We start from the raw sequence: 144,179 nt of genomic DNA, 5'->3' as shown, positions 1-144,179 counted from the left end.
AGTCTGTATACGTGTTCTCACAAAAAGACATTAAGGTGAACGCTTTAACCACAAGGCTACCCGACCGTTCTATATAAATATGTAAACGATAAATAATAGTAACAGTTTCTGTTTGCTTTAGGGTTATAAGAGAAGAGTAAAACAAAATCCACCGAAGATGTTATTCGTGAGTACAGCCTGTCTGCACTCGGCTATAAGATGTTCAATCGTCACGCCGAAGGCGATTTCACTCACTCACTCAAAAATCACCGCTAATCATGAACGCGCGCCTTAACATCGAGGGCCATTCATTGTCAATTCCATACACGTGCTACTGGGTATCACGAAAGTGGTAAGCGGTGTAAGACCTGCATCACTTCGGACTCCCCACTCACATCAACTGACACGTTGTGATATAACTGTAAAGCTATTTCAAGCAAACATTATCCCTGAACCAAACTTTCGATAAACATGCGACATATATCTTCTGGTCCACAGTATACCCTCTGCACTTCCAAACAGAGAGTAAGAAAAAAGTCAACGTTTCCCAAAGTTCCAAATACATTTTGGAGATCCTCAGGGTATTATCTCTGTGACTGCATACTAGAAACTGGCAATTTAACCTATTTCCGATACGGCCTTAATTCCCCAAAAATGTAATCCCCGGCCGTCCTGAGGGTATATGGCATTGTATACACGGAACTATTTCCACAGCTGGAACACAGTTGTGTCTGTGTGAAGTTCCTTTCTGGTGTCCCCTGCCGTGATGTTGGTGGAATATTGCTAATAACGTCGCAAATAAATAGTCACTCACTCCTTTCGGTACTAATGTCAATCGCAGCTCAAACACACAAATGTGTAACATATATGATACACTGGACAGAACAAGTCCTTAAGGCCTAAACAATAGGCTGTTGTTTATCACCAAAGCTATCTGAATTACCTCGTACGGGAATAGTTTTATATGCAACATATGAACACAGATATATGTTATTATCTATGCTAATATTACTTTATAGTAAGTGGGGGAGGCAATGGGTGAATGGTAAGTGTTCTCAATCATCATTAATTGATAAACTCTTGGGACGCTGTGAAGAATAACTGATGAATCAAAGAGCTTTCGTATGGAGCCTACGAGCCTATCTAGAATGGTCTTTTCCCATCAGGAGTGACAAGTATCATAACGGTAAAATGTACAACTGTGCATGTTTATATAGTCTGCTAATGGATTGTAACGGGACTATCTCAAGATAATGGTCAACTGGCTCCAGTGTCCCCTCTGATTGATTCCAGACGAGTAAGAAAGACAGCAGTTGGACGTATCGCAGCCAAGATCACCCAGTGCATGGTTCCCTGTAGGACAATATTGCCTATCGATTCCATACCTCTATCATAGAGTCCATGACCTGTGGTAGTAATGGTCACTGCTTGACCATGCCGTGTTTTGGACTTGCCATTGCAGCAGTGAGTGATTACCATTCCATTATACAATAATAATAAATCACGTCATATTACGGACATTAGATCAACCTCACAACGGCTACTCGGTAAACAAGGGTCGTTCGCCGATAGCGATACTCCAATTACTGTAGATTATTAGAGTAAATTTGTCGCCTTTATCAGCCCACGATGCCGATATGCGATAGCTGTGTGTTTAATGTCGTCTATGAGTGTTAATTTCAGATTCCACGTAATCTATTGCAGCTGAGGAAGCCGATAAAGAGCTCCTGGATATGCAATTAATCATTTTCTTTTATGATTTGTCGTCTGATGGCTAGACGTAGAAGAATAGATTTACTTTGGTATTAAATTGGTTAGGCCATGGTTAATATGTCAATGGATAATGATGATAGGTGTCATTTGGATTTGGTTATGCATTAATCCAAGGATGTTGTCGATGTGATGCATGCGATGAGTGCATTTCTTTAAGGGAGATAATTCTTGAACAAACTTTACCAAAGTGCATTGGTGTGGAATGTACTTTGCAGTCTGCGTCGCTGACTTGTATGTATGATTAACCCGGTATGCATGACTTGCCTTGTATGGATAACTTGCCTTGTATGGATAACTTGCCTTGTATGGATAACTTGTCTTGTATGCATGACTTGCCTTGTATTGATGACTTGCCTTGTATGGATAACTTGCCTTGTATGCATGACTTGCCTTGTATTGGTGACTTGCCTTGTATGGATAACTTGCCTTGTATGCATGACTTGCCTTGTATGGATAACTTGCCTTGTATTGATGACTTGCCTTGTATGGATAACTTGCCTTGTATGCATGACTTGCCTTGTATTGATGACTAGCCTTGTAGGGATAACTTGCCTTGTATGCATGACTTGCCTTGTATTGATGACTTGCCTTGTATGGATAACTTGCCTTGTATTGATGACTTGCCTTGTATGGATAACTTGCCTTGTATGCATGACTTGCCTTGTATTGATAACTTGCCTTGTATTGATGACTTGCCTTGTATGCATGACTTGCCTTGTATTGATGACTTGCCTTGTATGGATAACTTGCCTTGTATGCATGACTTGCCTTGTATTGATAACTTGCCTTGTATTGATGACTTGCCTTGTATGCATGACTTGCCTTGTATTGATGACTTGCCTTGTATGGATAACTTGCCTTGTATGCATGACTTGCCTTGTATGGATAACTTGCCTTGTATTGATGACTTGCCTTGTATGCATGACTTGCCTTGTATTGATGACTTGCCTTGTATGGATAACTTGCCTTGTATGCATGACTTGACTTGCATGGAAAACTTGCCTTGTATGGATAACTTGCCTTGTATGGATGGCATGCCTTGAAGTTGTATGTATATTTTACCTTTTATGATCACATAGCCGACAGGAACTCGATGATTGCGTTCTGAGCATAATATATTCGCATAGAAAACAATCCCACCACTCTATACATATATATTAGTATAGAAGGGTGTAGTTTTATTCTATATGATTATATTATGCTCAACACGCTATCATCGAGTTCCTGTGTCATATCCGTGAATTTCTGATTTGTCCTATATGCAATAATTAACTTATATCCATGCATTGTCTTGTATGTATGTCTTGACTTGCATGCACGATTTGCCTTGTTCACATGCATATCTTTGTCTTGATGATTTGTAAGCGGGTTGCGTGGGTCTATTGAGGGGATATACGGGACTCAAATTCAACATTTTTAAAAAAAGTATTCTTTACGTAAAGATTTCCTTCATTGATTATATGTTTCGATATTTGTTAGCAATATAGCTTCAAATCGCATCCTTTTCTCAATGCTTTTGAGATTTGTCTTAAGTGGTATATGGGATTCATAGATGCACAATGATATTGCTAAAAGCTGCGTAATCTCATACTCACTACTCAGTCATGTTGTCAGAGTGTGGTAGGCGACCGAGCATTGATAATCTAGGGGGAGCGTTGTTCTGTGGAAAATAATCACAATTTGTTTCGTATAATCCTGGATAAAACAGTTTTGCCTCACAAACAAAACAATAAGAAGAAAAGAAAAACATGACGAAAACCGTGTGGAAAAAAATAATTGTTCGTCTCTGTTGGGAGACTGCGAGAACGCGAGAATGTCCCTTACATTATTCCATAGTTCGGACCAAAGAAGTGTATAACTTGACGCAGTGTCCGAATATATATTTGTTACTTGTTCTAGTCACCCATCTGATAATGTGTTGAAACCTAATAATATTGAACAAGAAGACTCTCATTGTGTTTTTTGAATATGCTTACCCTTCAAATTGCTTTTTCAAACTCGCTAAATTCACAAAATCGACGTCATTATCCACCCACACGGTGGCATTTACGTGGAATGTCACCAAAGACGCGTGGGAGGAACGGCGATCGAGGCATGGACGAAATCCAAGGTCACTTCTAATGGAGAAATGACGGAAAACTTTGCCCGTTTGTGGTGTAAGTCACGTGGTAGACTTGAGTCCCTATATGGCTGTAGTGAAGGCCACGTGGTAGACTTGAGTCCCTATATGGCTGTAGTGAAGGCCACGTGGCAGACTTGATTCCTTACATGGGGATGGTGTTAGTCACTTGATAGACTTGATTCCTTAAATGGGTATATTGAATGTATCCTCAACCGTTGTTTAAACGTCAATAAACGGCACAAGAGAAGTACAACCTTTTAATCTGTGGATGTCATAACTTGGTTCTCTTGTCACCAGATCCCGCGAACACACTGAGATGCTTGTGATCGACACCTCTGTTCAAAATACAATTGATATAAGAAGATATACTTGTTCGAAATTTCGTAAATGAATTGAAGAATCATGCTCTCGTATGATCCATAGTATATCTGAAACATATGAGAGAATTCATTGGCTACAGTACATGCAGGAATTCACTCTAAACTATCAAAACTGAAAGCTAAAAACAATTTTTGGTGATGTAGACCATGTGATCAACCACTTTTAAGGCATTGTTGAAGATACATTGTACAGCTATACAACATTTAGTTCATGAAGCTCTGCTAAGGTACCCGTTTTGGTAAAGATAACTTCATGTTTATTATTGAAAGATGATAAAATAATCAGGCTTTCAAAGAGGAAACAAAGTGTCCAATCAACCGCGAGTTGTAATTTTACAAAAGAAACGTTCCACGAAACATCTTTTGTTTGCACTCAGCAATATTCCAGTCACATGACGTCGGCCTATTAGTAATAGACTCTGGACCAGACAATACAGTAATTGATATTTTGAGCATCGGGGTGCGATGAAACGTACTCAACAAAGTCACCGAGCCTGACTAGGCGGTTCATTTAGTCTCCTCTAACGGCAAGCTTAGGATGATGGGGACCTATATTCTTACCAGGGGTGCCTATGTCTACTCGTGTCAAGTATTTAAATGTATAAGTCTGGTCTACTTTAACCCGAGACTACAATCGTATTAATTTTTCGAAACACGACGCGCTGATAGCAAAAGCGCAGCAAAGCTTTCAGTGTCGTTTTACTAAACCTTTGATATTTAAGGCAACCCATTAAGAATAGGATATCAACGATCTAATATAATAAAAGATAGAAACAAATTGATGTGTGAATAATATGTAATTGTAAGATAGTTGTAATGCACCAGACTTCATTTAAACAATAATAGCGATCACTTGTGTAATTCTGTATCTAAAAGATAAACTTTTTCCTTATGAATTTTCAGACATGGCAGGATGTAATTATATGTCTACTGTATTGCCCAAGAGTACTTAATCCTGAACCCTATTCTTATCCCCTTAATATATGTGTCCATGTTTTATTCATTGCCCCTATGTTTTATTCATAGATAAAGCTCCGACCATGTTAGTGATTACCTGGTCGTTAGCATACTAAACGTGGCGTTTATGACCATTACCTTTGCTACCATATGCATATTGTCAACATAATGAAAAATTATATCGCTTTTGAAAGGTCTGGGAAGTTGGAGCGGAAGAATAGTAATAAAGTTTCAAGGACGTCTAGATATTTTAACGATTTGTTAAAGAGGTATTTTTACCTAAAGGTGTTGGTTTAACACGTGTACAATCTGAAAGGCTTAGATATTTACATGGAAAATGCGTTTATCTTGATTTGGGGTGATTGGAAATACAACTTAAGAACTGTTACATCCAAAAAAACACTGATTGAAATCGGGGTATCTTGCACTGCACTGCTCAATAACTCCTGGCAGATCGGGGAAACAGCTCCTTGCATACCGGAGAAACATTTCCTTGGAGGCCAGTGAATTATCTTGCAGGCTAGTGAAACAGTTCCTTGCAGACCAGAGAAACATTCTCATTGAAGACCAGGGAAACAGCTCCTTGCATATCAGTGAAACGGTTACTGACAGACCAGGGTAACATCTCTATGAGAACCAGGGAAACAGCTGCTTGTAGGTTAGAGGAACAGTTCCAGACATACCAGGTAAAGATCCTTACAGCCCAATGAAACAACTCCTTGTGGATCAGAGAAACAGCTTATTGCATACCAGGGGAACAGCGCATTGACAGACCAGGGAATCGGGTCCTCCAAGACAAGGAAAACGGATAGGTGAAGTGACGATGGGGAGTGAGAGACGATGGTGATGGGTGGGAGAGTGGAAGAGGGCGGTTTTAGTCCCTTGGTCAACTGAGCATCCCGTGCCCTCATGAGCAATACGTTGTGCGCGAGTTAGTTATCGAATGAGTGAGAGTACGGGGGTTAGGGAACGAGGAAACGAGAGAGTTAATAGGAGAGTTAGTGAATGAGTAAGTGAGAAAGTTAACAGGATAGTTAGTCGACGAGGAAGTGATAGACTTAATATAACTGTAGATGAGGATGTGAGAAAGTTAATAGGACAGTTAGTGGACGGGTGAGTGAGAGTTAATAGGAGATTTAGTGGACGAGTAAGCGGACAAGTTAGTGGACGAGTAAGTGAGGGAGTTAATAGGAGTGTTAGTAGACGAGTGAGTGAGAGTTAATAGGAGAGTTAGTGGACGAGTGAGTGAGAGTTAATAGGAGAGTTAGTGGACGAGTAAGCAGTCAAGTTAGTGGACGAGTGAGTGAGGGAGTTAATAGGAGAGTTAGTAGACGAGTGAGTGAGATTTAATAGGAGAGTTAGTGGACGAGTAAGCGGACATGTTTGTGGACGAGTAAGTGAGGGAGTTGGTAGGAGAGCTGGTGGACGAATGAGTGGGTGGGCGCGTGACTAGACGAGTTCATCAGCAAGTAGGTGGATGATTGTTTTAGAAAGGGTTTAATAGATGGATGAGTCAGATAGTTAATAGGACAGTTAGTGTCCGAGTGAACAGGCGAGTTCGTGAACGAGTGAGGGGCGAGATACTGAGCATGTCACAATTTTGCTTTGCAACCCTGGAGACAACAGACGCGCAGATATACCAATGTCCTGGGGAATCCCGGAAAACCGAAGCCATCACCTTTCCAGCTGATGGAACAGACTTTCTCTTCTTTAGAGGAGATGTTAGATGTTTCCACTGCCTTGACTGTTGTGTAGTATTTGGCTGAACCCCAGAAGCATCCATGGTTTCAAAGCATTCAACATGATCAGCTGGGTCTGTTTCAGACCAACGTAAATTCTCACGAGTGATGATTGACGTGGCCCGTTTCTGATCAGGAGTCAGAAGTCTTGGAATCCAGCGTGTTGAAGCGTCATGCCCTCTTCATTCCTCATTCCTATTAGCTATGTGACCTGATCTTGGATCTTGGAGCCTTGGCTCTCTCTTCCCTTCTTGAACTCACCCCGCAAAGGATGGATTATCATCACATAAAGTTGACACCATGTCCGCATGGATGGCTGTTGGAGTTAGCCCTTTCATTTGGAGATACTTCATGACGACGCGATAGGCAATTGTGTCAATGTTCATCAACAGGAAATAAATACCACGTTACTTTGTTGCCTGTAGAAATATACTGCCTGGATGTGTATTTTGTTCTTATGCAGCATGTAAGCATGGAAAGTAGTGCACTTAATAAATGAAAACTGTTAATGGTGTACCAATACACCTCACAACTTTTCATCAACCCTTGAAGATATAAGGCAAATATATTAAATATACCGCCGGCCAGACATACAGAGTAATATTATATAATAGTAGGAAACATATATGTTCAGGAAACAATTTTGCCATGTTATGTAACACGCTGTATAATTCTAAACATAATGCTTGACTCGTACCTTTCTGGTTGTACACTTTATCATAGAAATCATTGTAATATGAATTATATAATTGTGTCCAGAAAAAAGGACCATATGCGGATGATACCCATTTTCGTGGACGCATAGTACTTCTATATCATATAAGGACTTGTGAATATTTACTACCAATTGTAGAATACCACCGCCCTTCAACATACTGCTGACCCATAAAATAGATTCAAAATAATAAACTCGTATATCTCTATCATATATTTGTACCATCTGTGGCAGATGTGTGTTAAGTAATGAACATTTACGGATTTACAGCGAGATTGTTTTATAACCATTCCGTTAGGTGTGTGACGTGCTTGTTGGTTCGATAACGTGTGAATCCTGACATGAAAATTTGAATGAGTCTAATTTGGAACGTTAGACGATAGGTTTCAGAGAAAAGCAAACGATATGATCAAGTCCTACTACTCTTACCCCCATGCTATACAAAGGAAGTCTGTCGCTTATACATATCAGTGGTAGGCACAAATCAGACAGATAAGACAGAACTATTGTCCGGAGTCACGGGTTAGAAACACGCTATTGTTCTGAGTCACAGGTTAGAGACAAGCTATCGTTCAGCGCCACAGACAATAGCCAGACTATTTTCTGGAGTCACAGAGTACAGACACGCTATTGTACAGCGCCACAGACTAGAGACACACTATTGTCCGGAGCCACAGACTAGAGACACACTTTTGTCCGGAGCCTCAGACTAGAGACAGAACTATTGTCCGGAGTCACGGGTTAGAAACACGCTATTGTTCTGAGTCACAGGTTAGAGACAAGCTATCGTTCAGCGCCACAGACAATAGCCAGACTATTTTCTGGAGTCACAGAGTACAGACACGCTATTGTACAGCGCCACAGACTAGAGACACACTATTGTCCGGAGCCACAGACTAGAGACACACTTTTGTCCTGAGCCTCAGACTAGAGACAGACTATTGTCCGGAGACATAGGTTAGAGACACGCTATTATCCGGAGCCACGGACTAGAGACACACTATTGTTCGGAGCCACGGACTAGAGACACACTATTGTTCGGAGCCACAGACTAGAGACACACCATTGTCCGGAGCCACAGACTAGAGACACACTATTGTTAGGAGCCACAGACTAGAAACACACTATTGTCCGGAGCCACGGACTAGAGACACACTATTGTTCGAAGCCACAGACTAGAAACACACTATTGTTCGGAGCCACAGACTAGAGACACACTATTGTCCGGAGACATAGGTTAGATACACGCTATTATCCGTAGCCTCAGGCCAGAGACATACTATTGTTCGAGGCCATGAACTACAGACACATTATTGTCCGGAACCACAGACTAGAGACACACTTTTGTCCGGAGACATAGGTTAGATACACGCTATTATCCGTAGCCTCAGGCCAGAGACATACTATTGTTCGAGGCCATGAACTACAGACACATTATTGTCCGGAACCACAGACTAGAGACACACTTTTGTCCGGAGACATAGGTTAGAGACACGCTATTATCCGGAGCCACGGACTAGAGACACACTATTGTTCGGAGCCACAGACTAGAAACACACTATTGTCCGAAGCCACAGACTAGAGACACACTATTGTCCGGAGCCATGAACAAAAGACATTCTATTGTCCGGAGCCTCAGACTAGAGACACACTATTGTCCGGAGCCATGAACTACAGACACACTATTGTCCGGAGCCATGAACAAAAGCCATACTATTGTCCAGAGCCTCAGACTAGAGACACGCTATTGTTCGAGGCCACAGACTAGAGACTCACTATTGTCCGAAGCCTCAGACTAGAGACACACTTTTGTCCGGAGACATAGGATAGAGACACACTATTATCCGGAGCCACGGACTAGAGACACACTATTGTTCGGAGCCACAGACTAGAAACACACTATTGTCCGGAGCCACAGACTAGAGACACACTATTGTCCGGAGCCATGAACAAAAGCCATACTATTGTCCGGAGCCTCAGACTAGAGACACACTGTTGTCCGGAGCCATGAACAAAAGACATACTATTATCCGGAACCACAGACTAGAGACACACTATTGTCCGGAGCCATGAACAAAAGACATACTATCGTCCGGAGCCTCAGACTAGAAACACACTATTGTCCGGAGCCACAGACTAGAGACACACTATTGTCCGGAGCCATGAACAAAAGACATACTATTGTCCGGAGCCTCAGACTAGAAACACGCTTTTGTCCGGAGCCACAGACTAGAGACACACTATTGTTCGAGGCCACGGATTAGAGACACACTTTTGTCCGGAACCACAGACTAGAGACACACTATTGTCCGGAGCCATGAACAAAAGACATACTATTGTCCGGAGCCACAGACTAGAGACACACTATTGTTCGGAGCCACAGACTAGAAACACACTATTTTCCGGAGCCACAGACTAGAGACACACCATTGTCCGGAGCCACGGACTTGAGACACACTGTTGTCCGGAAGCACGGACTAGAGACACACTATTTTCCGGAACCACAGACTAGAGACACACTTTTGTCCGGAAGCACGGACTACAGACACACTATTTTCCGGAACCACAGACTAGAGACACACTATTATCCGGAGCCACAGACTAGAGACACACTATTATCCGGAGCCACAGACTAGAGACATACTATTATCCGGAGCCACAGACTAGAGACACACTATTGTCCGGAGCCATGAACAAAAGACATACTATTGTCCGGAGTCTCAGACCAGAAACACACTATTGTCGGGAGCTACAGACTAGAGACACACTATTGTCCGGAGCCATGAACAAAAGCCATACTATTGTCCGGAGCCACAGACTAGAGACACACTATTGTCCGGAGCCATGAACAAAAGCCATACTATTGTCCGGAGCCTCAGACTAGAAACACGCTTTTGTCCGGAGCCACAGACTAGAGACACACTATTGTTCGAGGCCACGGATTAGAGACACACTTTTGTCCGGAACCACAGACTAGAGACACACTATTGTCCGGAGCCATGAACAAAAGACATACTATTGTCCGGAGCCACAGACTAGAGACACACTATTGTTCGGAGCCACAGACTAGAGACACACTATTGTTCGAGGCCACGGATTAGAGACACACTTTTGTCCGGAACCACAGACTAGAGACACACTATTGTCCGGAGCCATGAACAAAAGACATACTATTGTCCGGAGCCACAGACTAGAGACACACTATTATCCGGAGCCACGGACTAGAGACACACTATTGTTCGGAGCCACAGACTAGAAACACACTATTTTCCGGAGCCACAGACTAGAGACACACCATTGTCCGGAGCCACGGACTTGAGACACACTGTTGTCCGGAAGCACGGACTAGAGACACACTATTTTCCGGAACCACAGACTAGAGACACACTTTTGTCCGGAAGCACGGACTACAGACACACTATTTTCCGGAACCACAGACTAGAGACACACTTTTGTCCGGAGACACAGGTTAGAGACACACTTTTGTCCGGAGACACAGGTTAGAGACACACGATTGTCCGGAGACACAGGTTAGAGACACACTATTATCCGGAGCCACAGACTAGAGACACACTTTTGTCCGGAAGCACGGACTGGAGACACACTGTTGTCCGGAGCCACAGAACAGAGACACACTATTGTCCAGAGCCACGGACTAGACACATCACAGATGATCATGACGTCTGTCCAGACTCATATGTAAGTGAGATTGGTTAAAATCTTTGCTCTCAAATATCAATAAAATATTCGCAGAAAATAGATTTAAGCCATACCGATCCATATATTTATTCAGTATTTTCTGTAATTACATACAGACTCATTGTCGCAAACGTAACAAGGCCGTAAAACCTAGGTCCTGTTTGACACTTCTACAGCAGACTAATCTAGATATATATAGTCTGATAATCAATACGTATCAAATGTAAACATAAAAGGTCAGATGTCCATCACATTCATCTCAAATCGATGTTGAAATAGAAGTGAATACTCTTAATACTATCAGAAACCAAGCGTCACCATATTTTAGTCCCGAATGAGAGGTGAGATGAAATTCGGTTTAACTTCGCGTTTACGATTTTCGCAGTCATAAAGACGTGCGTGCGTGCTTGCGTGCGTGCGTGTGTGGCTGCGTGTACTTGTCGGGACAATGACGATTATATAGTGCTAGCCAACTGATATACCATGAAGCAGTTTAACATTAGTACACCATTTAGACACAGTATACGGACTCCGAGCCGAACATCAAATACCACCTTTTAACATATTTTGGTATGACGGGATAAAACCCTGGACCTTCCGCTCTCAGGGCGGACGCCCTACCACTAGACCACAGAGGCGGTCACCGAATGAGAAGAAAGCTGTGAACGCTAAGCAACAAGAGTGTGCTGAAGGACGTTTACTTTCTATTAAACAAAACGATATTGACTGGTACTAGGCGACTCATATTTCTATTACTGCCAATCAAAGAGAGGTCTCCCAAATATATTTCGTCTTGACGTCATTTAATCGTAGACGGCGTTTGATGTGAAACTGTACACCAAGGGAAACTGCCTCAGATGCAGGGCTAATTTGCCCTAGTTTTGGAAACTGGTCAATTGGTCCAGGCTATATCAAACGGGAGGTCATCTTGTCGGTAAATAGTCAAATTGACGGACGTTTGTGAGTGTGCCATATTGGGTGGATGATTTGACTGTGATATTAGAGCAGGTAGCCTGAGGTGGAAGAATTGATGGTATTGGAATCTATCATTGCATGTTTGAACAGCTACGGAAACGTTTTTTTATTAGATTATGAAGATAAGAGATCAGACACGTCGTGAGAAGGATGTGATGACGAAGGTGTTCCATCTCATTAGTATTTAATAACACGACAGGGGGAGTATTGATGCACCCACACACACGCCTTCTTTCCCAAGGATCAATAGTAGGGTCTACGTTTATTCCATATTGAGCCATAACTGAAATGTAGCTGTGAATGTGAATGCAGTTCAGGAGATTTATGAAACTCGAGTTTGTGGCTTTTTTTTGCAAATTGTAAAAAAAATTAAAACCCACATGTTTCGTTTGCGACAATAAAATTGTTTTTCCAGGTAGTTAAGGGAGTTTGTATACTCAAAGAAAGGGCTCGTGAAGATCAGGGGTAGAATAGGTCTTCAGCAACCCATGCTTGCCGTAAAAGGCGACTGTGCTTTTCGTAAGAGGCGACTAACGGGAGCGGATGGTCAGGCTCGCTTACATATATTTTCATCGTATCTGATCCAGACTCGATTATTTACAGACCGCCGTCATATAGCTGGAATATTGCTGAGTGCGGCGTTAAACAACAAACAAACAAACAAAAACTTACAGAAAGATCAACATATTAGATGGACGAAGGTATACATCTATTAATGTAAAATATTTCATAATATGTATTCAGTTATATGCGCGCAAGGCATACACTTTTTTTCTGTAAAATATTTCATAATATATATGCAAGCTATTGAACCATACGTGTGTAAACTATTTCATAATATGTACGCAAGGTATTCAACTATACATAATCTATTTGATAATATTTTTACGCAAGGTATTCAGTTATATACACGCAAGGTATACACTTATTTTTGTAAAATATTTCATAAAATGTATGCAAGGTATTCTACTATACGTATGTAGAATATTTGACAATATGTTTGCAAGGTATTCCATAAAACGCATGCAAGGTATTCATCTATAAGTGTGTAACCTATTTCATAAAATGTATGCAAGGTATTCAGTCATGCGCATGCAAGGTATTCATCTAATTTCCTAAGTTAAATATTTCATAATATGTATGCAAGGTTGGTTGGTTGGTTTGTTGTTTAACGCCGCACTCAGCAATATCCCAGCTATATGACGGCTGTCTGTAAATACTCGAGTATGCAAGGTATTCACTTATAAGCATGCAAGGTATTCATCTGTATACATTGTATATGTAAACTATTTCAGAAAATGTTGTTTGTTTGTTGTTTAACACCAAAACTAGTAATATTCAAGCTATATGACGGGGGTCTGTAAATAATCTTGACCAGACAATCCAGTGATTGAGATCATAATCATCGGCTCATGCAGCAGGACACCTGGTGTCATGACGGATATAATCTTCATCACTAGTGTGCCGTTTTGACTTCACATCTTGTGGACGTATTCGCGAGGAACCTAAAATGAAACCAAACTTGAAATTAAAATTGAGCCTGGCGGTATAGTGACTGAAGTAAAGAGAACTGTCCTACGCATCTGTGGGTACGATGACATGCAGTCTATGAAGTCACCACCCGATCCAGATCATTAATAGGGCAGACCTCCTCCGTGGTCTAGTGATAGTGCGTCCGCCTGGAGAGCGGAAGGTCGGGATTGATCCCCGGTCGCGTCATACCAAAATACGTTAAAAGATGGTACATGATGTTACCCTGCCTGGCGCTCGGCATTAAGGTGCTATAACAAGGACTAGTCGGCTCGGCGTAAGTATACTGTATATGAATGGGGTATTCAGTTTAAAATGCTGCATGGTATCTCATCACCTTTTCCCGAACACCCATTGGATGACCTGAACCACTTCGGATTTTTATCCCACATCAGTCTGATACACCATGATATAACTGAAATACTGAAATACTGAAAATAATGTTTAATGCGATTACCGTAGTGTGTTACTGCAACTGTTCATATTTTGTGCAGTGATGTTATGTAATATGTAAAAGAATTTAAAGCATATTCAATTATCCAATTGATTTAAATAGAATATACATTGTACTTGCGTCAGTGTATTTTATTAACGCCCCAAATCGTAATTTAAACACATAAAAATTATAACAGACCACGCATGGTGCCTTGACTTACTACTAGATTTAATGGGCCACCCCGGAATAAAATAGTTCCCCCCACAGCGAGGAACATATGTTTTAGTATGTTTACAAGAAATATATTCCAAACAATATCCTCATTAGATGAGATGATCTTTTACAGAATTACCTAAGTAAGTCAATTACAATGACAGAGCGTCGTAATACATTTACATCAAGTACAATACGTCAAAATGGCCGACACGATAAACGTGACGGGAGATATTTTCGAAGTTGTTAATTAACCTGTGGCTATTTCAAGCCTTTGGCATCACTGATCAATTGGCCGATCATTGAAAGGTGATTGTGAAGATGTGTCAAATAGATACTAAGGTAAATTCATAGATTTCTGTAAATTGTCACTGCGACAGTTTGGATTTTTTTTCGTGTTTTTTCTCTCTGGGATGGGTTGTAGCGAGGGTATCCTTAAATGGGCTTGCAACCACGCTTCTGTATGAATTCGTACCAGGGAATTCCAAGGGTTTTCCCCAGGAATGTGGAAGTAGTCAGTGTTTACGCCTTTCAAGAAAAACTCGACCCTTTTCTGGACACTTTCTAGACGCTGACCAATTAATCAATTTTAATGAATTTTTAGTCGTTTTTCCGTCCAATGACCATATACGGAAAAAAACGACGTTTTCGTGTTTGCAGTGTCAGTGGGCTGGCACTATAAAATCGGCATAAGTCCGGACTAGTACAAGCAGCCACACACACACACGCACACACACGCACGCACGCACGCACGCACGCGCGCATGAAAGCACGTCGCTTTATAAGTGCAATAATCTTGAACGCGACGTTAATCCCCATTTCACGTAACTTCATATATCGCGCTTTGCAAGAACCAAGTGTTGGGGCATGTTCTCAGCCGAGTCCCCATGGTATGCAACAGACGGTGGTGTTGAGACGATCGTCCATATGTGGTATATATTTATGTGGCGCTTCAGCCAATAAGTGCAAGGGTACTTGTGAATAACAGACTCGAATTGGCACAAAACTGCTCCATTGCTGTCATTTTTGCTGTCATTGGTATGATGTAAACTGCTGTTACATTAAAATATATCCAAGAAAACGTTAGGCATGTCCAGCCCTACCGGTAGCATCCGCCACACACAATTTTAATAAAAAAGTATGTATTTGTTTCCTGACGGCACACCTGCCATGCGACGACACCTTCCCGAGGCAAGAGTGAGTGAGTGAGTTGGGTTAAAAGCCGCTTTTAACAGTATTCCAGTTATATCACGACGTGTCAGCTTAATGTGGGAGGAAAGCCCGAAGTGATGCAGGTCTCAGACGTTTACCACTTCGGTGAAACCCACGAGCATGGGTATGGTGCTGACAAACCTAGAAACATAATAGGGGCGAACCGGGATTCGAACCCACAATCATAGGTTTCTGGCATGCCCAAGGGACACAATGGAGTTACATTTTGGCTGGACTAACGAGTCCATGCATAGTCCAAGCAAAATCGAGAAATGAAATCGAAATCTGATTCGTAAACTGTCATGTAGATTTTGGTCGATTGCAGGATTTGCAAAACATGTGCACCGCCAACTCGGTGTCAACAGATATTTTCCAAATCTTTTCATGTTTTAATCAACGACAACGTATTCGATGGAGCAGCACCGTACACGCATGGACAGGGCGGCAAGTATACGTATGGCTCAGTGCTGAATCACAATTTCTTCTCTACCGCCGAGATGGAAGACAGTGTGTGTACCGACGACGAAATGACCGTTTTGCACCGAACTGCGTTCGACAGGACCACAATATCTTGCCATGGCCTTCCAGATATCCGAATATGAACCCGATAAAGCATCTGTGGGATTAACTCATTAGACGCAACAGACACTTGCACAACTGGAAGGAAAGCCCGAAGTGATGCAGGTCTCAGACGTTTACCACTTCGGTGAAACCCACGAGCACGGGTATGGTGCTGACAAACCTAGAAAAAAAATTGGGGCGAACCGGGATTCGAACCCACAATCATAGGTTCCTGGTGTACCCAGGGGACGCAACTCTGCACAGCGGTGCCTTAGACGACTGTGCCACCCGTGCCCCCACCTTATTTTAGAAGAGTATAAGTTATGACATTGCAAAAATACAATATTTCCAATTTCGAAGTACAGTAGAGATCTCAATCACAGAGATGAATATATGCTTATAATTATAGATAATTGTACTATTAAATGATGATGATGATGATGACGTGGCTTGTATTATGTAAAGACTGATGAAAAATATTACAAAAAGGTTGTTATGCTCTTATGATTCGAACTCACAACTTGTTATTAACACAACTCAAAAAGTAACTTCAGGTGTTCTCTGTAAAAACTTACTCCCCCTTAATAGCGTATCAGAGGGGCGTTTCCTTGTTTCGGTTTGTGAATATGTTACATCGTATGACGGTCTCCACGTATTGACAGACATAACCGTGGACTGTGACATTTACACTACTTTACACTGGCAGAAGAAAGGAAACGGTATCCCCGAAAGTAAGAATATGTTGTCGTGTTAGAGTTATTTTCCAGGTGCTTCTTTCAATGTACATATGTGCTTGTGTTCGCCGTTCGCTGTTCAGTGATCTTTTATGCCCAATGGAATCTGTTTTAGCAGATAACCGAGACTGGTTATACTCAGGCGTTGATGTTTGAATTTGTCGAATTTGAGTCGATCCATGACTAATGACTGATAAAGCTTCATGTGGCGCGACGCACAATTCATTCCGCTGAAAAACTCATGAAACCAAAACAAGACTAAATTGGTACTTGTCCTGAATACATTAGTTTCAAATAAACTTCTGAGTGTATATCAACAACATACATGTATATATCTATGCATTATGTTCCTATTAAATTAATTTAATGATACATGTAATTCATGTTTGTGAATCAAATCGTTCTGTGGATGTTACTTTGGTGTAATTTTGAAATTCCTGTTACTTAAAACATGTTAATATAGTTCTGTTTGCTCCACAGAACTATGAACGGGAAACTGAGAGGACTGTTCCGGAGGCAACATACAAATGAACCCATCACTGTGGATCAAATTAAGTTTGAAGCACTGAAAACTCTCATTGGCGAAGATAAGCTAATGCGTTATTGTGATGTTCAGAAGGTTTCAGGTACGCAAAGACGGATCAGTTTTACCAGGAACAACCATGAAGTCCAAGACATACTTCAACGAATCCAGGGGATCTTACAGGATGAACTTAGTGTTGATGAAGCTGAGCATGTTAAAGTGGAAGCAGCTACTCAAGATGCTCTTGTTGACAACGTTTATATAAAGTACCTCAAGACGCAGAACAAAATTGTCATTTTTGCGTCCGAATGGGAATTACTCCACAAAACAAAAAGACGAATACAAAAACACTTTGGCCAGTATAGAAATTCACATGGGCTCATGAGGTTTAGAGAACCAGATGTCGCATTTCCAGAGGTTCAAGGATTCACAATGAGGGGTAAACTACTGACAATCAAAACATACACAGCCGCATTGGACAGCCTGTCAGTTGATGTTATCGTCAATCCTACAAACGAAACTCTTATGCAAGGGAATGATCCATTTCCTGAAGATGCTGTGCATGGAAGAAAGCTTTTTGAAATCTTTAAGAAGAAATCACCTATTCCAGTCACAGACTTGACGGTAACATGTCGTGGTGATGACAGAGGGACTTTAGTCATTTATTGTCATGGTTTGTCATCAACGGCGGCAGCTACCAAATATCTGGAGAACCTGCACAGTACCATTCTCAGATGTCTTTGTGAAGTTTGGAATAGAAGATGTACTTCGATTGCTATTCCAGTCATTACATCAGGTACATTAGAACACACGTTGTTCCTGTGTGTCCTATTCTCTCTTATCTGTTCATCTCATAAATACTGTTCTTTCCTTAGCCGTTATGGGGACAGTTGTTAGAAATCATCAATTTACTAAGGATGCAAAATCATGTGACGCTTTATTATTTTTCCATAGAAACCTACAAAGAATAAATACGTGGAATATCGTTTACAGTGCAATTGCCCTTTTGTTTGTTAAGGTGTTATGCTCGCATTAATTAGCAGTCCTAATCGATCTGATTCAAGTCACTCCAAAAAAACCCACTTCACTTGTCAATATAGCCTTACATGGTTATTCTAACCAGATAGAGACGATGTCTAATTCCAGTGCAGAAATTACAAATTAATCACCATTGAGACTTGAATGCACAAAATCATTATATCAAAGGAATTTCCTTCAACATAGAAATGATACTGGTTACTGATTTATCCCCAAAGCAATGTTGTACATGTCATCAAACCTAGTTTTCTCGCTTGTTTATGATTATTTGCTTACATTTCAGCTGTCATGGTTACCTCAGCGCGCCAGTGTGCTGAGACCTACGTGCGTGCTGTTAAAAGTTTTGACGAGAATGTTATTGGGGGTAGCCTGCGAGAGGTTCACTTTGTTGACTACAGTGACACGACCGTGAGACTATTTGAAAATGAGTTGAAGTCAGGATGGTCGATGTCTCCAACTGAAAAGATACTAGAGAGAGATAAACAAGTCATCTCTGCATATTTGAAAACTTGAAGGATACGACATACAATATATGTTCTATGTTTCAGAGTAGCATGTAAATGCTTTGAACACATTTTTTGTAAGAAGAGTTTAAACTTTCTGCCAATATGCATGAAGGGATATGTATAGATTAATAACTTTCACCATTCAATGAACTACGTGACAAAACGCATAACAATGTTGTTACGGTGAAGTATGGTAAATCTTCTACGATTTGTTCCAGTATGCTGAGCGAAGGAGAATAAATGGCTAAATGTTTTGCAATATTTAATAAAACAAGAATAAACAATATAACAAATCATATGTTTGATCATGAGTCAACGGGTACTGTAAACACTGTCTTTGGATTCAAGTGACAAATACCTCGACGTCAAAAAACTAAAACGTCAAGCAGGGGGTATTGGCGAGCCTTACTGATAAGGAAGCCCTACAAGAGACCGATCATCACCCGACCATTAACCCTGATCCACTGTACTTGCTGACAACACTTTACAGATTTTACTTTCACCGTGAGTATAAGGTTTCTTTAGTTAGTCCATTACTGTGTCATAAAGCCTCAAGTTGGATACCATTTTACAGAATACCCAATCACATACAAGCTTGGCTGAACTTCAAGGGATTGACATAACCATCACTAAATCGAATCCAAATCTTCAAGTAGCTGCATCTACAACAGGTGTTGGACAGATGTGTTCAAATGAATGTGTGCCAAGCGTCATACAAAGATAGAAAGAGAGGACCTTCAGTTCTACTGATATCAACTGATTCAGAGTCAAAGCAAAATGAAAGTTGGTTGGTTGTTTTACGCCGCACTCAGCAATATTCCAGCTATATGACAGCGGTCTGTAAATAATCGAGTCTGGACCAGACAATCCAGTGATTGATATCATGTGCATCGATCCACGCAGTTGGGATCAATGACATGCTTCAACCAAGTCAGCGAGCTTGACCACCCGATCTCGTTAATCGCCTCTTACGACAAGCATAGTCGCCTTTTACGGCAAGCATGGGTTGCTCAAAATGAAAGTCAAATATTATGATACACATACATACAGTACATACATATAACACTAGATACATGATAACGTGAATGAGATCATTGTGCTAGCATCATGACAGCCTCTTAATATTCGGGTCTCGGTCAGTTGGCAACGAACAACCATCTTCACTTAAACAGGACACATGTTACAATCACTCGCTCCTCAATTAACTCGGCACTCAGAAAAATAAAATTACAGCAGTTCTTGGAAGGAGGAAGTACATTGTCCTTACCGTTCTCAATTTTTAACAGACCTGGGTGAGTGAGCTTTTAACAGTTGTCCAGTTATATCACGGCCTGTCAGCTTAATGTGGGAGGAAAGCCCGAAGTGATGCAGGTCTCAGACGTTTACCACTTTGGTGAAACCCACGAGCACGAGCACGCATTTGGTGCCGACAGACCTAGAAATATAACGGGGGCGAACAGGGATTCGAACCCACAATCATAAGTTTCTGGCGTGCCGAATTGCGGCGCCTTAGACGACTGGACACCCGTGCCCCTACATGGGCTAATATGAACTGAAATCACAAACGGTTAAGAAATGACTATAAAATCGCTATTCACATTGTGACTCTTGTACATATTGTGAGAACATTGGTAAGGTGTTTAGACTTTGTGTTGTCCTTCACCAACAATACTGCAAACATAGGATTTAAACTCACACTCGCTCGCTCACTATGTAAGATCTAGGTGGCAAGCTCACACTATTTGTTCACACAATACAAATGTGTAATGAATTAAATAAGTGCATTCTGCTTCTTGTTCAGTTCCTTGAAATAAAAGTACATATTGTCGCCTATAAGTGTTTTCTCTAAGATCCTACGCAGCCAAACTATTGTACTGAAACCCATAGTATTTCATAGCATTTTAATATTAAATTTGTGCTAGTAACAACTTTTCGATCTCCTTACAGAGACACTATGCTCCACTGTCATTTGCTGATTTCTTTTAAGGAATAGATTTTGTGGTTGTGGAGATATGTTTGGTATATAACTCCAAACAAACTTACTCAGTAACATTTTTTTCATGGCCATGTAATTACTTATGTGATTAACTGCTAGACATATATCCACCATTAATTTATTTTTAATGTTTATGGAACGGAAGTGTTTGGGTGTTTTTGGTGGGAGTGACAACACCGGACCTTGTAGGAGTCTCTCTCTGTGGCATTGAGTACCTTGAATTAAACTTGCTATGCTTGTCAGTTGGCCCGGTTCTGGTCTGTCTTTAATACTGACAAATGTAGATGAATAATAAACTTGATTGTCTTGGGATACTTCTCTAATTACATTAGTAGTCATTATCTGAAAAAAACTATCGGACCAGTTTTAGTAATTAGAATTAGTAATTAGAATTTTTTTTATATATTATCGTCACGTAATCACACAATTTAACCTCTTTTTCGTGAATAATCTACCCCTGACGCTACCCTGCCAAACTTAATATTGTAAACCTAATTTGTACACAAAGGCAGCTTTCAAATTAATGAAGTCACAATAGAAACGTCCAAAAGACAAATATTTATGAATACTTGTATTTAGTATGAAATATAATAAAAGACCGTTTCATAATCCATGCTTGTTCTTTGTCTATAAAAAGTCCTCAGAATCTGACCACAACAGTAACCCATTGGTCACATTTCTCTCAGACATATTCCCAGCGGTTTCCACCAAAACATTTATACCAAAGACAATATAACACCATACGTTCATTCCTTGGGAAATATACCACCATGCAACACAACATTATAATATAGTAATAACATATCAAAACATTGCATTTCCTATGGTCTTTCACTCGGATTAAAAGCACCATCGAAAGTTGACTGGCTAGTTATTCGTTTGTGCCTGGGCATTGGTAACTTTTAACATCACTGCTTAGTATTGACACATGACCAGCTACGTTACCCCAGTATCGACGTTGTGTACACTATTGACGTTTATTGGCAATATGATGATTTGAAATGGAGCGAAACACCCTGTGGTTGTCGAGCATGGAGATGAGCTGCATGCAGACGATTCCTAGAACGTATCTCGTACTTCTGTGGCCTCATGAAAATGTGAAGCAATTTGATTCGCCGTTTGAGCTCGATTTCGAGGAGCCTGGTTTCTGATCCATCGATCCTCTTTTCTTGTTGACCCGGGACGCCCTGAACGGGGTCCATCATCAACATGTTTGGTGTGTTGGTAATTGTTCTATAGTCTACTAATCACACTTAATTAATGAATTCAAGTAAATCACAACTGCATCACAGAAATCAATACGATTGACAGAAGAAATGGTCCAAAGAGAATTATCGGCCTTCCTTGAAAGTGCCAAAATAGGAATGACACCAAACGGACTTGTGTGGCGTGCAGACTTTAGGATGTGTATTGGTGTTTGTCATCAATACTTATATTTGTTCAAATATTTGGTATTTACATTTAAATTTCATGATCCCCTACAGTTTAAAGAGTATATTAATAAAGTAAAATGTTTACCTTTTTTTCTAAAATATACTGAATTTACTGACATGGCCAAACTTCCATAAACCCCTTTATGTTGCCAAAACTCATATTCAATCTAGACCTTGCTGTGTCTGAGAAATAGTGAAATAATCATTTTTTCTTTAATGCATGAACGATTCCAATTGTTGTCCTCCTAAGATTAATGATCTCTGATTACACGTTGATTATGTACTTTTCATTATAAAAAAATGTTAATGGCGACTGACTGACATACCAAGGAGAACGCGCCAAGGCAGACGCTCACTTTGGTATTTATGACTATAAATTCAAACGCTTTCATTTTAATTTACTTTCTTTTTTCACATCTTATTGTAGGGAGTATCCATGTTGGGTGTAAGCTCAGTAATGCAGTGGTTTCTGAGGTAAGACGACGATCGCCTACAGCCGAAATGAATTTGAGAGCTGAACACTATGTTTACAATTCATTAAACGTATAATCATAAAGACTCACCAAATGGACAGGACACTGTTGACAGATTGCGGCTGTTTAGGCCTTACCTAGATAGTTTATGTCTTGAACATGTTGTAAGTCACCCCTTTGTTCCTAATGTAACACTTGAACAAAATTATACATTCATTGGGGCCTTATATTTGTTTTTGCGAATAATCATGGAAGTCGAAACAAAAGTTACTTGTGATATTTATGTAACTAAGGCCAAATTCTACATCACATTATACGTAATAAATGGCAAGATAGTCAAGTCGATCAAACTCTCAATGAAAAATATAGCCGTTTGGTGGAGATTCTAACATCGTTATCAAGCATCGTTATCTTCGATCAAACTCTCAATGAAAAATATAGCCGTTTGGTGGAGATTCTAACATCGTTATCAAGCATCGTTATCTTCGATTAAACTCTCAATGAAAAATATAGCCGTTTGGTGGAGATTCTAACATCGTTATCAAGCAATTGATTCATTTGTAATGAAGAAGCTGATGATCCATGTCATCTTGTGCCATCTAGGAGCTAAATGCCAATCAAATCTTAATTATACTTAGAAGAATGGTTTCTGCCCCGTGAGATTTGAAATGTTTCCCTCTTGATTTCAAATGACAGGTAAAAAAACGAAATTGCAGGACTGCCTGTCCACAAATACCAGTTTTGTTGCCAACCACTGAACATGCCCGAATGTGCTTCAGCTAAAGGGGTCCAACCTTTTAACAGACTAACATCATAAATATAAGACGGCACGATATAGTTAAAATTGTCCACTTCATTCCTGATAATACAATGCCAAGATCCTCCTTCTCCGGTTCTGTCTACTATTTGATGAGTCAATGTGAAATGTGAGTTTTGTGCTTCCCTTTCATCAATCTGTTGGACAAACAGATAGCTCACTGCATCGTGTTTCTCTCATAATATATGCATAGCAATGCTATCACAAAGGAAAGATGAAGGCGGATGTTGTAAATAAATATTTCAATGGTATCTTCCAATGGCCACCGTCGTATAGCCTTATTAAGATCGTGTTAAACAACATCCCAAAGAATTGATCTGTTTATATAAACTCGTGCCTTGTTTACACAATGCAGATATATAGTGTTAAATTCAACAGTAGGCAGTGATTATATTGGTATGTAGACATCCAAATGTTGTCTCAGGGTTATTGTAAGGTGTTACAAAATCATTAACAATGAAGATTACTGGCATACGTGACAATCCGAGACACTATGTTTCATTTTCTCAAGACAAAAGAGGCACTTCTATGCGAGGAAAATAGATCAAAGTGTCTCAAGAGGAACATGTATCCATGAAACGATCAGGAATCATACACCATAAGATCCTTGAAAGGAGTTATAATAATTTCTTATTTATATCGATACTCGCAACAAATACGAAATGATGGTGGTGTTTTATTCAATGCAGGAAATGTCGAATAGAAGATGTAAAAGATGAAGTTATTTGAATCGCGCTAGACAACTTGACCTTTCAAAGAAATTGCTATTTGACAAATAATCGTTTGTTAGCGTCATTTATGAATCTTTTATTCCTCGAATTTAAAAAAAAAAAAAAAAAGTATTTTGTTTTAGCGGTTCCTGAACATGATAAAAATTAACGTTATACCCGGAGATATGATTTTGATTTCCAACACTCAGATGCATAGATAATTGCTTACCATAGATAATTGCTTTAAGGTAAGCAACGTAATCAGTAAAGAAGGCTGTACGGTTTTTTTCATAAGAGAGAAAGAAGGCTTAAGGGGATTGTCTGTTTTCCATTTGTCTCGTGTAAGAATCGCTGAAGGAGAATGGGAAATGAAACACACAATATTTGCAAATTAAAGATCCTTTTCATAATCATCTATCATTTTTAGTTCACTTTATTCGTCGTCTGGTCGATTTGTTCAATTAACTTTCGACTTCAAGAGAGTCTGTTTAGAAGATCCCCTATGTTCAAGAATTTTTGTAAGAATTGTCTTCCCAGACACAAGCTCGACGAAGACGACGTGTGTATATGATGTATCAAGCCAGCAATATGAGACAATTGAGGCGATATTTCCTTCCGAAGAAACCGATCAGTGATTAAACTACAAATCTCTTTTAGAATGTTCTTCACTGATTCACGATGTACACATATGGAGCTTAAACCTCACGAGACTGTAGGAGCATAATGTGACTTGGATCTGTTCATGGCAAGTAAAAGTAATATTTAGTTGTAGAATATTTTTAAGCATTATTTTTTTATATTTAAATCTATGAATAAAGATTCAGAGTGACAAAACACTCTCCACGAGACTGCATGACAAGAGGGATGACTTCAACTTTCCTATTGTCAACTTTCCCATTATGCAGAGCAATATTCCTGCAGCTCCAGCCCTTGGTGTCTACATTTCACATCTTTTGACGTACAATCGAGCATGCTACGAAGATTTCAAAGAGCGTCATACAACTCTTGCTCGGAAGTTGTTTGATCAAGGTTACAACATTCAAGGCCCCAGTAAAGCACGGAAATAGTTGAATGGTAGACATGTAGAAGACATTTCCGAGATGACGCATCAGTGACAAGTGACTTGCCTGTGCACGTGTTTATGACGGGTGTCATCGCTAGGGCAGATTACGCTAACCGTTTCACGAACACCTGGTATCATCACCAATTGATAGTGATTCATAAACACGTGATAAAGTCGGAATCGTACAATCGATATATATGGAAAGAGTTTTGTTGCTTTTATTCAGCAACTGTTGACGATGCTCCGCAAATGCATTTCTTTATATTTTTGAAAGCGCTGCAAGTGATTTATGGATACTTTTAATAGATGTTTGTAACCATAACATTATAATCCAATACACCACATTTGACATCAAAGTATTATGAAAAAAAGCTGTAACTGCAGCTACTTTATTTACCGTATTCGACGTTAATAAGCGCCCACGGCGGTATTTGCTAATATATTGGCTAGTGAACAATCCCAATTAGCGGCCCTTCCGATTGATCAATGTTCACAAGACTTATTTATTCGCGTACAATATGCACTCGTGTGTTATATGCACCCTTAATTATGGGCAATTAAATTCTAGAAAAATATACAGCATAAACCACGAAATTTATCTTTCAACTCTGTTTTTTTCCCACCAAAATAATATTCTAATAAGAGCCCCCTATTTCTAATTTTGAGAGCGCCCTGGGCGCATATTACGTCGAATACGGTAATTATAGACAACTATGTGATCTCTCATGTTGAGAAGCAATGCTTTGGAATTAGGTTAGGAAGTGACTAACAGACTTGAATTATCATAATAACACGTTGGGAAAATATCAATCCCTCAATTTGTCAAGACAATATTAGTTATGTAATGTCACTTATATTCTCTTCTTCTAGCACTCACTCGTGGTGGCGTAGGGGTAGAAAAGCAGCCAGTTCTTGTCATAAGGGCAGAGTTGGGGATCATCGTGGAGTGTCCACAATGTGTGACCTGACTGACAGGTTTATTCAGTATTATGGGCCGTATGGCCTGAAGTACAATTAGTACTGAAACAGAATATATTTTACATGAATATAGAGAAATTATCTGTTCTTAAATCTGATATAAAACCTGTTTAGATAAATGGCAACTGAAAGGGTAACATTTTCATTTTGTGAGTTGACAATATTCAGTAACATTTCAGGTAAGTAGTCATTATTCAAGAAAGAAAGATGTGTAGGTCTTAAACTGGAATACTTGTTAAAATTAAATAAGAATTCATCCTCAATTTCACATCTCTCATAATTGGTGCACATACTATTAACAACATCAGTTATGTTCTGATTCATAAATTCAAACGAACATAAAACATTTGCCACTAACAACCAGAACACACAATTGGGCTGAGTGAGAGAGAGTTAAAAGTTAACGTCTCGTCAGCATTATTTCAGACATAATTATAGTGACCAGAACAAGTTATAATATGTACAAGAACGTCATAAAAATACACCAAAGTTACATCTAAAAGGGATCTGTCAAACATATGTTTGCATAACAATACTATTTGCAACTGTCTAGACCATCTCGCTGAGGATTATGAGAAATTATGGTGCCTCATATTTACGTCATCACTCAAACTATTGGTGGGTGTGCACAATACTAGCCAAAATTAAAACATGCTCAGTCACATCAGACAGTTACATCGGTTATGATAGGAAATAACGGGTCACACAGGGAGACAATTATTAACGGTAACTTATCCTCGGGCAGATCCTTCTTACATCTCTGCATCACACCAAATTTGAAAACAAGCAATTATTTATTCAGATACATTTTTATGATTTTCTTTCAAGTTGTTGCTCACGGGGGAAAATTGATATCTTACATTGAGTGTTTGGAAATGTGAATCCCTTGCATTTTCAAGTTGTCACAGACATGCTAAATATGTCTCAAAAGCTACATTTATCTATGAAAAATCAGGAATCATACACCATAAAATCGCACGAAATGGGTAAATACCTGATAAATCATTCATAAAAGACATACAACAGTTTCCACAAGAATTATGATCGATAAGAGTCGACTGAAAAATTCCAACTCGATCATAAGCACTGTTTATGACTCACAAACAAATGGCTCAGATGTTCGCCAACAGGTGAGCGTATCCTGCCCCACAGCGTGCATCCGTCACGGTTACAGGCCGGCAAAGCCACATTTCGAAAATAGATAGCCCAATAGATGTGGCTCTCGCGGCAATGGTTATGGTTGCGTGATTGTATAATGTGGCTCTCGCGGCTATGCTGTCAAAACATGCTTTGTGATTCTAACAGGTTACCGTATATAACAAAACAAGTCTTGTTTTCTCATTTTTTATTCAACAAGGATAACATATTCATCAAAACTTTACATTGATAAATATGAATAGCATATGAATATCATAATGGATTTAATGTCATTACTGCAGATGAAGGAGGTCGCCCACGTGTTGAGCATATTCCATCTCACTCAGGTGTTGGTTCAGGAGCTAGATCTTGAGGGACGCAATACGTGTATCGATTGCCTTGTACTTCTTTCTTCGTGAAGGTTCTGTCCACTGGTGAGAGAGTCTCAGGACCGCAACCTCTTTGAGTGACTGCTCTCGCTGAAATAGCTTCACTACCTCGTAGATGTTCGGGTGGCACTTCTTGGCAAGTTGATACGGTGGTCTTGGTTTTCGAAATGGTTCCAAATCTCTGGCATGAAGGCCCCTCCTTGAACCCAACTGGTTGTCACGTAGTCCATGAAGGCAGTCACTTTAGGGCCAGCAGGAGAGTCGGCAATAGCATCAAGCCACACATCATCCACTTTGTCTAGGTACTAGAGGGAGGGCAGCAGCTCTTCTCACCAGCTTCTTCACCTCCTCATCCTCCTTATAGTCCATCACCGGACCTTCTTTTTGCACCCTCCTCCAGATATCTCTAAAGAACACCACGCTTAGTAATTTAAATGTGGGACACTCATATAAAGGTATCGGTAATCGGATTAATTAATTACCCGCTAGGTGAAATGCACTCAGCTGAAAATGTGGCTCTACCGGCAATAGCCATTTCTGAAATGTGGCTCTCCCGGCTAGACACCTCCGTCAAAAACACATGCTAAGGAAAGTCAATCGTTCACCTGAAAAAACACGGGAACACATGTCTATCTTAAAACATTTTAAGAGCTGAACTTTAAGACCTTGAATGTTGTAATCCTGGTCAAACAATTTTTGGCCCAGAGTCGTATGAAGCTCTTTGATTTCCTCGCAGAAAGAGCCTGCTTGATTGCACCTACAAATTGTGAAATGTGAAAAGCTTTTTTTCTTGGATATTGAGAAACTGATTAGTTTGTCATGGTACAGCCGCAGACAATGTCATATGTGAACATGTGAACAATTAAGCCTGATCATATCGGCCACCAGTGTCCTGTTCAAGGCTCTGTCATACACGACGTAATATAACTGGAAATTAGCTGCCAGGTTTAAAGCTGGTGGAATTCAGATTGAATACATTGATAGTTTCTATGTATGACCCATAATTAACACTTGGCAAAACGGAGGTCATAGTGAACATCGTAATTTATTGCTGCATCCTCAGTTACGAAGAAAATCTGCATGGATTTTACTTGTTCTATTTGAAAATCAACGGCGAATTATAACAATCATGAGCTATCATTTAGATGGCCTAAAACATACATTGTTTCTTTAATAATGAACATCCCGAACATACATACAACGTTAATAATACTGCAAGTTTAAAGGTGTTTGACTTAGTTGGGTTTAACGCCATCCTAAACATACACCGCATTTTATTAGAGCTATTCGGGAGGAAAGTGATTTATGTCGAAGACTTCAGCTATTCAGTTGAAACCAACAAACACAATTTTATGCTGACAAACTCAGGATAATTAGTGAGAAGCTGTGATTCGAGTGCACCCTAGAAAGCACGACCACTCGGACACCTGTGTGGGCAACGCTGTCCTTGCCCTCTTACACGTTTCTGTTTAATCTGGTGATAGGCATTTCATTAGCTGAGCAGCAACGGTCCTAATTCACTTACGCCAAGTAAATACATTCAAAGAGCGAGAGCGTGTGATATTCAGTTTACTCCCTGGGGTAATCTCTCATTGGCAACATGTATGGTGTCGTGTCATTGTCGATTGCATGTTTGTCACGGTTATACATTTCCATAATACAAAGCAATTATTGAGTCTTCATGAAATAGTAATACTGTACGCGATTGTTGGAATACTTTTGGGAAAGCATTGTAAGCATTAAACATAAGACATGAAGCTCTTGAATACTTTGTTTCAATCAGTGGTTATCTAGGTTTGCGGAGTTATGAATGCCTTAATGGGAAACAACGTCATTGCCACAGAGTAATGCACGTTATTGTCTATGTTTCTATGTATACTAAAAATATAATCTTAGACTAATATGTCAACGTAATAGCTCACAGCACCCCGAGAACCTTAAGTGAAGAATCAAATGTACGTAGGTTTTACCTGTCAGCAAACGTGAACCTATTGCAATCAAACTTGCAAAATACGCCCACATTCCTATAGTCCTAAATATATCCTGGCACACACGTACGTTAACTATGCTGTTATTGGAGCCTGGACATACCTACTATAGAATGATATCCTGCATTGTGAACTATAACGTGATAATTGTTTATCACAATTGAAAAACAATGATGTGTATTCTCGCTATAAATGATTTTATGATAGCTCTATTGTTTAAAATAATAAGGTACCATCAAATAAACACTCCTGGAACATATATATAATAAGTAAGAATAAATGCTATTCTTGTTTCATTCACTGATTTTCAGTCATCCATTCATATAATTTCAACATCTATTTTTGCCTCCTACTCCAAATGATATATGTTTGGGTGAATAATCGAGACTGGCTATTTTCGCGTTGACGTTATCTATTCCCATTATGATGAAACGAGTGTCCCTTGTCTTCCTTAAGGCTGACAACGTCTGGACCTTTGCCACCGTATCATGCTGACAATGAAAGGTTTTGATGCATATGTTTCTATACAGATGATTAAAGTAAGAAATTGTATTTGGTCTAGCTGAAGGTGGTAGGTCTAGTTAATAATAGTTGATGGGCCGATTTACCTTCAAACTTATAATTAAACATATAGTGATTAATGGGACAAAACTAGAATTCTTATGAATTATAAACCGGACATGTAAACTAATGACACCACACACGACATGATTGTCCTGTACCTCACTTTTAGGGGATATTTACAGATATGTTATCATATATAAGTATGTTTTAAACGAGATACGCCATAATGTTAAACCTGTCAACAAGGGTATGACAGCTACAAAATAACTGCAGGGGGTATGTTGACAGTTTCTTTAATATACCAAGGGAGTGAGTAGGAGTTTTCATAGATGTAAATAGAAAACGTCAACGCCAGAGAACAACTAGTCTCGATTTTCCGCCGAAACAGATTCCACTGGACATAATAGGGAAATCAATGGTCAAAATTATAGGAATGGGGTCATTGGTGTAACAGGGTGTTCAGAAAAGGGTAAGCGTGTCCTGGCCAATCTAACTTAGGCCGCGGGCGTTTACGAGGATGAGTATGGTGCTGATATACCAAGGATCTTAATCGGGGCGAATTTCAAGTTCATCTCCACAGAAAATCGATCATTGAATAGCTTTTTTTCTGTGTGAACATCCATGGTTACGCGACTTCTTCACATGACTATCACAAAAAAGTTGTGTTTGCTCATTGAAGACATCTAACGCATGAATTCAAAGGAGCCATTATCTGGAACACTCGTGAGATGTATCCATGGGCGACGAGAAATACAAAGTATTCCACGAGGGAAAACAAGTATAATTGCTATTAAAGACCTGCGGGAAAGGAGTGATGTTCATATAAGTAATGTCTATAAGATGAAAACCCAAGTCCAGTGTCTGGTGTTGTGGTTTCTGGATCTAGTTGGTAAGAAATTACCTACTTCTCTAAATCAGGTATCATATTATTAAATACGCATACTTAACATTTATGTAACTATTACATTATCTTTGCTTTCACATCTCATTTGATACTCTTTGAAGATCTGAAGTATACTGGTGTTCTTCTTTCTTAAATCATTTTGAATTCCGCCTTGCCATTTACTCATTTAAAAATTGGAGATTAAATGACCGGCTATTTTCATTACACATATACAAAGATATGCTTAAACGGAAATGAAAATGTGACGTGTGACTGCCGGGTTTAGCAGAGATGTTTTTAATGAATATGGAAAGGGGTTTGTCTCAACCGTCGTCACAAGCTCTGACGTTCATGTGACCGCCTCCGTGGTCTAATGGTAGAGCGTCCGACCGGAGAGCGGAAGGTCCGGGGCTCGATCCCCGATCGCGTCATACCAAAAGACGTTAAAATATGGTACTTGTTGTTACCCTGTCTGGCGCTCGGCATTAATGGGGCTAACACAAGGACTGGTCGGCTCGGAGTCAGTATACTGTGTCTGAGTGGGGTATTCATGTTAAACTGCGGTATGGTATCTCAGTGAGCTAGCACTATAAATCGGCATCAGTCCGGCCTAGTAGAGGCAGCCACACACATACATACGAGTGCATGCACGTCGCTATAAGTGCAATAATCTTGGACGCGACGTTAAACCCCATTTCGCCTCACCTCACCTCTGACGTTCATGCAGTTTGGCCCTCACTCACTGAAGGCTCACACTCTAATGGACTCACACAAAGTGAAAGTCAATTCTTAATTGAATGATTTGAAGTTTGGTATTGGGGTGGGCATGAAAACTGAGGGGTACAGCTGTTAATTTGTGTTAAGGTTGAAGGGGAGATAAGAGTATTAAGAGTGAATATGGGAATGAATATAATTTAATATCCGGTACATATTCGTTAATTATTCTGTTTCAGTATATGTATCCTGTACTCCTAACCTTGCTTTGAACAAACCTGCTTGGATGAGCACCGTCATTAGCAAAAGTGTATCAACTTCCGTCGACAATGCTGTAGATGGTAACCTTGGAAGAGTCTGGGGGGACGGCGTCTGTACTGGTACTGAACACAATGACATATCTCCATGGTTCGTTGTGGATCTTCTTGGACAATATGAAGTTCATAACGTTACCATTTACAACAGGAACTCTTATGGTAAGACCCGTGAAGATCCGGGTAAAATAGGTCTTCAGCAACCCAAACTTGCCGTAAAAGGTGACTATGCTTGTCGTAAGAGGCGACTAAGGGACTCACTGACTTGGTTGATGCATGTCATCGTATCCCAACTGCGTGGATCGATGCTCATGATTTCAATCACTGGATTGTCTGGTCCAGACTCGATTATTTACAGACGACCGTCATATAGCTGGAATATTGCTGAGTGCTGCGTTAAACAACAAACAAACAAAAAGGCTTATGGTAAGTTTGAATGCATGATGGGTGAAAGACGAGTTGTTTATTGTTTCAGTGGTATTCCATTCACCATCAAGTCACAATCACAACATTGTACACCAACAATGGGCTTAAAACCAGTCAACAACCGCAACACACCTGCAGTACGTGAAATGCACCAGGCGATTGCTGCCATGTCCGTACGATTGTCGGTCAAGGGCGCACTTAGTTGAAGCGTCTTTGCCTTTGTGATAAATGATGGTTTTCCTCTGGTGTAGACCATAGATGCAAGGTGTCGCCCGACTATATCATCACTGATGATAGTCCGTCGAGCTGCCTCATCTATAGCTCGGAATCTGTTTTGACACATGTTGTCCACTCAATCTTATCTCCAGCAGCACAACACATTGCCGTAACACTGACGGTATATTAAACATTTAGGAAATTTGTGTTTCTATTGCCGTTGAGTATGTGTCCTTTTATATATGGAAGATTGTTTCTTCCAATTTAAAGCTAGCATGTGCCTGGTTCATGTTACAAATCCAGAAAATATATTTCATTTTGTCTTTCACAGCTGGCATTTCCTCATAATTTTATAATCTTATAATTGATCCATTCATATAATTTTCACCACAATTTTGCCTTTCGCACAACTGAATATGTTTCCGCAGATAATCGAGACTGATTATTCTCCGGCGTTGACCTCTTATAGTTAAAGTTACTGCTCCTGGTGACCACATAAACCGGCCAATGTTCTTCCAGTTCCAATAACTCGAATTGATCCTGTTCGGTACATTATAGAAGAGTCTTTTCGTTTGTATTTCAGGTGAGCGTCTTCATGACTTTGTCATACAGGTCTACAAAGAAAATCCATCACGTTGTTCAAAAGCAGTTGCCAATATTTGCAAAACCTATCCTGGTGTGTTTGGTTCCATTGAAACCGTGGAATGTGAGGCAGCAGTCTCGGGGAGGTTTGTTCGGATTTGGAAGCCTGCGACTTTACAATATGACGACATTCTGACTGTCTGTGAAGTGGAAGTGTACGGAATACGCCCAGGTAAAGTCAAGCACCATTTGTTTTGTTTGAAGAATCTAATAATACAAAATGTCACTGAGAGAAAAAATATCTGTAACCGTTTACGTATACCGACATTTGCGCCAAGAAGAAGCTCATCACGTCTTGTGTAGATATAACAGTCCATTCTGGGACTACTTTTTTGTATCTTCGGACGCTATACAGACATTTACATTTACATCGTTATCGGTGCTGTCCTAATAAATCCCTGTCAACACAATAAATCTGAATATTTTTACCTGAATATTTCAGAGCAGTTCACGCAGCTATGCAGTAAAGCATATTACAAAATCACACCCGGCAAACGTCTGAATTCAGCTGGCATGGCCTTGGTTTCTGCCGAGTCGAAGACAGCATGTGTTCAACGATGTACCGTGACTGAGAGCTGTGTTGGGGTAAACTACAAGGACGTATCTTGGGAGTGTGAAATCATCACCAGACCTGGACCAGCAGACACACTTTCCTCGGACCCACACTGGCTCTACTTAGGAGATGATCTATGTTAGACTGTGAAAACAGATTGCTGTGCACTGGGCATCGGGAGTATTATCTATATTTTCGACCACTATTTAATGTCTGTAAGTTGAAGTGTTTCTTAAGAGGTTAGAATTGTATTGTGCCAAGGTCTCAGACGTCTACCCCTGTGGTGAAACCCACGAACACGGGAATGGTGCCTAGAACCTAGAAACAAAATCGGGGCGAACCTATATTCGAGCCCTATTGTAATAAGAAAGTCATGAAATTACAAAGAATAGTCATCCATTACACATCCATGATCTAGAAACCTTCAACATGGTAAGTTTAAACAATACCTGGGAAATAGTTAAAGGCACAATTACATAGTTAGGCCGATTCGTGTGCAATTTTTGCTTTGTGATAAAACCTCTTACAATTCAGTTTAACAATAGAAAAGAAATTGCCAAAAGCTTTAAAAAAATGTTTAACATATATTGAGTTAAACATCAAGGGGGATATGCTGACGCAAGTAGTTGCAGTGTTCAACCAGTCAGGCGTTAAGCAGTGTTGATACTTTCACGTATTGATCCTTTGTTACAAAGCATTCTGTTGCTAAGTAACCGGCTCTTTGATAGTCTGTAAGGGCTAGGATGTTTGTTGGAGTGTTTCCATTTCTGTCGATTCAAGACGTATGAAAAAGTATTTCAGGGAATACTTCGACATAATATTTCAGCACATCCAGAATGTCTAGTTTACAATTATTTCATTTTTTATGCATTAACAAATTTGAATTTCTTTCGTCATTATATTTTATTTTATTATTATTATTTATTTATTTATTTATTTATTTTTATTTATTTTTTTTTGGGGGGGGGGGGGGGGGGGGGGGCCGGACAGAGGGAAGGGGGTCATAAACCTCCCCCTCCTTCTTCATAATATCAAATGTCCGATCCATAATCCCGCCACATATTATCTTGGATATAGATAAATACAAATACTATTATACTATTCCCGGTGACGACATTCTGTGAGTATTCAGAGAGCTGTTTCTAATATGATACACGGATTACCGCATGTTCATGTAGGTACCTAATTATGTTGCTAGATGTCACACAGCTACCCTTGTACTAGTCCTGGATCTGACAATGTTCATTGATATGTCTTGTTATGCATGCGTTTCAGGTGAACATGTTTCAATTAGTCCAAAAGCACATTCAGTGGAGCAACATATTTCAATTTATGACCGATGATTATTCTACACTACACGACTTCAGGCCTTTTCATCGTGCTTATTGTTACGGAAACAACAAATAGGTCTTTGAAGCTATAAATATATAATGATAATTCTAATGAGATGAGTGCCTTTAGTGCACCTCTTTATGACATTTAATCAATAGCTATTCCTTGCTCTTGTAAACAACGGTGGGGTAAGAAATTTCATTTTCAAAAGTTGTCTGAAATGTCACAAAAAAATTGTTAGACACACTACAAGTTCATTGTCGACACAGTTGCTTTCAATAGCGAATAATTAAGTTTTCGTTGTGTTCATGGAAATTCCTGCATTCTGATTAGCTGAATTGGTCACGTGTTATTGCATTCATTTCCCAATGAATGTAAAAAATTAAGCAACGCCCACCGCGGCGCACTACTTTTATTACTGCGGAATGTCGGGGAATCCCAATATTACAGTCAAGGGAATTCCCTTTCTGCTCACGTGTATCGTCATGCACAGGGCATTTAGCGACTTACATGCATATTCATTGTCCAAACTACCCTTTGAAACCGAAGGCCGAGAATGAATGAAACAGCAAACGTGCAGGCTCGCTCGCCTGTTTTTTCCCGCTCGCCTCGGTTCAACTTTCATGTCTTCGGGTTTCATTTCTAACTACCATTTCTCCAACTGTGTTTTACCGTAATCAGGGAAGTAATGTTTGAATCACGCAGTAAATGACCATGTTATTTGAAACAGCCGCCTTCTCTCGGACATACGGTTCATTACAGTCTGACTGTTGCAGTTCTTTTCGCCTCTTGACTTAATTGACAGGTCAATAAACATTGTTTTAATCCCACTCTCCGTCGATTGGCTACTGACTGTGTAGGCGTGTCAAGTTATGTGCATAAATTAAACGATCACCTGATTCATGTCACGACACTGTATGTATTCCTACACCTGGAATGTTTATCAATGTCGTCATTTTTGTCTGTTTTGATTCGCGGATTCATACAGTTTGCACATCGGTTTTTCGATTCATACCTCAATGAACCGAAAAAAATACACAGTCAATCCTTAAGTATGACCTCCAGCTGCCTCAATGCGTGCTGTGATACGCCGCAACATCGATGACGTCAGTCTTCTGATGACGTGGACTGAAATCCGTTGCCACTCGTCTCTCAGGGCCTGCTGCAAGTCTTGTCTGTTGACGGGAGGCTGATGGCGTGCTCTAATCTGTCAAGATGGTCCCACAGATGTTTAATAGGATTCATATCGGGTGAGTGGGCAGGCCAGGGTAAACGTCAACGTTCTGCTGGTTTAGAAAGTTCCGAGTCAGTCTTGCAGTATGAGGCCTGGCATTGTCGTGTTGAAAACAATGTCCCCTGCTGTTGGTTTTGTAAGAACGGAAGCACAGCTGGCTGCAACATTTGGTCTCTGTACTGAACAGCGTTCAGGTTTCCCTGTATAATCACCAAATCAGTCTTCTGATCTCCACAAATACCGCCCCACACCCTGACACCTCCCCCGCCCAATGGATGGACCTCTTGAATACACGCCGGAGCCAAACGTTCCCCTCTGCGTCGATAACTTGTTCTCTTCGAAACAAGTCAAACCGACTTTCACAGCGTCGAACCTGCCTCGCCCATCGCAGTCTCAGGCGTCGATGTTGAGCAGTCAGTACCATTCCTCGGAAAGGACGATACGCTCGGATTCCAGCAGCACGAAGTCGTCGTAGTACTGTAGGTTAGCTAATGGGGTGTCCCAACGCTGTTGCTGCCGTCGCCGTCGCCGTTACGACTCTGTTTCGCAGGTGAATGAGCCGTATCTGACCGTCTTCCAGTGGTGTTGTCACTCGGGGTCGTCCGGTTCTAGGCCTGTCCTGTGTCCTCCCTGTCTGCCTGGACCGTTGAATCAGCCTGGCTACTGTAAATCGGCCATACCGATGGCTCGCTCTCTCTCTGCGCCTGTGACAGTCGTGGCATTTCTTTTGTGTGCTTCCATCACGTCTGGTTATACCCTGCAGACGAACGCATTCATACAGCTAACATGCACGTGCAGTTTATGCCATAGGCGGGAAACCTGTTTCACCATTTTTTGGTCACCGCACGAGCGCCGTCAAAGGTGGCGCGTTCGGGTGAGGTGTTTTTTGGTACCTGTTCCTGGGCAGTCATATTCCCAATACCCACTTTCCACTAGTTATCGCTGTTTTTAGGAAAATTACAAATTGACAACCTTTACTTTCTTTTGCCGCTTAGTTTATATATTTACCATATAATGGGTAGGATTCTCGGCAGGATAAAGCCAAGGGATAAAAACGATATCCGTTGGGGTCATATGTGGATAGAGATGCAAATATCAAAGGTCATGTAGGGACTACTTTCAGTGTATATAAACAAACATGGCGTCGCCCTTGTCATTCGGCAATCGAGTCAGAATTAACCATCGGGAATCTGGATAAACTAAAGGGATAATTGCTATCATTACCAAAGGAACTGTCTAATATACTGAAAATCCGTATCTAACTGTGACGTAGCTAAGGCATTTTATAAGTTTTGGCAACTTTGGAGATATAAATTTCGAAACAGTTTTGCGATGGCACTGGGCCTAGCCAAGCGGGATCAGTAGCTTGTATCTGTGCTTGTAGACCTCTGCGGCTTGAAACCCTTTCCACAAATTAAAATAGTTGGGTTTGACCGAAATATGTTTGGATTGTTACCTTGTTTCGTTTTGTCGCTGTGTGTACATCTGATTGCACTTCTTAACGTTATGACAGGACAGGCCGACTGTCAACAACGTCTGAACGTGGTCGTGACGTCTCATAGACTAGGGTTAGAGTAGCTTCCCTTTGACAAAGTTCAGTTACTCAAGCGGACAGACCCATGGATTGCCGCGAAATGCAAGCAAAGCAGTTGTTGGTTTGCGTATATGTTGCTTAAGAAACAGATTTCAGTTGGAACTATATTGGTTACTGTCGCTGTCCGACTGACACATCACTTACCCTGTGACGTAATAAATATTAATGCGCGGATTCCAGGAAAACTTTTCGGTAATGTTTGTGAGAGAGGGTAAGCGATTTCAAGCACAGAATTAAAGAATGACATTTTATGATAAAGGCTCGCTAAATACAATATTAAGTCCTAATGCAGGATATTTACTATCCTCAAGCCGCGATATAACTGGAATACTGTTAAAAGCGGCGTTAAACCCAACTCACTCACTCACTATCCCCAAACACACTCGCGTGATAACCTCATAATGTTATACAATCATAAAACATATGCCAATATGTAGAGACTATTGATCTGTTCTTTGAGATCATTTGAAGACTGACGGTGGATACATTGATTTTCCTTCTACCAATACAAATAAGGATGGAGAAAAATACCCACACAAGCTTTATTTATTCCGTTTAATCAAACGTTGATAAGAGAATGTGTAGTTGTTAGTGTGCTTGCAGTCTCAAGTGAGCGAGTTAAAATTTACCGTCGCATCAGAATTTTTCAGCCATACAGCGGGAACAAGTTGATATATATCCATACAAGTGAGTCATGAATACACTATTTAAACATAAAATTTGTCAGACATTATGGGGCACAACAATATCATTTACTGTTTCAAGCACGGACGATGAGCCACCGGTAACTTATTGTCTAAACACCAGCTGGCATTGTCGTGATTAAAAATGTGAGCATTTTGTTCTTGAAGCAGATTATTTCAACACATACTGCCAACTCCTCTTTATTGCTGTTCAGCAAGGGGAACCGGTTGCTCAGTCGTCTAAGGCTGCGTCCACCAGGGGTGCAGCTTCCTTTAAATATGGGTTTGATCATGATAACGCCATAACGTTGTGCTTTCCTCCCGCATTTACTTTACATGCCGGCATATACCTGACATACCACAAAGCCACGTTAAATCCAACTGACACACCACCACACACAAGGTTGAGTCCGCCAAGAAAAATATATTTCCAATAGTTTTCTTATCATCTTCTTCAACGTCTCTTTGTTTTTGTATAGATTATGTTCTTCGTGCGTTAGGGACGCAAGTCTGCAATGCAAATTGTGGAGCCTTGGACGACTTGTAATGTGACAAGGTTCAAACTGAGGGACCGCCCCCATGTGTTTTGTATGGCTTATGTGTGTAACATGTTTAAATTCCTTGGGTTTATGGTTTCCTTTTGGGCAGTAACTAAATAACCTCTTGGGTCTTTATTGTATATAACACATGTTCTTAAAATGCAAATTCTGCACCACATCATGATGGTATTATCATTGTTCATGTTAGTTGAAATGCTAATCCGTAAAAACGGATAAAAGTTAGTAAACATACACTTAATAGCCTTGCTTACGGCTATGCGTGTCACTTAATAGCCTTGCTTACGGCTATGCTTGTCGTAAGAGGCGACTAACGGGATCAGGTGGTAAAACTCGATGACTTGGTTGATGCATGTCATCGTATCCCAATTGCGTATACCGATGCTCATAACGTCAATCACTGGATTTTCTGGTCCAGGCATGCTTATTTGCGGACCAACGTCATATAGCTGGAATATTGCTGAGTGCGGCGTTAAACAACAAACAAAGATACGAAACATATGTGGACATTGTACTCGAGTGTAATGTATGTTTATCTCATTGAAGATCCGGGGTAGAATAGGTCTTCAGCAACCCATGCTTGCCGTAAGCACCACTATTCTTGTCGTAAGAGGCGACTAAAGGGATCGGGTAGTCAGGCTCGCTGACTTGGTTGAGACATGTCATCGATCCCTAATGCGTGGATCGCTTTCTTAAAAGCCTTAATGCTTTAGCTTTGTTTATTGTTTAGTGTTAATAAATCATTAAACGTTACTTTGGTGTTTTTTGTCAAGATTCTGTATTCTGCCAACATCGGTGGTACATAAGCATACATTACAATACAGTTCATATACATTACATACAAGACGGCTTATACATTAACTGTATTTTATATAAAATATATTTATCATAAAATAATGTCTATTAACAAAGGTATTATCATTAAGTACTTTGGTGAAATATATTTTTAAGGTTAGTAATAAATCTTGACAGATGTTTACGTCCTGATACCTTTGGTGGAGTCATTGTTCTCCAGAAAGTTGAAACATTTTCAATTTATTATATTTAATTGGAATACAGACCCAAAAAGAAAATGGAATTCGTCTCCGACGGTTGTAAAATTATATAGTGGGCGAAGTCTATATTCCCTATTTATATTTTGTTTCTATCGGAAGATTATAGTGAGACGTTCTGAATTTTAGGATAGGTAAATAAATACTTTTGGGAAGATAAAGAAACTTATGTTAGGTAAGGTTTGGTTTCAAGGTATTAATAATGTAGTGTTTAAAGGCTTGATAATACGTCCGCCCTCCATTATTGTGGAACTCGATCTCTAAGTATTTGTTCGACATTTGAGGCTAACCAGATTGTTGAGCATGTAGAAGGTTCTAAAATAATCAGATAATCCTAATCTACAAAGTAGAGACAATTTATGGATAACAACTTTATTTACTGTAATGGCGACATTTCGGTAGGTCCTTATACCTTTGTCAAGCAAAATTGCCTCTACTTCTAAGTAATGCCCATCAAACAATTAATCCTAATTTATCACGTAAATTCTCCATAACATGTATCATTTGGTATGGGCTATGGTTAAGTTAAGTTTTGGAAAAACAGTTATACAGTACATTGGGTGCCTTCATCGGTCTACTATGGAATTGTTTTCGTGCGTTCTTACATATACCTCACCGAAACATGGTTTATTTTTTAAAAGACTCGTTGTAGATTTTAAAGTTGAGGTTCTACGCAAACCAATTAACATGTAGCACGAGCTGCACCGACAAGCACGTGCATGATTACATCACAGAGTGTGTTTATAGTTTCCAGGTCGCTGAACAGAGGTCAGGTCATTTCAACACACGCTTCAAGAGATACGTAATCGTTGATCTCCTGCCTGGGTTTCACAGAACTAGGAAGACGTAAACGATCTGTGTTACTGGAAGCCACTATTAAGTTCATAAATAAATATAACGATATAACTGATATAGTTTTTTAAGCAACCTTAAACCAAAATAGCACCATGACTTTGAAAAATTGGCACATGCAAGATTCCAATTGGATTTTTTTTTTCAAATCACAACAACTATGGAAGAGTTGATTAGACGAGTGCATCTACGCGTAGGCATTTTTGGTCCATGGGCTTTTTGAAAGGACATTTTCACTTGTATGTTACAAAATACAGAGTTTTGGTTACAACAAAGCTGGTTTTAAAAAAGCGCTAAAACCCTTTTATTGTACGATTCCGACCATATCATGAGCATGTGTTCACTATGAAATATGAAATAGCGAACTAGTGATGATACCAGGTGCGGAAAGGTGAACGTATCCTACCACACCGGCGGCACAGGTGTAACCTTAATCAAACAACATTTGAGCTAGAGTCGTATGGCGTTCTTTGATATGTAAACAACGACGGCTGAGCTCCTTGAATATTGCTCGAGTTAACAACTTAAAGGTAAAGTCACCCGTCTTGTCATAGTCATGTGGTGAGTTTCTTGTCACTCTGAATCTTTATGCCTAGATCTAAATATGAAACAAATGAGGCAGTTCCACTAATAGTATTCTTTTATTTTTAGTTCAGTTAGGTAAATCAGTGGAAGTGCGTTGGCTGTATGACCGTTATTGAAGTAAATCAGATAATCGATATACCGGAAGCTTAAGTTAAACTTCCTAGCCAAATTACCCTTTGCTAATCCTAGCAGAAATTCTGATTCCTATGAATAACAAAAGCACGTATACCATAGAAGTCGGCTGAGAGAACATATTTAGAGTTTAATGGACAAACAGAGCTTGAAATTGCGTCTTTCATTAGTGAATAAATAAAAGCGACAAAACCATTTGCATATTATAAGAAATCTCTGAAAGAGCAGAGTCGATTGCACTTATCATGAGCAAGCATTTATGAATCACTGTCAATCTCGCTTATACCTTGCTCAGCTCCGATCAAGATACAATGGCCTCATGTTCTGTTTGTTTGTTGTTTTACGCCACACTCAGCAATATTCCAGCTTTATGACGGCGGTCTGTAAATAATCGAGTCTGGACCAGACAAACCAGTGATTGACATCATGAGCATCGATCAACGCAATTTGGATACGATGACATGCATCAACCAAGTCAGCGAGCCTGACCACCCGATCCCCGTTAGTCGCCTTTTAAACCAAGCATAGTCACCTTTTACGGCAAGCATGGGTTGCTGAAGACCTATTCTACCCAGGAATCATCACGGGTCGAGAGAAATGGACTGCCGTCTCCGACGTTTACCACGTGCTCAAACTACAGTGCAGGAACTGAGTGACAGGTTGGTGCAGATAGGTGATGACATCCCACAATACTATTAGACGTTTGACCAGAGGAAAGCCGAAGTAAAAAACATTTTGTTTAAACCCATTGGTGTGTATGAGTGAGTGAGCCAGTGAGTGAAAAAAATGTCACTTTTACAGTGCTAGCCCACTGAGACACCAAGCCGCAGTATAACATGGATACTCCACTCACAGTATACTGGCTCCATGTCGATCAGTCCTTGTTTTATCCCCTGCGCCAGGCAGGGTAACAACAAGTAACATCTTTTAACGTCATTTTGGTAATCCTAACCACTGACCTTCCGGTCTCCTGGCACACGCTCTATCCACTAGATTACGGATGTGGTCCAAAGGTGTTGAGCTGTAGAAATGGATTTGTGTCATGTTATTTGATCGCGTCCATGAAGATGTGTGTGACAGAAATACGATTTTAAATAAACATCTGACAAAAGGCATTTATGGAAAGGTTGTTTTCTACAGCACTTGGTGTGTTGATTTATGTTGATCAGTTCAGCAATACTTCAAGGCTCAATAGATGAGTGAGTATGGTTTTACGCTTTCAGCAATATTCCAGCAATATCTCGGCTGGGGGGCAACAGAAATGGGCTTCACACATTGTACCCATGCCGTAAAACCTCAATAGAGTAGTCGCAGTGTAGTATTTGTAAACAGGCCAAAAAAACCGGCGGCCGAACCCATATAATGATCCTTACATGGGCGTTTATATACACAAGGCCATTAATGTCATTGTTTAAATTGACTGAAGAAAAGTGTCACGAGAACGATTGATTCTTATCATTACATGTATGTGTTGTTTTATTTTAATATCATATGCATGAAGAGACACTGCACAATCACACTTAGCAAACTAGTGCCTATAAGTAATAGTCATCCGCCTGTACCTGATATGCAGGGAAGTCTCTGTTGGTCACAGTGGTTAACCATTGGGAAACATTGGCGGAGGCAAGCTGACAATGCTTGAGTTGAAGCATACATGGATACGTTTACAATGAACAGACCTGAAGGTTCCTTTAGAAGTGTATATTTCTCAAAAGGAAACAACTATGAATATAAGCTTAACAGATAAGTTCACACCCTGTTAACATATAGTCATTGCAAAATAGAATTTTCAGTTTGCCATTCAATTACACCCCTCTACAATGATTTGAATAGAAATCTCAAACAAAAGCTACACAATTACACCGTTCTACAATGATCTGAATAGAAATTTCAAACAAAAGCTACACAATTACACTGCTCTACAATGATCTGAATAGAAATTTCAAACAAAAGCTACACAATTACACCCCTCTCAATGATCTGAATAGAAATTTCAAACAAAAGGTACACAATTACACCGCTCTACAATGATCTGAATAGAAATTTCAAACAAAAGCTACACAATTACACCGCTCTACAATGATCTGAATAGAAATTTCAAACAAAAGCTACACAATTACACCGCTCTACAATGATCTGAATAGAAATTTCAATCAAAAGCTACACAATTACACCGCTCTTCAATAATCTGAATAGAAATTTCAAACAAAAGCTACACAATTACACCGCTCTACAATGATCTGAATAGAAACTTCAAACAAAAGCTACACAATTACACCGCTCTTCAATGATCTGAATAGAAATTTCAAACAAAATAATGAACTGTGAATATTATCAGGTGAATAATTGTGATGGACACACACACACGTTTACACATGTAACGGATGCATCAATGACGACATGATCCAATGTGTTGGGCTGAGTTCTTTATTATTTATTTGACCTTGTGGGTACAATGGTCCCATCAACAGTATTACATCTAATATAATAATCCATATACCAACTGTAACTGACATAGCCAGTTACCTACTATCATGTAGTTGGTGGCACATTACTCGTGTACAGAACATAAAAAATAACTCAATATCAAAACAACATTAGGAACATTAACAAAAGGTAAATGGCAAGTGAGTAGTATAAGTAATGGGGGTTCTGCCGCAATCTCATGACTATCGTTGAATCGCATCAGCATTTACACATTAAAAATTCCCCCTGTAGTAGCAGTATAGGTATATAAATCTGGCTCCAGTGGAGTTGCGGCAGAACCCCCATTACCCATACTACTCAAGTGCCTGCTTAATTACAATTGAGATATTAGCAAAATCTTTTTGTACTGTAACTTTACCATAATTATTACGAATTAAATGACAGAAATATATACAACACTTATAATTACCAACTATGGGCTGAACCATGTGTTCTGACGAGCATATTCATATTTTATACTTTTCAAAAAACAATTTTTCTAAAACAAACTTAACTAACCTGTAGTATGGTTTTCACATTCCCAGCAAGGAAAAAAGGTGTTCCGAATCCTGATGTCACCAGTCAAGTGATCATGCATGTAGCATGCTCACAGCATGAAAAGCATGTGCATTACCAAACAAATGAAACTAGTTCTATTAGCCAATGAAATGTAATGACACACTTCTTGTTTAGAAATGTAACCTTACATTACAATAACTTTGAGGATCTCTGTGGCCTGGTGCCCTTAATGGGTTGTGGGACAAAACTAATCATTTTCAACTTAAAAGCCACCAACACCTAACTTCAAATAACATTATTCTCCTCCCTCTCTCTCTGTCCCATGAGGAATGCGTGTCTTTATTGAAGATGTGCCTTATTCAGAGAGTCTGACTGCACACCTGTAGTAAAGGTTGGCCTCTCTGGTCCGGTTATTGCAGATCTGCTTCTGTCACTCCAAGGGACCTCAGTGATTCTTGGACTGTTCTCAGGTAGTCTGGATCAGGGTAAAAGACACTGAAACATTTTAAGATATGTGTTTGTGTCAATGAGGCATTTAGTCCCGTAATTACTTTGATTTTTCAATTAAATAATCAACGTCCAAAGAGAACACTTCCTACGTATTGATATTCCACATGCTCCGTTCTGGCATATATGTCACTGTGCTGTGATCCTAAACAAGACAGACAGACAGACAGACAGACAGACAGAAACTCTGTTTCTTCAGAACATACTACAATATCTCACAATGTAACTGAAGAAGTTGTTACCAACACCTATTTCTCTCCCGGTCACATAAAACTACTTGCTCAGACCGAATCCTCTGCTGATGTAACCAGTAAAGGTCATGCCTACATAGAAAAATCAGTTCTTAGCAAATGTTAATACATGTGGTTTAATAATGATTGTACAATAAATTACATTTCATCAAAACACTTAATCTTCTATACTAGTGCATGTTAACTAATCTTGATGTCTTATGTAACATTAGAGAGATAAATTGTAAACGTAAACCTTGGGTTGATGTCTGCTGAACGATGCTTCTTCCCTTTGTGAGGAATCCGAAACATCAAAGTCCAAACAAAAAAGAGATTAATCTTGATTGTGAACGTGAGCTTCCTCTCCCAGGCCACCTTCAGCAGACCCAGCACCTTCTGACCTTCTGGACTGTTGGGCAGGAAGGCGGTGAAATCTCCCCCTCTATACCTGACTCCTGGCCTGGGATGCCCGTCCTGTCAACCAAGATCTCAGTGAATGTAGTACCTGTATGTGTTATGACAAGCGAGAGCAAAACGATAACCCGCAGCAACTTATACATCTCCTATCTTGCATATCACAACCTTGTGCGGCTGTGGTGCCTGGAAGTATAATCATTTCTTATCTCTTATTGAAAACACATCTGTTTATGTATGTTTGATTATTGGATTATTTGGCAAGCATTACCATTACCATTCTCGGATGATGTAGAACTGATCATCCTCTTTCAGGCAACGTGGAATGAATTAGAAACATTGATATTTGAATCATATGCAATAACACAGGGCTTCCTTGACCAATCAAAGGGAATATGTTCATACATCAATCATTTACTGAGTCTTCAAAAGTAACCAGTAACGATATTTTTGAAAGGCAACTGTGAATGTTAAAAACTAAAGATGATTGATTGATTGAAAATGGTCCAGTGACGCTGTGAACGGTATTTCGATGAAATCACGGCGTATCTGCTTGATAATGGAGGAAACCCATCCTGACACAGGTCTAACGTGTTTGTCTATTTGGTGAAACCCAAGAGCAGGCAGAAGGGTGCCGACATACCATGGATTCAAATCTCCCTTGACGGGTTCCTGGGGCTACGTTCAACAGAACAAAGATTTACGGCGGTTTAAAATAGACTATCATGCGATAAAACAGAGCGGTGCTGCTTTAAAACAGCTGAATATGGCATGGCAACAGAGCGAGTTTGCTATGAGATAGACCAATACCATGATGTGACAGTGCGACAGAACGTCTATACTCCCATAGCATCGCTATGACACATTATTTAAATATGTAAATATCAAGTAATACCAAGCATCGGCATTGACAATACAGGCTTTGTTCAATACAACAACACATACATATGATTCTAAGACACTGGAATTAAACATTTACGCATATGCCATGTACATTTCAAAGTACATATAAACATGATAAAGAATGGAAAATTATGTCAGCTGTTTGCTTTTTCAAATAGGTCTTGGAGTTGTATGACAATAATACAATCAGCTCAGACACAAAAAAATCAGAATCCAAGACGACCAGTCCTTTTCTTACCCATTAATGCCGAGGGCCAGGCGTGATAACAAGCACCTGCGTTTAACATGGTCAGGAATCGAACCATCGACACTCTATCCACTAGACCACGGAGACAGTCCCTAAATAGAAGAAAACACTCCCCATCAGAGTATGTGCTACATCTTATACGGTAACATCATTTATTTCGACTAACTGATTTTACTATTGCACTGTCACTCTATCGCTTTATCCCCCTATCTCACTATCACACTTTGGCTCTATCACATTGTCATTAAATGGCGTTATCGCAAAACAGCCTTGTATACCCTCTTACTCAGAGACAGGACGTTTTGACCTCGTTTATGGGGCTGGAAGGGCAGGTGGATTACACAAATAGAAAACAGTGTCATGCACACTCAACCTTATGTTCATAATACATGTCTTATAGATAAGCATTGTTACATGAAATATCAGGGTAGAATATCATGCCGTAAAAGGCGACAAACGGGATTGGTTAGTCAGACTCGCTGACTTGGTTGATGCATGTCATCGTAACTGCTTATTTCTGACTATTAAAATGAAACAAAACAGATTTGTTAAAACCAAACACAAACGAAAAGTCACAAATTAAGTGCGAATCAATGAATGAATGGACAGTTACACAATGTCACGCCTGGTTTGTATGATGGGTGTTCAATTTGTATGAATGTGCAATGCATCATGCATGTGTGTGTGTCTGTTATAAGTAAAGAGTAGAGAAATATTTATTCCTTAGTATTTCTATTTCCTACCCCTATCAAACATACTTGGGCTGAAATTGAAATTAACACACATGCTCTTTCTGTTGTATCTTTCTATCTACATAAATATATGAAACCGTTCGAATTTATGTTCAAGTATTTCGCCCTGAACCAGGATGCATCCAATACTAATACACTATGAGTACCATTACAAGGTTATAATTAAATTCACCCACTAGTATTCAAATCCTCTCGAGCGTGACAAATTTTGCCGTACCTTATTATGTGATATAACGATAATGCAATATTGCGAACGGCCTTTCGCATCGCAATATCGCGTAGTCTTTCTTTACATCCAAAGCCTGTGTAACTGTAAACAATGTCACACATGATCAACTTACAATAAACCAAACGTCACATACACCAATGCTCCCTCTCGACCTTTCATACAAACCTAATGAATATAAAGTCATAGTCATAATGAACATCAATACCCAAGTGATCACTGGCAAAACTTTAACATTTTGTTTGTTTTCTGGTTCATAAACATCGCACTGAACGACAGTGAGACACTCCTGTACTTACAGACTGAACTCCATTCGGAAAATTGTATGTTATCTGTATGGTGTTGTGTTGCTCATAGCCAGGTAGCCTGTCAGGGATAAGACATGTCTCCATCTTCCCGGGAGGCGTATGTCCAGTTATTACTTTACAACATATTTTACACACAGGACAACTGCCTGGCACACTGGATGCCTGGTCAAGGCAGCTCTCACAGAAAGAGTGTCCACACTTCATCTTCTTTGCTTCAACGATCTGATTCAGGCAGATGGCACACGTGTCTCGTTCGGTGGTGAAGGTTTTCTCTTGGAAATGTTTCATCAGTTCATTCTTGCTTTTGTATTTTAAAGCAGCATCATATACTTCATCCAAACACTGTAGAAGTTGATTCTTTTCTGAAAAGAGGGGAATAAAGTATAATATTATTGTATTATAAAGTTTACATCATTACAAGGTGAGGTAAGCTAAAATTGGGTTTTACATTGCATTCAAGATTATTGCATTAATATTTGGGCTGGGAAGGGTAACTCGGGTACTCGGGTCGGGTGAGTAGGACCCGGGTACCCACAGGACTACCCGGACCCGTGGTTAGTCATGTGATATATTGATTAATGACAAAAACTTATTGTAGCTAAGTGGTTACACTACAAGTCGCTAATGTTCGCATTTCTTTCTGACGATGCACACATTCCTTTTGACTTGTAAATGTTTGAGTAAAGATAAAGCTTCAGTCAACTTCAGTGAACGCAAGATCTGATTGTTTGATACATGTATGTAAATAGTTTTAGCCAGGGCTGCCATAAAACAATTACCAATCAGACATTTTGTTCCCTACTTTTGAGACTTGCAGTGGGTACCCGGGTAGGGTCGGGCAATAGGGGGTTGGGTAGTAAATTTGGACTCGTCCCAGCCCTAATTTATATGGCGACGTGCATGACCGTGTGTATGTGGCTGCTTGTACTAGCCCTGAATCATGCCAGTTTTATAGTGTTTAGCCGCTGATCATCATGAGATACCATGCCGCTGTTTAACAAGGATGTGCCCGACACAGGCACTTTACCAACTCCAAGAAGTGCTTGTTATATATTTGCTTATTGCCTACCGCCAAGCATGGTAACAACCACCTTTTGAAGTCTTTCAGTATGATGCAATCTGGGGATCAGACCCCAACCTTCCGCTCTCCAGACAGATGGTAATATCATTGCAAAACACTGTTTCCTGTGACACCAGTATTTTAGTGTATTTTTCAAACAAGTAAAGTTTGGTTTTCAATATTGTAGTACATGTATGGAATCAAGTCACGAAAACGCATCTGCTACAGGCATCTGCTCCATGCAAAAGTTTACTTTTATGTAAGCCCCATGCATTTCACTACCCAAAATGGATATAAAAAAATGTGCGTTAACAGGATTTCATATGCATTGTTTAGCAACGAGCTGATAACAACCACACAGAAAAACACACAAATTTCGCAATTATTCAACATTACGAAATGCCACACCTGTCCGAAAAATGAGCGTTTGCGAGCCATTGGTATGCTTGAAGTAGGATCGAGTCAATGTGATGTTGCAAGACAATTTAACGTCCAAAGAAACACCATTTGGTGTTTATGGAAACTTTGCCAACAGACAAATGCAGTCAGACCATCCTCGGAGTGGCAGGCCACGCGTAACCAATAATCCACATGACAACTGGATTCGAACAACACACCTACGTAATCGATTCCAGCCAGCAACAGTGACTGCAGGAAGCATCCCTGGCCTTTGACGAATATCTTCACAAACCATACGTCGTCGCCTAAAATGTGCAGGGATTGTCGCCAGAAGACCCGCATGACGTCCCATTTTGACAGGAAACCACCGTCAAGCACGTCTACAGTGGTGCAGACAGTGTCTACGCTGGACGGCCATGCAGTTGGGACAAGTTCTATTCACTGACGAGTCTCGTTTTCACCTCAGCCACAGTGATGGACTGATTCGAGTGTACCGAAGTCGAGGTGAACGTTACATCAATCATTGTGTCATGGAAGAAGATAGGTTCGGGGGCGGCAGTGTTATGGTATGGGGCGGGATAACAGCAAGACAGAGGACCCGTTTGATAATGGACAGCTCTACCCCGACGAGATCATCAGCCCTGTTGTTCTACCGTTTTTGCATCGTCATGGCCCAGGCATTACCTTTGAACATGACAACGCCCAGCCTCATATTGCTTGACTTGCTCAGGATTCTCTTCAAAAAAGCAAAGTGAATGTCATCCCCTGGCCGGCTCGCTCCCATGATCTCTCACCAATCGAGCACATGTGGGATGAGATGGATATGCACCTTCGATGTCCACCACGTGTTCCAGACACTCCAGGAACTTCGAAACATGCTCCAGCAGATATGGACAGATATCAAACAGGACTTTGTTTGACGCCTGGTCCATTCCATGAGACGAAGATGTGTTGCTTGCATTGCAACCAGAGGTGGACACACACGCTATTGATTTGTAAATTGACATTTTGGCATGTTCATGTTTTTTATGAAATCCCGCATTTTCTGAAGTCAGTATGGCAAATTAAACCATTTGAACACTTACAGGAGTCTTTTATCTGTTGCAAACCAAAATTGTTTCAGATTTGGTAAAAAAAATAACTTTGCATTAAATATTATTCAACGTCACAGGAACTTTTGTCGGACAACTTGTAACAATGATAAACACCCATGGAAACCACACTGCCATTAACTAATACGACGGCATAGGTAATCTCACAACAGATGGTGTACCTACCTTTCTGAGTCTCAGAACATTCTCTCACGCATCCTACTTCTGACATTAATGTTTTGACAATGTTTCCATTTGTGGGATTAAATGTCACAACTTCCGGTGCCATTGGTCGACCTTGTCTTTGTCCATCAGCTGATGCTTCCAAACTTCTCTTCATTGCAGGATACATCTGCAGCATTTCCACGACATCGGCCTTCTCCCTGGCTTGTGCGAAGTACGTTTCAGTTGAGTCCATAACAGCAAGAGTCTGGTCTATCGCTGCTACTTCCTTTTCAGACAGAGACAGCATTGTGCTACTTCTTTGGTCGATGGCTTCATCCAAATATGCTTTTCTTTTATTGATAATATTCGTCAAACTTGTAAAGTATGCACTCACATCGGATTTGGCCTTTCCCTGAGCTTGCACGATTGCATTTTGATGCTTTTCTTCTGACAGTCGCCTCTGACGCAGTTGTTGGGCATTTGCATGAACTGCCTGCATTGATGTTTCCAATTCCTCTTGTCGTTTCTTAGCTGCTTCTTCTAATTTCTTGAAGTCATGACCTTTATGTTCCAGAACTGTGCAAGACATGCAACACAGTGTTTCATCAGTAGCACAAAAGAACTCCAACTGGTGTTTTGGGTGATGAGTGCAGAAATGACCCTTGCCAAATGTGTTCAGGGGCTGTTGTAGTACATCAACCAGGGAAATGATTGGATGGTCGTGTGTCAGTCGATGACGTTTGTGTACGTATGTGCAATCCTTACAGAGATATACAGAACACTCCTGACACCTTGACTCCGATGTACTTCCCTCGGGACAGTCTGTGCAAGGAACATTCCCTTCGTTCTTGATCTGCACAAAATCCACAAGTTTCGCTCTCACAGGATCCACAGGCAATGTGTCGGCCGTCCCTGGGACCTTGTGGACCTGGCGACATAAAGGGCAAGTGATCTGACCGTTTCCCTCCCTCGTGAGCAGCTGTTGAAGACACAGGGTACAGAAGGCATGGAGGCAGGAGTGGAGGAGACGAGGACGACGGTCTGTCTGGTTGAAATGTTCCACACACACAGGACACTCCAGGAATGTGTCTTTGAGGGCACTCATGTTCACCTTCTCCTGAGGTTCAGACATTCTGTAACAAAAACATTATGCATAATGTACTACTCCTGGGCCAACTTCCTACTGATTACATGATAGAGAACCGTGTGAACACGCAAAGTAACCTGACATCAAGGCACTGAGTCAATGTTACTCACTTAACCATTTCCATGTGGCACACAATGTAACACTTTCTATTTCATGACATCACCACAGAACATCCAATTAAATACAACTGGTTCCCGTCAATGATAGTCAGATGATAATATCATATTAATGTGGACACTAATGTGACTCCAATCATCTATCGTTACACAAGTATTAACAAGGGGCCCATAGGGCCTGTATCGCTCACCTGGATATTTACGCAATCATGACAAAATATACATTTGCATTGTACATGCACATAATACTGCAAATATTTCATAATTTTGTCTCTGTCAGCATTTAAAAGGGGTGGATGGCAAATCTGGGGGCCTTCAGCTCCTCCATTTCTCCAATTTGAATCCCCACCATTGGAGAATGCTTCTAACCAAATATGGTTGATATCTATCTCTTAGTTCCAGAGAAGAAATCGTTTTAATGCAATAACACCAAATTACCCCTATTTCACCCTGCCCCTCAGCCACTCAGTTTCCAGGAAATGGTCAAAGCATGTCTTGGTATTTCGTCTCACCAAATAATCAGTGATTCATTGTGTGGAACAAGACATCGACATGAGAAAATCTAGATAAGCACAGTTAAAGATGTAGAGATATAATATATATCTCAGGAATAGGTTTCATCAGTAGATTAAACATGGATAAGAAATCAAGTTATTGATATTTCCGCTATGCAGAGTACGTGAGTATCAAATTATATTTTTTAATATTTTAATTTTTGTAGACAGATAGATCAGTAGAAGATATTTTCCATTGTTTCTATATATAAACATGTCAGCTGTCAGCGATATGAAAATGACAATTGATACCGCCATGATACCACAATTATTATAACGCAAATTCACGCATGTATCACAACAGTCACTACAAACTGTACTAAATACAAATTTTGGGTATTCTCTGTGTGTAATCCTTTAAGCATAAAAGCAATTACCAGTCAAATGGTTGGTTAGGGGTCAAGTTGTTTACTCTGGTTTAATTTGATTCTAGAGTGAGTGAGTGAGTTGGGTTTAACGCTGCTTTTAACAGTATTCCAGTTATATCGCAGCGTGTCAGCTTAATGTGGGAGGAAAGGCCGAAGTGATGCAGGTCTCACGAGCACTGGTATGGTGCTGACAAACCTAGAAACATAATCGGGGCACCAGGATTCGAACCCACAATCATAGGTTTCTGGCGTGCCCAAGGGACGCAACTCTGCACAGCCCATCGCGGCGCCTTCGTGCCCTGCTTGATTCTATATGTTGTCTCTGATATGTGTGACTGAAACTTTATAGACATTGTTTTCATAGAAAAAAGGGACAAATCCTTTCCATGATCATAAGACATTTATGCTACGTCCACTGAATGATTCTGACTATATCATAAGCATGCGGTTATGAATCACTATCAAATCACGAAAGCCTTTCAGCGCTACGACCTCCTAATATACCGCTACGACCTAGTTTTGGATGTCCTAGCGACATATTTTACGACCGTTTCACAAAAGTATCGTAAGCCCGTCGTAAACCCCTCTAAGATAAGAGTGACATTACGATATTACAACATCCTAACTTGCATAGCAACGCTAAACCCGGAAATGGAAGCGCACCTGTTTAATTTTCACCAAAGACGAGCCAGATGCTTAACATGAATAAAACAAATGCTTATATGGTGGGTTATATGGCTACAAACCTGTTGAAGTTTAATAACACATCGAAATTCCACCATTACCTGTCAAGTCTGGTGGTTTGAATAGTAAATCCAGCAGCAACCAACTGCATCAGCAAAAAACTCTCTTGTGTGGAAACACGGAAGATTGCAATATTAGAGTTGTTCCCCTTCGAAACGGAAATATATTTTCTGGACGCTTCTGGACTAAAGAAAAGAAAAAGAAACTTCTCCTCGACTGACATAGATGTCATTGTGTCAGGTGTGGAAAGTAATTTCGACACGCTGAATTCCGCGTTTACGAATACAGTGGCAAATAATGCAAAGATTTAGAAAGATATCACCACGAAGTTATCGCATTTTTGTCTGACGATACGTTAAAATGAAACTCTCATAAAATCTAAAGTCTAAAACCTAAAATCGAGGCCATGATGTCTATGATTTTCACCATTGAAAGTTTGGAGACATTCTACTGTATATTCATTTATTGATTTATTTCAACTTACCAAACATATTTTTCCCTGAATGTTCAAAATCGTAACAAGAAGTTTCATGTGTTTCAAGAGTCATAATAAAACAAATTGGAAATAGGCGGAAAGTTTTTTTGAGAGAAGTGGTTAATATGGCCCTATACTGGATTACATAATGTAATAGTAGTTAAATTAGGTCAGATTATTTTCATTTATTTGGTTTCTCTTTATAACATAGATCTAAACAACAAGATCTGTTAACCACCACTTAACTTTAAAATTTTATTAACCTCTCACTGTTATTGAACAATGATCAAATATGGAAGAACAGGAGAGTTGGTGAGTGATTGTTCCTCAAAACCACATCATCAATGTTGCCAGTTTTCATGGCATAACTGGAAGTGTTATAATTTATGATGAACAAATAAAGTAATTTTACATCCTACAAAAGTGACCCTTTGCCAAACATATTCAGGGACTGTTGTAGTACATCAATCAGGGATATCACATCGGATTTGGCCTTTCCCTGAGCTTGCACGATTGCATTTTGATGCTTTTCTTCAGACAGTCGCCTCTGACGCAGTTGTTGGGCATTTGCATGGACTGCCTGCATTGATGTTTCCAATTCCTCTTGTCGTTTTTTAGCAGCTTCTTCTAATTTCTTGAAGTCATGACCTTTATGTTCCAGAACTGTGCAAGACATGCAACACAGTGTTTCATCAGTAGCACAAAAGAACTCCAACTGGTGTTTTGGGTGATGAGTGCAGAAATGACCCTTGCCAAATGTGTTCAGGGGCTGTTGTAGTATATCAACCAGGGAAATGATTGGATGGTCGTGTGTCAGTCGATGACGTTTGTGTACGTATGTGCAATCCTTACAGAGATATACAGAACACTCCTGACACCTTGACTCCGATGTACTTCCCTCGGGGCAGTCTGTGCAAGGAACATTCCCTTCGTTTTTGATCTGGACAAAATCTTCGCTCAGACAGGATCCATGGGCAATGTGTCAGCCTTCCAGGCTGGGGCTTTGTGAAGCTGGCGACACAGAGGGTATGTGATCTGGGCATTTCCATCCTTCGTAAGCAGCTGTTGAAGACACTGTGTACAAAAGGCAGGAAGGCAGGGATGGAGGAGACGAAGACATCGGTCTGTCTTTTTGAAATGTTCCACACACAGGGCACTCTAGGAATGTGTCTTTGAGCGCGCTCATGTCCACCTTCGCCTGCTGTTCAGACATTCTGACATAAAGACTCTGAGTCAATGTCACTGACTTAACCATTCCATTTTTTTGGGAACACAATGGCACACTATCTACTTGATGACATCCAACAAAAAGATCCGTTTTTATACAAGAACTGGTTCTAAAAGTGTTTCAAGTATTTGGAACTTTGTGTTGACAGTTTCTAGGAAATGGTCATGGCACATCTCTATATTTTGTCTCACATAACGGTCAATGAAACATAGTTTGTCGTAGTGTAAAACAAAATCTAGATAAGCATAGATAAACATATACTGATAGAAGATATACCCGAGGCCTAGGTTTGATCAGTTGATTTAAATCGGTTCGAAATTAATTCATTTGACATTCCCACCGTGCAGTATCGAAAGATGACATAGCAGAATGAGATAACACGGAATTCGACTGGTAGACAGATAAACAAAGATCCTTTCCATTGTATGTTTCTATAAATATGTTCAACTGTCAGCAATACCTTAACGAGAATTGATGCCGCCATTATTATTATGTGAGCTCTAATATTTAGTGCGAATACGGTCAGGTCAACTTGAGCACATGTATTATACCAAAAGTTCATTGCACTGGTAGACACAGAGGAAAATGCGCTCATCGATTTCATTGGTCCTACGTGGACTCTATTTTTTAGCATGAGACACCCACTGCAACTGACAAAACTAGAGAAATGTGCAGGGTGAAGCACAGACATGGGTGGCCACATAGCCAGTCTCGGAACCTTTGCATATGACTGATGACGTCTGTCTGAAGATGCGTGTTACCCAGTCCAAGACTGGAGAGATATTTAAGATAGATAGTACAGTTTGATTTCGCCAAGGAAGGTGATTTGACGGTCTCGTTGAGCGGTTGCTTTTCAGCCGGACTGGATTCTGGATATCCTCCCAACAAAAGCAACAGTTTGCCAAAACACGCTACTAGTAACGTTATAATAGAGATAACGTCATTAACACTACTGCTGGTCTCTAGCGGTCTCTTCAGCTGTTATGTGTTTTCTTAATAACAATTTAAACAGCAAACCACCACTGTGTGAACTCCTACCTCAAGCCCAACAACTATTATGAAACATGCTAGCGGTTTCGCGAACATCTGGTGTTATCACTCACTTTCAGTGATCCATTCATATAATTTTCACATCTATAACTTTGCCTTTTACACCCAATGTAATCTGCTTCGGGGGATAATCGGGACTATTAATTTTCTGGCACTGACGATATTATAAAAAGTCTCCAGAAACCAATTCTAGTCGTAAGAGGCGACTTAATGGTCAGTATCTGTGTCTGGTTCATTGAGTGTCAACGGCTTGGGACGAAGACCGTCATATCAATCACTTGGCTGTCTGGCGCGATGATTTACAGGCCGCTTCCATATAGTTGAATTTGCTGAGAACGGCGTTAAAAAAATATCATGCTCATACAGTTTGTAAACCATGACGGGGGATTTAACCTTTTTATATTTAGCAGAAAGTACGTATGTTATCTGATATCGAGTAGGGCGGTGGGGTTGCCTCAGTGGTATAAGCGTTCGCTCGTCACGCTGAAAACACGGTTTCGATTCCCACCATAGGTACAATGTGTGAAGCCCATTTCTGGTATCCCCCGCCGTGAATATTGATAAAAGCGGCGTAAAGCCATACTCAATCACTCACTCACTCACTCACTCACTCACTCGCTGATATCGAGCAACATTTGTCCAAGTGTCAAGACTGCTGTCAGATTGTGTTGTGTAACGTGATAGTTACGTGAACAAGTGAAACTAGTGAATCGAGGTCCAATGTGGATTCCTCTCAATGCTGGCCGTGAGAGAGTTGAGTCGAATAAAACAGTTGAGTCCAACCCAGATTCACTTCAGGACAGAGTGGTGGATAATTATGCAATAGAAGTGAGTGAGTGAGTGAGTGAGGTTGGTTTTACGCTGCTTTTAGCAATATTCTACCAATATCACGGCGGTGGACACCAGAAATTGGCTTCACAGATTGTACCAATGTCGGGAATCGAACCCGGGGCTTCAGTGTGATGAGCGAACGCTTTAACTACTAGGCTACCCGACCGCCCCTATGCAACAGAATGCAGGTGGGGGTGTTGAGTGGAATTCAAGTATTTTGATTTATCGAGAGACGATTCTAATTTTCCTTAGCACATTGTAAATCAAGGCAACCTTATATTTATTGTATACCATACCAAACACCTTTATTGCTGAACGTGTACAATGTGTGCCTGAGAAAAAGGTTTTCCTTGGCCACGTGATACGTTGTTGACCAATCAACATGTGTCCAGCTCCGGGCGGCTTGTAAGATAGATGTGCATGGTTGAGAGACGCCCCTCCTTGCTCAGACAGTCGGGTACTGGGTTCAAGAAGGCCTGGCGTACAAAGAATGATGTCAGATATCGCAGTAGTTGATATGTTAACGTTAGAATTACACTGAAACATTCATGGTAGGTGCAATTGAACACGCATCTGTTGCACTGGCATTGAAATAAATAATATAACTTGTCCATGTTGTCTCGAAGGGTAACATAGTTACATGAACTATCACAGAGGGCACTTCAAGCCACGTCACCCGAGGAACCGGAGGATAACGAATATATCAAACCACACAGCTAATTATGTTTGTCTTATGCATGCATGCTTTGGTCCGAATGGGTAAGAGTACCACAGATAGACACTTATCCACTTTGTCCATTTTTCACATTCATAGAAAAATAGCAGACGACAGAAAACAAACTACGAGTTATTCCCCCTAGGTCTATCCAGAATGGCGTCTTCCATCATTAATTCGAGACACAAAGTTGCGGTTGGTATGTTGCAAATGTAATACCAAGAGTTCGTCAATGCGAACGGTGAACATCAGAAATGTGAGCGTGGTACATTGGAAATAATAGAATGAGCAATTAGAATGTGACATTCATGTGTAAGGTTCTGCTGAACCTATCATAAATATATATCTCATGGAGAGTTGGAATTAAACGTACTTACTGGTATTTAACTACATTGTCAGTTAATTTGTTCTGAGTCCATAATCAAAGCTTGTTTCATGTCAGATTAACCCAAATAATTTATTATACGATGTGCAAAAACAAGCTCATGAAAGAGACTGACATTGTATTTAAATTATTGAATATATTCAGCCAATGATACGTTAAACTTCTCAGTCATCCACACACGGGCATGCGCACTAACACAACAGCTATTATCAAACAGGAATTATAATACCATATATATACTTTACTGTGCTTTTATATATACACACACACACACACACACACACACACACACACACACACATATATATATATATATATGTCCGTTATTTAGTTATGGCCTGATGAGACTCGTACGTGGTACGAGTTGAAAGCGCTAGCCTTTTAAAACTGTGTTCAATCTTACTCCACTTATTTAATTATTAATATATATATACTGACTAATATTATCATAAGCAAAGCGAAAGAGAATCATTATATGCGTGTAAAACGAACCCCAAATGACAGCAATGGTGGATGTTCGAAGCGAGTGGAAGACAGGTCGGCGTTGAAAGCCCATCCGAAAGCGTTCAGTTTTCCGCCATTGTAGAGTAGGAATACAGGGTAGAACTCATCACAGCTCATGTCCTTCCGTATGTTGTACCAATAGTGCACCCCTTCAACGCGTTGGAAAAAAACAACACTTTTTTAAACTCTTGTTGACAAGTTCATAATTACGGTAATTGTGTCTGCAAACAACTGTAACAATAATGGATGATTATGGTGTAAATTTACGCTGATATACCTTTGCAACAAAATTACCCTCTCGACAGTGTGAGGTTGGTCCCGATATATGACCGCTTCGCCCAAACGCAACGGTCCCCCAACAGTAGTGTGTGCCTGCACGTGAAGTCATAGACTGTGACGCGTGATCCGATTTCCATGATTGTAATCTGTCTCGCTGTTGTCTCTGTCAAGTTTGTTTGCTTGTTTCTTGTTAAACGCCGCATCCAGCAATATTCCAGCTATATGACGGCCGTCTGTAAATATTCCAGCTGTACCAGACAATCCAGTTACTGACATCATGAGCACCGATCCACGCAACTCGGATACGATGACATCAACCACGTCAGCGAGTGGCTACCCGATCCTGTTAGTCGCCTTTTACGGCAAGCATGGGTTGCTGAAGACCTATTCGACCCCGAATCTTCACGGGTCGTCTCTATCAAGTAAAGGTATTTGTATTGTACCCCTGTGTCGCATGTTATGTGGGTTTGAAGACCATACAACAGGAACAGTTCCAATGTAAGTCTGATACAGCCAAATTATCAGGGGTGCAAATCAGCCAAATAGAAGAGAGCTTGAACACATGTTGATCAATCAGTTTTTCAACTTAATTTTAGCACATGTGTTAAAAAAGCGTTTTGTTTTTCCTTTTTTAAGCCCATAGGATAAATGATGAAAGGTCGTCGAAGCGCGCTGTCCCTGTACCCTTGTTTCATAACAGTACAATGAAGTAACGACTCTAGTGTTGCCCCACTCACCCATGGTAGGGAAGCAATGACCCTTGGTCCACATTGTCTTCTGCACGTCGGTCTCCTTGTGGGGTATCTTCAGTATCTGGGAGGGGGTGGTGCCATTCTGGATAAAGAGGTCAGTTCCGGTACCCTCCGAGTTAAACAAATTGCTGGTCCTGCCCTTGCTGCAGATTGTGCCTGAAACCATAGCAACCACAAGCGTTTTCAGGTTTTTTTTCGAAAGAAGGGGGTGTGATCAAAACTTAACATAAATATGCGTTTGCTATTCGTCAAATGTTTATTGTACACATTTCACCATATAATTAAAGTGCCATCGGCGGTAGGAACCAGCATATGAAGTTTAAACTTCATTGGTAAATTGTGAGGAAATTATGACGGATGACTCGTGCTTTTTTGTATTTTCAAATATGGCCACAGGCAGTCATATGTGATTTCTGATCAAGTTGCTTTGAACAAATTTAGTTCTTCGAGTACAAGGTCACCATCTCACGCACCAAGTTTCAGGCCTTTGGCCCTTTGAGCTATTGACAAAAACATTTTTGATTTTTTTTCTTTTCAATCAAATATTGAAATTTCAATTGTGATGCATTGAACAAGCTAGAACCACCAAACAGTAACAAACATCCCCTCAAAATGACATGCATCCATGCACCACAACAGTATTTCAGGCTAATGCTGGAAAATAGCCCAAAGTGACGCAGATCGTAGGTATTTTTCAACCAACAGAAGCATAGGCATTGATCTACTGAGCGTCTACTCGCATTTTTATAAAAGTGCTTTAATATAGGCTAGTGGGCACGCTTGTCCCGGGAAGATGAACAATCACAGGATCATAAGAGGCGTACTGGAATTCAACCCCACGGCACCCGAATCCTGATAGTCGTGGGGCACATATCCGACACTGATGTCTGCATGACGTCTACAATGTCGCAAGGCGCAGCATCATTATTACAAGTGTGCTTCGTACGGGGTTCAACAACCGTTTTTGAACCATTTGAATAACAAATATAGGCTGTTTGTAGAAGAACTAGCCGGATGTACTGACTTGGATCCACGAAGTAGGCTGTGATGTATTGTTTCCCGTCGGACATGACAAAAGGGTGGTTCTTCAGAGGAGCGTGGGGGTAGCCGTTCTGAAGTGTTGCAGGGAACTACAACAGAAGGTGACGAGCATCAATACTGTGATAAGCCACTTGATTCTGTACTCACAAATGCAAGTGAGTGAGTGAGTGAGTTGGGTTTAACGCCACTTTTAACAGTATTCCAGTTATATCGCGGCGTGTCAGCTTAATGTAGGAGGAAAGCCCGAAGTGATGCCGGTCTCAGACGTTTACCACTTCGGTAAAACCCACGAGCACGGGTATGGTGCTGACCAACCTAGAAACATAATCGGGGCGAACCGGGATTCGAACCCACAATCATAGGTTTCTGACGTGCCCAAGGGACGCAACTCTGCACAGCGACTGGGCCACCCGTGTGCAAGGAATATGGTTGTCTAACTGATGATGAATGATGAGCTCAGCCTTGTTCCACTCTAGAAATACCATGCATATCATTACTCTAACAATCAGTTCTTTGACGGTTTAGTTTTGATATATTCCAAAGCGAATGAAAACTGTAGTTTTAGAAGAAACGAAGTGATTTTGGCAAAGCATCAAGACATGGATGCAGTGATATACGAGGGGAGAATCCCAGCACAATGTTACGTTAAAAACATTCTCCTTTCAAATTTCGTGAAAGCACTTCGCTATATAAGTGCAATAATCTTGAACGCGACGTTAATCCCCATTTCACGTAACTTCATTAAACGCTCTTTGCAAGAACCAAATGCACCCGGACGCGACGTAAAATACCCAGTTCACCTCATCATGTCAAATTTCAGAGTTTATCTAAGATTGATTTAGATATTGTTGGAAACAGGTAAGAAAATAATTTTCTGAAAGAGAAGACTCCTAGAACTGTATATAATATACTCATAGGGCAGTATGCTGTACACTGTATGCTCATATGCTCATAGAGCTATGATATATGATAACTCACCCCTGCCTGGATCCCGGCTATGTAGCCGTTGACGTCATACAACAGCACGACGGCGGTGTCGCCCGACAACACATAACGCTTGCCGGCGAAGTTTGATTTGGCTGTGCAGGAGATACAACGTGTATTTATAAATATGTCTAAATGTCACATTAACATATTCACATTCCAACACATATTTTGAGCATGTATGTTCTGTCGTAAAATTACCAATACATGGCTTTCACATACTGACGCACACAGAAGACATAACTCCTGGAAGGAATAAGAACACGCGTATGTGATGCTTGCCTAGTTTATTATAATAATTGCAGAAGCGAGGTTTTTAGTCCTGGCTTTAGCAGACGCATTACTCATCATTAACTCAAATGTGTGTTTCTTTTTTGCACTTAAGCACACATTGTGGGCCTTTAAACAAATTTCTAAAAACGACAACCATGTGGCCGTAGTCTTAAATAATTTACTCTGGGCGATACATGAATATCGCGTATCGGATGATTTAACTAAAATTTACTGAATGTATTGGCAATATCTCACGTCATCTTATGACTCCATTATGACATGTGTCGGGTTTTCAGGTACTGTATCGTGTATCACATAGTGTATCTCATTGTGTATCGCAGTGTGTATCCCACAGTGTATCAGGGGCGGTCGAGTAGCCTGGTGGTTAAAGCGGTCGCGCGTCACGGCGAAACCCCGGTTCGATTCCCGACATGGGTACAATTTTTTGAGGCCCATTTGTGGTGTCCTCCGCCGTGATATTTCTGGATGTAATGATTAAAGCGGCGTAAAACCATACTCACTCACTCACTCACTCATAGTGTATCCCATCATGTATCGCATCGCGTGACACATCGCTTATCCCATCTCCTATGGTATCGTGTATCACATCTAAATAAAAGTGTATCGGCTCATCTCAAGCAGGTCGTACCTCCACAGTCTGAGATCATGGTGAACCCTGCCCGCTTGGCGTCAGACTCCGTCCTGGGGAGGCTGCTGAAGGCCCGGGAGCTGAAGATGTTGGCGTCCCACGTCACTGAGGAAGGAGATAGCAACAGGGGAACCTGAGATACAGCCATTCTAAAAAGGCATCCATCATATCAACTTTCAAAACAAAACATCCTTGTCTCAACCTCTTGGGCCCGATTTCAGCTAACATTCCTATTTCATGGAGTGGATATTCACATTCATATTCATATTAAAGTTCGCAAGGTACTTATTTTCTTAAAACGTCTTTTTTGTTGTTTACCGCGACGCTCAGCAATATTACAGTTATATAAAGGCGGCCTGTAAATAATCGAGTCTGGTCCAGACAAAGCTGTGATCCACGCCTCGATGTACAATGACACGCAATGCTAAATTACCTGACCACGCGATTCATTAAGTCGCCTCTTACGACAACCATGGGTTGCTGGGGACCAATCGGTTCTGAAACGGAATGTTTTTAAGTCGCCCTTTTCAAAAAGGCGGATCACCGATATTCACACTTTCGTCACCTACAAGATGACTTGTACCGGAATGACGCGTCAATATCAAAACAAAACAGAAATACGGTGTTTCCTGTCTCAAATATGTCGATTAAAATGTAATTATTTATCAATTGTGACCTGAACTGCTCGTTTCGTTTACAACAAATATTAATATGAATATTATATTTCTAACCTTTAAGACCATTCCAGTTGCTGGCTGAAACAAAGAAGTAATGAAGATTATAAGCTAAGGACAGTTTAGTTTGTTGCGTGCGGTCAAGCATGGTGACTGGAGGCCTATTCTGATAAGTGAGTGAGCGAGATTGATTTTACGCCGCTTTTAGCAATATTCCAGCAATATCACGGCGGGGGACACCAGAAATGGGCTTAACGCATTGTACCCATGTCGGGAATCGAACCCGGGTCTTCGGCGTGACGAGCGAACGCTTTAACCACTAGGCTACCCGACAGCCCCTTATTCTGATAAGAAATCCCCAAAGGGGGAATCCGTGGCATATGATATTAACCATCACTGATATGAATACTTGTAGGTGAACACTATTTAGGATATGATTGATAATATCAGGATTTAAACATCTGTGAGTGTGACGTCATATCGGCTTCACATGCCTACATTATCGAGAACCCTCCTTTTATTTAATGTACAATTGACAGAATTTTATTTAAACACATGGGAAAAACTTTGCAAAAACATTTCTTAACGGGGTTCGAACCCGCGTCATAATAGGCATCATCTCACCACTGCGCTTCTTATTCACGAACCAACAGTTACACTACGTCCTCTTTAACAAAACTTAGTGAAACATTTATATACCAATACAGTATGACAACATAATGTATATCGGATTTATATCCGATTTGGCATATTAAGGGTAAAGACAAGATTCGAACTAAGACAAAAAACAACGACGTAGCAACACAATAAACTCCTACCTACATTTGCATATTTATATCTTATGAAATGATGGGAATAACATTGAAAGACTTACTTCCGAAATCGAACAGGAATGCCTGTGAAACACCAATAAGGAGACCGAAAATACATGCGCGTATCATGGCTGCTGAACACGGGACTGAATTCAACAGTTGGCCACCTTTCCGTAATAGCGACATGTGGCTTTCAATCTTATCTATTTCTAAACAGGTCTTATAACGTTATTTACACCCATTATCCGAAGTCACTGGGGTCAGGGAGAGCTATTTAAATTAGACCCGAGGTTCTGTATTGCTATCTTATAATGTGGCGAGAAAGGACAGGCTGTGCCCATTACTTAACAGTGACGTCTGATGATCACAGTTCAGGGAGTGTGGAAGTGACTTTGGTTTAACGCCGCTTTTAGCAATATTCCAGCAATATCACGGCGGTGGACACCTGAAAAAGGCTTTTCACATTGTACCCATGTCGGGAATCGAACCCGGGTCTTCGACATGACGAGCGAACACTTTAACCACTAGGCTACCCGCCCGCCCGGATCAGAGGTCAGAACGGGTCCTATAAAAAATATGATGATGAAAAGTGATCATTGCATACGTTTTGTTATCGCACACATTCTATTGAATCTATTCCCAAACCAGTGGAATATTGTCACAGGCTACACGATCAGAGCTGCACAGTAATGGCATGTGTGGATTTCCTTGCATGTTCCCTTATATACGAATTTCCTTAAAATGTTAGACAGAACCTCGGTCACTTGACTAAAAAAGTGTTTCGTAGAACTTGCAAAAACAGAAGCAGCCCCTTCATCACAATTTTCAGAAGGCCTCAGAAATGATCACATACCACAGGGTTTGATGGGTTCATTTTCTAGGACACTTTTTTAGGTTTCTTATACAACATGTTCTAAAGATAAAAACATGTACTGACTGACTTATGCCGGTTCATAGTACTAGCCTATTGAGACACCATGCCACTGTTTAACATGGATACCCCAGTCAGTCACAGTATACTGACTCCGCGTACTATATATTAACGTCTTTTGGATCGAACCAACGACCTTCTATTTATGAACCTCCATCAGTGAGTGATGACACCAGGTGTTCGCAAAAAGGTGACATATTCTGACGCGAGAACAAAAAGTACAAGTCAAAGGTTTGGTCACTAACGTGTCAATTTTGGACATGACCTCCACATGTATTCCCTAAAACTTTTAAAAAGCCTCATTAAGTCTTTGATTGTTGAATGTTTAAAGTCTAACTAAGTTATTCGAAGTGTTGATGCCATCACTTCTGGCTAGGGGAAAACACAAGTCTCATGCAGTGTGCTACCTTCATAAAAATAAAGTTAACCCGTGCTGGCCGTAAAGGGCGACTGTGCTTGTCGAAGAGGCGACTAACGAGATCGGGTGGTCAGGCTCACTGACTTGGTTGATGCATGTCATCGTATCCAAATGGCGTGGTGTGATGCTCATGATGTTAATCACTGGATTGTCTGGTCCATTCTGGTTTATTATTCAAATCTTATGGCCATTACTTGCATAAGACATATCTTAAGTGCAATACAAGCGATAAAAACCTTTCCATATACATACGAAAGTGTCGATTGTACGATTCCGACTATATTAAGAGCATGTGTTTATGCATCTTCTCGAGGAAAGAGAGTTAACTGGCTATAAAAGTCCAGTTTCCACCCTTGCCGAACTAGACTGGTATTATGGAGTAACATTTTGGCTGGACTAACGAGTCTATGCATAGCCCAATTAAAATCGTGCAACGAAATCGAAATCAGGTTCGTACACTGTCGTGCAGATTTCGGTCGATTGCAGGATTAGCAAAGGTGAAATGGGGTTTAACGTCGCGTCCAAGATTATTGCACTTATAAAGCGACGTGCATGCACGTGTGTGTGTGGCTGCTTGTACTAGTCCGGACTGATGCCGATTTATAGTGCTAGCTCACTGAGATACCATGCCGCAGTTTCACATGAATACCCCACTCAGACACAGTATACTGACTCCGAGCCTACCAGTCCCTGCTTTGGCCCCTTAAAGCCGAGCGCCAGACAGGGTAACAAAAAGTACCATCTTTTAACGTCTTTTGGTATGACTCGGTCGGGGATCGAACCCCGGAAATTCCGCTCTCAGGGCGGACGCTCTACCACAGGACCACGGAGGCGGTCTTGATTTGCAAAGCATGTGCACCGCCAACTCGTCAGCAGATATTTTCCAAATCTTTTCATGTTTTTAATCAAGGTGCTCACGTGATTTGATGCATTTTGCGATGTAAGACCCGTTTTATCACAATATAGATCTTGATTATCGATCAGATCGTCCTGACCGGGCGCAACCATTTTGTGTGAAGCGAACGCAAGTGATCCAAGAAGTGGAATCAAATTGGTCCATAGGAGTGGCTCAGAGGGGACATAACTGGTAAGAGCCACTGGTGGCGCTACAATCGAGTCCAGTAATTCCAGCCTATTTCGGCAAGTGTGGAAACAGGACTTTTATAGCCAGTTAACTCTCTTGCCTCGGGAAGATGGTGTTTATGAATCACTATCAAATAGTGAGGATGTACAGGTCTTCACGAAAAGGTGAGTATATCCTGCCCTACCAGTGGCATCCGTCACATGCAAAGGCTAGTCAATTGTTCACATGAACAAACGCGGGACCATATAGTACATGTCAAACATACCTGAACAAATCACCTTCACAGTAGCCATGACCCTTCCAGGGCCCCGTTCCACAAAGCCATCGTAACGCTGAGGTGATTGCAACTCCCATACTTTAACACTGGCTTACGCCAGTTGTAGCGCTAAGATACTTTTGTGGACGGTGCCCTGGTCACTTCCCTATCCCAAGGGTGACGTGACCAAGCTTCATAAGCTTAGTGTAAATCACAAGTTATTGTTCTAACAGATGTTTCTGCAAGCTATGACCGCGACCCTATATATGATCAAGGTGTGAAATAATTCCCGGATATATATACGATATCCCTGGGATGTCCAAGCACTGTCAACTTTCCCTCATGTCCAGCAGCTCCAGCCTTTCGTGTTTACATTTCACAATTTTAAAGATGCAATCGAGCAACTCATCCCACAAAGATTTCAAAGAAAATCATTCGACTCTTGCTCAACAGTTGTTTGATCAGGGTTACAACATTAAAGGTTTGAAAACTTTGTATGGTAGCATGTGGAGGACATTTACAAAGTTGACGCATCAGTGAAAACACTTAAGTCTGAAGCAATTCCCTGCCTTTCACCCACTTGACCTGCCTTTGCATGTGTTTGTAATTGATGCCACCCACTGGGCAGGATATGTACACCTTTTCACAAAACATTTGGTAGGCTTGCAAGAAACCTGATCATGGATTGGAATCCCAGTTGGACATGAAATGTTTTAGGTTTGTCAGCACCATACCCATTAAGACCTACATCATAGGCCTTTCTGTCACACATCAAGTTCAAAGCATTGTTAAACTACATTCACTCACTCACGAAGTTTGATATTGCCTTAAAATGAAAGCATGTTTATGTGGTCAATATGTCAAGAGTCTCAACATCCATTTACTGTTCACTGTTGTCAAAAACTACAACAAACAAACATAAGGGTCAAACTTTAGTTTATTTGACCTTTGGTGCAGGAAATATCAATTCTCAATCAACATAAAATTATGAACAATATAACTTTAGTACATTTACATTCTTTGTGATTGGAGTTTTCACGAGGGGTAATGCCATTCATTGGACACAACTGGGCACTGCACCATCACATATTGCGAAACTGAAGGTCATAATGGGAGTACCTACGATCAGTACATATATCTGATTACATATAAATGAGTATAAATATACTATCTGTTATAAATGGGGGGAGTGCCTTGTATCAGTCAAAGGTATTTCCCTTGAACAAAAAGTCAAAGATGCCACCTTGGCCTCAAAGACAAAACTATTCTTGTCCATACATCACATCAGTACCCTCAGAGATGAAAATATCCATAACAGTGGACGCCTCTCTCATCCAATGAACTTTAACAGTGATGAAATGACTGCATCAGAGTCTTGTCTTGCATCCCCTCCGTTCAAAGACTCACAGCAAAACTATCACGGATACCGACAATAAGTCAATTTATTTAATGCAATGCCCATACCACTACCTTTCCCTTGCAAACCAGTCATTCATCTTCAAAAATTCATTTTGTGTCCTATTCAACCAATTTTGAACAGCTGTGAGACATTTTTCGATTTTGACATACATGTTTTTGATGAAATAGAGCATTAAGCATCACTTATACAGCATGTGGCTGCCCCTCCTACTGTCATCAATGTTTGCCACACTGGTCATTCATTGGTTGCATGCATCAGGCAGCAGGTAAACCAGTTGCCCCAATGGTATGGCACCAACTACCAACTTAACCCAAGACTGACTACTGGTAACACTGTACATGAATCAAAGGTCGCACTCCTGGCACACGGTTACAGCCATTCATTCCAGCAGCAGTTATCTCCCCGCCTTCTGCATAGCCTGAAAGGGGAAATTTTCAAGTAAATGCATCATTCTTAAAGGTGTATTCCATTGACATGTCAGACATGAATTGAATTTAAGAAGCAGAAGCAGTTGTATAAATTTCAACATCCAAATATATTCAAACTTTTAACAGTAATTCCTGTTCCACACAGTTCTATGATTTAACTAAAGAAAATAATGTTTAACCAAAAAAAATATAGGCCATGTCTAGCCAAAACATATGGTTTTACATCCAATTCAGAAATGCTGTTGAACAAATCATTTCATAAAATCATTGCCATCTTAAATAGATTGCCCAGACAAGTAGATATTAAACAGGGCTCATGTCCTGCATAGTAGACGGACATAATTATTATACATGTAGTACCCAAAATATAGCATCAGGTCAAATAAATTAATTCTATAAAGGAAGCCCCAATCATCTAAACTACGGGAGCTGAGGTGGGGAAAAGTAGAGACTGCTGTAGCCAAGAAGGGAATGAGAGTGGAATGTGGATGAACGTTTCACTAAATACCGGAAGTAGTAAAATCTAAATATATTCATACATTTGTAAACTTAACCTGTATTATTTCTTAATGCATTTACTGCTTACTTCTAACAGAAAACGAAGCTGCAGGGTCCAGCTGAGAAAGAAGTTGTTTCAATGAAGTGTGGGTCAGGACCCAGCAACTGAGACGTGACTCCGATATGATGACGTCACGTAAACTCCTCATTACTGCTTGTCATGGATGTCTATATCTTTACATCTGAAGAGATCATGAGGAGGAAGGTCGGCGACAGGTGGGCCCTTGGATGTAGTAATGCAGGATAAGTATACAAATGTAAAAAATATTTAGATTTTACTTAAAGTTTTGCTTATCCTGCATTACTCCTTAATGCATTTTTATTGGACTCTGCAGTAGTTCACGGCAGTCATTGAGAGCTTCACTCAATCTCATTAATATCAGATCTTAGTTTTCGCTATCGCTAAACAAAGATCTGAGGATAGCCCATTACGGGTCACATCAGAACGACCTTTCATCCAACCAATCAGAGCATTGCTTACCAGATGATGAAAGTGACGGAAGGAATGTGTTTTCTAATCATGCAAGCTCAAAAGATTTAACAGAGGGTATTCCAAATGACAGTTACAGTTTTTTTTATTATATCCATACAATCTAGGCCATCTATAAGCCATTCCAGAATGTTCTCTTTATCAGTTTTAATTTTTTTAATCAAGAATACGTCAAAATATGTTTCGAAGCGTAGTCGCCAGTTTGAAACTTGTGTCCAAAAGCTTGAGAAAGCTGCCTTCTGATTGCCCAATGTCGATTTCTTGTCAGTCATTTCATTGGTTGGTTAAACTTCGCGAAAGGTTGCTCTGACGTGACCCATTATGGGATGTCCTCAGATCTTTGTTTAGCGGTTTCGAAAACTAAGATCTGATTTTAATGAGATTGGAGCTTCACTTTGCGCAGATTTGCAACTTCTTCGACCAGTCATGTCCGTAGATGGTACGAGAGTATGAGGACGGGAAAAAACAGCAAGAGAAATTGGTGTGCGCTCAAGTCTAGAAACTGATTTACCAAGCCAACTGCCGGTTAGCAGAATAACCCATGGTGACCTGCTGGGCTGCGACTAGAGGGCCAAAACTATGATTGATTTCGACATCTTCCAAGGCCATGTTCCTCAGGTAGTGGCTTACGAAGACAGTGTCGGATTTCCAAAAAAATCCTTTCATGATGGCTCTAATAGAGCAATTACTGTGTAGAGCCATTGTAGAGGTAACCACCCAAATCTCGTGAAGATTCTGCATATGAGAAAGATAGGAGAGTAGAACCTTGGTGTTAGGGTTTGGGTGTGCACAATCTCTATGGCTCTTTTCCCTAGCAATATATTTAAGTTGGCCATCAGAAGTAAATGCTGCTTTTGGGGGTAGAGCCACCATGGAGGCGCCGTGGTTAAGTATGTGATCCAGTTGTAAGGTGATCCAGTTGTGCCCAAACTGACCCAGTCTACCACCTACTGGGGTGTCAAAGACTTGAACGACATGGGGTGGGAGCTTCCAGTTGTAGTCTGAGCATTCATTGCCTATCCTTCCCGTCGCTGCCTTGGGATTTGCCGCTGCCTTTGATAGGTGCCTTGTGATTTCTCTCTACCACGTCCTCTGCCTAGAAAAGTAGTAGTAGTTGCCTGCATTTGAGAAGCTCTGGGAGACATGCTCCAGAGCTTTTAGGGCTGTTTCATCTCAAGTATAACTCGAGACCTTGGCATGGTATGGGAGATATGGTTGTTGAACAGAGATGAAGCTGACCACGTCTGACAAAGGAGCCGGGGCTTAAATAACCCAGATGGCGGGTGCAGTGATCTCTGTGAGCACCACCCTGAGGTGATTGCGCATGTGATCAATCTGCCTCTTTTGGTAATCAACCACCGTCTGGAGATGGTCCAACCAACTGGCATTGGGTGAGGTGAGGTGAAATGGGGTTTAATGTCGCGTCCAAGATTATTGCACTTATAGCGACGTGCATGCACTCGTATGTATGTGTGTGGCTGCCTCTACTAGGCCGGACTGATGCCGATTTATAGTGCTAGCTCACTGAGATACCATACTGCAGTTTAACATGAATATCCCACTCAGACACAGTATACTGACTACAAGCCAACCAGTCCTTGTTTTAGCCCCTTAATGCCGAGCGCCAGACAGGGTAACAACAAGTCTTTTAACATCTTTTGGTATGATGCGGCGCAGTAAACAAAGGGCTCTGAAGGATGGTCAGCGCAGGCAGGGGAAGCCCGGAGGTGCAGGTATCACCAAGACACTCTTAAGCACAGGAGTCGCCGAGGAGCCCAGAGGTGCAGGTATCACAGCTGTCCCTGCAAAGGTACTGTCAGCGTAGCGTGGGTAGTAGTGACTGGCGAAGCGGGTCTGGGTATGTGCAGGAGGGAGGGGAATGTCAGATATCCCTGAAGAACAAGGTCCAACCCAACCACAAGCAACTCATGTAGAGAATCTTGTGTCTGACATCCTCCTGGAATGCAGCAGTGACTGCTAAAGCTTGAAGAGGAGAGAGAAACACAAAAACCTCAAACCTGCACAAATACACGTACTGGGGACTCCACCAGTCACCACCACAGGTTCATCCAAAACTGGTCAATTCATTGGAGCAACATGTCTGTCTGGTGACAAGCAGTAATGTAGAGTTAACATGACATCTCCACGTGGGAGTCACATGGCCTCATCCGCTGGGTCCTGCCTCACACTTCATTGAAACAACTTCCTCAGGTGGACTCTCGCAGCTTCGTCTCCTGTCAAAAGTGAGCATTAAAAGCATTAAGGAGTAATGCAGGATAAGTAAAACATGATGCTCTGGGATCTGTAAGGGAGATTTCCTATAAGATTCAGTGTTACATACCTTGGCCATGGTGACTCCTAGTTGAGCTGGGGACATGGTCACCTCAACACCTGCTGCTCTCAGAGACTCGATTTTCTCCTCGGCACCCCCCTTACCACCAGCAATGATGGCACCAGCATGTCCCATACGGCGCCCAGGGGGAGCTGTCAAACCAGCGATAAACGAAACCACTGGTTTGGCATTTGGTCCCTGCGAAGAAGCAGGACAATATAAATAACAGACCTTGATGAAGAACGGAAATAAAAAAGTAACATACATATTAGTGGAGGATACATGATCACATGGACGTCCACCATTTTTTTTTATCACAATCTTTTTCTTTCTTGTCATAGAAGAAGTTCCATTCATGAAGACAAATATACAAAGGGTATGACAAATGTGGAGCCTAATATATTAACAAAAGATATTCATAGAAACTAAAATGTCTTGAATTTTACAAGATGGATCTTGACTATGGTGATAACGTCCTGAGACAGATGACTTCCTCACCCTGTTGTTTTCTTTCAGGAACTCAGCAGCTTTCTCCTCGGCTCCACCACCAATTTCACCAATCAGGACAATACCTACAAGGAAAGAGTGAATGAGTGAGCGCGAGAGTGAATGAGAGAGAGAGTCTGGTTTGACATTTTTCGTAATATTCAAGGGACATGGGCTTCACACATTTTTGCCCATTTGCAACCTGGATTGTCACATCTTCCCAAGGTAAGGTAATTTAACTGACTGTAAGAGTCCAGTTTCCACCCTTGCCGAACTAGGCTGCAATTATGGAGTTATATTTTGGCTGGACTAAAGAGTCTATGCACAGTCCAAACAAAATCTTGTAACAAAATAGACAACCAGTTCGTAAACAACATTGATTCCAACGTGCAGATTTCTGTCTACTGCAGGATTTGCAAGTGATGTGTACCGTCAACTGGGCAACAACAGATATTTTCCAAATCTTTTCATGTTGTTAATCAAGGGGTTCACGTGATTTGATGCACTTCGCACGGCAAGACAAACTTTATTACAATTCATATCTTGACCATCGATCAGACTTGACATTTTTGCTTGAAGCAAATGCTAGTGATATAAGAGGTGGAATCTGATTGGTCAATAGGAGGGGCATAGAAGGGACATAACTCGTAATAGTTACTAGTGGCGCCACAATCAAGCCCAGAAATTCCAGCCTAGTTCGGCAAGGGTGGAAACTGGACTTTTGGAGTCAGTTAACTCCCTTGCCTCGGGAAGATGGGGTTTTCAGTGTGACGAGCAACACTTTGACAACAAGCTTACCCTACTGCCCTCTGACAGTCAAAAAGAAATTGACCTATCACATGCATAACAGAAGGGTGAAAAAATAAATACTATTTGTAAAAGTTGTTATGGATGTCAGAGGACTTAGTGTGATAGCAGGAGACAAAATGCTCATTGTGGTTTTTGAAAAAAGTGCATATAAAATTATTTAATGGAAGATGCTTTACTGATGCACAATGGTTTACTGCCTTACTACAAACTCTACAGTTTCATTGGTAGGAATGGCGTCAAGACTTGGCTCACAATGGCAGCCTCCACATGCTGCATGAGGTGTTGCATCTGGTCGTAGAGACTAATTTACAAAAACTGACAGAATTTTATCTGCATAATTTTGTGTGCATTTGGGTTCAGGCAGGGGTCCGGAAAATTTAAAATCCCAATCGGACATTTGCATTTAGGCCACGCCCCCTTCAAATAGCGTATTTTAGTACGACTTTTCACACACATTACAAGTTTACGTATTCATAATATGATGAATTATGAATTTTTTCAATTTAAATTGTTTAATTCACAGGACAATTAATAACAAATAATATCATTTTAGATTTACATGGAAAACATACGTTTTTTTCTGTTATAATAACGATCTGTTAACGTAGTGAACGGTCTAATTAATATTCATGAGTCTGCTCAAGTGTACGCGTTGTAACATTTGGATCGAGACTATTATCCCATATCACGTGACCTCACGGGAAAAGTTTTTTTTAAACTAAAGGTTTTTTTAAAAACAAGACAGATAATTTAATCACAAATACTAAAATACCGTTGATAGCAATAGTTATTTGAATACTTTTTTCATCTGTACTTAATTATTGACCATAAAAAAATTGGATATCGATCGTCCGAGAAAGCAAAATGGCGGTCAATCAAGATTCAATATACGACTAGCTACTGAAAACAATAAAATCTGACAATCCTCATTGTATGTCAACCAAGTGAAAGTCGTTAGCCACGACTTACAAAATGATCGTCCAGACTTTGAGGGTTTGGCAGATCCGCTCGACTGATCTGCATGGGTCGACTGGCTGTCGTCACGCTTTCGCTTCTTGTCTGAGGTTACGTATCGTAGCATTGTGAGGATAATGAGGTACATCGATGATGCAAGGTATTAATGTACAGTTGTAAACACCTTTCACTCAAATTAACAAGATGTTCTCAGTAATTAATCCTCGATTAATCAGTGTCAACTCAGTTTATTGCCTATTACAGTGATTGACCGATTGGACTATCGTGTAGGTACGATGTATTTTCAGCAATCAAAACAAACAAAGCTTGTCAGTGTAGTTAATCTTCATTGTGTTGCAACTGCAGACAGAAACTGCTCAGTCCTAACTGTTGATCATGTCCGGTCAAAATTTAAGAATGTCCGGACAATACTTTTTAAAATGTATTTTAAAACGGACATTTGAGATTCCCAATCGGACATGTTCGGCGCATATGACGGTTTCCGGACCCCTGGGTTCAGGGTATGGGTAAAGTTAATGATTCTTGGCAGAAATATTCCTTTGAAAATCCTACCTTCTCAGCAATCATGATTCTTGGCAGGAATATTCCTTTGAAAATCCTACCTTCTGTGTGTGGGTCTTGTAAGAAGCATTCAAGGGTGTCCACGAAGTTTGTGCCATTGAAGGGATCTCCACCTATTCCGACACACAAGGACTGCCCAAGCCCTGTCTCTGTAGTCTGGTGCACTGCTTCATATGTTAAAGTGCCAGATCGAGATACAATTCCTTAAACACAAACAAGTGATATCGTACATATATACATCAGTGGGTGCACTTACTAACACAACTAATGGAAGATCAGGTGAAAGAATGTTATTAATCAGTTAGAAATTGTGGGTTTTTTGGGTTTGGTTTGTTGTTTAATGCCGCACACAGCAATATTCCAGCTATCTGATGGCGGTCTGTAAATAATCGAGTCTCGAACAGACGATCAAGTGATTAACATCATGAGCATCGCTACACGAAATTGGGAAGTTAGAAATAGTAAATCTGAGGATCTTGTTCTAACATTTCAAGTTATATTAGAAGTTTTTGTTTGTGCCTATATGCTGTTTTATTCTAGTTGATGAACATAATGGAACAGACGAACAACCAATCCTTTATTATTAATTGTCCTCCAAAAGTGATGATCAAACACAATGTTTTAAGTGATTCACAATACCCATAATACCTTTCCCATCAAGGCTGTGTATTGGCCCAAAAATTGTATTGCAATATATTGCAATACAGGTACATGTATTGTGATATGTATTGCGATATATTGGAAGCAATGTCTTTCCGCGTGTCTGCTGTCATGTCAATCAGTTGGAAGAGAAACATCATTTGTGAATGAATTTCTGTGTAGATTTAGGTTGAACAATACAAAAAATAATGAAACCCAGCTACATTTGTTTACCCACTATACAGGAATACAGAAAAAATATTGCAATATGTATCGATCAAAAAGCATATTGGAGTTTACAGATAACACCATGCAGTCCAACTGTTCTTCTCTATGGTAGATAGATCTATAGGCCCTATCGCCAATTCAGAAAAAAAGCAAGACTGAAGACTGTAGTGAAAGTTTATATCAAAGTTCAGTTCATATTTCATAGCGTGTTGAAGTCTCACTTGTGACAGATTGACTGCAATAAATAAGAAAATATAGCATGACATAATGCTATTTCACATTGTGATACTATTACAACCTTATGTATCAAACTTCACCAATAAAGATATATTTTTACAAAGACTACAACTTTGAAATTCTGGAGAACCGAAACATGTCAGTCAAGTCATATAACCAATATTTCTATAAATAAGCATTAACTGTTAAAAAATAAGTTTGAAAAGCCCTCGCAAAAAAACCTATTGCAAAATGTATTTTTAACACCTCGTGCAAAGCGAGCGAGTTTTGAATGCAGCAAACAGCTTCGAAAGCCAAAGACTAAATAACGTGACTGAATACTATAGAAAGTGCTGCTGATAAGTTAATAATATTAACACAAAATGCTTCCAAGCAAAGACTGCTAATAAAGTAATTCATACCGTTTGTAGACCATCTATTCTTCCAAAAGAATAACCCACATGGCAATGATGGCAGGCAGGCCAGCAACATACTTCAAAAATAAAACCTACCAGCAGTTATTCCCCTTTGTAACCACGAAAATTGCAACCCGCTAAAAAACAAACTTGACAATAAATCACTGCTATTTGCACTAGGGTTAATCATAGCAATCTATCTAGAACACATAAATACCAAATAATAATTTTATCATTTTGGCCGTAACACCGACTTCTCATAAAGTACAGAAACAATGGCTGGTTGTTGTGAAATCAGTTGTCAGAGTTCCTGACCCCTGTATGGACGGTGTTTTGAACAGTGTTCCAAGCTGAGCTGTGTTTTGAGGCATGTCTCACCTTATTGTATACTGAATTTTTTTTTTTACCACATTTCAGCTTGTTACATCATTTGAGCATGTTGAGAGTTTGATCTTGTATTGATGAATAATACCGGGTACTGTGCAAAAACCACTGTGAAACAAAGTAGATTACACTTGTGACTCATCAAATGACATTAAATCTCAGTATGTTTTATGTATGATATTACTCAAGCATGTTATTATTATTTCACACAGAGAAGCATCTTACCGATTTTCCCCTTCAAGTGAATGTGTCCTGGCATGATTCCTATCTTAATTTCTCCTGGCTGCAAACAGAACATTCATCAATGTGATACATGATATATCATGTGATAGTGAGTGGTGTTAATTGCCGTTTTCACAGAATTTCAGTGACAGTCATGGGCTGTGCTAAGAGCATCACTCTTGAACAGTATTTCAGTTATATCAGATATGCTAGATAAGGTTGGTAATAAATAATAAGCTGTAAATAATTGAGTCTGGACCAGACAATCTGGTCATTGATCCCACATCGTAGGGAACAATGATCTGCAATAAACCACGTAATTGAACCTGACCTCCCGATCCATTACATTGCCTCTTCCGGTATTCATGATTATTTTGCTCACATATATCATGATATATATGCCTGTGCACATGTTATCGTCTTAATTTTGAGTGCCAACCAGGGTAACAACAAGTACCATCTTTAAATGTCTTTTGGAATGATGTGACCTGAGGATCAAACCCCTGATCTTCCACCCACAAGCACAAATTATTATTCTGACAAACCAAAGAAACATAATCAGGACAACTCGGGATTTCAACCCACAATTATAAGTCCCTGGCAGGCCTAAGTAATACATATCTACACAGCCAATTGCTGAACCATAGATGACAGGGTCAAAATGCTCTGGACTGCAGCGTTAGAATTTGGCACTAGTCCTATAGTCCTTGCCAAACTGCCCAATAGTTAAGGTATCCCAAGGACTAGTAGAAATTGGCCATTATTAAGGGTTTTGCTATATGTCATCATCATAAGGACTAGTGGACCAAAACAGTTAGTTTCTAACCCTGGGACTGGACAACCATTTCTACCTTGATGATGCCAGGGCAATTTGGTCCGATGAGCCTGGTCTTGCTCTGCCTGACAAGCTTGTGTTTGACTCGGACCATGTCCTGCTGGGGGATGCCCTCTGTGATACACACACACAGCGGTATCTCCGCATCGATGGCTTCTAAGATGGCTGGAGCAGCATAACGTGGGGGTACGAAAACCACTGTAGCATCTGCACCCGTCTTTTCCCTAGCCTGATAGACCAGATGTGTGGTATTTTAAACTACATTTGTTCATGAACATTACAAAGAGAATGAACAGATCAGTAAATAACCCTTACAAACATGTGTCTACAGCTAGCTTTTCCTTTTGAACCTGCTCTGAAACATTTATTATTAAGTTTCCAAGCAATTTTGTATAATTTTCTTATTCGGAATATTCTATAAGTAATACGTTACTACTGTTATACCGAGGCTGTTGTCCTCCACAACTGCTCTTATAGCGAAATCTTCCACAGAGATCTCAATCACCTCATGCAGCACGTGCGTAGCCACCTAGCTGCCATGTGACACCCTTCACTCTTGCGCGAACAAGTGCTCGGGGAACGGACAGGCGGGCAGCAGCCGGAATACTTATAGAATATTCCGAATAGGAAAATTCTACAAATTACATTAAGTAATACGTTACCACTGTTATACCAAGGCTGACTACCACAGTAGGCGGTGGGGAGCACCTACAACCCGAAAACTGACTTCATCAGAGACCTTTCTGAGGTAATGGATGGCAAAAACCAAGTCAGAACGCCAGTAACAACTCCGCAATATTCTGTGAACAGATATATTGAAGTGTAGGGCAAATGTTGCCGCTATCGCCCTAATCTCGTGCAGGTTTGACCCCGCAACCGGTAACCCCTGAGACCGATACGCCAGATTGATTACAGAACGAAGCCATAACGCAATCGAGTTGCGAGTTATGTCAGCACTCCGATTAGGGTTACACGATATGAACAGACGGTCACGCCCTTGTCTGCGTTCATTCGAAGCCTTAAGATAATACTTAAGGGCCCCATCTGTCCTCGGTATCAGCAGGATGTAAGATTTCTTTGAGTGATCTTACAGTGAATTCTCTCTCCGTTTGGCCAAACTTCTGATTCTTAGCGACGAAGCCCATGAGCAGGCCCAGGCGGACCGTTCCTTCGTCACCCCTATCGAATCGTACTTTGGTGACATCGAGTGTGTGGCAAAGGAGAGGAGAAATGCTGTTTTCCAAGTCACATGCCGAAACGAAGCATTTTTCAAGGGTTCATACGGAGCTTCCGTAAGCGATTTCAACACCAGGGAAAGATCCCAGGCAGGAGTCCAGTGCGACCTTTCTTAAGATCTTGCTGTTTGAAACCCTTGATAATACCCCGAATCACCAACTCTTTTGAGGAACCCCACTATGGGGGTGGTTAACCGGGTGAACAGCCAGGGAGCGGACGAAAGGCCGAATGGTAGTACAACCCACTCAAAGTGCCTGCCTTGAAAGACAAACCTGAGATACTTGTGATGGTCCGAGTGAATCGGATCATGCAGATAAGCATCCTTCAGGTCGATCGAAGAGAGCCAGTCGGCCGGCATGATCAGACCTTTCAGGTCCGCCAAGGTCAACATTCTGAACTTGGGCGGCTTGTGCAGGTAAAACTCGTTGAACGATTTCAGATTGTGAATCATTCTGAGTTCGGCACTGTCCTTTTTGGGAACGAGAAATATCCTGGAGTAAACCCCGGTGTTATTTCTGGTAGGGCTAACTCCCATACTGCCCTCTTCTCCACCAACCTGCCGATGGCATCGTCGAGGATGGGAAGATCAGCTTCCAGATAGAAACCTTCCAAAGGGGCGACGGTGAGCGGCGGATCCGCTTTGAGATCTAACTGATAGCCGTACCGGATCGTGTTGACCACCAAAGGGTCGTCGAACACTTGTTCCCAATTCTCCCAGTAAATCTGGAGTCTGGCTCCGACGGGAAGGAAAGGGAGGCCTGACAGGCTGCGGCAGGCGCAACTGCCCAGGGCTGAATGACTTGGGTTCGCCTACGGGCCAACCGAAGCTGGCGCTGTTGGCATACGAACCATGCAAGTGAGAGTCATTTGGAGGAGCCCTTACCGTCCCGAGACGGCTTAGGCTTCCCCAAGTGTCCCTTCTTCCCCCGAAAGGGCGGCATGTTGCCCTTACCGGGGCCCTCAGGGCAGGACCTCTTCCCAGAGGAAGAAGACACCGACCCCTTGGACTTCCCGGCCACAGCATCCTGAGGGGCACTCCGTTTAGGGGCACCACCCAGGCATCTGTGCAGAGACCCAACCAGATCCAACGCATGCCGCGGCAGACGAAGCACACTGCTGTTCTTTTAGAACACCATGGATCCGATTATTAAACAGGGTCAGCGCAGACCAAGGCTGCGAAAGGAGCACCTCTTGGTTGGCGGCGTCCAACCCAGAGGAGGCAAGGTACGCTTGCCGCCTCAAGAAATGGCACGTGCCGGAAAGAAAGGCCGAAGCCCCGGCAACGTACTCAAGGGTTGCATTCAAACCGATCAAACAGTTATAAATGCGCTGGTCTCGGTCCGTGGGGGAACCTTCAACCAGACTGGCTGCCGCCGCCAAGTAGGTGTCGCCATGTTACATAGCGAGCATTGAGTGCCGAGAGAGGGTGTCCATTTGCTGTAAAGTTGCTTGAGTGACTGTAGCAGCAGGTGGGGCACGGACACCCAACCTCTCCTGCCTCGGGGAAGGCCAAGTCATGCACCGGGAACGAACCCTTTCTCCACGACGGAGGAGGTAACGGGAGTCCCCGACCGGAGGCCGCCGCGAAGGCTTTCTCCAAATATGGCTTGATCCCGCACAACTAAGTTGACGCGGGAAAAGCCTTGTTGGCAGACTCGTCAAAAACCTCGGAGGAACCCACAGAGCCGTGGATTCCCCGGTTGCCGGCTGGGGCCGTGGCATGTCCTCAAAGAGGTCATACACCATGGCCACATGGTCCTTAGTCGATAACAGGAGTATCGGCTCGGGGGAAGGACCGGTGACTACGGTTGCCGCCTCCATACCCGTGGACCCCACGTCCGAACCAGAAGCCACCGAAGGGGCCGGGGGCGGAACAACCAGGGCCTTATCCTGAGATAACCGCCAGTTTGGAGTCCACAAGTTGAGATAACAAAGCCGCGACAGAATCCCCAGACAGCCCAAGGGATCTGCCGCTGCCGTGGAGGTAGTGCCTGCAAGGGGCGCCAGACCGGACGAACCGGCCACCTCAGGGGTGATAGCAGAGCGCACGTAGCGCCTGTAACACGCAAAGTCCAAATTTAGGCGGGAAAATTTTCTAAGCGCCGTATAACTAACGCCCCGTAAATTACAGTTAACTTACGACTAAGAAACAGTAATAAATATCACCAAGGATAGGCAGGAGGCGGAAACCGTAGAACACAAGTAGAGCAGTAGATACACGTCAGGCTAGGGCAAGCAAAGAGACAAGAGTGAAGGGTGTCACATGGCAGCTAGGTGGCTACGCACGTGCTGCATGAGGTGATTGAGATCTCTATGGAAGATTGCGCTATAAGAGCAGTTGTGGGGGACAACAGCCTCGGTATAACAGTGGTAACGTATTACTTAATGTAATTGACATAAATATCTGTATCATATTGTGACCTGTGTATCGTATCGTGACCTGTGTATCGTATCGTGACCTTGCTGTAGCGTTTCACCCCTAGTAACAACATGAAACTAATAAAACACACTACTGATATAACAAGATCCTGATGTAACAAGCTACTGACATAAGAAACTTCTGGCATAACAAACAATTCCTTCCCTATATTATGTATATCCTTGGTATACTATATCTATGAAGACAAAGAACAGTAATACTCATTAACCATGCTAACATGGGCAGGTTCTTTACATCCCTACAAGGTACTTGTCACTTGATGGCAGAGGAAAACAAGTTCACAAAACTGATTAATATAATTTTACAAATAAAATAGTACACATTAATAAAAGGAGTCTGGTGTAGAGTGTAGACTTGCCTCCTTTACAGAGCCGAAGACTGGGAGTCCGAGATGGGTCTGTCCAGCCTTGGCTGGAGACACTCCACCAACCATCTGGGAGCCATACTCAATAGCCTGTTGGCTGTGGAAGGTACCCTGGATCGGATGGAATCATTCATCAAAGTTCATGCAAAAACATTTTGGAGACTATGTCAATTATGCTACAAACCATTTTTCATTTACATAAACTTAACAATACAACAGGGCAATGTTCGAAAAAGACAGGCCCGAGGCCGACAGATTTTTTCTTGAGGCTGATAGTTTGTAAATTTCAGCAGGCCCTTGGTAAATGAATCATAACACTGATATTGCTTGGTGAAACTTCAAAGTACTCCGCTCGTTAACTCTTTCAAGACCGCAGGCCGGTGTAATGGCCACACCGTAGCGACATCTAAATAATATATAGTTTCATGAACCTACCGGTAATATCATTCATTTATTAACCTATCACTTTTCACAAAGTCAAGAAATATGTATTACCATATTTTATCAAAAGATTTAAAATTATTAACTATTTCCCGCAATGTTATTGAAAAAAACATAATCTGGGACACATGTGCTTTAACAACAGGTCCATATCGAATAGTCTTAGAGCAATGTAGGGTGTTTCAAGCAAATCGTAATTAAATTAAATAAAGTAATGAATAAAATCAACAAACATATTTTGAAAAATTGTCAAACTTACACCATGTTTTCATGGAGATGCAAATTTCATGCAGATATGTGAAACTATTCTTGACTTCTGCTACAGTACCAAACTATAATTAATATGAAGTACCCTTCAAAGACAGAGAATGGGGTGTGTTGAAATCCTTGAAGGGATGGAGGAAGCTGGTGTGTCTCAGCTCTGAACAACATTTCAGTTATATCACGTCTGCTTAATCAATTAATGAGGTAGGAAGCCTGAAGTAACACATATTGCTGACTGCTGCCAACAAGGGTATGATGCTGACAAATAAAGGCAAACATGGGTTCAAACGTACAAGTTGATCCTGGCACAAGGGACACAACTCTAGACAATTTATCAGTGCCTTATACCACTCAGACACCTGTGGCTGTTGCTATAACCATGGTAACAGGGATCAATTTGATGCCACTATATGACAACAAAACATCCAAAGAGCAGCAGGTTATTTTGTTTGTTGTTTGTTTGTTGCCATATGATGACAGTTCTCCATGATGTAACATCAATACAACTAAAATAGAGCCAATAGCTAGCAGTGAGCAAATTAGCATAGTTTTCCATAATATTCCAGGAGGGTTTAACTTTAGATTTACACAACTGGGGGTCCAGAGGACCCCCAATAAGTAATGTTAAGGGTCCTTCCAAGCAATATGGGGGTTCTGTAAACTAATTAAATGGAATAGTGTACTGTTCATTTGGATAATTACTTTAGTGCCTGGAATAAATCAATGGTCATGTAGATGGTGGTCATGATATGATGGATGAAAAAACAGACACCCACAACTGTGCAGAAGGTACAATGAATATTACTGTGTGTCCCTTGGGATACATTATATTTTTATCTGCATCCATTCTCTACATTTGTGCAAACTGGACACACATTAGTGCATCACGAAAACCCTGTTCCAGCAATATCATGTGGATGGAAACAGAAATGGGCTTCACACATTGTACCCATAGGGAATCGAACTCAGGTCTTTGGCGTGAAGAGCTAACGCTTGAACCACAAGGCTACCCCACCTCCCTGTGAGCTAGCATAATGCCATACAAGTACAACTAAACCTGTGCCATGAAGAAAAGTTACCTGTTTGCCGGTGAAGCCCTGGCAGATAAGCTTTGTGTGGGAACCTATCAAGAGGTTTGGCCGTGTGGCGGTGTACATGTGACGAACATGGCCAGGTCGTCCGAGGCCTGCAACACATACACTTTTATGACAACAATGTTTCAACTGACACTCACAGAAATCATGGAGGACTAGAAGCAACACTTGCCTGAAATTTCAGCATGGTTAGCACACATTTGGAAGGTGTAACAATTGTATTTGTGTCAATGTAATCATTTCCTATTGTGTGAGAATTGTGTAGGAATATATCAATGACAACCCCATCATGTCCCAATGTGCATATCTCCAATCAATATGAGCATGAGAGAGAGAGAGAGAGAGAGAGAGAGAGAGAGAGAGAGAGAGAGAGAGAGAGAGAGAGAGAGAGAGAGTAAGACAACAGTTTCAGATCTCTGCTAAAATCCATCCTGAATTCCCATACTTTGAACAAGACAACTACAAAATTTTGTAATCAAGAAGCAGTGGTTTTCAAATGCAGCATGCCATAACCATAATAATGATAAAAAAATACTTAACACAAGAAAGAATTGCACAACAACCACTACCTATGATTATCTCATTTTTCTACTTCCAATTCTACAATATTTCATTGGATTCTACCCAGTTTTATCATGTTCATTTTTCTTTGATAAATGTTTTAGTTTTGGGTGCATCTAAAAATAGCAGTGTCAACATGGTCAATCACTCTCATGATTTGCCCAGGTCATTGTGTATCATGTTCAAAGTCCAAAGTGCAGTATTCACAATAAGTAAACAATACAGTGAGTATGCATGGTGTAGGTGTTTTCATAAATTATAAGTGATGATTATTCAGTAGCCTGTCTTCAGAATTTGTGCGACTAATGATTGAAAATTTGATAGAAATTATCAAAATCTAAATATACTGTTGACTCTGCAAACTAAAGCACATTACATCATGTACAGTGCAGTCAAATGAGTGCTACGATTAAACTAAGCAGCCTAAAAGCAAGGTCTCAAATCATGCCGATGAAAGTTCAACAGGGAAAGAAATGCAGTCATGACTTCCAGGACAAATATGCCAAAAACATCCCATTTTACTGCAGTTTTAAAATTATACACACAAAGCTTCCCTGGTATATACCATTTATATTATTATATGACAAATATGGTAACCAGTTTGGAGATAAAATAACATTTTTCATATGGCTGCTGTGGCTGCCAAAACAGATATGGTTCTCAAAATCAAAACAACCAAGAGAAAACGTGAAACTAGTGTTTCAGTTGTTACATATTAATCAATATAATATGATGTAAATTATAGTAAAATGATGGTCATTAATATGAAATAAGACTATGCTGATAATGTTATAATGAATAAAGACCAACGTTTGTGTGATTCCCCAATCTATCTTTTGGGCATTTATGTGTGTCATAAACCCCCATTCTACGACTTCAACAACTTGTCCTAAGCACAGGTATAGTAAAATTTCTTTTGGTCTAGTAAGCTTAGCAAATTTAACTCCATATATTTGTACTAAAATATACTAGAAATAACATTAGGTGACAAGGTTGGGCTAGCAGAAAAAATGTTTTGTCTCAGCCAACATGAAACAATCAACTTTCATTCACAGCGATTATTAACAGTTGATAACACTAACAGTTTGATTACCATACCTCAGTAATCATTACTGTGATAATGGCTTTAGAGTCATGAACATGATGAAGTCTAAGGTTTCAAGTAGATTAATTACTTAGACTGAGAAATACTCATCTTAGTTCCAACATGTCCAACCTGAACAAAGACAACCTCAGCCATGTGGATGTACCGGGTATGTGATTTTCAATTGATCTGAATAAAACCATTCCAGAAATCCGGAATACAAAAATGAAAGATATGTAAACCATAATCACGACAATTACGAATCTGTTGGATAATTGGAAAACTAAATCAGTAATCATTGAAAAAACATAAGCATGACTGACTCTGCTCCGCTGAATTGTAACACAAAACAAGAGTCAATCAAGATTACAAATCCCCCCAGGCCCTACAACAGCAAAAGGCATTACTTCAGACCCTGGTTAATACATGTAGCAAAGTTGGATGAAAAATCTTTCACTGTTTTCAAGTCATGCTGCGGAAAGGAAATACAGATGGACAGACGGACAGACAGACCAGATGATGACTATATCCCCCTGCATTATATGCCAGGGGGGTAAACATCCTAAAATCATCATTTCTCTAAAAAAAGAGCCACATGGTTCTGTGAATTTTACATTGGATCAGATAGGTCATTTTCATACATGGGTAAACACGATAATAAAGAATTAATGCAATTGCAAACTAAAAAATATAAATGATGTTATACAAGAGACATCCTTACAATATTTGCATCAAATTCAACATTAACAAGAGTTTGCCACTAACGTGGCTATATCCCCCGCCCCTGTTGCAGAATTTATGACATAATTAAATCTAAACCATCCCTAACCATGCTAACCCTTTATAACCGAGGTGGAACTTGTCATGGAAATTGTAAAAAAAAGAAGAGTTTGGAACCTAAGTCCATCTTGCTGCCATGGAAACGTAAAAAAAATAAACATTTCTAAAATTTCTAAATAGCAAAAGGCACCAGTTCAGCATGTACCTGACAGACCTACAAAGTTTGATGAACAAATATTGAACGGTTTATGAGTTATGCTCCGGAAACGAAACGTGACTGACGGACGGAGCCCATTTCTATATCCCCCGTCAACTTTGTTGCGGGGGATAATAAATGAGTAGATCCTCTAACTGGCCATATGGGGTCCACAACGTACATCATGTACATGTTCTTCATAATGCAATGACAGTGTTCATGTGTCAAATATAACAATTCACAGAAAAGAAAAAAATGTTATTTGGTATGGCACACATTTATTGCATATGCCATTTCAATAAAACCAAAAAATGTCTGAACAATAAATTGACAAAAATGCAACATGGTTTCCATGGTCCCTATGTTTTGACACTGGGTCGAAAATCTGTCACTGTCAGAACAGTAAAGTGACACCTTTGTCACCATTTTGGTAAGATCACAAACACAAAATTTCAGCTTCCTAACCTCTGTGAATGAGAGATGATGTCGAATGCGGTAGGCCCCAGCCACAAGAATTATGGGGTAAAGCATGGAGGTCGAAAGTCACACGTAGGATAGTAAACAAAAAACATGTGCAGTTGTGAGAAATTATGAATGCACAAATACTCATACGATTGTCAAGCTAACCAAGGTGCTGGGATAGTTAATGCAAGTTAATTAGAGAGGCAACATTCAGTTTCACCTGGTAGGCTAAACGAAAAAGATCTAGGTGAAAATAACGCCAATCAAAGAATGAATCTTCAGATCATGTCGACGATTATAGGATACAAAACATTTGTGCTCGTGGTTGTCTATGACCCAAGTGTACTTTGTTAGAGTACCGGAACATTTACTTGTTGACGAAAGTAAGAATTTAGTAAACATTTGCATTTTCCACAAATACAGTACCGGACAACCTTGTCAAAACCTTGCATGCTGTCGCCATCTTGAAAACTCCGGTCAAGGTCAACTAAATTATTCCCAGCCAATCAGAAAACGCCTACCAAACATCCTTCACTACTCATATCCAATAGCTTTGCAGATAACGTTACTTCTCAGCAAATATAGCCAATCAATATCGCGATAAGAGTACGTCTATGAGAAAAGTAAAATGGCCGCCGACGAAGTGAGTAAACCGAGACAGGTTTGGATTAATATTTTTGTCTAGACATTTGTTGTTAGATATATTAACACACGTAGTTGAATTTGATATATCTAAATGATATGGAAAGACAAAGTTGATATGATTTATGACCACATCTCATAATAAACGCGATTCGTCCATTTGGCTAAAGTGAAAATCTAAAGGCCTAGACCTAATGTAAATTCATTCAGTCATCTTTGGGTGAAAATGTCATGATTCATACCCACAGGTGAACTTGTCAAATCTGTTATTCGACATTTTGATCATAGTGGTCATAATGTGAATCAAAGTCTTCCATGAAAAATGATCTCAAATTACCGACAATTGTCTGAATTAATGATTATTACAGCATGACCAATCTATAGGTATCATAATATGTCATATATAACCATGATAACAGCATGGCCATATTTTCACCACATAATCTGCATACCAGATTTAATGATACCCTATCATATATGGTTAGTGTTTCGTTTCTACATGTTTTTCCAGTTCAGTTTGGTCTCTGTGCTTGATGTGTTGCAATCATGTGACATATCCAACTAGTTGATTGTTGTTTTCGGACTTCTCGTGTTTTATGCCAAATAACTTGTTTTTTGGAGAAAATGAAACACCTTTGGAATTCAGTACCACATCATGAGCATGATCACAAATTACCTCAAAGTGTATTGTGACTTGTTTGAAAAGTTTGTGGTACTGAATTCTTTTAAGGAAAAAACAGAACTAATCCTTCTAGTTTTGTACTAGTCTCAGACTAACATACTAATGACTGTGACCATCCTTGCCAGTATTACCATGATTACAATGTTCCTGGGCAATAGCATGCTGGATGTCAAAAGTAACATTTATGTTCAACACGATATATCACATTATGATTGATGGTATTCATTATCATGCCGAGCTGTGCAGAGCTGCATCTCTTGGGCATGCCAGAAACCTTTATCTGCGATCAGGTGTTTGAATCCTGGTCTGCCCCGATTATGTTTCTAGGTTTGTCAGCACCATAACCATGCTCAACATGCTCAAGGGTATTATACCAAAGTGGTAAGACCTGCATCACTTCAGGCTTTCCTCCCACATCCAGTTTACAAGCATTGATATAACTGGAATACTGTTGAAAGCAACGTTAAGACTGACTCACTCCTTATCATGCTTATAGTTATAGACCATATTACCATGAACAGATATTTTCTGTTAAAGTATGTCAACATTCTGATGTTTAATGTTATGCATGTTATAAATCCTGTTATTCATGTATCATGTGCCTGGGTAATGATGATTTGTCTTTATCAGTAAAGTGTACAACACCGATTTGTGATCTCTCTGAAGACATCTGCAGTGATCGGCTTGTTGGAGGTGAACCAGGAATAGTCAAATAATTTTGTGCCTTCACAACCCTACAATAAAGTGAAAATGTTACTGTGAATTGTGTATCAGAGCAGACTATTACTTCAGCTACTTTGATCATGTTGATTATTTTCTTTATCATCATATGTTTATACCCCAACATTGCCTAATCATGCTAATCAAACTTCAAGTATGAGAACAGGAAAGAGAGCATTCATTTTATTTTGATGTATATGGGAATCCCTCCAACCAAATGTAGTCCAACCAAACATTAATCATGTTCTTCATGCTTCTTCATGTTCATGTGAACATCTGTTTACATTTAACATGTTTAATGTACACAGATCTATGTCTAGAGCAGTTGGTTAAAAATATATATAAACAAAATGCTTCCCGTCTCATTTTTTAAAACAATCGATATAAATCTGACAAATGGTTTATTGTTGTTTAAAATCTTATTTTTCAGTATATTGATTCAAGTTGGTGCATCATTGTTCCTGAGTAATAAGAAATTTGTTTCAGATCTGGAACCTGGACATGCTGGATAAGGAGGAAACAACTTTATTTTCACACATCATATGTACTGAGAATTATATTGTGATGTATATTAATACCACGTACACAAATCATTGATTTGTTTGATACATTTTTCAGGGTCACAAAATGGATAACCTGTCACGCATTCCGTCAGCATCGTGTACAAAAGTGTTTGTGCAGCGGGACTACCTTGATGGCACTGGGGTCAAGTTCCAGAACAAGTTCCCCCTGGAACTGGAAGGAAAGGTGAACATCCAGGAGTCATTGCTGCCATTGCTGCATCAGTTTCCAGCTAAAATGATTTCAGTGCTTGAATAATTGAAGTTGATCATCAACAGAAATTTATGGGCAGAGATGGTTGACAAGTCCGGACTTATTGAGCTGTTGCAGCTAAATTGTAGATAATCATTCATGTTTTTATTGATGTTTGATGAATAATTTGAATCTACTGCACCAGCAAAGGCAGTGATATTTACATTAGGTGGTGTATTAGTTAGGCTTTTGTCAGATCAGTCCTAAGACTCACTGACTTGGTTGAGGCATGTCATTGTATCCTAAGTACATAGATTGATGCTCATGAAGTCAATCACTGGATGGTCTGGTCCAGATTCGATTATTTACAGACCACTGTCATATGGCTGGAATGTTGCTCAGTGCAGTTAACAACAAACAAACTAAGCACTGAAAACCAAACTCAGGTTGACTTGTTAAATGGCCGAAGTACCGCATTCCAACGTATATGGTGACAAACATGCTACAAGTATGTTTTGCAGGGAGGTGTTATTTTTATGTTTTTACTTGCTTCCTTCTAATGGCTGTTCTAATGTCATCTGTCCTGATATTAGCTGTTCTGGTATTTACCCTTATGACATTAGCTGTTCTGACATTAACACATCTGATTTTGTCTGTTTTGACATTAACTATTCTTATATTAAGTCCTAAAACTTTAACTTCCAGGTTGAGCGTGGAAGCTTTGAGCAGACCATCAACAGCTTGAACACAATGTACGCCGAGGCTGAAAGTCTGGGTGGGAGAACCTACTGTGAAAGCTGCTTTGCCTGTCTCACAGCGTATCTTGCATACCTCTGTATCGATACATATTACGAGAAGGTATTTGACTCCGGATTTCCTTGTCTCAATGTTGAACTTACAGAACTTGATCATTAAAGGAGTAGGGATGTTTGAACCCAACTATAAATATATTAAGCTTCCAAAACATTTTAACTGACATTTCTTCTATACATCATGTCATAATCAGTTAATCTTTTATTAGCTATTGTAATGTATGTTAACAGTCAACATATACATGGTACAGTCAAGATAATTTTTGGGATACAGGTGATACAGGGAGATTCTCTCTCCAGACAAGTTAAAGTCAGCAAATGTAGAAAAACTCTGGAACATTGACATTATATATCAAAAGAAATTGTGTTGTTAAGCAATGAATGTCTGCAATAGCAGCTTGAAGGTAAGGGAGGTAACTCCAATAAGATGTCCAGATTTTGCAAATGGTTGTGTTTTTTCAGCAGTTATTGATAGAAGATCGCTTAACAAGTTACCTTGAATACCGTCCTGTTATTTCTGTTAAAAATTGAAGAATAATCACCTTGACCCTCAGAAATTAATGGCTACGGAAATCCGTGATATAGAGCATGTAGAGCAGTCTCATGCACAAAAAGCTTAGGAGTTGAATTGATTAAGCAGTCATCTCCAGAAAAAAAACAGCCTAAGAGACTTTATTAATTAGTTTGTTGTTCACAAATATAAGCATATATTACTGGTGAGCCAGGATCAGTTGAGTTGTGACCTGATAATTAACCATTGATGCGTACCATTGTGAAGAAAGAGGTAGCGGGTGATCCGCGACAACTAGTACTGTGGATATATGCGTGTCATGTCTCAACTGACAACGAGTTCTGGTGGCGAGTTCAATAGCACATAATAGTTAGTGCAGGATGTGAGGTACCCGATGACTGTGAAAGTGGTGAACTTGTCACACCGACCTCTTAATATTCTTAAGAGCAAAATGTGTGTCCATAGGAGCATAGTCAATTTTATCGTCATGACCTGCACGTGCACAACATGCGTACCCCCTCTCTACCTGTAACAGACCAAATATGTTTACACAAATATCTGTGCACCACCTACTTGTCTCAAATGCTTTTTGTGAGTTGGTTCAACTTATCCTAGATTACCGGTACCATAGGTACCATGGGGACAACACTTGATTTTTATTATGACCAAATATTTGTGATATTCTACGTTTTTATAACCACAGTTGACTGTATATTGCAAGGAAAGTGGCCTTAAGTTGACATTATATTTGTCGATCTTTCACCAAGTTGGACGGACACCATACAAGTTTTTACAACAACTTATTATCATTCACTAAATGTAATGACAGTCTTCTTCTGTTGCAGTGTCTGAAGAAAATCAAGCGTTATATTGAGACTCAGAATGAGTCTGTGTACGTCCCAAGAGGGCTGATGCTGGTGGACCCTGTTGAGAGGGGACTGAGAGTTGTATCCTTGTAGCAAACAGCTGTAGTGAACTGTTGTAGCAAACAGCTGTAGTGAACTGATGTAGTGAACTGTTGTAGCAAAAAGCTGTAGTGAACTGATGTAGTGAACTGTTGTAGCAAACAGCTGTAGTGAAGTGAGGTAGTGAACTGTTGTAGCAAACAGCTGTAGTGAAGTGATGTAGTGAACTGTTGTAGCAAACAGCTGTAGTGAACTGATGTAGAGAATTGTTGTAGCATTAAACAGCTGTAGTGAACTGATGTAGTGAACTGTTGTAGTGAACTGCTGTAGTGAACTGTTGTAGCAAACAGCTGTAGTGAACTGATGTAGAGAACTGATGTAGAGAACTATTGAAGCAAACAGCTGTAGTGAACCGATGTAGTGAACTGTTGTAGCAAACAGCTGTAGTGAACTGATGTAGTGAACAGCTGTAGTGAACTGTTGTAGCAAACAGCTGTAGTGAAATACTGAGCATGAAATTTATGACTTAATGAAAAGTCAAGTCCCCTCTCCCCCCACCCCTTAATTTTATGTGACATTTGTTAATGACCTCTATCCCCCCCCCCCCCCCCCCCCCCATGCCACTACCCATAATAATGACCAGAACCTAAATAATGTTACAATTGACATTTTTGTCGTTTGAAACGATAAAAGTAACATTATTCACATCCCCGATTGTTGTTGTGATAGACTTTTGGCGACCACACCTCTCTTTTGCAGTACCTTTTCATCATGATTCCCACACTCCCTATTCTGAATCACTAGCCCCGAGTCTCCCATGACAACTTAATTTGATGCAAAGTGGTTTTTTAGCCATGATAACTATTGGTATCTCTTTATTTTCATTATCAATATCACTGAATAGCAAAGTCCTTAACACAGCCACAGCTGGAGATCTGTGTCCTGAGTGAAAATAACCACCGATGATCTGACAGCAACAGGCATATCGTTCATCTTTGATTTCATCCTCTGCGTCATCACCTTCATCAGTCTTCAGGTCATGCTGTACCTCTGCTGCCCGCTCTCTACCTGGATCAGACCTCGTCTACAGACACACTGGAAATCCTCCCTCATTTCATTAGGGACTGACCACTGTAACCCAGGGGCCTAGATGCCACAACTTGCTGTGCAGAGTTGTGTCCCTTAGTTGCCAGGATGTGCTGGTTTGGGTTCGAATCCCAGATTCACCTTGATTGTTATCATTTGTTTTGTCACCTCATACCTGTGTTTATAGTTGCATCATAGTGATAAACGTCTAAGACCTGCATCACTTTCGGCTGTCCTCAATAAACTGACAAAAGTTTCTATGACTGAAAGTAGTTGTAACGTACCAACTCACTCGTTTGAATATCATGTAATTAAACTGAAATCTATTTCCAACAAGATCTGCTATCAAGGAGATGAATCTTAAGCAATAGGTATTAATCAAGGATCAGACTGTGATTGAAGAGAATGTGTTGTGAAATGAATATCATCAGTTATATGTAGGAGCATGTAATTGTATGTATTTGAAATTCTAGCAGTGTATGAATTTCACCAGTTGTGCTGCTGTTCTTTAAAACATATAGGACTGGGCACGTGTTCAGACAGTTGAACAGCGATAAGACAAACTGAAAATCTCTGGTAATGATGCAAGAAATCCATCATTTTATTCAAACCACTTTTGATATATCAGTTTTTGCTGCCATAGTTATTATGTCTGTCCAGTATATGAATTCTTGAACACAAAATATGTCGTCTCAATTCTTCAGGACTTTTTTGGTTTTAAACCATTGGACTTGTCACATCATAAACACTCGAGATATGTCACAACTGGGATTGAGTATCAGAGGTCATTGTTGAAAATGAAAAATAATACCGTCAAGATGGCCTTGTTCACCATCCAGGGAAACTACATAAAACCGTGGCTGTATATAACTTGGTTTACATTTTTTCTAGAAGAAACAGGCTTGATTGGGTTAAAATACTGAAAAATTGTTGAACATGTTTTCTAAAGTGGTCACAAAATAGTATACTCAATAGGGTGAAAAACATAGGCAGTAAGCAATGGTAACAGTTATTAAAGAAGGCTTTCTTTTATCAGTTTCTTTTCCATACCTGTGATCTATTGTTTTGGTGAACAAAATTTTGTTTGTGTTGGCGGCCCATAAAACTAACTGCTCATATTTTTATTTAATTCAACATTTGTGAAATTTGGTGTCATAAACTGTAAACTGTAGACCATAAATCAAATTGTTCCAAGAAATTGTTTCAAATAAGCTGTTGCATGCTGCTTCACTTAATGCATTCTTAAACAAGGGAGGATCATTTGTCAGTGTAATAGAATCTTGTGACTGAATCAAACTAGCTGGGATTGTCAAATTGCCAGAGCTATGCTCCCCTACAAGCACCGGTAATAGGAATTGTGGAAATTTGCAATATTGTCACTGTAAAAGTCTATTGTCGCATGAGGCGACTGACGTGATGTTCAGGCCTGCTGACACGGTAGATGCATGTTATCATATCTGAACTGCATAGATTGATGCTCATGATATTAATCACTGGACCAGACTTGACTATTTACAAACTGCTGTCATATAGCTGGAATACAGTTGAGTGTAGCATTAAACAAACATTTTTTCATCATTTGTTAGCATGGATTGACAGGTATGTTTCTCACTTCAAACAGACTGATTTACATACCGGTAGCTGAATCATGTGGTACTGTCAGTCTTGCTCCTCAGGCGTTGTCTTTCACAAACTGAAGTGGCAGCCCTTTTTGTGTCAAAAAGGTGCTACCTGTTTCGGAATTATCATCTTTTTTGAAGCAGTAATATTCTTTCGTATATGATGGGTTCGTTTATGCACTGGTGCCTGAGAATCAAGGTAAGTAGTTTGTACCATTTTTCATGTGCAATTTTCCGCCATTGTCACACATTGGATTTAGTTTTTTGTTAATGTAGGAGAATGAAAATAATTGTGACTATGTTTTTCACTTTACCCTGCATCATCAGCCAGATGCTTCACCTGCGCCGTTGATCCAGCTGTCACGCTCACCCTCCTCATACTTCAAATGCATAGGACTCACGAGTCAAACAGCACTGTCATTGATTGTAATATTTATTTGTAATATATCAACTAATAAATATCATGATATATATGGATTAATAATAATGTATGTGTACAGATAAACAAAAATATTTACAAGGTATATAGACCTGCATTTAATAATTTTAATGCTAGATATGAACTAGGTTGATCCCTTAAATGTTTTAATTGGAATTTTCTGCCTTTTCATTTTTCGTGTTAATCATGGAAGTCTTAATAAATAAATATGTCTTTGTGGCCGTGAATGATTAATTTAGTATCAATATTCATAAACTAGTATCGATACAGCATCAATATAACAGATATACCAGTACTGTGATAAACGATGACATCCATAATTTAACTTACGCACTGTGACGTGCTTGGTATCAGCTTGACTTACTGGGTACTTTTCTTTCATGTTAAGGGCGGTCGGGTAGCCTAGTGGTTAACGCATTCGCTTGTCACACCGAAGACCCAGGTTTGATTCCGGACATGGGTACAATGTGTGCAGCCCATTTCTGGTGTCCCCCGCCATGATATAGCTTGATTATTGTTAAAATCGGTGTAAAAACCATACTCACTCACTCACTCACTTACTCACTCTTTCATGTTAATAGTCAATTAGTGGACTTAAAACTGTGCCATGAAAACACTGAACCCAAGAAAGTACGACATACCAGTGTCTGACATATAGCTAACCTTCTAGTCATGCTAGCTTACACTTTGCTTTGTGTAGGACTTGTGTAATGAACCTGAACAGGACAATGAGAGGGACGTTATCTCAACACTCGTCTATTTTAGACAAGTCAGGTCATTGTATCATACGCTTAGTCCTTTATAGATGCAGGAGCACGGGTGGCCCAGTCGTCTAAGGCGCCGTGATTTGCTCTACAGAGTTGTGTCCCTTGGGCAAGCCAGAAACCTATGATTGTGGGTTCGAATCCTGGTTTGCCCCGATTATGTTTCTTGGTTTGTCAGACCCATACCCATGCTCGTGGGTTTCTTCGAAGTGGTAAACGTCTGAGACCTGCATCACTTGGGCTTTCCTCCCACATTAAGCTGACATGCCATGATATAACTGGAATACTGTTAAAAGTGGCGTTAAACCCAACTCACTCACTCACTCACTTTATAGATGCAATGAAGTGTGTAGAAGAAATCTACATGTTCTGTTAAAATTAATATATGGGATGCTAAATAAAGCACCTTCACAAAAATCATGATAAGAAATGAATATTGTCCATATTCAACTATCCATCAGTTCCATCATCACAAGATGTGTGCTATTATCAAATATTGCTGTATTTCAAGCTTGACTTGCATTGCTGTGCTTGTGTTCCTAGAGTCACCATACCTATCACAATATTCATGACTACATATTGAATGTATCATACCAATGTATTATGCCATACGTTAATGTTATTTGTGTATATGATATATATATAAATATATAGTGTTACCCCTATATGTTGTGATTACTGGTATATGATTTGACCTGCAGACTTAACAATGTATTCAAAGTGAGTCTTATCGGGTGCATGATCCTTGATTGTCAGGCTATCATATGTCTCCATTATGTAAAGAATAATACCCATTCAACTCCATGTTACCGGATTCGAAATAGGCGATGTTTAAAATAGACATCCACTCAAATTGCATTCATGAGTGAAAGGCATTCTGGTGGTCATGACGTCACTTCCTGAACAAAGCAGTATATATGATAGTGGTGTATGGTCCAGGGTATCTAACATAATAGAATGATGATATGGTACACTTGACAATCGAGGTTGAGAAGTATGCTGTTGTGGTTGTCATAGAATCATGAATATTGAAGCTGTGCTTTATGCATATAAGATTACTAACAATCAGGGTACTTATTTGAAGATCTCTTTACAAAGGATGCCTGGTCGTGACTACAAATACTGCTTAACTCAAAGAACTGAGGCTCGAGATAAAAAATCTAGGTTTTATTTTTTATGTCAACCTAAGGTAAGAAGCTATTATCACAGGCTAACTTGTGCTGTAAACTCAAATCTGATTGTAATTGATCTGCATTGTTTCAATGGACAGTAAATTTGACATGAAATTTGATCTCACGTCACTGATATGAGGATAACCCTGTATGTGGTCAGAGTGGGTCCTCAGTGATCCTGCCTTTTGTACACGTGACTAATGATAGTCAGGCTGGGTGACAAGGTTCATTGCTAGGATCACTTTTCATGATATCAATTATGTCCAAGCAAGCCTTGATTGTGTACAGGTCACTCTTATATGGCAGGGATATTGCTGTTATATGGCAGGGATATTGCTGTTATATGGCAGGGATATTGCTGTTATATGGCAGGGATATTGCTGTTATATGGCAGGGATATTGCTGTTATATGGCAGGGATATTGCTGTTATATGGCAGGGATATTGCTGTTATATGGCAGGGATATTGCTGTTATATGGCAGGGATATTGCTGTTATATGGCAGGGATATTGCTGTTATATGGCAGGGATATCACTGTTATAAGGCAGGAATATTGCTGTTATATGGCAGGGATATTGCTGTTATATGGCAGGGATATCACTGTTATAAGGCAGGAATATTGCTGTTATATGGCAGGGATATTGCTGTTATATGGCAGGGATATTGCTGTTATATGGCAGGGATATTGCTGTTATGTGGCTGGAACATTGCTGATGTTATGGTCCTTAACTTCTTTTGAGTAGTATATAATACTATGTCCCCTGTAAAGTTTGATAAATAACTCATGAAGATGGTATAAATTTGAATGAACTTTTATGAGAATATTAACTTCATTATATTACATTTTTATTTAAATGTTCAGAAATATTAACTCTCCTAACATCAGTGTCAAACATTATTGTGTACATGATTTGTAATTCGGTGATGCCATGAAATATCTTGCACACTTTTCAAACTGTGTCTTTAAAATGATGTTCAGTTGTTTTTTTCATATTATATTTATTTTCATTTGATGATTTAAAATATGTTGTGTAATTAGTTCACTAGATTATGTACAAAGGTTAGCATTCCAGTAGATATGAGTGTTGTTATTTTGTATATCAATTTTGTCAGTATTTTGAAATGGATTTTGTGTATATATCTTTGTAATCATAAGTGCTTTGACAAACTTGACAGTCCCATTGTAAATATTTTTTGCACTACTGTTGTCTGTTGAAGGTGGCAGCATCTCTTTTCTTCTCACTCAATACTTGAGGAATGATGAATTGATACAAGAGTCTTCTTAGACTGACAAGTATAGATTATGTATGTTGGTAATGTTAGCCTATGTTTAAGTGAATACAGTATTGTTATGTACAATTCTTTTATAATACTTCAAAATTTAAGATATTTTCTGTTAGAACACATTTTGGCCTATGATGGGAATGGATGGCATTCCTCAAATAACAAACCCACAATTTGAGGACATAATTTCTGGTTTCGAAGATGAGGTAAGTGATACAGTGGATTGCAGTGCCCACTCATGTTCTTTATCTTTGATTGTCCAGCAACAAAAGGTGTAAAGTCTTCTATCATTGCATCCACAGACGTGCCAGGAGTTGCTGGTCATCCCAGATTATCTCTGATTATGATCCCAAGGTTGACAGCACCTTTCTTGTTCTTGTGGGTTTCACAAACTGATGGCATTCAGGGCTAGAATAGGTCCCCAGCAATCTATTCTGGTTATAAGAGACGCCCAAATGGATCATGGCCAGGCTCACTGACATGGTTGAGAGCATGTCATCATACTCCCACAACATGGATTGTTCACAATATCGATCACTGGAGTGTCTGGTCCATACTCAATTATTTACAGGCTGCCGTCTTCTAGCTGGAAAATTGCTGAGTGCGGAGTTAAACAACAATCAAACAAACATGCACACCAACACTAAGGTGGTAAAACTCTTCCACACTGTGGGCCTTCTTGCAACCTTAGTCTGACTTGCTGTGATGTAACTGTAATACTGATCAAATCAATGTTAAATCCAACTTTCTAGAATTTGATAGTCATTGATGAGCTTCAAACAGTGGCATGATCTTATGATAAGTGCTATTTCAAACCTCATCAAGTCTTGTATACAAAAACCATAATAGTGTTTAGTAATATGCCAATTTTGTTTTTGTTGTCAAATGGTTAGTCTTCTTGATCACCATTTGACACATTTCATTGGCAGTGAAAGTAGCACCTGATCAAATGATTGCTGATGCTACGGCAAGGAACAGGTTAATTCAAATATGAGTGCCATATATTTCATGTATGTTTATTAATGAGAAATGCATCACTGCATTGACCAATGTAGTCCAGTATACCTTGGATTGACCCATTTTGAAAGGAAATATCCTCAAGTTGATTCAGGAAAAGTGGTGATGAAAGACCCACCTTCATTTTGATCAAATTGAAAAGATGACTGATATTGCAAATGCAGAAGTGTAACTTTTATCTGTGACTGAAGTTTCTAAATGGTATGCATGTACTTCAAACAGGAATCAATGCATTTTACTGTAATCTTGACTCATTGTGTTTCATCTGTCCTCCAACATGATGCCAAGGGCCTCAGCGCTACGTTTATCGTTTACTTTACTTTAACGTAGACCTACGATAATTATTGCGCTGAGATCGCTTTGTGAAATCGGCCCCAGCAGTCCATTATGATTATGAAGCAGGCTTGACACCTTGTGATGTTATCTGATCAAGGACAAATTGTCACCTTGAAAATCCCGCTGAGTAGATTTTGTAATATACATATACCAGTCTAAAATATAGACGAAAACAGCCTTCTAAATTCATGCTAGTCCGAGACAACTAACAAAGAATTCAATTTCTGTAGTCCTCATAGACTAGTACCATTGGAGGGCTATAGTTCTGAACCAGTTCTCAATGCTTCAAAAACTCAATAAAACTGACAGAGCATGTAAACACCGTAAACTATGCCTGGTTGGCAACAAACAGGACTAGTGAAATAAGGTTGGCACTCGCACTCTGAACTTATCTGTGAAAAATCAAGTTTCTAAGGCTGTGAATAACAGGAAGAATATGGTGTTTGTAGTTAAGCATTCCCGTATTTACTGTGAGTAATCTAGTCCTCCTTGGGTGTAGTTGGCCTCTGGAGATCACCTGTCTGTGTATTGATATCTTTATGTCACCGGTCCTTGTATATCACAATAATAAAAAGAATTCAGTGAATACAATTTTATATTCTTCTGTTCTTGACTATAGTTATCACTTATTGGTCGTACTGAGGTAAGATTATCGGACTTAGATGCATAATCTGTTCGTCATTTTCCTTTAGAAATAACAGCTTTTGTTTAAATAATTTTAATAAGTATTCGAGCAACTTGATTTATTTAAGATCTTGTGTTAATTTATAGCAAAACATTATTCCATACAAATATGGAGAGCCAACAATTTCTTTGGTTACAATTTTCTGAACCGTTAAGGCCACAACCACTTCACTCAAACCTAAAATAAGAACTAAAATGAATTTGGATTCGATCCAACCTTTTTTATCATTGTCTTGTTTATCTTCCGTGCAAATTTTGGGCACCTGTCGCCCAGGTTTCTGAGGCGCGGTAATGTATCACTTCAGGATTTCCTCCCACATCAAGCTGACATGCCATGCTATAACTGGGATACTGTTAAACGCAACCCATGCCTGTCATAAGAGGCGGCTCTGCCTGAAAGATGCGACTAAAGGGGACGGGTGGTCAGGCTCGCTGACTTGGTTGATGCATGTCATCGTATCAATCACTGGATAGTCTGGTCCAGATTCGATTATGAACAAACCACCGTCATATAACTGGAATATTGGGCGTTAAACAACAAACAAAAGACAATTAAAAAGCTGTAAAACCAAACTCACCCCGCGCAAATATGGTGATGTATAAAACTATTGAAGGCCCCAAAGCATCTATTAGGAACATTCATCTGTAATCCATTTTGAATTGTTATTAATATGTACAAACTTTTGATCATGTTGATAAAACTCAAGGGATTCTCTTGAGACGAAACTTCATTAAAATATTCTGCCTCGTCTTTCATGTTAATTTGGCACAAATAGTCAAGCAACTGGTATTATATATGCTGTGGCCTCGGGAACAAAAGTTGTGTTTCCAGATGTACCAACTTTCAATAATTCATATAAATTTCTAATACACCCTGCACTAAAACTGTCTGCTTTTTGAATGAACTATGCTGATTTTGATTTATGTATTTATGTCAATAAAATATGAAATATTTATTTATTTATTTCTCATTTGGATGAATAATATCTCAGGTGTTATTTGTTTTATGTATTTGTCCACATAGCTTGCTATATTGGCTCTAACAGTGATATGAGACCAGCCTCCGCGGTCTAGTGGATGATAAAGCGTCTGCCAGAGAGACGGAGGTTCGGTCCCGTGGATGTTTAATGCCAATAGATGTTATGATATTGTAGTTGTCACCCTGCCTTGCGCTCGGCATGAAACAATGACTGGTCGGTAAGTTTTATGTGTCAGAGTTGGGTAGCCATGTTCAAGTGTGGCATGGTATCTCAGTGGCCTTGCACTCTATAACCGGCACCAGTCCGTTAAAGTACAAGCACACACACGCGCGCGCGCACGCACGAAACAAACAATAACACACATACACGTGAACGTCGATATATTTCACCTGACCACAGGGGGCACGGGTGGCCTTGTCTGAGGCGCCGCATTTCGCTGTGCAGAGTTGCGTCCCTTGGGCAAGCCAGAAACCTATGTTTGTCGGTTCGAATCCCGGTTCGTCCCGATTATGTTTCTTGGTTTGTCAGCACCATACCCGTGTTCGTGGGTTTTACCGAAGTGGTAAACGTCCGACACCTGCATCACTTAAGCTGACATGCCGTGATATAACTGGAATAATGTTAAAAGCGGCGTTAAACCCAACTCACTCACTCACCTGACCACATGTTATACAATCTTGTAAATGCATTCGCCAGGACTAATTATCACTTCATCGAGTCTGCCAAACAATGTACCAGGTCATGCGAGGCTACCTGGAATCAGCCAAGCCAGGCTGTTTAAATAGAAGACTTTGACTGTTTTTCTCGGATGACTGATTAGGTATTTTTAAGCAACATATCACTACCAGAGACAGAAAACGACCTTCGGATACAAAACACTTTTGGAATCGAACAATGCAGAAAAGGAACGCAAGCAATCTTGTTACGAAACTGTTTAAATGAGATCATCTCAAACCTTACGATATATTATAAACCTTTACATGACATCTCCACTTGGGTATTCCTGGTTAGATTTCGTCTCGAACAACCCATGCTTGTCGTACGAGAAGACGTAGTGGTTTGGGTGGTCAGACTCTGTGACTTGGTTGATGAAGCCTCACCATACCAAATACACATTTCCAGACCCCGTTATATCTTAAGCATGTATTCAGGAATCATTATGAAATAGTGATGACACCAGGTGTTCGCGAAAAGGTGAGCGTATCTTGGCCCACAGGTGGCTCATGTCACAAACACATACAAGGCAAAGTTATTATTCATTTAAAATCAAATCTAAATAGGAATTTGAATCGGACATTATTTTTGTCACTGATGTGTCAAATTTGTAAATATCCCCCGCATGTCTACCCTTAAACCTTTTGAAAGCTTTACCGAGGCCTTGAATGTAACCCTGATCAAACGACTTTTGACCATGCTCGATTGTACCTCAAAAGTGAAATGTACACATCAAAGGCTGGAGGTACTGGAATATAGCTTCACATGAAGGGGAGTTTGACTATTAGAAAGTTGAAGTCATCCCTCTTGTCCCTCTTTATAACCATCGTCGGAAGAGAATGCTCGATTGTGCCTCAAAAAGGAGACACTAAAGAACTTCTGGAATTATGTTCACCATAAAGTGAGAGGTGAGTTGTGTTTAACGCCGTTTTTAACAGCATTCCAGTCATATCACGGCGTGTCAGCTGAATGTGGGAGGAAAGCCCGAAGTGATGCAGGTCTCAAACGTTTACCACTTCGGTGAAACCCACGAGCACGGGTATGGTGCTGACAAACCTAGAAACATAATCGGGGCGAACCGTGATCCGAACCCACAAACATAGGTTTTTGGCGAGCCCAAGGGACGCAACTCTGCACAGCGTATCGCGGCGCCTTAGATGACTGGGCCACCCGTGCCCCCTTCAACAAACGGAAATTTGACTATTGGAAAGTTGAAACGAAAAAACAATTACACAATTACACAAGAAGTCGATTGTATCGTGAGCATGTGTTTATGAATTACTATCGAATAGTGACGATACCAGGTGTTTGCGAATTAGTGAGCGTATTCTGGTGGCTCCCGTCACAAACGAATGCAAAGGCACGTCAACACACGTTTGCATAAATGAACTGGATAATTTAGGAACAGTTCCATGATGTGTAAATAAATCTGACGCACAGAATCTTGGCCGACTTTCACCAACGTTCCGGAACACTAAGCTCATCAGATCCAATTTATATTCGTTGGGGATGCAATTAAATTGGTGTAAACACCCAAGCGTTACAACATTTGTCTGAAATAAACATAACGGTTTTAATAGGTATGTGCATTTATATTATGACGTTCTTGATGGTGAGGCTAAGTTGGCCGGCGCACCATTCACCTGTTTATCTGTAGGTCTTCAGTTCCAGGGACTCTTGTGATGGAAGGTAAGTTCTTACAGTGAATGAGCGTAGTGACGGCGTGTATAGTTCGATACTTTTGATACCAAACACTAGTTCTTCTAGTCAAGACTTGATTATTTACCTGCACCTGGTGACCGCTGGGATGTGTCTGAACTCGGCAACCAAAACGTATTTACTTTCTCTTTCACTCACACTGGGGGCTGAACTCACGCCTAAGCTATATATTTCTCTCTGATTTTATTTGGAGGTTCACTGTTTAACGAACCGCATTGCCCCCGAGGCCATCTCTAGTAAGCTGCATAATGTCCCTTCTAAGTATTCATTGCCTGATTCATTGAAAACAGGTGTGTTTTTTTATCACTTAGAAATTATATATGAAATCCTTTTCAATAACAATATTAGTATATTAGTATTTCTATAATTCTCTTGCGTTCATTTTTTGTGTATATTAGTATTTCTATTATTCTCTTGCGTTGACGTTTTGTGTATATAAGTATTTCTATAAATCTCTTGGGTTGATGTATTGTGTATACAAGTGTTTCAATCATTCTCTTGCGTTGACGTATTGTGTATTAGTATTTCTATAATTCTCTTGTGTTGACGTATTGTGTATATTAGTATTTCTTTTATTCTCTTGCTTTGACGTATTGTGTATATTAGTATTTCTATAATTCTCTTGTGTTGATGTATTGTGTATATTAGTATTTCTATTATTCTCTTGCGTTGACGTTTTGTGTGTATTAGTATTTCTATCATTCTCTTGCGTTGACGTATTGTGTATATTAGTATTTCTATAATTCTCTTGTGTTGATGTATTGTGTATATTAGTATTTCTATAATTCTCTTGTGTTGACGTAATTTGTATGTTAGTGTTTCAATCATTCTCTTGCGTTGACGTATTGTGTGCATAAGTATTTCTATAATTCTCTTGCGTTGATGTATTGTGTATTAGTATTTCTATCATTCTCTTGTGTTGACGTATTGTGTATATTAGTATATCTCTAACTTTCTTGCGTTGACGTATTGTGTATATTAGTATTTCTATAATTCTCTTACGTTCACGTATTGTATATATTAGTATTTTTATAATTCTCTTGTGTTGTGGTTTTGTGTATATTAGTATTTCTATAATTCCCTTGTCTTGAGGATTTGTGTGTATTACTATTTCTATAATTCTCTTGCGTTGACGTATTGTGTATATTACTATTTCTATAATTTTCTTGCGTTGACGTATTGTGAATATTAGTATTTCTATAATTCTCTTTCGTTGACGTATTGTGTATATTGATATTTCTATAATTCTCTTGCGTTGACGTATTGTGTATATTAGCATTCTATAATTCTCTTGTGTTGACGTATTGTATACATTAGTATTTCTATAATTCCCTTGTCTTGAGGTTTTCGGTGTATTAGTATTTGTATAATTCTCTTGCGTTGACGTATTGTGTACATTGGTATTTCTATAATTCTCTTGCGTTGATGTATTGTGTATATTAGTATTTCTATAATTCTCTTGCGTTGATGTATTATGTATATTAGTATTTTTATAATTCTCTTGTGTTGTGGTTTTGTGTATATTAGTATTTCTATAAATCTCTTCGGTTGAGGTTTTGTGTATATTAGTATTTCTATTATTCTCTTGTGTTGACGTATTGTGTATATTAGTATTTCTATTAACCTCTTGTGTTGAGCTTTTGTGTATTTTAGTATTTCTACAAATCTCTTGTGTTGATGTATTGTGTATATTAGTATTTCTATAAATCTCTTGCGTTTAGGTTTTGTGTATATTAGTATTTCTATCATTCTCTTGCTTTGACGTATTGTGTATCTTAGTATTTCGATAATTCTCTTGCGTTGACGTTTTGTGTGTATTAGTATTTCTATCATTCTCTTGCGTTGACGTATTGTGTGTATTAGTATTTCTATAATTCTCTTGCGTTAATTTTTTTTGTATATTAGTATTTCTTTTATTCTCTTGTGTTGACGTATTGTGTATATTAGTATTTCTATAATTCTCTTGTGTTGATGTATTGTGTATATTAGTATTTCTATTATTCTCTTGTGTTGATGTATTGTGTATATTAGTATTTCTATAATTCTCTTGGGTTGAGGTTTTGTGTATATTAGTATTTCTATAATTCTCTTGTGTTGACGAATTGTGTATATTAGTATTTCTATAATAATCTTGTGTTGATGTATTGTGTATATAAGTATTTCTATATATCTCTGGCGTTTAGGTTTTGTGTATATTGTATTTCTATAATTCTCTTGCGTTGACGTGTTGTGTATCTTAGTATTTCTATAATTCTCTTGCGTTCATTTTTTGTGTATATTAGTATTTCTATAATTCTCTTGCGTTGACGTTTTGTGTATATTAGTTTTTCTTTAATTCTCTTGCGTTGACGTATTGTGTATATTAGTATTTCTATAATTCTCTTGGGTTGAGGTTTTGTGTATATTAGTATTTCTATTTTTCTCTTGCGTTGACGTTTTGTGTGTATTAGTATTTCTATCATTCTCTTGCGTTGACGTATTGTGTATATTAGTATTTCTATAATTCTCTTGCGTTCATTTTTTGTATATATTAGTATTTCTATTATTCTCTTGTGTTGACGTATTGTGTATATTAGTATTTCTATAATTCTCTTGTGTTGTGGTTTTGTGTATATTAGTATTTCTATAAATCTCTTCGGTTGAGGTTTTGTGTATATTAGTATTTCTATTATTCTCATGTGTTGACGTATTGTGTATATTAGTATTTCTATTAACCTCTTGTGTTGAGCTTTTGTGTATTTTAGTATTTCTACAAATCTCTTGTGTTGATGTATTGTGTATATAAGTATTTCTATAAATCTCTTGCGTTTAGGTTTTCTGTATATTAGTATTTCTATAATAATCTTGTGTTGATGTATTGTGTATATAAGTATTTCTATATATCTCTTGCGTTTAGGTTTTGTGTGTATTAGTATTTCTATCATTCTCTTGCGTTGACGTATTGTGTATCTTAGTATTTCGATAATTCTCTTGCGTTGACGTTTTGTGTGTATTAGTATCTATCATTCTCTTGCGTTGATGTATTGTGTGTATTAGTATTTCTATAATTCTCTTGCGTTCATTTTTTTTGTATATTAGTATTTCTATTATTCTCTTGTGTTGACGTATTGTGTATATTAGTATTTCTATAATAATCTTGTGTTGACGTATTGTGTATATAAGTATTTCTATATATCTCTGGCGTTTAGGTTTTGTGTATATTGTATTTCTATAATTCTCTTGCGTTGACGTGTTGTGTATCTTAGTATTTCTATAATTCTCTTGCGTTCATTTTTTGTATATATTAGTATTTCTATTATTCTCTTGTGTTGACGTTTTGTGTGTATTAGTATTTCTATCATTCTCTTGCGTTGACGTATTGTGTATCTTAGTATTTCTATAATTCTCTTGCGTTAATTTTTTTTGTATATTAGTATTTCTTTTATTCTCTTGTGTTGACGTATTGTGTATATTAGTATTTCTATAATTCTCTTGTGTTGATGTATTGTGTATATTAGTATTTCTATTATTCTCTTGTGTTGACGTATTGTGTATATTAGTATTTCTATAATTCTCTTGTGTTGAGGTTTTGTGTATATTGTATTTCTATAATTCTCTTGTGTTGACGTATTGTGTATATTAGTATTTCTATAATAATCTTGTGTTGATGTATTGTGTATATAAGTATTTCTATATATCTCTGGCGTTTAGGTTTTGTGTATATTGTATTTCTATCATTCTCTTGCGTTGACGTGTTGTGTATCTTAGTATTCCTATAATTTTCTTGCGTTGACGTATTATGTATATTTGTATTTCTATAATTCTCTTGGTTTGAGGTTTTGTGTGTATTAGTATTTCTATAATTCTCTTGTGTTGATGTATTGTGTATATTAGTATTTCTATAATTCTCTTGCGTTGACGTATTGTGTATATTAGTATTTCTATAATTCTCTTGGGTTGAGGTTTTGTGTATATTAGTATTTCTATTATTCTCTTGCGTTGACGTTTTGTGTGTATTAGTATTTCTATCATTCTCTTGCGTTGACGTATTGTGTATATTAGTATTTCTATTATTCTCTTGCGTTGACGTTTTGTGTGTATTAGTATTTCTTTAATTCTCTTGGGTTGATGTATTGTGTATATTAGTATTTCTATAATTCTCTTGTGTTGACGTATTGTGTATATTAGTATTTCTATAATTCTCTTGTGTTGACGTATTGTGTATATTAGTATTTCTATAATTCTCTTGGGTTGAGGTTTTGTGTATATTAGTATTTCTATTATTCTCTTGTGTTGACGTATTGTGTATATTAGTATTTCTATATATCTCTTGCGTTTAGGTTTTGTGTATATTACTATTTCTGTACTAATCTTGTGTTGATGTATTGTGTAAATAAGTATTTCTATATATATCTTGCGTTCATTTTTTGTGTATATTAGTATTTCTATAATTCGCTTGTGGTGATGTATTGTGTATATTAGTATTTCTATTATTCTCTTGTGTTGACGTATTGTGTATATTAGTATTTCTATAATTCTCTTGTGTTGATGTATTGTGTATATTAGTATTTCTATAATTCTCTTGGGTTGAGGTTTTGTGTATATTAGTATTTCTATAATTCTCTTGTGTTGACGAATTGTGTATATTAGTATTTCTATAATAATCTTGTGTTGATGTATTGTGTATATAAGTATTTCTATATATCTCTGGCGTTTAGGTTTTGTGTATATTGTATTTCTATAATTCTCTTGCGTTGACGTGTTGTGTATCTTAGTATTTCTATAATTCTCTTGCGTTCATTTTTTGTGTATATTAGTATTTCTATTATTCTCTTGCGTTGACGTTTTGTGTATATTAGTTTTTCTTTAATTCTCTTGCGTTGACGTATTGTGTATATTAGTATTTCTATAATTCTCTTGGGTTGAAGTTTTGTGTATATTAGTATTTCTATTATTCTCTTGCGTTGACCTTTTGTGTGTATTAGTATTTCTATCATTCTCTTGCGTTGACGTATTGTGTATATTAGTATTTCTATAATTCTCTTGCGTTCATTTTTTGTATATATTAGTATTTCTATTATTCTCTTGTGTTGACGTTTTGTGTGTATTAGTATTTCTATCATTCTCTTGCGTTGACGTATTGTGTATCTTAGTATTTCTGTAATTCTCTTGCGTTCATTTTTTTGTATATTAGTATTTCTATTATTCTCTTGTGTTGACGTATTGTGTATATTAGTATTTCTATTATTCTCTTGTGTTGACGTATTGTGTATATTAGTATTTCTATATATCTCTTGCGTTTAGGTTTTGTGTATATTAGTATTTCTGTACTAATCTTGTGTTGATGTATTGTGTATATAAGTATTTCTATATATATCTTGCGTTCATTTTTTGTGTATATTAGTATTTCTATAATTCTCTTTCGTTCATTTTTGTGTATATTTGTATTTCTATAATTCTCTCGGGTTGAGGTTTTGTGTATATTAGTATTTAGTATTTCTATTATTCTCTTGCGTTGACGTTTTGTGTTGATAAGTATTTCTATAAATCTCTTGGGTTGAAGTTTTGTGTATGTTAGTATTTCTATAATTCTCTTGTGTTGACGTATTGTGTATATTAGTATTTCTATAATTCTCTTGTGTTGACGTATTGAGTATATTAGTATTTCTATAATTCTCTGCGGTTGAGGTTTTGTGAATATTGTATTTCTATCATTCTCTTGCGTTGACGTATTGTGTATATTAGTATTTCTATAATTCTCTTGCGTTCATTTTTTGTGTATATTAGTATTTCTATTATTCTCTTGTGTTGACGTATTGTGTATATTAGTATTTCTATAATTTTCTCTTGCGTTACCGCTTGTAAACGTTTGACTAGAAAACAAGACAGCAATAATCAACCAATAAGAACTGGCTACTTTAACATCGGTGTGGAAGTATATATACCCAACCCACTCCGATGTTTAAATGCCAGCTGTTTGGACATGGTGCCAGGACTTGCACTCACAATAGTATCCGCATTCGTTGCAGTGGGGCTCATGAGAGCCCTGAGTGCACAAATGAGATCAAGTGTGCCAACTGAGACGGGAAACATTTGGCATCATCAAACCCCTGCCCCAAAATTGAACATCAGTAAAAAAATCCTCAAAATTAGGTACACAAACAATATCTCTTTTTCTGAAGCAAAAACACAAAGTTCCAATTCGATCTCCAAATCCTACTTTCACATATTCTGCTGCAGTTTCTACTTCTGTTCATGCTCCTGTTCCTACTGCCACCAGAGTTACAAAACAATCAATTTCATGTCAGTTTGTCATATCTTGGATGACAGACTCACAGGTCGCACTTGATGACACATTTATGCCACAAAATTCACAGACATGTTCGTCAGCCTCTCAGACAGAGAATCCACCTGAACCACCATCTGACCAAAACATCTGAGCAAGAACCTGAGGCAGTTTACAAGACAAAAAAAGAAAAGGAAACAGTTGAGGAGAAAGACCATGGCACTCCAGCATTTGGAGGTTCCTACTTCTTTAGAAACCCCTGTAACGGTTCACTATCCGTTTCATCCGCTTGATATGGACGTCACTCCATCACACACCGTACATGGGAGTGGCCATTCCACACGTTCTAGATCCTCAGTTGAGCCTCCATGCGTGGCGTCCTAAATTTGATTCACTGGAGTTGCCGAGGACTCAGGAGGAATGTTAATACACTTGTTGGTACAATATTTTAACCAGTCAGTATATGTCTCCAAGAGACGTATCATAAACATACCGACGTATTTGATTTAAGACAGTACAACTGTCATCATTCCTTTTCTCCACCAGGGAATAAAGCATGTGACTTAAAACATTATTAACTTATAAATCAGATATTGCCAACAAACTTGGTAAAACTTTGGCTAAACATTCGTCATCGTCTGTTGATGTCCCTTAATTCACAACAAGACTATAATGAAGTGTTTTCTTTACATGAGCGACATACTGTCCTCGGGCAAGCTCATGACACAGCGACAGTTGCTGATAATATTCACTATCAGCACCTGAAGCATTTGTCTGAATCATATCTTGAAACCCTTTTAGAATTATTTGATCAAATATGGACTTCGGCGATTTTCCTCCTTCGTGGCATCATGCCATTGTAGTCCCTATACCAAAGCCTGGACGGGATCATACAGATCTATCTAATTACCGCCCTATAACTGTGTCTGTAAGACCTTGAAACGAATGATAAATAATATATTAGTTTGGTGTTTGGAAACCAATAATCACCATACATATATTCAATGTAGTTTTCGCAAAAATCGAAGTACTATCGACCATTTATCACAACAAGAATTCTTTGTTAAAAATGCTATTGTAAACAAACAACACGTAGTATCAGGTTTTTTTTCCATCTTGAGAAAGCCTATGAGATACTACCTGGAAGTATATTTATCCCACAAGAAATACTTATTCAACCGCATTTACCCTCTTTAAAGGATCTTTTTAATAATATCAATGCTCATTTAATTCTCGTATTTTAAAAAGAAATAACATTCTTTGATAAATTTTGAATTGTTTTAAAATAGTGTGATTTTACTCAGGGGTTAGTAGTGTAAAAGTATTGTCCCCCTGACAATTGCACGTCCATCTATATTGAAGTGTTTAATATCAACTAGCGTTTGAGTTTATTGATTGTGGTTTGATTTATTAACATGGGTTTGCATTGCATACAACCACTCGTAACCAAAGTGATGGCAGTGCGTTTTGACAAAAGTATATTTCCTCTTATCTCTATCTTTCTCTCTCATGCATATGACAAATCTACTCTTAGTATATAATATAACGTCAACACAAGAGAATAACCATCCCCCGAAGATTTCGTTGGACGTAAAAGGCAAAATTTGGGTGAAAACTGATGCCACCAGGAGTTCGCTAAAAAGTTCATCATGTCCTTCCCTACCGTTAGCACCCGCCACTCAAACAAAGCGTTTGTTGTCTGACGCCACACCACGGTGAGCTGTAAATAAACCAGACAATGAAGTGATCGATGGACCAGAAAATATGTTTGTCTTGCAACTAAGTAGGCCGGGGAGGGGGAGGGGGGAGGGAGTTTTATCCCCATATTTCACTTCTGTGTGTATGCTACGTCCTTATGTTTCCTATATGTGTATATGTCATCAGTATTATCAGTATATTACAATATCTGTTCCTTGCCTTCCAGGTTAGAGTCCACCATGTTTTCAGCCAAGGTAGTTATCGCTGTAATTGGATTGGCGCTATCCACTGGTACGTATCGCTAATAAATTATTAAAAATAAAAACCGTTTCGCTCAATATATCATGATCAATACAACATTCACTGAATGTGAAAAACAAGCATATTATATTCATGATACTCGCGAGCTGCTAAGACATAATTAGGGGTAAGACCATAATACATTTCAGCTCCATTGTCAACCGTGAAACATAAGCCTGTCGGTGGTCACGGGTCTGCAAGTCAAATGTAGGCACAAAGTGCCATCGACGATAATAGGTCAATATTAAAATAAATAAAAACTACTTACTACAACATGACGAAAGGGTTCGTCGATGGCCACGTGTCAATAGTACAATAGAGGGTTCAGGGGAGGTCAAAGGTCAGTATTTCAGCACATTGACGTGGGTTCAGGGAGGTCACAGGTCAGTATTACCGTACATAGACAAGTGTTTAGGGGAGGTCACAGGTCAGTATTGCAACACATAGATGTGGGTTCAGGGAGGTCACAGGTCAGTATTACAGCACATCGACGAGGGTTTAGGGGAGGTCACAGGTCAGTATTGCAACACATAGATGTGGGTTCAGGGAGGTCACAGGTGAGTATTACAGGACATAAACGAGGGTTTTGGGGAGGTCATAGTTCAGTATTACAGCACATAGACGAGTGTTTAGGGTAGGTCACAGGTCAGTATTACATGAAATAGACGAGTGTTAGGGGATGTCACAGGTCAGTATTACAGCAGATAGACGAGTGTTTAGGGGAGGCCGCAGGGCAGTATTACAGCACATAGACGAGTGTTAGGGGAGGTCACAGGTCAGTATTACAGGACATAGACGAGTGTTAGGGGAAGCCACAGGTCAGTATTACAGCACATTGACGAGTGTTTAGGGGAGGTCACAGGTCAGTTTTACAGCACATAGACGAGTGTTTAGGGTAGGTCACAGGTGAGTATTACAGGACATAGAAGAGTGTTAGGGGAGGCCACAGGGCAGTATTACAGCACATAGACGAGTGTTAGGGGAGGTCACAGGTCAGTATTACAGGACATAGACGAGTGTTAGGGGAGGCCACAGGTCAGTATTACAGCACATAGACGAGTGTTAGGGGAGGCCACAGGTCAGTATTACAGCACATTGACGAGTGTTTAGGGGAGGTCACAGGTCAGTATTACAGCACATAGACGAGTGTTTAGGTTAGGTCACAGGTCAGTATTACAGCACATAGACGAGGGTTTAGGGGAGTCACAGGTCAGTATTACAGCACATCGACGAGAGTTTAGGGGAGGTCACAGGTCAGTATTGCAACACATAGATGTGGGTTCAGGGAGGTCACAGGTCAGTATTACAGGACATAAACGAGGGTTTTGGGGAGGTCATAGTTCAGTATTACAGCACATAGACGAGTGTTTAGGGTAGGTCACAGGTCAGTATTACAGGACATAGACGAGTGTTAGGGGAGGCCACAGGTCAGTATTACAGCACATGTGACGAGTGTAAGGGGAGGCCACAGGTCAGTATTATGGCACATAGACGAGTGTTAGGGGAGGCCACAGGTCAGTATTATGGCACATAGACGAGTGTTAGGGAAGGCCACAGGGCAGTTTTACAGCACATAGACGAGTGTTTAGGGGAGGCCACAGGTCAGTATTACAGCACATTGACGAGTGTTTAGCGTAGGTCACAGGTGAGTATTACAGCACATAGACGAGTGTTTAGGGGAGGTCACAGGTCAGTATTACAGCACATAGACGAGTGTTTAGGGGAGGTCACAGGTCAGTATTACAGCACATTGACGAGTGTTAGGGGAGGCCAGACGTTAGTATTACAGCACATTGGCGAGTGTTTAGCGTAGGTCACAGGTGAGTATTACAGCACATTGGCGAGTGTTTAGCGTAGGTCACAGGTGAGTATTACAGCACATAGACGAGTGTTTAGGGGAGGTCACAGGTCAGTATTACAGCACATTGACGAGTGTTTAGCGTAGGTCAAAGGTGAGTATTACAGCACATAGACGAGTATTTAGGGGAGGTCACAGGTCAATATTACAGCACATGACGAGTGTTAGGGGAGGTCATAGGTCAGTATTACAGCACATGACGAGTGTTAGGGGAGGTCACAGCTCAGTATTACAGCACATACACGAGTGTTAGGGGAGGCCAGACGTCAGTATTACAGCACATAGACGAGTATTTAGGGAAGGTCACAGGTCAGTATTACAGCACATGACGAGTGTTAGGGGAGGTCACAGGTCAGTATTACAGCACATGACGAGTGTTAGGGGGAGGTCACAGGTCAGTATTACAGCACATGACGAGTGTTAGGGAAGGTCACAGGTCAGTATTACAGCACATGACGAGTGTTAGGGGAGGTCACAGGTCAATATTACAGCACATAGACGAGTGTTAGGGGAGGCCACAGGTCAGTATTACAGCACATGACGAGTGTTAGGGGAGGTCACAGGTCAGTATTACAGCAGATAGACGAGTGTTAGGGGGAGGTCACAGGTCAGTATTACAGCACATGACGAGTGTTAGGGGAGGTCACAGGTCAGTATTACAGCACATGACGAGTTAGGGGAGGTCACAGGTGAGTATTACAGCACATAGACGAGTGTTTAGGATAGGTCACAGGGCAGTATTACAGCATCATACACGACGGTTTGGGGGAGGTCACAGGTCAGTATTACAGCACATAGACGAGTGTTTAGGGGAGTCACAGGTCAGTGTTACAGCAGTATTTGCTCAAAAGTCAGCAGGTTTGTTTTCTTTGAATTCAGCAATATGACATTCCACTGCCAAGAAAGGCCAGTTGGTTTTTGACAGCTGGTGATTAATTGTTAACAGATTACACTAGCCGGGCTAGCAGACGACACATTATTCAAAGATGCATTAAAAAACATTTGGAAGCTTACTTCTAAGCATAGGCAAGTCTATGTAACAATTTTATAATAATGCATATTTAATTATACAAATGTTAAAACTACCAACTAAATGTAAATTTGTGCATGTTGTCATATCCTACAGAATTAAGAATTGTATCAACAATGCCAATGTTAGAAATAATCTCCATAAACTCCACACCTCTCTCTATGTTTAATATGAAATAATTATCAAACTTTCATTTGTAATAATCTGAACATGCTGAAGGTATGATAATGAAAGTAAAATCATAAATGAAATTATATTACTCATCCTAAACTGAAGTAGTCCTGTACATCTTACATTCTATGAAGAAACCTATGAACATATTCACTTTTTATATCATTATCAGTGTTGTGCAACCAGTTCAGGAAACAGTGAAGTATATCAAGTACATCACAATAATATCTTCCTGGGACACTATACACAAGCAAGTAAAGTCACGTACACACAATTTCCATCCAGTGCATGTTGCTCTTCCATGTCAGAAGAAGATAAGCATTCCTGCTTTTTATTTCATAGGAGTGAGATCAACAGTTGAAGTTAAGTTTGTGAAGATAGCAACTGATAGTAGGGGGAATTATGAGCATAGACTTGCTAATAATTAGTATCCCCAAAATAAGTAGGATTTAACTGATATATTATGATGACATTAAACAGAATTATATTTCCTGTTTTCATATCAACGTTTCTGAATTGTGAAAACATTTTAGAGCCACAGCAAGGCTACACACTCTCAACACAGTTTAGCTTGACAGTTATCTGTAACCACATGGCTTACTTATTGTCTGGTCAGTTCTAGCAGGGACGGTTGGAGAATTGCAGACTGTTGCAGTTAAGTTGATGGTTCATACGTATAAGAGTGATCATTGTACAACTGCAAACCCTTACTCCCTAAGGTATATTTGTATTGTTGTGCCATGTCTTTGCCTCGACACATGGAGTAGACCATCGACATGAAGATCCACATGTAGGCTCTGATTGATCATGTGTGTTGTATTCCAATTCTAATAACAAAACATATCAAGATACACATAATCCTTCATGGCAAATATATTATGTAAAAATTTGGCGGTAAACGCGTTTGTTGGCGCTCCGTCGAATAACTAAAATACTGTTAAAGATGCACCCAACCCAAACCTTTTCAACTGTGACTGCTTCGTTTCAGCAACAAGTGGAAGATCTGCGCCATCAAGACCTGTTGTGTATCATTTCGGATTGACACGCATGAGCTGGAGTAATGCGGCCAGCTACTGCGCTCACAGAGGCTGGAGACTCGTCAAGATTGATACCGACTATGACCTTTCTGCCTTGCAACACCTGTAAGAAATGACACATCCACTATTACTTCTTAACAAATTAATGATATTTGATCAAGCTTAAGGGACTTTCCATTTTTTAATTTCATACGACCTTTAATTGTGTCATTGTGAATGGTCATGTAAAAACAAACCTCAAAATCAAATCAAAATCAAGTATTTATCAGAATTAGTTGTGAGTGAGTTGAAATGAAACACCACACAGGCAATCGTGCCGTCACTATCATATAGAGGTACACATGTATGTCCATGTAGTAGAGGCAAGAAGATATATCTCTGTAGAAGAACTAGAGGTACACATGTATGTCCATGTAGTAGAGGCAAGAAGATATATCTCTGTAGTAGAGCTAGAGGTTCACACGTATATCGCTGTAGCAGAGGCAAGAAGATAGATTTCTGTAGTAGAGCTAGAGGCACACGTGTATATAGCTGTATTAGAGGCCAGAAGATAGATCTCTGTAGTAGGGATACATATGTATTTACATGTAGTATAGGCAAGAAGATAGATCTCTGTAGTAGGGATACAGATGTATTTCCATGTAGTAGAGGCAAGAAGATAGATCTCTGTAGTAGAGCTAGAGGTACACGTGTATATCGCTGTAGTAGAGGCAAGAAGATATATATATATATATCTGTTGTCGCGGTACACCTTCAAAGGCATGTTGCTGTTGTTTATGTCTTAATGGATATCGTTGTAGTAAAGATACAAAGATGTTTTGCTGCAGATAATGTGTTATGTGGTTTATGTTATTTTAGGTTATTTTTGATGATTCTTAGTTGCAACAAATGAAGCGCTCATAAAAATCAAGTGTTTAGGCGGCCTATGGTGATATTCCCACGAGTGACCTCTCTTTGTTGATTACATTCCAAGCTCTATCCCTTGTATATACACTTCCGGGAAATACTACCACATTAGAGTAGAATGGTTTTTCTGACTGCTTCAAACAGTGTTTCCTGGATTGAAGAACAGTGCATGTGTCTCAATCTGGACAACCAACTTCTGGATATTCGTAAGTGCACTGACTTACGTAATGCGGAATGCTATTTACTGTCTTTTGTAATAGATCTATTGTTTTGCCTTTTAGAATTGTAAATCTGACCCTGTGTGTTTTGAAATAATTTGTTAATTTGTCATTGATCTTGTGTGGTATTGACTGATTTCACAATGTAGGTACTGATTTCTGGGTTAATCTTCGCGCTTCAACGTTTGAATCAACTCGTAACAAGGTGCACAAGCATATCGCTGAAGTCAAGGTACACAAGTGTGTTGCTGTAGGTGCAACTCAAAAGTTTCGAATGATACAGGACTCCCTTGGGTGAGGTCCAAAGTCGTCACGCATGCTTTCCCACAATCTCATTAAAATCAGATCTTAGTTCTCGCTGCCGCTGAACAAAGATCTGAGGACATCACTTTACGGGTCACGTCAGACCGACCTTTCGCAAACTCTGACCGACCAATGAAATGACTGACAAGAAGTCGACATTAGCCAATCAGAAGGCAGCTTTCTCGTGCTTTACGGCACTAATTTCACATTGGCGACTACGCTTCGAAACATATTTGACAAATTCTCGCTTAAAAATTTGAAACCTGAACAAAAGAACATTCTCGAATGGCTGATATATGGTCTAGATTGTATAGATTCAGTCGTTAAGCCCATAACTATCTTTCGAGGCTGCATGATGAGAAATCACATTCCGACTGTCACTTTCATGATCTGGTAAGCGACGCTCTGATTGGTCGTATGAAAGGTCGTTTTGACGTGACCCCAAATGGGATGTCCTCAGATCTTTGTTTAACGGTAGCGAGAACTAAGATCTGATTTTAAAGAGATTGGCTTTCCCATGGACATATGGGAAATATATCTAATCACTCATGGGCATACTGGGATCCCAGGCAACACACTTCCCAAGTGCTTGCTACCTGTTGGTATGATGCGTCCTTTAAGCCCGGATTTCTCCGCACGGAGATTCTTGTACCAGGGTCCACGGGCATTTCCCCATAATTGTCTTCACGTAATTATATGACCCAGACTCGATAACTTTCTGTGATTTGGCTTAGCTAGTGATGGCTGCGGCACAAAAATCATTCCTTTATTCTCCACTGTGAAAACAGTATTGTAAAAGGTCGTTGATGCTCCCACGAGTGACCTCTCTTTGTTGATTACATTCCAAGCACTATCCCTTGTATATACACTTCCGGGAAATACTACCACATTAGAGTAGAATGGTTTTTCTGACTGCTTCAAACAGTGTTTCCTGGATTGAAGAACAGTGCATGTGTCTCAATCTGGACAACCAACTTCTGGATATTCGTAAGTGCACTGACTTACGTAATGCGGAATGCTATTTACTGTCTTTTGTAATAGATCTATTGTTTTGCCTTTTAGAATTGTAAATCTGACCCTGTGTGTTTTGAAATAATTTGTTAATTTGTCATTGATCTTGTGTGGTATTGACTGATTTCACAATGTAGGTACTGATTTCTGGGTTAATCTTCGCGCTTCAACGTTTGAATCAACTCGTAACAAGGTGCACAAGCATATCGCTGAAGTCAAGGTACACAAGTGTGTTGCTGTAGGTGCAACTCAAAAGTTTCGAATGATACAGGACTCCCTTGGGTGAGGTCCAAAGTCGTCACGCATGCTTTCCCACAATCTCATTAAAATCAGATCTTAGTTCTCGCTGCCGCTGAACAAAGATCTGAGGACATCACTTTACGGGTCACGTCAGACCGACCTTTCGCAAACTCTGACCGACCAATGAAATGACTGACAAGAAGTCGACATTAGCCAATCAGAAGGCAGCTTTCTCGTGCTTTACGGCACTAATTTCACATTGGCGACTACGCTTCGAAACATATTTGACAAATTCTCGCTTAAAAATTTGAAACCTGAACAAAAGAACATTCTCGAATGGCTGATATATGGTCTAGATTGTATAGATTCAGTCTTTAAGCCCATAACTATCTTTCGAGGCTGCATGATGAGAAATCACATTCCGACTGTCACTTTCATGATCTGGTAAGCGACGCTCTGATTGGTCGTACGAAAGGTCGTTTTGACGTGACCCCAAATGGGATGTCCTCAGATCTTTGTTTAACGGTAGCGAGAACTAAGATCTGATTTTAAAGAGATTGGCTTTCCCATGGACATATGGGAAATATATCTAATCACTCATGGGCATACTGGGATCCCAGGCAACACACTTCCCAAGTGCTTGCTACCTGTTGGTATGATGCGTCCTTTAAGCCCGGATTTCTCCGCACGGAGATTCTTGTACCAGGGTCCACGGGCATTTCCCCATAATTGTCTTCACGTAATTATATGACCCAGACTCGATAACTTTCTGTGATTTGGCTTAGCTAGTGATGGCTGCGGCACAAAAATCATTCCATTATTCTCCACTGTGAAAACAGTATTGTAAAAGGTCGTTGATGCTCCTTTTTCGCACTGTTATTTCTAGCATGTTTTATATGTGCCATTTCAGATACAGTGGTGATGACATTGTGTGGATTGGACTTTCTAATACTGAAGTTGGAAGCCCTACCTATCACTGGACCGACTGCAGGCCGTATGGAGATTACAAACGAGCTCCATGGGCTCTCGACGAACCCAATAGTCTTGACACCCAGCTCTGCGTCATGATGAAAACCTTCGAATTTAAAACTAATGACTGTTCGAAAGGTTTTAGTATCATATGTGAAGAAATAAAAGGTACTTACACAAATCAAGATACATCTTGTGTCCCAGAGCTTCAGACTGACGGGCACTTGGGTCATTTACTCCTTACAAGAATGCCCGCAATTCAAACGTAGGTGGGTCTGTGGTCGGGTAGCCTTGTGGTTAAATCGTTCGCTCTTCAATCCGATGACCCGGGTACGATTCCCGACATGGGTACAATGTGTGAAGCCACTTTCTGGTGATATTGCTGGAATATTGCTAAAAGCGGCGTAAAATCAAACTCACTCACTCACTCATGAGCCTGGTCAGATGTTTCTGATGACTGACCCCTCACTTGCATAGGTCGGGTGTTACTTGGCCGACGTGTACCCTCGTCAGTCTGAAGGTCTGTGGTCAGGAGCCACTTAGTCAGAGTTCTAGCCTTCCGGACAATTAATGTTTGGAACATTTAGAGATTATATTTGGTTAATCGGGCGGTGGGGTAGTTTACTGGTTAAAGCGTTCGCTCGTCACGCCGAGTTCAAGACAATACAATGTGTGAAGCCCATTTCTGGTGTCCCCCGCCGTGAAATTGCTGGAATATTACTAAAAGCGGCGTAAACCCATACTCTATCACTTATCTTCGTTAATCCCTAGACTGCGTGAATTGTCACACCACAGGAGGCAGGTGCCCAACTTCGGCAAGGGCCTATCAATGGATTTGTGTATTTATATAATCCGATTGACAAAATCATATGTTTTACAATGATATAAAATAATATAAATTTGATGGATGTTCCACCGAGGTATCGTAGATTGGAAATTACCGTTAATTAAGAAAGAATGCTTTGTTTTAAAATATTATGTTTACAAAGAGTTTATTATACACCTACGTAAAAACGTATAACATTCAACACCATACAGACGGTCGCTGTGTTCATGCAAAATATATTGAAATAAAATCAACTAACACAGTATGCTGAGGTTTGCATATATCGATCCGAAACCTGGTTTGGGAGAGATTTTATATTTAAGCTTCACCGTATATTTTGCGTGGGAAATCGCATTCAAAGATTTGTTTTCGCTCCAACTGTTAAACGATATATGATTCCAACTTTCAATTTTTAGAAATACTGATGCAAAATTGTTTAAATAGAAATAAAACGTACACTGGTTTCTTCAGAATTGATTTATAGATCATAGTCTATATTTGGTTGCGATTTGTATTATTAATAACTACGAGGATAGTCCCAACAGGAAACGATTTTGAGAACTTCGAGTTGGTTGCAAAATGTAAATAAAATGTCGATGATATGATTTTTAAAGATGATCAAAAATACCAAAATCGAATAAAAAGTTTCGGCAGATCTCACTGAATACACTGGGAAACATGATGTAATGAAATAAGATCATTCTATCGAGTTTAACAGGATCAGCTGTTCACGTCGTTGGCACGAGGGGCACCTTATCAGACTTCTAGGTGTTCGACAGTTTGTGTTTAGATCATAATTAAATATTTTCGAAGTGAAAAGATATGAAATGGTGGAATAATTTGAGGCAAAAAGATATATTATTTACATTCGAAAATGTCATTTTATGAAACATGATGCTGTTGTCAATTTCGCTGGGCAATTCCGCAAGGAGTTTGCACAGCATCCAAGGAAATGTTGTTGAACCTCAGTTGACCAGTAGCGACACTTCACAATGTGTTTATTAATCAACTTGAAAGTTTTCATGAACAAATCGAGAGATGAACGTATAGTAGCATATTCTAAACTATAAATGAAACATGCTCTTTGGCCACGAGAAATGGTTCAAAATTCGAATATGTGTCCACTCTTGCTGCTGCTTTTTTAAATTATATTTTCCTTGATTTTTCTTTTCTTTTTTTCTTTTCTTTTTTTGGTGGGGGTGTGGTGGGGGAATAACCGATGACGTCCTAAAAGTCTGCCAAGCATTGTGACACCATTTCATTACAGTCATATCTCCTGTGGAAGCCAGTTTTAGATGGTAAATTTGCATTAATGATCCAGAAAAGAGAAAAACACAACGGAGTCACAATTTGTCAGTTTGTCCCATAACCAGAGGAACTATTACATGTTTACCGCTTTAGTGCTTGCAAACCAAGGTTCATAATAGGGAAGGATCTGGAATTAGAATAAAACCCGAGATCTATTGATCCTGGCATGCATGGGACATAACTAAGCACAACGAGATGACCCGCCTTTGTCCACGGGGCCACCAATATTCCAAGAGGCCAAGAGGCATTAATTTGGTTGTTATGAAGTACATTGTAAGCTGTGATGATCCTCCTTTCACTAAATAATGTTTCACTTTTAACTGTTAGATACAGGGGCATGTTCGTTTGAACCATCAAACACTGGGATCTTTGGAACCACGCCAGAAGAGATTGAAGGAAATGTGTTTGACAAGAATGACTGTGAACAGTCCTGCCTAAAGTATTATTATGATGAAAAGGAATGTATTGGCTACTCCTATGACGGACGCACGACCTGTATTCGGTATCTTGGAGAATTTCTCATATTTCCAACTTTAACCTATATCGACAATAAGCTAGCTGTCGGAAGAAAGACCTGCCATTCTTGTAAGTATTTTTCTTATGATGTAAATAATGATTGGATCCTTCTCTCACGTTTAGTTTACATGCCGTGATACTGTCCAAAGCGATGATCACGATTCACTCACTCACTCTACACTGCGAAGCATGGCAACTGCAGCCACGAGCTCGACTTGACTCATCTTCCCGAAGCAAGGGTGTTAACTGACTGTGAATGTCCAGTTTCAACCCAGGCCGAACCAGGCTGGAATTCCTGGGCTCGATCGTAGCGCCACCCATGTTTATTACGAGTTATGTCCCTTCTATTATCTTCCTATTGTCCAATCAGATTCCTCCCTGATATTACTTGCATTTGCTTCAACAAATGGCGGCGCCCAGTGAAAACGATCTGATCGAGATCTATATTGTAACAAAACGGGTCTTACATCGAAAAGTGCATCACATCACGCGAGTAACTTGATTTAAAACATGAAACGATTAGGAAAATATCTGTTCTCGCTAAGTTGACGGTTCACTTGCTTTGCAAATCCTGTAATCGACCGAAATCTGCACGACAGTTGACGAACCGGATGTTGATTTCGTTACGCGATTTTGATTGGACTATGCATAGACTCGTTAGTCCAGCCAAAATATAACTCCGTAATTCCAGCCTAGTTCTGCAAGGGTGGAAACTGGACTTTTACAGTCAGTTAACTCCTTTGCCTCGGGAAGAATGACTTAACTCTGCACATGACAAATCCCGTACCCCTTGTCATCTTCGTTTTCATTATGTATTTGAGGCCATCGCGGTGTAGGTATCAATCACCACGCACGTTCTCAAAGATGAAACTTCGTATTGCTATGGCAATATTTGGGGAACAACCTTAATTCCATTTCACCTTTTTAGTAGTCACAATATGCTTACATACCAGTATACAATATAGGTACGTGTTCCATTGAACTTATGTTAATTTTATCTGTGCTAATATATAATAACCACTTGCAGCTACACAATGTCTGTCTTCCCACAGTATACTGAAGCGCCGTGATATAACTGAAATACTGCTCAAAGCGGCGTTTAACCCAACTCACTCACTCACTCATGTATTACTCGGGCTGTCCTCCCACAATAAACTGGCGCGCTTTGATATAACTGAAAAACTGTTCAAAACAGAGTTAAACCCAACTTACTCACTCACTCACTCGTGTGTATCTCGGGCTGTCCTTCCATACAAACTGGCGCGCCGTGATGTAACTGGAATACTGTTGAAAGCGGCGTTAAACCAACATCACTCACTCATGCCTAACAGGTGGCATCCGCAACACATGCAAAGGCAAGTCAAGTGTTCATCAATCCATGTTTTCTATTTGTTTGCAAGACGAACCCATTGTCGATTCTGCAATGCGCACATGGAACGAACCTTTTACCTACACGTGTGACGAAACACAATCTGAAGAACCCATTTCTGATGAAGTCAATGATGTCATCCCGGAGACAGTTTTCTCTGTAACTGCGGACAGTTTTGCCTCCTCCTCCAGCTCCTCCTTCCCGAGATTATCTGCCACCATGGATACCACACCTGGAATTCCTCCGACTGCTTATCAACTATCATCCAACAAAGTCCAAGACTCAATTGTCGACAGTACAATGACCCCAACCGCTGTGCTGCCTTTTCCAACTCCTACAATGAATGGGGCAGCCACCGACAGCAGTGAGGACGCTTTCCCCTTCACTGGTCACATGCAAACGTCGACCATTGCGACTGGGCCAAGGGAAGTTACATCATCATCAGTGTTACGCCATCAGCAGCTGCATGTAACACATACTACTTTGACTGGGCATGTGTATGGAACAGCGACTGGGCCAAGGGAAGTTACATCATCATCAGTGTTACACCATCAGCAGCAGCATGTCACCCCTCCTACTTTGACTGGGAATGCGTATGGAACAGCGACTGGGCCAACGGAAGTTGCATCATCATCAGTGTTACGCCATCAGCAGCTGCATGTAACTCCTACCACCGTGACTGGGCATATGTATGGAACAGCTACTGGGCCAACGGAAGTTACATCATCATCAGTGTTACGCCATCAGCAGCTGCATGTAACACCTACTACTTTGACTGGGCATATGTATGGAACAGCGACTGGGCCAACGGAAGTTACATCATCATCAGGATCGTATTCAACATATACACTGCATGCATCTCCTACTACCACTGTGTATGGAACAGCGACTAGGATGGTTAGCAGTGAGTATTTACATTCATATAATCATGAACAAATAGCAATAGTTCTTCAAAAGAGAAACTTTGATACATATTTCACTTTTATTATTTACAACAGACTATCGTGTTATTGTTGCCAGAATACATATTCTGCGAAAATGATGAGACAAACACAATGTAACGTTAATTCTATATGAAAGAAGGATGATTTATAGATGATTTGGTAGTAAAGCGTCCAACGATAGGTGTGATGATGCTTCGTAGCTATCACTCGTCCTCACGTTGGGTCCCACTTTTACTTGCTGGGTACGTGTAGTTGTGTGTGTGTGTGTGTGTTGGGGGGGGGGGGGGGGGGGAGAAAATTCAATGTTCTTAATTTATACCTCCACTACATATCGGCTGGAATATAAAAATATAAAAGGTTTAATGTGGGAGGAGAGGCGGCTAGATATGTTTACGCAATGCAAGCCTGGCGAAGCGGGAATACTGTTGTGCATCTTCTCACCCCTTTCAATTCAGGAACAACAATAAACTTTGTTTTGACTCTTTGTTTACAAAATATTTTTTATGCTATCAGTCTATCGGCGGGATAAAAAAAAGAGCAAATTCTGAACAGGAAAAGAATCCAATTCCACAAAATTTTCAGTCGGCTGACCCGTAAAGCAAGTTTTTATATATGTGTCTTTACCTTGCGGCAGCTTCACAGAAAAGATGTAAACGTCTACAGCCTGTGTTAATGTCATATCATGTCTGGGACACGCCGTGACCCGTAAAGCAAGTTTTTATATATGTGTCTTTACCTTGCGGCAGCTTCACAGAAGAGGTGTAAAGGTCTACAGCCTGTGTTAATGTCATGCCATGTCTGGGACACGCCGTGACCCGTAAAGCAAGTTTTACATATGTGTCTTTACCTTGCGGCAGCTTCACAGAAGAGGTGTAAAGGTGTACAGCCTGTGTTTATGTCATGCCATGTCTGGGACACGCCGTGACCCGTAAAGCAAGTTTTATATATGTGTCTTTACCTTGCGGCAGCTTCACAGAAGAGGTGTAAAGGTCTACAGCCTGTGTTAGTGTCATGCCATGTCTGGGACACGCCGTGACCCGTAAAGCAAGTTTTATATATGTGTCTTTACCTTGCGGCAGCTTCACAGAAGAGGTGTAAAGGTCTACAGCCTGTGTTTATGTCATGCCATGTCTGGGACACGCCGTGACCCGTAAAGCAAGTTTTACATATGTGTCTTTACCTTGCGGCAGCTTCACAGAAGAGGTGTAAAGGTCTACAGCCTGTGTTTATGTCATGCCATGTCTGGGACACGCCGTGACCCGTAAAGCAAGTTTTATATATGTGTCTTTACCTTGCGGCAGCTTCACAGAAGAGGTGTAAAGGTCTACAGCCTGTGTTAGTGTCATGCCATGTCTGGGACACGCCGTGACCCGTAAAGCAAGTTTTATATATGTGTCTTTACCTTGCGGCAGCTTCACAAAAGAGGTGTAAAGGTCTACAGCCAGTGTTTATGTCATGCCATGTCTGGGACACGCCGTGATGTAACTGAAATACTGTTCCAAGCGACGATCCCCCTCCGCGTTATACCAAAATACGTTAAAAGATGGTACTTTTTGTAACCCTGCCTGGTGCTCGGTTAAACTGTGGCACGCTGTCTCAGTGGGTAAGCAATGTAAGATCGGCGTTAATCCGGACTAGTACAAGCACACACACGCACACGAACACGCACACGCACACGCACACGCACACGCACACGCACGCTGTTAAAGTGCAATAATCTTGAACGCGACCCGAAACCCCATTTCATCTCAAAGCCGTGTAAAACCCAAATGCCTCACTCACTCACTGCATTGTGAACACCAGGTAGCTGCGTATGCCCTTGCCGAGGAGACCTCAAGGTTTCCCATGCCAAACTGGTAAAGGAATTGATGGTGGAGAAGACGACATTGTCTAGCTTCAGGAGGAAGAAGACGTCAGCGAAAGACGATCGTCCATCTGCCCAAGTTCTTGGTAATGTGGGGATAATATTACTTGCAGTCACTGGTGTTTTGATCTTAATCCTTGACGCGGATGTTATTGTAAAACTGATCAGCAGTCTACTGAAACAACGCTAGGCCATGTCTACAAAGACAGCCACATATTAGCATGTTTTCAAAGAGAAACACGTAATACCTTGTCGATATAGACAAACATTTGAGCCCGTCTTTTAGACAAGCACGTGATCAGCAAGAGGGGAGCTCATAGATGTTATCTACGGTACCAATAGAGTTTTTCAACTTTCGATCACATTGCTTTTAATTTTGACATGTTGTTCGGAGCCTTCTATTATCCCGAAGGCACCGTCTGTATGAACAAACACGATTCCATATAGGAATATAAGTCTTGCGACAATTCTACATAAGTTTTTTTATAACTACATGTATTATATATTACACATAAATTCATTTTAATTGTAGTTATTATGTAACCGTGTTCAGAATCGGCAAAGTTTTCATTGTAAAAGGCCTTTGCCTTTATAACTGAAGTACTCTTCTTTGTATTTTTATGTATTGCAAATGCGTTCGTCGAACGCAGTCGACTTTGAACAGCCCCTATCTATATCATCACTATCATCAAGTCTTAAGGAACATATTTTGTCTAATGGTACTAGTTCAGTAGCTCAATACGATATTACATAGTTAGAACTACACAAATGTTGAGACCGCCACTGCAACTTGAGTGGCTTAATAAATAATATATAATGTAAATATACACACAACACGTTGAATCCTGTGCTGCAAATGCCGTCGCTCAGCACTTTGAGTCCTACGTTGCAAATTCAGTTGTTCAGTACACTGTTAAACGTCACATCAATGTGCCAGTAATCATGGCGGTCTGTAAGTAATCAAGTAATCCGCTCCCTCAAGTTGGTTGGTTGGTTTGTTGTTTGCACTCGGCAATAATATTCGAGCTATATGAAGGCGGTCTGTAAATAATCGAGTCTGGACAGTGATTAATATCATGAGCATCGATCCACGAAATTTGCTTCTGTTTTACATTTCATCAATGTGCCAGTAATCAAGGCGGTCTGGAAGTAATCAAGTAATCCACTCCGTCAAGATCTGTTTTACGTTTCACCAATGTGCCAGTAATCAAAGCGGTCTGTAAGTAATCAAGTAATCCGCTCCGTCAAGATCTGTTTTACGTCACACCAATGTGCCAGTAATCAAAGCGGTCTGTAAGTAATCAAGTAATCCGCTCCGTCAAGATCTGTTTTACGTTTCACCAATGTGCCAGTAATCAAAGCGGTCTGTAAGTAATCAAGTAATCCGCTCCGTCAAGATCTGTTTTACGTCACACCAATGTGCCAGTAATCAAAGCGGTCTGTAAGTAATCAAGTTATCCGCTCCGTCAAGATCTGTTTTACGTCTTATCAATGTGCCAGTAATCAAGGCGGTCTGTAAGTAATCCGCTCTGGCAAAATCTGTTTTACGTTTCACCAATGTGCCAGTATTCAAAGCGGTCTGTAAGTAATCAAGTAATCCGCTCCGTCAAGATCTGTTTTACGTCTTATCAATGTGCCTGTAATCAAGGTGATCTGTAATTAATCTGCTCCGTCAAGATCTGTTTTATGTTACATCAATGTGCCAGTAATCAAGGCGGTCTGTAAGTAATCAAGTAATCCGCTCCGTCAAGATCTGTTTTACGTCTTATCAATGTGCCTGTAATCAAGGCGGTCTGTAAGTAATCAAGTAATCCGCTCCGTCAAGATCTGTTTTACGTCTTATCAATGTGCCTGTAATCAAGGCGGTCTGTAAGTTATCAAGTAATCCGCTCCGTCAAGATCTGTTTTACGTCACATCAATGTGCCAGTAATCAAGGCGGTCTGTAAGTAATCAAGTAATCCGCTCCGTCAAGATCTGTTTTACGTCACATCAATGTGCCAGTAATCAAGGCGGTCTGTAAGTAATCAAGTAATCCGCTCCGTCAAGATCTGTTTTACGTCTTATCAATGTGCCAGTAATCAAGGCGGTCTGTAAGTTATCAAGTAATCCGCTCCGTCAAGATCTGTTTTACGTCACATCAATGTGCCAGTAATCAAGGCGGTCTGTAAGTAATCAAGTAATCCGCTCCGTCAAGATCTGTTTTACATCACAAGTCATCAATGTGCCTGTAATCAAGGCGGTCTGTAAGTAATCAAGTAGTCCCTCCGTCAAGATGCGATAGTAAACTAGCCCGCAGGATTCTGGGGTCTCTACTGATGCATGTTTATCGATCTCAGCATTCTGCATTTACATGTCATTGATGCCCACATTTCATGCTGTTATTATTTTAGGGCCAAGTCGTCTAAGGCGTCACAACTTGAGGTGCAGAGTTGCTTCCCTTAGTCGTTCCAAAATACCTCTGATCGTGGGTTCGAGTCGCAGATTCGCCCTGATTATGTTTCTAGATTTGTCGGTACAGTACCACACGTTCTCATCCGGGCATTTAATCCGGACGAATTCAGTAGGAACGTTAGCGTCGGGATATACTGTTTTTATCCCCTCATAGGAATAAAAAATAAAATAAATTTGCTTTTTCTAACTATTGACATGTTGAATTTTATATAAAACAATGTTCAACATATGTATGTATTGTAATTTGTTTCATATTGAAAGTACGGAAGGTTTTTTCATAGTCTCATAAGAGAAATAAAGATCGCTTGATTCATTTGACCTGTTCGATTTGTTGTTGCTTCAACTATTTTCTGTTTGAATATATGTAACAGCCAAGAGTATGTAACAATCAAGAGCTGTTTTATGTGACATTCAAGAGCTGTTTTATGTAACAATCAAGAGCTGTTTTATGTAACAGTCAAGAGCTGTTTTATGTGACAGTCAAGAGCTGTTTTATGTAACAGTCAAGAGCTGTTTCATGTAACAATCAAGAGCTGTTTTATGTAACAGCCAAGAGCTGTTTTATGTACTAGTCAAGAGCTGTTTTATGGAACAGTCAAGAGCTGTTTCATGTAACAATCAAGAGCTGTTTTATGTAACAGTCAAGAGCTGTTTTATGTACTAGTCAAGAGCTGTTTTATGTGACAGTCAAGAGCTGTTTTATGTAACAGTAAAGAGCTGTTTTATGTAACAATCAAGAGCTGTTTTATGTAACAGTCAAGAGCTGTTTATGTAACAATCAAGAGCTGTTTTATGTAACAGTCAAGAGCTGTTTTATGTAACAGTCAAGAGCTGTTTTATGTAAAAGTCAAGAGCTGTTTGTTACCTTTTGCTGGTTGCAGTGTCACGCAAGGATCGTGCTGCGTCTCCCGTTACATTAATAAAGCCCCTGTCACACTTATTAGGAATCAACAGGAATCAAGCAGAACCAGCCGGAATGAAGAATTTTCAAAATTCGTGCCACATTCGGGAGGGAATTTCAAATTAACCAAGCCGTAAGAATGTCGTTCGAATACTTAGAATGCGCTTCGAACCCGCTTCGAATGATTCTTGCACATTCCGATGCATTAGCTCTCGAATGCAGCTCGAATGTAGTTGGAACACAGTAGGAATATTTAGAATGCTGTCAGATTGCAGTCAGAATATTTAGAATGCACTTCGAATGCCATATAAGTGCGGTTCGATTGCTGCCCGAATACCGCCCGAAGTCTGGTTGGAAGGTGCCTCGAATGCTGTACGAATTCAACTCGAATGCAGTCAGAACGCTCCCCGAATGGCCGCCGAATATGGTTCGAACGTCCAAGAATTCAAACAGAATGCAGCTCGAACACTTAGAAAGTACTTCGAATGGCACTGTTTAAAAGCTGTTGGTATACATGGGAAAATGTACTCTAAAATAAAAGCTTTATCTTCAAATATCAAATTATGTGTACAATATGGTGACGATGCAACCGATTTCGTTTGACTGTCCTGTTGGCTTACAACGAGGATGTATCTTGAGCCCGATATTGTTCTCATTTCTTATCAGTGAATTGTATTATGAAATTATGACCAACGTTTAACATGGCATTCAGATGTTCCCAGGTAAACGTTTAATAGAAATTATGAGGCTTCTTTTTGTCGATGATGGCATTTTGGTATCAGATTCTGTTGTTGGACTACAAAAACAACATATCATTTTTTAATGTTCCACCAAAGAGTGGAAATTATCAGCTTATTACAATAAAACAAATATTGACATTTTTAGAAGAGCTGGCATCGAATGAAAGATGTTTTTTCGATGTAAGTGTGTAAATGTTCTGAATCATAATAGTTCATATCTTGATGTTATGTTTACCCATTTAATGAACTTGTGGTTTTGTGAAAAGTGGTTCGGATTTAACATCAAGTGCAAAGAAGTACTTAACTATGGTAATGTTTGTCGCGCAGAATGTCGGAACTTTTACACCGAACATACTATATAAATTATTAAATGGATCAAAAGTTTGGTGATTTCAGCGATACGATTGTCTTGAAAAGCTACATGTTTTAGCCTGGAAAAACATACTCATCCGTTTGTCCATCAATACCTAATTGTATGGTCATGACGAGAGCGCCAGATACCCATTTCTCAGAAACAAGTTTATTACAAGAACTCTGTCAAAATATCCTCTTCCTGCTATTATTTCTCTTCTCTCTTTAATAGATGCTGCTGTGAAATTTAACTGCCTATTTATGCTAAAATGCAATTTTGCTTAGCAACGAATTGTTAAGCATAAAGATGTATCCAAATATGGAAAACTACTTATATGTAACTCCTTTGTATAAGCGCCCGAGGCCTTACGTGCAATAAATACCTTTGACTTGACTAAGACTTTGACTTTGATACGGTTTGTAATTTTGTGGGTCAAATCCAAAATTGTAAACAGTCATGGCAAGCTACATAATTATTTTAAACTGATTGAGAAATCCACACATATTATTATATCACCCCAAAACTCAAAAAAGAAATCGTGACAGAAGGTCACATCGGTGTATTGGACAAACAAGAAAAATACAAGTTTCATACATCAAGCATAAATACATTTTTTTCGCAGATTTCTATATAAAAAGCCTCATTCTCTGCGGGTTTGTGTCACAATAATCTGGCAAGACCACCGTTGGCGGGTAAGGTGAAGGAAGACACGAGCAGTAGCCAACACTGACACTGACACCTCCAAGGAGGCTGCAGTCCCTTGAAACAAACTACTCAACAACAAAAGTTCCTGTGACACCAATATTTTAGTGTATTTTTCAAACGAGTAAAGTTTGGTTTTTCAATATTGTAGTACATGTATGGAATCTAGTCACAAAAACGCAACTGCTACAGAAAATCATGCATTCCATGCAAAAGTTTACTTTTATGCAAACCCCATGCATTTCACTCCCCAAGAATGGGTATAAAAACATGTGCGTTAACGGGATTCCATATGCATTGTTTAGCATCGTGCTGACAACAAGTCGCCTCAGATGTGCAGGGATTGTCGCCAGAAGACCCGCCAGACGTCCCATTTTGACAGGAAACTACCGTCAAGCACGTCTACAGTGGTGCAGACAGCGTCTACCTGGACGGCCATGCAGTGGGGACAAGTCCTACTCACTGACGAGTCTCGTTTTCACCTCAGCCACAGCGATGGACGGATTCGAGTGTACCGACGTCGAGGTGAACGCTGCGTCAATCATTGTGTCATGGAAGAAGATCGGTTCGGGGGTGGCAGCGTAATGATATGGGGTGGGATTACAGCAAGACAGAGGACCCGTTTGACAGTGGTAGAGGGAAATCTCAATGGACAGCGCTACCGCGACGAGATCATCGGCCCTGTTGTTCTACGGTTTTGCGTCGTCATGGCCCAGGCATAACCTTTCAACAACGCCCGGCCTCATATTGCTCGACTTGTTCAGGACTCCGTTCAACAAAACAACGTGAATGCCATCCCCTGGCCGGCTCGCTCCCCTGATCTCTCACCAATCAAGCATGTGTGGGATGAGATGGATCGGCGCCTTCGACGTCATCCACGTGCTCCACAGACACTCCAGGAACTTCGAAACATGCTCCAGCATATATGGACAGATATCCCACAGGTCTTTGTGCGACGCCTGGTCCATTCCATGAGACGAAGATGTGTTGCTTGCATCGCAACCAGAGGTGGACACACACGCTATTGATTTGTAAATCGACATTTTGGCATGTTCATGCTTTTTTTTATATGAAATCACGCATTTTCTGAAGTCAGTATGGCAAATTTAACCATTTGAACACTTATAGGAGTCTTTTATCTGCTGCAAACCGAAATTGTTTCATATTTGGTAAAAAACATAACTTTGCATTAAATCTTACTCAATGTCACAGGAACTTTTGTTGTTCATGCATTAGTTTAGCGTCAAGCGAAATATACTTTTATCTCATTGTGATCGGAAGGTCCGGGGTTCAATCCCCGTCCGCGTCATACCAAAAGACGTTTAAAGATGGTACTTGTTGTTACCCTGTCTGGCGCTCGGCATTAAGGGGCTAAAACAAGGACTGGTCGGCTCGGAGTCAGTATACTGTGTCTGATTGGGGTATTCATGTTAAACTATGGCATGGTATCTCAGTGAGCTAGCACTATAAATTGGCATCAGTCCGAACTAGTACAAGCAGCTACACATGTTACGTTTATTAACTGCTGGTTAGATTATTTAGAGTAAAGAGAAACACGCTTCTCGACTGGACGCTGTTCACTCAACAATACAGGGGAGGCAACTCTGTGCGCTCTAGATATACCGCTACAACAGACACACACACACACACACACACACACACACACACACACACACACACACACACACACACACACACACACACACACACACACACACACACACAACACACACACACACACAAACACACACACACACACATTTATATACATATATATATAGTGCAATAATCTTGGACGCGACGTTAAACCAAATTTCACCCCACCTCACCTCAGCTCTTGCATTTTTGTAATTCACTGAGGCAGTGATAATTTTATATGGTCATAACATATTTCATAATATTATTTTCCCATTGCGCCAAAGGGTTATTTCAACAAATGTTTCAAAGTGATGAAATAGTTTTCTCAAAACATATTGATTAAGTATTACATTGATGATGAAGTGTCCAGTACGTACTGTTTATATTACTCTATACTAAAGCCGAATGGGCATGCAGATCACTGTTTTATGACGTCATCGCCTATAGACCAGTCTCACCTCCAGTATCAGTAGGAAGTACTTTGGTAGAAAGTTAACAATTTGATCAAGTTAACCTTTTTCATCTTTACAATCTTTTAAACTCGCTTTCGACTCACGTGTGGGGCACCGGCCTTACCAGATGTGTTGTTCTGAAAAAAATACACCTTATATGTTAATGTTTATGGTTTTTAACCACTCTGCCAACCACATAACTTTAGTACGTTTATATTATGCAGACTGTTTAAAAATAATGTACAATAAACACAGACGATCAGTGTTGCTCAAATTAGTTGTATTGAACAAGAATACTCTCTCAAAATATACAATTCAATATCGTCACTGTATGCCATGTTGTCCGAACAGAGTGTGCACTTTGGTGTAATGTGTGAAATCCATTTCTGGTGTCCCCCGTGATATTGCTGAATATTGCCAAAAGCGGCGTAAAACCACACTCATTCACTCACGTACGCAATGGTTGCAAATGGTTGAAGTGCCAGTAAAATCTTAAATACGTGTGTGGCTAGATTTTAGCAGATCGACGGCAGCGAATAATGAAGAGTTATCCGCTCTTGTGTAAATATGAACGTGGCAGGCTTGAATATTCAAGAGGTTTCGGGATTGGACAGTTTCTAGAAGGCTGGCTGTATCTATATGGGGGCAATAACAGGGCGATTCGAAGCCCTTTCAACGTGACTTGTGGCGTATCTACTTGCCCGGTGCAGATTTAAAAAGTTGCAAACACCGACAGCTTTCTGATAGCTTCCAACACCATCAAGAACGACAGTGGCACAATTCTAGACATTTGTGAATGCATTTACATTAACTAGTCGTCGGGCGTGACCATCCGATCCATTTGGTCGCCTCTTACGACAAGTATAGCTTATTGGAGACCCACATTTTTACCCATAAGGAGACAAGTGTAGGTTGCGAGAGACCTATATTCTTACCTAGAGCCCCCCAAAGGAGACAAGTATAGGTTGCGGGAGACCTATATTCTTACCTAGAATCCCTCAAAGGAGACAAGTATAGGTTGCGGGAGACCTATACTCTTACATGGAATCCCCACAGGGAGACAAGCATAGGTTGCGGGAGACCTATACTCTTACATGGAATCCCCACAGGGAGACAAGCATAGGTTGCGGGAGACCTATACTCTTACATGGAATCCCCACAGGGAGACAAGCATAGGTTGCGGGAGACCTATACTCTTACATGGAATCCCCACAGGGAGACAAGCATAGGTTGCGGGAGACCTATACTCTTACATGGAATCCCCACAGGGAGACAAGCATAGGTTGCGGGAGACCTATGCTCTTACATGGAATCCCCACAGGGAGACAAGCATAGGTTGCGGGAGACCTATACTCTTACATGGAATCCCCACATGGAGACACGTATAGGTTGCAGGAGACCTATACTCTTATCTAGAATCCCCAAAAGGAGACAAGTATAGGTTGCGGGAGACCTGTACTCTTATCTAGAATCCTCAAAAGGAGACAAGCATGGGTTGCGGGAGACCTATACTCTTACATGGAATCCCCACAGGGAGACAAGTATATGTTGCGGGAAACTTATATTCTAACCTGGAACCCCCACAGGGAGACAAGCATATATTCTTACTTAGAATCCCCCAAAGGAGACAAGTATAGGTTCCGGGAGACCTGTACTCTTACCTAGAATCCCCCAAAGGAGACACGTATAGGTTGTGGGAGACCTAAACTCTTACCTAGAATCCCACAAAGGAGACATGTTTAGGTTGTGGGAGACCTAAACTCTTACCTAGAATCCCACAAAGGAGACATGTTTAGGTTGTGGGAGACCTAAACTCTTACCTAGAATCCCCCAAAGGAGACACGTATAGGTTGTGGGAGACCTAAACTCTTACCTAGAATCCCCCAAAGGAGACACGTATAGGTTGTGGGAGACCTAAACTCTTACCTAGAATCCCCCAAAGGAGACACGTATAGGTTGTGGGAGACCTAAACTCTTACCTAGAATCCCACAAAGGAGACATGTTTAGGTTGCTACAAACCTATATTCCTACCTGTATTCGCCACGGAGTAAAGTATTGGTTGCTTGAGACCTACAGTCTTACATGGAATCCCCACGGGGAGACAAGTTTGTTAAACCCTGCCCCCAGCAATATACAAGCTACATGACAGCGGTCTGTAAAGAATCGAGTCTGGACCAGACAATCTAGTGATTGACATCATGAGCATCGAACCACTCAATTGGGATACGATGACATGGATCAAGCAGGTCAGCGAGCGTGACCACCCGATCCCGTTAGTCACCTCTTACGACAAGCATGGTAAACTTCACGGCAAGCATGGTTATATTCCGTGTTCTTGTTCCGTGTGTTCTTATCGCTGTTCTTGTTCCTTGTGTTATTATCGATGTTCTTGTTCTGAGTGTCCTTTCGGTCGGGTAGCCTAGTGGTTTAAGGGCACGATTCCCGACATGCGTACAATGTGTGAAGCCCTTTTCTGGTGTCCCCCGCCGTGATATTGCAGGAATATTGCTAAAAACGGCGTAAAACCATACTCAGTCACTCCTTTTGATGCAGGCTCCTCGGTCCGTCAAAACCATACCTCTGTTTCACACGTCAACGTCTAAGACATATTCCATCGTTGTGATCCTCCTGCATTAAGCTGGCACTTTGCAGCTGGACGTTTACATGAACACATTCTCTCTTTATGTCACCCGTGGAGATCCGGGTTAGAAAAGGTCTTCAGCAGCCCCTGTTTGCCGTAAAACGCGACGTTACCTGTCGTAAGACTTGACTAAAGGGATCGGGTGGCCACTCTCGCTGACTTGGCTGATGCATGTCATCGTTGATCGATGCTTATGATATCAATTACAGGATTGTCTGAATTATGTATAGACCGCCGTCAAATAGCTTGAATATTGATGAGTGCGGCGTTAAACAACAAACAAACAAATAAAACAAACTCCCTTTCTGGCAGATTGTCTGCCACAAAAAATACATCGTTAAAAGATGGCTTTTATATAATGTTTAGACTCATAGCTTTAATAAAAAAAATATCTGGTTTAGCATCTGTAACTGAAAAAAAATCCAGTCTCCATGGAAAATCTCAGGCACCCCACCTAAATCCCAAATATCAAATGGTCGGTCCATCAGGACTTGACAATATTGTATATATTTTGTGTATATCACCTCCAGCTCATTTAGTCAGTTGGGTCAGGAATAGATTGATTAATTGTGATGTCCTTTCACGCCGATCTGAACATCTAGGGTGTTAGCTTAATCATGTTAATACGGATAAACCCAAAGTTATGCATCTCTGGTGCGCAAACCTATCGATGCCACTTTGGTGGCATAATTATATTTTATAAATCGCAATTTCCCGTCATTTCAAATATTTGCTTTTGTGTTTGCTTTTTTAAATTTCCATTCGATACTTCCATTATACTTTCATAATTTCGATTATTCCCTCGTCATTTCAAGTGCATTTCAATAACTCGTTTATTTTTTCTCGTTACTTCGATTATTTTCTCTTTATTTCAAGTATTATAGAGAACAAAACTCGAAATTACGAAACAAATGATGGAAGTAACAAGAACAAAACTCGAAATTAAGAGAAATGATTGAAATAACGAGAATATGATTGAAAATAAAATTTGATAAATTTCGAAATAACGAGTAGAAGAAGAAGAAGTCTTTATTTGTACCAAGGCCACTGGCCCATATACAATACATACATTTGAAATAGTGTGGTACATGAAAAAAGGTAATGTCAGGTACAAATTTACAGGTTTACAGGCTTTTCATAATTACGTCTTCTTTCATAGCTGTAATACAGGTATTTACATAGTTTTCCAAGTAATTGTTTACACGAAGATGACAGTAGCGTTTTAAATTTATGCATATTTGGATTATTGCAAAATGTTGTTGGTAAATACAGATGTCTAATATCGTTGTAATATTCAAATTCTAAAGTAAAATGATATTCATTCTCTATACTGGTTTCACATATTTGGCAGAGTCGTAAACGTAAGTCAATATCAGCCCATCTCCCTTCGTTTACCTTAAGTCTTAGTAGCCCGGCTCTAAGCCTTATCAAAACATTTCGATATTTGATTTCAGTAATAATGGAAAGGCATTTTTCTGGTTCCAGGAGACTTTTAAATTCTTTATACAGAATGTACCTAGAACTAGCCTTGATAGTACTATTCCATGATTGGTAGAACATATTTTTCAAAACGTTTTTAAAACTATTCATGAATGATGGTTTGTCGCCATCAGCTTGACTGAGCCAAACTACTCCGAATCCGTGAGAAAATAATATGGAACGAATAGAAGAAGCATAGTTATGACGACCACACTTGTCGTTATATACAAGCATATTATAAGATTTTCTTGGTATCCTATCTTCGTCCATTTCAATCAGTTTTAGCCAATAGCATTTGGGGTTTGCAAACCAACGTTAAGAAACTTCTTACAAGCCATAATATGCACTTGTTCTATTTTTTCAAATCTGTCTACACCCCATATTTCCGCACCATATAAAAGAATAGGTTGAATCTGAGTATCAAATATTTTAAAGAAAACTGAAGTGTCAACAAAACCAATCTTCCGTAGATTGCGAAATATTTCCATTAAAGCTCGTTTACCCCTTGATGCTAGATCTGAAACACATTGGTTCATCTTTGATGTATATGAGAATACAAACCGAAGATATCTATAGGAGTTGGCGGTTGAAATACGTTTGCCTTTATAGAACCATTTCTCATGAACAGATAACCGCCCTCCTCGTCTAAATACAACAACACTCGTTTTATCTAAATTAACCGTTAATCCATGTGAATCTGCAAAGTTATCAAGAATATTAAGTTGGTTCTGTAAACCAGTTACTGTGTCAGAGACAAGAATAACATCGTTGGCAAACAATAATAATAATGTTTCAAACAAGTCAGGAAATAATTGTACGCCGTGTTTCCCATGTGATGAAACATCATTTGACAGTTCATTGATGAAAAATAAAAATAATAGAGGGCTTAATATACAGCCTTGTTTAACTCCGTTAGGACAATCAAAATATTCTGTATAAATGTTATCATTACATCTCACACACGCTTTCACGGAGGCATAGATTCCCTTAAGTGCACTCATGATCTTTCCACCCAAGCCTACATCGTGCAGACACTCCCATAGTTTAAGATGATTTACTGAATCAAAGGCTTTTTTAAAATCCACAAAAGCAACGTATAATCTCCCTTTTCTTTTCGATAAACATTTGTTAACAATTGCATTCAACGTGAATATGTGGTCAGCAGGAGAATATCCCTGTCTAAAGCCTGCTTGTGTCTCGGGTAATTTACTTCTTATATTAGACCAGTTTGTAAGTCTAGAGTTTAAGACACTTGTGTAAACCTTACTAATTGTACACAATAGAGATATCCCTCTAAAGTTATCTGGATTATTTTTGTTACCTTTCTTATGTAGTGGAAGGATAATAGCTTTCGTCCAGTTCTGAGGGAATAATCCAGAATAAATAACTTATTGAACAAATTTCGTAGGAAAGGAGTTATTACATTTTCACAACATTTTAACATTTCAATGACCACGTCATCAACACCAGGGGATTTGCCATTCTTTAAACGATTTATAGCCTTGTGGATTTCTGAGTCGGTAATCGGCGACTCCAAAATACGCTGGTCAATCTCATCAAGTATAAAATCTTCATCACATTGACATTCGACTTCAGCATGTAATACATCTGTACACTGAAAAACGTTTGTAAAATGATCAAACCAGCACTCTTTACTTATGTTATTCTTTGTTTCCCTACGACCTGATATACTCCGTAACTCTTTCCAAAATGTGGTTGAATCAGATAGAGATAGCTTTAGTTTTGTTCGTGTCATAAATTGATAGTTTGATTTTGCTGTTCTGCAAACATGTTTATACTTGTTTCTCATTTTACAAAAGATTAACTTATTTTCGTTAGATTTCTTCTCTTTGAATTTCCTCATGTATCGCCTCGCTTCCCGTTTTGCTCGTCTGCATTCACTATTATAAAACCCCGTATTTCGGGGTGAACTTTTAACACAAGGTACCTTCATACAGTCAGCGGCACAAAGAACAACATTAACAAATTTTTCGAGGGCAAGATTGAAATCAAAAGTTAAAAGATCGATGAGCTCGTTGAAGGATGGACATAGATTTGTTATACTTCCTATAAACACATCACGCTTACGAGGGTTCCATTTATATTGGTGTGTTCTGGTGGAAAGATAATCATCACTTGTAGATACTTTAGGGAGAAATATGTCCAAATGTAGACATACAGGCATATGTTTTGACTCAACTCTTGTATCCACAAACATGGATTGACAACAATTGTGAACATTAACTGAACCTATAAAATAATCGATTACGCTACATCCTTGATCTGCTATGTAAGTGAAACTACCCTCTTTGTCTCCAGTTGTCCTGCCGTTGAAGATATATAAATCATGAGTGAAACACAGTTCCAGTAGCTTACGACCAAAAGCGTTTACAAAACTATCACATGACTGTCTCTTTTCTACTGGAACGGGTGGTTCATCGGGGAATGCTGCATTGTTGAGGCCACGTTGAGTTAGTGTCTCAGGTGGGTTGTTTTCCCCGCCTAGACGGGCATTCAGGTCCCCACAGATGATGACCTCACAGTCTAAGTCACTATGCTCAATCAACAACTGGTCAACCAATTCAATGGCGGTTGCCTTTTCAGCTGCAACGTAGAATGTTGCGCCGATGGGTGGAACATACATTCCAAATAATAACAGGTTTTTGCCAAGAGTTGAGAAATTATCAAATTTAATGCATACGACATTGTGTATATCTAATTCAATCTGTTGGCAGTGCAGGTCTATACGAGTCTTAACCAACAACGTTACACCGCCTGACAGTCTACCAGACTTAGCTAGCCTATGAGCTTTTGCAATATATGTGTCATAAGCTGACAGCTGAGGTATGGATAATGCATAGTCAATAAATGTTTCAACTAGACATATAATTTCGAAGCCTTTTATGTAATCTAAAAAGTCTAGATCGTCTATTTTGGAAAGAAAACCTTCAATATTCAATGTAACTATTTTGAGGTTTGATATGGAAATGGAATGTTCTGCACCTGATAATTCAGAAGTGATGGTAGGGGCCGGGCCGTATCCCTAGCTACTGTTCGCGGTAGCACTGTGCTCGGAATTGCTGTTGGGGGCGGAGTGGACAGCTCTTAGAGGTTGGGCATTCCGGCAAACAGGAAGAGTAGTGGTTGGTTTAGCATGTACATATCTCCGTGTCGATTCGTGTCTGGATGTGACCGCGTCCGTGGTCTTGTGGTAGAGCGTCCGCCCGCAGAGCGGAAGGTCCGGGGTTCGATCCCGGGCCGCGTCATACAAAAAGACGTTAACAGATTGTACTTGTTGTTACCCCGTCTGGCGCTCGGCATTAAGGGGCTAAAACAAGGACTGGTCGGCTCGGAGTCAGTATACTGTGTCTGAGTGGGGTATTCATGGTAAACTGCGGCATGGTATCTCAGTGAGCTAGCACTATAAATCGGCATCAGTCCGGACTAGTACGAGCAGCCACACACACACATACACGTGCATGCACGTCGCTATATAAGTGCAATAATCTTGGACGCGACGTTAAACCCAATTTCACCTCACCTCACCTCACCGTGTCTGGATGTGTTGTCATGGGTACCAGGTTTTGTGACCAGTCTACCATTTTTGTAGTACGCATCTAGGCCTTTGTCCCTCAGATCAGCTAGAGTCTGTCTCTGGTGCTTGGTTAGGTCGTTAGCAACGCCTATAGCAACACTCCTCAAGGTATGTCTGTGCTTCAGTACTATAATCTTCTCCTCCGTCAGAGAAAACTTAGCAATGAGAGGGCGGGGTTTATTGGGTTGCGGCTGTTTGACCCCTATCCGATGCGCCCGTATAATATCGGTGCGTTTCCAATCCTTTGTCTTCACATGCTCATTGAGCATAGTAATAACTTTATCCTTGCACATTTCGAAGGTCTCATCAGCTTCTTCAGGCACGCCATAAAATACTACGTTATCCCGACGACTGAAGGCCTCTAACCTGTCGATATCAGAGTCTTGACTAGATACCTTGTCTTCAAGTTGTTCAACTTTCTGATAGAGTGCATCTATATCACTGTAGATAGTCTCCTGTTCAAGTCCAACCCTTTCTACCTCTGAGCGCACTTCTGAAAGTGAGTTCTCAAGTGATGAACACTTGCTGCTAAGGTCGGTTAGTTGTGATTTAATTACACTCATCTCGGTAAACAGAGACTGTCGGAAATCCCGTAGTTCTGCGAGGATATCTGATTTGATCTCAGTCTTTACATTGTTCAAATCTTCCATAGTAACAGGCCCTGGGTTGGTCTCAACATCACCAGAGAGTAGTATATGGAGTCTCGTTACATATCCTGCGATGCGGAGACCGTCACAGTTGAGTAATGAAGTCGCAAAACATGGCCGACATGCATGACTTGTCACAGGGATAAACATAGTGACGTCACATACACTTTCGTGTTCATGTGGTAAATAACGATGAAGATCCTCAACGGCGTTAGAGAGAACTTGTTTGTTAGCTAGCAGAATTGCCGAAAGCATGAGGTGGAGTGTAAGCAAGACCATGCAGACTGATACACGCAGCGGTGTATCAGAGCACGACGTGTGAGGTGTGTACTCAGCGTCCATGGCGATATGTCTCACCTGTCGGGTCCCTGGAGGGTGGGTAAACTGCACGATCCTGGCTCTATAAGTCGCAAGATCGATCATCTTCTCTTCTCCAATCTTTCTAGGTATACCAATCTACTTCATGTACCAACTTTGCATTTTGGAAACAATTTGGTGATCAGTTATTTCATAATTATTTCATCTGCTCCAACGAATGCCAGCCAGCCAGATTCAGGGGAGATAAGTTTGCTTTTGTGTTTGCTTTTTTAAATTTCCATTCGATACTTCCATTATACTTTCATAATTTCGATTATTCCCTCGTCATTTCAAAACTCGAAATTACGAAACAAATGATGGAAGTAACAAGAACAAAACACGAAATTACGAGAAATGATTAAGACATGATTGAAATAACGAGAATATGATTGAAAATAAAATTTGATAAATTTCGAAATAACGAGTAAATAATCCCCATTACGAGATTTCGTTATTTCTTTAGAATTTGAAATAACGAGAAAAAACTCGAAATTTCGAAAACAAAAAATAAAAAAACATGAAAATAATTTCGAAAACAATATACAATTATTGAAATAACGAGAAAAATATTCGAATATGATGCTACCAAAGTGGCAACATTACGCTGTGTGGCTTTTATTAGCCACATCATCCACCAGACCCACACCCACACCCACCCACCC

At 40.0% G+C, this 144,179-nt stretch overlaps 7 protein-coding genes across 11 annotated transcripts; 4 read left to right on the top strand and 3 right to left on the bottom strand.

Moving 5' to 3' along the window:
- Positions 1-16,884: 16,884 nt before the first annotated feature.
- On the top strand, positions 16,885-19,385 carry LOC124138483. Its single transcript, XM_046505151.2, has 3 exons — positions 16,885-17,022; positions 17,506-18,344; positions 18,870-19,385. Exons 2-3 carry the CDS (start codon positions 17,510-17,512, stop codon positions 19,097-19,099), a joined length of 1,065 nt encoding a protein of 354 aa, XP_046361107.1. The 5' UTR covers positions 16,885-17,022; positions 17,506-17,509; the 3' UTR covers positions 19,100-19,385.
- Positions 19,386-31,447: 12,062 nt separating this feature from the next.
- LOC124138531 lies at positions 31,448-35,290 on the top strand. Its single transcript, XM_046505237.2, has 4 exons — positions 31,448-31,529; positions 32,477-32,713; positions 33,777-34,007; positions 34,278-35,290. The coding sequence occupies exons 1-4, from the start codon at positions 31,481-31,483 to the stop codon at positions 34,529-34,531; spliced, it is 771 nt and encodes a 256-aa protein (XP_046361193.2). The 5' UTR covers positions 31,448-31,480; the 3' UTR covers positions 34,532-35,290.
- An 8,564-nt stretch (positions 35,291-43,854) lies between these two features.
- Positions 43,855-54,775, bottom strand: LOC124138484 (E3 ubiquitin-protein ligase TRIM33-like). 4 transcript variants are annotated; one of them, XM_046505152.2, is made up of 5 exons: positions 54,667-54,775; positions 51,718-52,829; positions 48,973-49,343; positions 46,388-46,605; positions 43,855-45,889 (listed from the first exon to the last, which is right to left on the bottom strand). In XM_046505152.2, the coding sequence occupies exons 1-5, from the start codon at positions 54,714-54,716 to the stop codon at positions 45,805-45,807; spliced, it is 1,836 nt and encodes a 611-aa protein (XP_046361108.1). In that variant the 5' UTR covers positions 54,717-54,775; the 3' UTR covers positions 43,855-45,804. The 4 variants fall into 4 exon arrangements, 3 of the variants coding, with proteins under 3 accessions (XP_046361108.1, XP_046361109.1, XP_046361110.1); XM_046505153.2 differs by having other exon boundaries at positions 54,628-54,765; XR_006861637.2 differs by lacking the exon at positions 43,855-45,889 and adding an exon at positions 47,687-47,787 and having other exon boundaries at positions 46,468-46,605.
- Positions 54,776-58,488: 3,713 nt separating this feature from the next.
- On the bottom strand, positions 58,489-65,491 carry LOC124138486. Its single transcript, XM_046505155.2, has 8 exons — positions 65,340-65,491; positions 64,523-64,546; positions 63,792-63,896; positions 62,864-62,964; positions 61,869-61,974; positions 60,830-61,000; positions 59,802-59,962; positions 58,489-58,685 (listed from the first exon to the last, which is right to left on the bottom strand). Exons 1-8 carry the CDS (start codon positions 65,461-65,463, stop codon positions 58,587-58,589), a joined length of 891 nt encoding a protein of 296 aa, XP_046361111.1. The 5' UTR covers positions 65,464-65,491; the 3' UTR covers positions 58,489-58,586.
- Positions 65,492-68,885: 3,394 nt separating this feature from the next.
- LOC124138487 (succinate--CoA ligase [ADP/GDP-forming] subunit alpha, mitochondrial-like) lies at positions 68,886-88,418 on the bottom strand. Its single transcript, XM_046505156.1, has 9 exons — positions 88,315-88,418; positions 84,791-84,897; positions 83,001-83,117; positions 78,983-79,195; positions 78,135-78,192; positions 76,068-76,229; positions 73,693-73,766; positions 73,204-73,392; positions 68,886-69,804 (listed from the first exon to the last, which is right to left on the bottom strand). The coding sequence occupies exons 1-9, from the start codon at positions 88,349-88,351 to the stop codon at positions 69,781-69,783; spliced, it is 981 nt and encodes a 326-aa protein (XP_046361112.1). The 5' UTR covers positions 88,352-88,418; the 3' UTR covers positions 68,886-69,780.
- An 82-nt stretch (positions 88,419-88,500) lies between these two features.
- LOC124138488 (golgin subfamily A member 7-like) lies at positions 88,501-102,270 on the top strand. 2 transcript variants are annotated; one of them, XM_046505159.2, is made up of 5 exons: positions 88,501-88,531; positions 90,551-90,679; positions 91,391-91,543; positions 92,854-92,955; positions 93,841-102,270. In XM_046505159.2, the coding sequence occupies exons 1-5, from the start codon at positions 88,517-88,519 to the stop codon at positions 93,877-93,879; spliced, it is 438 nt and encodes a 145-aa protein (XP_046361115.1). In that variant the 5' UTR covers positions 88,501-88,516; the 3' UTR covers positions 93,880-102,270. The 2 variants fall into 2 exon arrangements, with proteins under 2 accessions (XP_046361115.1, XP_046361113.1); XM_046505157.2 differs by having other exon boundaries at positions 88,507-88,549.
- Positions 102,271-104,619: 2,349 nt separating this feature from the next.
- Positions 104,620-130,337, top strand: LOC124138489 (protein MTL1-like). The gene is made up of 7 exons (XM_046505160.2): positions 104,620-104,697; positions 112,917-112,981; positions 117,038-117,191; positions 120,675-120,901; positions 123,195-123,452; positions 124,784-125,656; positions 127,500-130,337. The coding sequence occupies exons 2-7, from the start codon at positions 112,930-112,932 to the stop codon at positions 127,748-127,750; spliced, it is 1,815 nt and encodes a 604-aa protein (XP_046361116.2). The 5' UTR covers positions 104,620-104,697; positions 112,917-112,929; the 3' UTR covers positions 127,751-130,337.
- The last annotated feature ends 13,842 nt before the right edge of the window (positions 130,338-144,179 follow it).

The sequence above is a fragment of the Haliotis rufescens genome, unplaced genomic scaffold (genome assembly GCF_023055435.1).
Source record: "Haliotis rufescens isolate VD_foot unplaced genomic scaffold, xgHalRufe1.0.p SCAF_54, whole genome shotgun sequence".
Lineage (NCBI taxonomy): Eukaryota > Metazoa > Mollusca > Gastropoda > Lepetellida > Haliotidae > Haliotis > Haliotis rufescens.
Note: the sequence above shows the minus strand (reverse complement) of the source record. Positions and strands in the feature narration are given on the sequence as shown.

Excerpts from the sequence above, each read along its gene's own strand:
- LOC124138489 (XM_046505160.2), top strand. The coding sequence starts at position 112,930 with ATGTTTTCAGCCAAGGTAGTTATCGCTGTAATTGGATTGGCGCTATCC. Across the intron at positions 117,192-120,674 it reads CTTTCTGCCTTGCAACACCT|ATACAGTGGTGATGACATTG; the intron begins GTAAGAAATGAC and ends GTGCCATTTCAG. Across the intron at positions 123,453-124,783 it reads AAGAAAGACCTGCCATTCTT|ACGAACCCATTGTCGATTCT; the intron begins GTAAGTATTTTT and ends TTTGTTTGCAAG.
- LOC124138484 (XM_046505152.2), bottom strand. The coding sequence starts at position 54,716 with ATGCAGTTGGTTGCTGCTGGATTTACTATTCAAACCACCAGACTTGAC. Across the intron at positions 49,344-51,717 it reads ATGTTCTGAGACTCAGAAAG|AAAAGAATCAACTTCTACAG; the intron begins GTAGGTACACCA and ends CCCTCTTTTCAG. Across the intron at positions 46,606-48,972 it reads TTCCGAATGGAGTTCAGTCT|GACGGGCATCCCAGGCCAGG; the intron begins GTAAGTACAGGA and ends CTTGGTTGACAG.
- LOC124138531 (XM_046505237.2), top strand. The coding sequence starts at position 31,481 with ATGAAAACCCAAGTCCAGTGTCTGGTGTTGTGGTTTCTGGATCTAGTT. Across the intron at positions 31,530-32,476 it reads GTGGTTTCTGGATCTAGTTG|TATATGTATCCTGTACTCCT; the intron begins GTAAGAAATTAC and ends ATTCTGTTTCAG. Across the intron at positions 32,714-33,776 it reads TTACAACAGGAACTCTTATG|GTGAGCGTCTTCATGACTTT; the intron begins GTAAGACCCGTG and ends TTTGTATTTCAG.
- LOC124138483 (XM_046505151.2), top strand. The coding sequence starts at position 17,510 with ATGAACGGGAAACTGAGAGGACTGTTCCGGAGGCAACATACAAATGAA. Across the intron at positions 18,345-18,869 it reads TATTCCAGTCATTACATCAG|CTGTCATGGTTACCTCAGCG; the intron begins GTACATTAGAAC and ends CTTACATTTCAG.
- LOC124138488 (XM_046505157.2), top strand. The coding sequence starts at position 88,517 with ATGGCCGCCGACGAAGTGAGTAAACCGAGACAG. Across the intron at positions 88,550-90,550 it reads AAGTGAGTAAACCGAGACAG|GGTCACAAAATGGATAACCT; the intron begins GTTTGGATTAAT and ends TACATTTTTCAG. Across the intron at positions 90,680-91,390 it reads CCCTGGAACTGGAAGGAAAG|GTTGAGCGTGGAAGCTTTGA; the intron begins GTGAACATCCAG and ends TTTAACTTCCAG.
- LOC124138486 (XM_046505155.2), bottom strand. The coding sequence starts at position 65,463 with ATGTCGCTATTACGGAAAGGTGGCCAACTGTTGAATTCAGTCCCGTGT. Across the intron at positions 64,547-65,339 it reads ATTCCTGTTCGATTTCGGAA|CCAGCAACTGGAATGGTCTT; the intron begins GTAAGTCTTTCA and ends TCTTTGTTTCAG. Across the intron at positions 58,686-59,801 it reads CACCATTGCTGTCATTTGGG|GCCTTCTTGAACCCAGTACC; the intron begins GTTCGTTTTACA and ends TTTGTACGCCAG.
- LOC124138487 (XM_046505156.1), bottom strand. The coding sequence starts at position 88,351 with ATGGCGACAGCATGCAAGGTTTTGACAAGGTTGTCCG. Across the intron at positions 83,118-84,790 it reads AGGGCTTCACCGGCAAACAG|GGTACCTTCCACAGCCAACA; the intron begins GTAACTTTTCTT and ends CATCCGATCCAG. Across the intron at positions 69,805-73,203 it reads TAGGAGTCACCATGGCCAAG|GCTATGCAGAAGGCGGGGAG; the intron begins GTATGTAACACT and ends TTCCCCTTTCAG.